Source organism: Pseudophryne corroboree, chromosome 2 (assembly GCF_028390025.1).
Source record: "Pseudophryne corroboree isolate aPseCor3 chromosome 2, aPseCor3.hap2, whole genome shotgun sequence".
NCBI classification, from domain to species: domain Eukaryota; kingdom Metazoa; phylum Chordata; class Amphibia; order Anura; family Myobatrachidae; genus Pseudophryne; species Pseudophryne corroboree.
Window position 1 is genome coordinate 232127964 of NC_086445.1, and position 144179 is coordinate 232272142.

Genomic DNA, 144179 nt, shown 5'->3' on the forward strand with positions numbered 1-144179 from the left:
ATCAGTGAATATCAATGACCCAGCACTGAGTACTGGGATCAGACAGACTTAATATGCAGCTGTCAAGTGTAGTCCATCCATTACCCAACACCTGAGCGCAGAACAGAATTCGCAGAGCAGCACCTCTGGTAAGGACAAGTACTGCAACTCACATAACAGGAGCCCTGGCTATAGTGGGGAAAGTATTGGAAAGTATTCTAAGGGACAGTATTCAAAAGTTCCTTGAAGCAAATAAGGTCATTAAAAGGAACCAACATGGATTTGTGAAGGAAAAATCATGTCAAACCAACTTACTTGGCTTTTATGAAACAGTAAGTGCGAACCTTGATCAGGGTAAGGAGGTGGATGTAATCTTTTTAGACTTTGCCAAAGCTTTCGATACTGTACCACACATGCGTCTTATCTATAAGCTACAAGAAATAGGGCTAGGGAGCACAATATGCACTTGGTTCAGTAATTGGTTAGATAATAGGGAGCAGCGCGTTGTGGTCAATGGATCATTTTCAAATTGGACTAAAGTACTAAGTGGTGTGCCACAATGGTCTGTACTTGGACCACTTTTGTTCAACATTTTCATCAATGACCTAACAGTAGGTCTAGAGAGCATGGTGTCAATTTTCGCGGATGACATCAATTTGTGTAAGGTTATAAATACCGAGGGGGATGCTGAGTCTCTTCAGAACGACTTAACTAAACTGGAAGCATGGGCAGCAAAATGGAGAATGAAATTCAACACAGACAAGTGTAAGGTACTGCACTGTGGGGGCAAGACCAAAAATACCACCTACACACTTAATGGGGTAATATTAGGGGATTCTGTACTGGAAAAAGACTTAGGGGTTCACATAGATAACAAATTAAGTAGCAGTACTCAAAGTAGGAGTGCAGCAAAGAAGGCAAATAAGATATTAGCATGCATAAAATGGGGAATTGATGCAAGGGACGAGAGTATTATATTCCCATTATATAAATCACTAGTGAGGCCACATCTTGAATACTGGGCCTAATTCTGAGTTGATCGCAGCAGCAAACTTGTTAGCAGTTGGGCAAAACCATGTACACTGCAGGGGGGACAGATATAACATGTGCAGAGAGAGTTAAATTTGGGTGGGGTGTGTTCAAACTGAAATCTAAATTGCAGTGTAAAAATAAAGCAGCCAGTATTTACCCTGCACAGAAACAAAATAACTCACCCAAATCTAACTTTCTCTGCAAATGTTATATCTGCCCCCCCTGCAGTGCACATGGGCCCTCATTCCGAGTTGTTCGCTCGCAAGGCGATTTTAGCAGAGTTACACACGCTAAGCCGCCGCCTACTGGGAGTGAATCTTAGCTTCTTAAAATTGCGAACGATGTATTCGCAATATTGCGATTACAAACTACTTAGCAGTTTCTGAGTAGCTTCAACCTTACTCGGCATCTGCGATCAGTTCAGTGCTTGTCGTTCCTGGTTTGACGTCACAAACACACCCAGCGTTCGGCCAGACACTCCTCCGTTTCTCCAGCCACTCCCGCGTTTTTTCCGGAAACGGTAACGTTTTTATCCACACGCCCATAAAACGCCGTGTTTCCGCCCAGTAACACCCATTTCCTGTCAATCACACTACGATCGCCGGAGCGAAGAAAAAGCCGTGAGTAAAAATACTATCTTCATAGCAAAATTACTTGGCGCAGTCGCAGTGCGAACATTGCGCATGCGTACTAAGCAGAAAAACGCTGCGATGCGAAGAAAAATACAGAGCGAACGACTCGGAATGAGGGCCATGGTTTTGCCCAATTGCTAACAAACTTGCTGCTGCGATCAACTCAGAATTACCCCAACTGTGTGCAATTTTGGGCACCATATTACAAAAAGGATATCCTGGAGTTAGAAAAGGTTCAGAGGCGGGCGACCAAACTAATCAAGGGCGTGGTGACGCTGGAATACGAGGAAAGGCTTGCAAGGCTAGGCATGTTTACATTGGAAAAGAGGAGACTAAGAGGGGACATGATCAACCTCTACAGAGCTTGGGAGGGACCTGTTTTCTATAAGATCAGCACAGAGGACACGTGGTCACTCGCTTAGGTTAGAGGAGAGGAGTTTCCGCACATTGAGGCGAAAAGGTCTTTTTACAGTAAGGACAATACGTGTTTGGAATTCCCTGCCTGAGAGAGTAGTAACAGCGGACTCAGTCAACACCTTTAAGAATGGGTTAGATAAATTCCTATTGGATAAAGATATTCAGGGTTATGGTGCGTAGTCACGCATTATAGTTAAAATAACTAGTCCTAACATAAAAATAACTAGTCCTATAATAGGACTGCATAGGAGACCACAAATAGGTTGAACTTGATGGACAATTGTCTTTTTTCAACCTTAGTTACTATGTTACCCGTGGTGGTAGGGAAACATACTGCCAGAAAAACATAGCAAAATAGATAGAGTTCTAAAATTAAAGTGAGTTGTACTCCTCTGGCAGCAAATGATAATGCTAAGAGGTAGGCTAGTTTCCTTGAAATGGCCACAATATTGAGCTGGAAAACAAAAAGGACAAAACAGATCTATGTCCCATGTGGAGGAGTATTTTGATGTGATAGGCCTGGATAAGACTTAGGGATGTGCAGTCAGGGAGGCAGTGCCTCCCTTGTCATTAAAGATTGAAATAATACAAATATGGTACTTATGACACATATTCTGTGTCATAAATAACTTCTTCATATTAATATACTTATTTTAGTACATGAAAGTAGTTTGGGAGGCACTGATAGCAGTGCCTCCCATTGACAATGGGAACGGTGGATAAAGCGGGGGACGGGGCCAAGCACTGGGCTGTAAAAGACCATTAAAAAAGAGGGGAAAGCGGCACCAATAGAAGTGTCTCGCTGACAGGGACTGGCTTTCAGCCCACATCAAAGCCCGCCCCTGTCAGTGAGGCAGCTGTGATTGGATAGGTGGATCCAGTGCTGGATCCGCTGTCCAATCATCCATACTCAGCGAGGGGAAGCAGCGACGGGTCCCAGCGGATGGCATGACCCGTCTGGCTTTAGTGGTGAGGTGGGAGTCTGACATCCTGACAGCAGCGGCTCTTCCCTCTCCGTCCTCTTCCTCCTCCTCCGCCCTCCCAGCCAGCAACAGCGGAAGCATCACCACCAGCGCCTGCACTCTCCCAGACCGGGGGCCCTGCACAGGGCACATCTGCCCAGGACCACCCAGGTGAGAGAGGGATGCAGCTGGGCAGGGTGGGAGTAGAGAAATTACCTAACAAAAAGGTGTGGGAACTTGATATGTTTTGCTGCACCAGCAGCTGCTTATGGACATGGGGAGAGTCACTCCCCAGTGTTAAAGCATATAGCAAAAGAATTAGCAGCACTTATACTGGTATATTTTAACTTGATTCAGTGATTGAATTGAATCTGCGTACATATAAAAGTATTATAACAATTTATTACATATATAAAAACATGTTCACCAAAAATTGCTTCAAGAAATGGCTTATTTGGGACAATTAGTCAGGTGGTGTCAATATTACATTGATATATATATATATATATATATGTATATATATATATATATATATATATATAAGAAAACAGGGGTCCCTGCACTCTCACAAACCACAGCCAGCTACTAGGGTGCCAATCAAAGTCAGAACCCCCTAAGGGGTATGACCAAAAGTACAATACAGTATTTTCCACAGCCGTGGAAAGAATAGCACTCTCTAGATTTTAATCAACCAAGTGAACGATTTAATGTAAAGGTCAATCTCACAGTTCCATAAGGCGATTTCCTCCTCCAACGTTTCGGTCCACACCAGGACCTTTGTCAAGGAGTTAACAGCTCAGTCAGATGGGCAGCATAACATCACAGATCAACAGTGCAAAATAACTGGAACCAGAGATGCTGCCTCACCGGCCCCTGTTTTATACCAGCACTAATTGGTCTTTTGGTCACGCCCCCCTCATTGTGAAAGAGCTGTGGAACGCACCCGTGGAGCGCAAATACGTCACTTCCGGTGTCCCCGGAAGTGTGTACGACAAGTATAATACGTAAGAGGCAAATAAAATCAAACTTATGCACATGTGAAACATTACTTTTATGGCCCAGAGATGGCCGCTGTGTATAGCACTAGTACCAGTGTGTTTCACTGCCCACGGCAGGAGACCCCGGTATAAGCCGGACGTGTCGCGTATCCATAGTGACCAAGTGACGCCGGAGTGTCGCAATGCGCATGCGCCGCGCCGCTAACAGCACTGTGTCAGTCAACGGGGCAAGATTCACTCTGTACAGTGGGGGGGGGGGGGGGGGAAACAGCTCAATAAGTGTACATATGCAGCGGTGCTTAAGTTATCAAACGGCCAAACAATCAGATTGTTTAAATAGATAATGGTAAATGATGGATGTTATGAAAAGATCCATCACTGTTTATCTCCAGCGTCATGAGTGATTGATACGATGTGGCATATGAACTGTTATAAGTAAGCATATAGGATTACATGGGCTGGCATATAGGGGCCGATGAGGTCACAAGGCAGGGATCAATATACAGTGTGTAGGGAAAGAGGTATTTTCAAAACTAATCTACTGGACATAGATCAACAAGTACACGCAGTATATGTTACATAGCAAAGAAAAAAACAAAACTTATTTCAAGAAGATGGACAACGGGTTATTTTCATTCATGCCCCTTGGGGCTATAGTGTCAAGTTTATATATCCATAAACTTTCCCTTTTCTTCAGTAATAGGGCACGGTCGCTCCCACGGGGCGGTGGTGGAATCCAGTCGATGAGCTTGGATCTCAAATCAGAGACTTGGTGTCTCAGTGTCATAAAGTGTCTGGCAACCGGTAGCACAGCAGTCCCAGAGGTGATAGCTTGGTGGATTGTGGTTCTATGATTCGCCATTCTGTCTCGGAACCGTCTGGTGGTCATTCCAACATAATATAGTCCGCATGGGCATGTTAGGATGTAAATTAGATGGTCCATAGAACAATGTAGTCTAAATTTAATGGTAATGGGTCTTCCTGAGTGGGGATGTGGAAATGTGGGGCCTGTTAGCATGCCCCTACACGTGGTACAGCCAGTACACCTGTAACATCCCGGGCGCCTCTCATGGAGCCCCCCTGACCTTATTCGAGTGATTGTCATATGTGGTTGTAAAGACCATCCTATCCAATGCAGGAGCATCTTGTGTACCACTGCTGGAAGATTCAAATTTCTTCCTCGCCTTAGTCAGACACTGCAGTACGTTTTTCCGCTCATACCCCCGTTCCAGGAATCTGGAAGTCATCTCTGTGAGTTGTAGTTCCATGTGATCCTTGTTGGAATTATTCCGCATAACCCTCAGGAATTGGGAAATCGGCAAATTGCCCTTGAGGGCTGGTGGGTGTTGGCTACTTGGGAGGAGTAGAGTATTTCGGTCTGTCGGCTTCCTGTAAAGACTTGTGTTTATTCGACCTCCTTCCAGGGTGATCGTGGTGTCCAAAAAGTTTATTGTCCGTGAGTCAATCACATGGGTGAATTTCACTGGGTTGTCAAGGCTGTTGAGCGAAGTGACCATCGGATTAAAGGAATCCATCGACCCTTTCCAAATCAGGAAGATGTCGTCTATGAATCTCTTGTAAAACACTATCTGAGTGCCATACCGCGGTAGAATGTGTAGTTGCTCGTACTCTGCCATGAAAGTGTTGTCATAAGCTGGCGCCAAATTCGATCCAATCGCTGTCCCTTCACGCTGCAGGTAATACTTTCCTTGATAGGAGAAGTGGTTCTGTGTCAGGACCAGGTTTGCTAATTCAAGGAGAAAATCCACTGGTGGACCCATCGTGGGTAGTTCTTGCCAGGCTCTTGCCAATGCTTGTATACCTTGCTCATGGGGGATGATGGTGTATAGCGAGCAGACGTCCATCGTTGCCAGCAAGACCTCATCTAGGTTTTGGGGGAGGGCGAGCAGTTTCTGCAGGAAATCCGATGAGTCTCTGACGTACCTATTCCCCTGTTGTACTATTGGCTGTAGAAAGGCATCTATTTAGATGGCTAGTGGTTGGAGTAATGAGTTTCTGGCAGAGATGATGGGCCTACCTGATGGGTGCATAAGGGTTTTATGGATTTTGGGGAGGGTGTACAGGATTGGGCAGACCGGAAGTTCAACTGTAAGGAACTCGTGTGTGTTCTTATCAATGTGGTGTGCCCTGAGGCCGGTATCGAGTAGACGATCAACCATAAATTTAATCTCTGGGATTGGGTTATACTGTAGACAGGTGTATGTGGCTTCATCGGTTAACTGTCGTACTATTTCAGCATTGTAGTCAACCCAATCCTGCACAACTACTGCACCCCTCTTGTCAGCAGGTCTAACCACAAGGCTAGTGTCCTGTTTCAAAGAGGTGAGCGCCCTACGTTCAGCACCAGAGAGATTATCAAAACGTTTAGTGGGTGATGGTATGCATACATCATGCTCAATAATGCGAGTGAAGGTCTTTATGCTTGGGTTAGAGGAGATTGGATCGAATGTTGAGGGTTTACGGAATTGTATGTTGTCTTTGCCTGGGTTAGATGCAAAATGCTCACATAATCTAAGTTTACGCCCAAATCGGTAAATGTCAATCATGGTATCAAACTGTCGGTGAGGTGATGTCGGAACAAATGAGAGGCCCCTCGAGAGGAGTTTGGTAGTGGCTTCATCTAGTTTGTTCATTGACAGGTTGAAGATTAAGTTTTGCTCTTCTCTCTGCACCTGTGCCATTTATCTCCCCTTCCTTGGGTACAGTCTCCGTGGCCTGCTAATGGGGGAGGTTGGGGATAATGGTATGATCTAAAAAAGGCCGGGATGGCGGACGACTATCTGATAAGTCAGTATCAGATGCTGAGGCTGAGGAGCCTGTATCGTTGAAGTATGGTTGTCTACTCCCCTGACGGCGGGTCCTGTAGGGCCTCTGGGGTCGGTTTGATCTAGTATCACCAACCAGCCACCTATATAGCATGTGGTTCTGGTAATCCAATGTAACCGTGGAGAGTTTACTACGTTTAAAGCTGGTAATTTCATTTCTATAGGTGTCTAGTTGGGTCCGTAACTTGTCAATGAGGTTATTAGTTTTGTCACTCTTAATGATGGCCAAATGTGCACTACCAAAAGCTTCTATTTGTGTTTTAATGTTCTTCAATTCGATACCAACCTCCTCAATGACCAAGAGCATAAGATCAAGGGAGCATTTATTCAGGACTCCACACCAGCGACTACAGAAGGTGGGGTTGTTCCTACCTAATGTGGGGATGTTGCTTACTCTAAATCCACGTGGTATCTGTTTTTTTCTATAATATTCTGAAAGGAACTGCCCATGTAGGGTCAGGTCAACCTCTCTCCTTTTAAGTCTAAGAAGTTGATGATAAAGATCTGTCGGTGTCTCAGCGGGTAGTGTACTGAAATCTAACTGTTCAAATAGGACTTTGTCTGCATCATCGTCTGTGAGGGAAATAACACCATGTTCGGCTTGTGCTAACAGATTGTCATCAAGGAATCCCAATAGGCTCTGTGCCATCACACTGCCTATGCCCAGACAGTAAAGTAATACAATTCATACAGATACTTACCGTACCTGGTATTCACAGTGGTCTCCCTACGGGTACTAGCCAGGCCCAGCACTGATTAGCTTCCAAGTTCGGACGGTATCGGGCTTGCCCAGTGCGGTATGACCGTAAGAATATCGGTGAATTAAGCCCGACCGTGTCCTAATTAGACAAAACAGTAACACTGCCACACAGTATTTAAATCCCTGAAAAGTGATAAATCTCAAGTCCAGTGTTTGCTAAACAATATTATATAATGCGAGGTGGGTGCAGGCAAAGAAACAATACAGTCAGACTGAAATGTTCCTAATTACAAAAACAGGGGTCCCTGCACTCTCACAAACCACAGCCAGCTACTGGAACTTTATCTCTCATTGGAACTTTATCTCTTCTTAGCACTCTCTCTCATCTGGCTGACAGCTGTGCTGGCAAGGGTTCTGCCCATATCAGCGTACATTTGGCTGTCACAACAGAAAGCAGAAGTGTTATCTTTCTTTTTTCTGCCCTATTTTAAGTGGAAGTCGAATGAATAATTCCTGATCTACTCCACTTAGAAATTGGTTACAGTTCTCCTTTCCAACACTCTCTCATCTGGAAAAGCCTGGGGCCAATTTATCCAGTGACGTATAATAGGCAGAGTACAGACAGCAGAAGTGGGTTCTCTCTTCCTTCATACATCATCTTTACCATTCAAGGTCGTACTATCCTGAGAGTAGCCCGATCCTATACCTCGGAAGCTGATAGGATAGACCTGGCTAGTACTTTGAAGGGGGACCGCTTAGGAATACCAGGCACTGTGGATATCATCAAGATGATCACCTATATTTTCATGTGATAACACTGGTGGAGCAGTTCTATTCTGCTCACTCTCACTCTATCCTATATTTCACCTTTCTTTCTATTTCTATCTTGAATAATTATTTAGACATTTTAAATACATTTGGACCATTTAGGTCGATATTTTAATGGAACAGAATAAAAGTTAAGTTTTAGATCATCCACCATTACACTACTTCACTGTATATTGACTGATTATCATTACTAATTTCAATAAGAGTGCTCCCAAAAAGGATTTCTTTTGTCTTATCCTTTCCTTTTTACACGTGAGCATGATGTACGTATACCATCACCCACTAAACGTTTTGATAATCTCCCTGGTGCTGAACGTTGGGCGCTCACCTCTTTGAAACAGGACACTAGCCTTGTGGTTAGACCTGCTGACAAGGGAGGTGCAGTAGTTGTGCAGGATTGGGTTGACTACAATGCTGAAATAGTACGACAGTTAACTGATGAAGCCACGTACACCTGTCTACAGTATAACCCAATCCTAGAGATTAAAGTTATGGTTGATCGTCTACTCGATACCGGCCTCAGGGCACACCACATTGATAAGAACACACACGAGTTCCTTACAGTTGAACATCCGGTCTGCCCAATCCTGTACACCCTCCCCAAAATCCATAAAACCCTTATGCACCCACCAGGTAGGCCCATCATCTCTGCCAGAAACTCATTACTCCAACCACTAGTCATCTTTATAGATGCCTTTCTACAGCCAATAGTACAACAGGGGAATAGCTACGTCAGAGACTCATCGGAATTCCTGCAGAAACTGCTCGCCCTCCCCCAAAACCTAGATGAGGTCTTGCTGGCAACGATGGACGTCTGCTCGCTATACACCATCATCCCCCATGAGCAAGGTATACAAGCATTGGCAAGAGCCTGGCAAGAACTACCCACGATGGGTCCACCAGTGGATTTTCTCCTTGAATTAGCAAACCTGGTCCTGACACAGAACCACTTCTCCTATCAAGGAAAGTATTACCTGCAGCGTGAAGGGACAGCGATGGGATCGAATTTGGCGCCAGCTTATGCCAACACTTTCATGGCAGAGTACGAGCAACTACACATTCTACCACGGTATGGCACTCAGATAGTGTTTTACAAGAGATTCATAGACGACATCTTCCTGATTTGGAAAGGGTCGATGGATTCCTTTAATCAGATGGTCACTTCGCTCAACAGCCTTGACAACCCAGTGAAATTCACCCATGTGATTGACTCACGGACAATAAACTTTTTGGACACCACGATCACCCTGGAAGGAGGTCGAATAAACACAAGTCTTTACAGGAAGCCGACAGACTGAAATACTCTACTCCTCCCAAGTAGCCAACACCCACCAGCCCTCAAGGGCAATTTGCCGATTTCCCAATTCCTGAGGGTTATGCGGAATAATTCCAACAAGGATCACATGGAACTACAACTCACAGAGATGACTTCCAGATTCCTGGAATGGGGGTATGAGCGGAAAAACGTACTGCAGTGTCTGACTAAGGCGAGGAAGAAATTTGAATCTTCCAGTAGTGATACACAAGATGCTCCTGCATTGGATAGGATGGTCTTTACAACCACATATGACAATCACTCAAATAAGGTCAGGGGGGCGATCCGGCGGAATTGGCCCATCCTTACTACAGACGATCATCTTAAATTGAAGAAGTGCCCTCCACCGATGATGGCCTATCGGAAGGCAGCAAACCTGAAGCAACTTCTCCTGAGACCGATGGCGGGTAATGAAGGACCGACTACCACAACATGGCTCCATGAGAGGCGCCCGGGATGTTACAGGTGTACTGGCTGTACCACGTGTAGGGGCATGCTAACAGGCCCCACATTTCCACATCCCCACTCAGGAAGACCCATTACCATTAAATTTAGACTACATTGTTCTTTGGACCATCTAAGTTACATCCTATCATGCCCATGCGGACTATATTATGTTGGAATGACCACCAGACGGTTCCGAGACAGAATGGCGAATCATAGAACCACAATCCACCAAGCTATCACCTCTGGGACTGCTGTGCTACCGGTTGCCAGACACTTTATGACACTGAGACACCAAGTCTCTGATTTGAGATCCAAGCTCATCGACTGGATTCCACCACCGCCCCGTGGGGGCGACCGTGCCCTATTACTGAAGAAAAGGGAAAGTTTATGGATATATAAACTTGACACTATAGCCCCAAGGGGCATGAATGAAAATAACCCGTTGTCCATCTTCTTGAAATAAGTTTTGTTTTTTTCTTTGCTATGTAACATATACTGCGTGTACTTGTTGATCTATGTCCAGTAGATTAGTTTTGAAAATACCTCTTTCCCTACACACTGTATATTGATCCCTGCCTTGTGACCTCATCGGCCCCTATATACCAGCCCATGTAATCCTATATGCTTACTTATAACAGTTCATATGCCACATCGTATCAATCACTCATGACGCTGGAGATAAACAGTGATGGATCTTTTCATAACATCCATCATTTACCATTATCTATTTAAACAATCTGATTGTTTGGCCGTTTGATAACTTAAGCACCGCTGCATATGTACACTTATTGAGCTGTTTTTCCCCCCCCACTGTACAGAGTGAATCTTACCCCGTTGACTGACACAGCGCATGCGCATTGTGACACTCCGGCGTCACTTGGTCACCATGGATACGCGACACTTCCGGCTTATACCGGGGGTCTCCTGCCGTGGGCAGTGAAACACACTGGTACTAGCGCTATACACAGCGGCCATCTCTGGGCCATAAAAGTAATGTTTCACATGTGCATAAGTTTGATTTTATTTGCCTCTTACGTATTATACTTGTCGTACACACTTCCGGGGACACCGGAAGTGACGTATTTGCGCTCCACGGGTGCGTTCCACAGCTCTTTCACAATGAGGGGGGCGTGACCAAAAGACCAATTAGTGCTGGTATAAAACAGGGGCCGGTGAGGCAGCATCTCTGGTTCCAGTTATTTTGCACTGTTGATCTGTGATGTTATGCTGCCCATCTGACTGAGCTGTTAACTCCTTGACAAAGGTCCTGGTGTGGACCGAAACGTTAGAGGAGGAAATCGCCTTATGGAACTGTGAGATTGACCTTTACATTAAATCGTTCACTTGGTTGATTAAAATCTAGAGAGTGCTATTCTTTCCACGGCTGTGGAAAATACTGTAATATATATATATATATATATATATATATATATATATATATATAAAATATATATATAAATGCAGAGTCCACGGCACTCCCTAATCCCAAAGGTATGTATAATGGAATACTAATGCCAGTGCCCTCCCAATGGTAAACAGCGTTGCTGTGTCCAGTAATATATGGTGCAGAGACACATCAGACCTGCTTGTCTGTCTTTATTCCTTACGCCGAGAGTGCCGCCCGTCTCTGCACCATATATATATATATATATATGTATATCACATGGACGTAGTGTAGAAGGGTAGAAGCCGGTGCCTCCCCAGCCAATGACCTCACTGCATGTCATTGATAAGACTATACCATGTAATAGGCATAAGTAAATCTTAAAAAACTGGGGCCAAGTAGAGTGTTAGCTGAATCATATGCTCTAATGGTGGATGAGGCTAGGCCTGAATCTTATTTATGTTCAAGGAAGACTAAAGCTTTATCAAGTAAATTATTGGGCTGTGATACCTCAGATATAGAACACCAATCATTAAATTCTATTAGCATTGCTCTATATCTGGTACTGGTGTGGGGTCTTAAGGATGTATTTATTAAAGCTGTGGTGGTAGAAGCTAAAGGTAAGTTTGTGAGCAGCCTAGTAATGTCGCCATCTACATAGATTGGAACAGTTTGTCCGACAGGTCTATCGTTCCTTGAGAACATTCTCTGAGGTATCCTAGAGTAAGTTTTGGTTCAGTTCTGAGGTGTGATATTATTTTGAATCAAACTTTTTTTGGCCATATTGGGTACACAATAATTTTGGGAACTTGGCTTGTTCTGATTTTGTGTAAACCTCTTAGTAGTAGATTGGGAAGAGGTTATGTGTATGGGTGATATTCTCAGTTAGCACATAGCGGAGCATAGAGAAGCAGCAGCTGCAATATTTACTCTCCGGGGATCATTGGGGATCATAGGAACTTGCTCCTCAACTCTTGGTGGTGCTGTCTTCTGGCTGCTCCAGTCAGATCCGTCATACTCACATGACCTTCTAGCACAGGGGGGTCTGGGGGCTGCTGGTGGTGAAGCTGATGCCAGGGCGCAGGTCCTTTGTTCAGTGGCCATCTCCTAGATGGTGTGTCCCAGTTTGATGGTGCTATAGTCACCAGGGTCACAGCACCAATGAAGTACTGTGGAGGTAGAAGAGGGGGACGAGAGTTGGTACTCTAGAAACACTGAGATATCAGCCTTTTAACCCCAGCCTGTTTTTAGACAATGTAAGGTTTCTCTTCAATAAGATGGATAAGATTAGGCTAAGAATTTCTGTTGTCAGTTGTTTATAATACTGCTCTGTATTAATATCTACTGAGTCCTGTAATTGTAATTCCACTTATGCATTTTTAATGTTTAAGTGACAAATACATTGAATTCAACTGTTCTGTCCACTGAATGGACATTGCATCCATCCTCCACTTACCATTTGTCCATATTCTATACACAAACAGAGGATACTGAGCTGTAGAAAGGGTAGGAAACAGGTCTGTGCATGGAACCTTGAATGTCTGTATTATTTTCTGAAATACCGCCTTCTGAACCACTTTGTCTAGTGTGAAACGCTCTCTGGAAAGTGCATCTGATATGTGTGTCTTGAGGATTATTTTATTTTCCATTGTTCAGTGCCAAATTTCCAATGCTCTTTGCATGGAGAAATGGAATATGTTCCTCCCATTAAGTTTATGTAGGATGCCACGGTCAGGACAATTGTACCTTTTATTTTGGGAATGCTATCCTATGAAGAACTGGATAAAATATGTGGCACACTGCCATGGTTGGCTTTAGTTGGAGGGTGACTGGCTTTAGTTGGTGGGTGACTGGTTTTAGATGGTGGGTGACTGTCTTTAGTTGGAGGGTGACTGGCTTTAGTTGGTGGGTGACTGGTTTTAGATGGTGGGTGACTGGCTTTAGTTGGTGGGTGACTAGCTTCAGTTGGTGGGTGACTGGCTTTAGTTGGTAGGTGACTGGCTTTAGTTGGTGGGTGACTGGCTTTAGTTGGTAGGTGACTGGCTTTAGATGGTGGGTGACTGGCTTTAGTTGGTGGGTGACTAGCTTCAGTTTATAGGTGACTGGCTTTAGTTGGTAGGTGACTAGCTAAAGTTGGTAGGTGACTGGCTTTAGTTGGTGGGTGACTGGTTTTAGTTAGTGGGTGACTAGCTTTAGTTGGTGGGTGACTAGTTTTAGCTGGTGGGTGACTAGTTTTAGCTGGTGGGTGACTGGCTTTACTTGAGGGTGACTGGCTTTTGTCGGTGGGTGACTGGCTTTAGTTGGTGGGTGACTGATTTTAGTTAGTGGGTGACTAGCTTTAGTTGGTGGGTGACTAGTTTTAGCTGGTGGGTGACTAGTTTCAGCTGGTGGGTGACTGGCTTTACTTGAGGGTGACTGGCTTTTGTCGGTGGGTGACTGGCTTTAGCTGGTGGGTGACTGGCTTTAGTTGGAGGGTGACTGGCTTTAGCTGGAGAGTGACTAGCTTTAGTTGAAGAATTTATAGGATGCTACCAATTCTGTGCCCAACAGAACTAGGGGTTGCAAAACATCTGTTCTCACATCATAAATAATTCTGAATGCAAAGTGTCATTGATGTAATTGCTATTGCAATACTAAAGTTTGTGTGTCTCGAAGGTAAGTTTAATAAAACTAATGATAAAAATAATGCAGGACCAATGTCCCATTTTACACATTGCCTAGCAAGGAATATACAGTACATATAATAATAACATCTCAAATGAAAATAGGTCTGTATATAACATATAACAACACAGAATAAGATATGGGTAAATAACAGAAAATAATAATAATAATAATAATAATAAAAGAAATAATGCCTACAAGAGGTAAACATTTGAAGAGATAACACACAGTATATCATAAAGGCAAAATGCTGGAAACAGTAAGAAAGAGAAAGGCAGAGATTGTAGGAAGGGAGATAAATAGGATGAGTTACAATGAAGAGAGGGAGAAACAGGATTGAGTGACAGGAGCATCGCAGTCATCGAGGACTCGTGTCTGTATTTAAAGGCAGAGATCGCTATTCAGACTCCTCAAGGCATCTCACAGCTCTACCAGCACAGAGGATCAGCGTGACTCTAGAACTCACAGGTACAGCACCAACTATAACGTCTGACTACAGAGTACAGTGACTGGAAGTTAGGGATCTTAAGTGTATTGCATGTGAATTCCGCTTAGTTCATTTATGTTTTGCTTGTGATACATACATTTTATGCCATTTGCTTTAGAGTGGAGGAAAATTGTTTAGTTTTACTATTTTAAGCTACTCCCCCCTGTGTAACCATCAATGTGATGATGTGCTTTATTTTCTCAAAGTATTCTGCAGTATACACCGAAGACTAGGTAAAATAAATCGCATAGTAAATCAATCATTTGCATAGTGAATCACATAGTAAATCGCATATTTGCATATTGTGATACCAAGCTGAATCTTTTGTAGTTTAATATATCCAAATTAGTGTAGAGTGCTTAATAATTAAATCAGTGCGTATTTGTGGACACAGAACATTGTATTATGCATGAAAACCCTGATGTCCTTACCTTCTCATTATAACAAATTATAAAATATCTTGTTTTCCAATGAACATTTTTATTTGAATAAGACTGTCAGCTGTGTCTGAGATGTGCACTACAGGCATAGTAGCCTTATTAGCTTCTCATACTTCAAATAATTCATCCCACTTTACTGTAGAAACTTACTGTATCAACCAGAATTCTATCTGCAAAATAAAGGATACCTTATCATTTATATAACTGTGGCTCTGTCCAAGCAAAGATTTATAAGTATTTGTTAATATCGTAGTAAATAATCCTTAATAAGCATTTGGGAAGAAGTTTATTAGATCTCAGGAAATTAATGTATCACTTTATTTCTTTCTCTTAAAAATGCATTATGATGATACTATAGTGAAGAATGAAAATAATGAATTCCTACATTTCATAATATTTTGATAAATATTAATAACATAGAGCCTCAGAATTGCAATTTTTTATGTTGTGTGTGTGTGTGTGTGTGTGTGTGTGTGTGTGTGTATACATATATTTTGAAAGCAGAACTTTTATTTCAAATTAACAGGAACATGAAGCAACCTTGGCAATATGGGAAAAAAAGAATGTGATACAGTAGATCTGGAAATTATGGTTTATAAAGACTAAACTTGTAAGGAAAAGTCCAATGTCTTGGGATGTACAGATTGCTAATGCAGACATACAGGGTAGTGTGTTCTGTAGACTACACCTTAACCTGGTTCAATTCTAGTCCTCTGCTTAAAGAGAATACAGACAGCATTTAATTAGATAGATAGATAGATAGATAGATAGATAGATAGATAGATAGATAGATAGATAGATAGATAGATAGATATATTGATAAATGATGAAAAAAGACAGTGTTAACTAAAAAGTTGTTATGTATTACATTACATAAAGAAGAATCTTGAAAAGGATGACATAGTGTACTGTAATTTTATAGTGGATAACATGATAGCATACCCTTGCATGTAATGTAGACCACAGACATGAGCAGTACATTACATGAGCTGTGAGATACAATAGATGGTACTGTAGGTGTGGGTAAAGCTAAAAGGCTTGTAGTCATTAGACTACTGCATTGCTCTCAGAACACCTAGAGGTGGGGAATAGAATTATAAAAGTGGATAGTATATGAATTCTTATCAGTAAGATTCATGTATTAGCCGTATGTGGTGTGAAACTGCACATTTTCTCTGATTAATGGTAATGGTTTGATGAAGAACATATGGGTGTATGGGCGTACTTATACCACAGAGAGTTACACTATGCAATACTAATTGCAAGTTAGTGGGCAACGAGAAATAGTGGAGTACTTTGGAAATTGTTTTAATAATTACCTGCACCAGCTAAGCTTTGTATCCTCAGCTCAAAGTACCACATACCTAATTATAGCATACCATAATGATACTTTTTTAATTTAAATACATAATACATATTTTTGAATTTTTTAATTAAAAATCATAGTAATTGCTGCTATGGGAACAACCAGATATTTATGTAATACCTTTATGGACATGAAAGTAAATGGGTCATTAAAAGTCACAAGTAGATTAAAGTTATGTTGTGCAAAGGAAAATTGCTTCCTTCACAATATTAACCTTATCTCAAACAGTGTTAAGTTTCCAAAATATCTGCACATGTAATTGTGAAGGTTAATAACATATATTTTTCATAAAGCTTAATGTCATTTATGTTTAGTTTATCCTAAGCCACCTTTCCTGACATTGGGCTGCGTCCAATCAGCTTCTCCAAATCAATCCTGCACAAAACAGATTGTACTGTAATAACAAGCCTTGAGGTTGTGGTGAGCATCTCCGATTCTGGGAATTTCACCTATGGCTGTACTAGGTGGGTGGAGGTTCAGTATTAAAAATTCTATTCGGCTGGAGTTCCTTTTAAGACATGTCTGCAAGTTTTTTGTTTTTAATTTGAACTAATCAGCCATGGTTTTACCATTAAGGGGTCTATTCAATGCATGTTGAATCCTCTCCGACGGAGAGGATCCGACAATGCAGTATTCAATTTGCGGGCAGATCTGACTGATTTTGCCCATTTTTGACAATGCCAATCCATCTTTTTTTAAAGTTGGATTGACATTGTTGAGAACAGGACTAAAACCTGCTGGATTTGGGCGCAAATCCAACAAAACACGAAAACTTATTTTCCGACAAGTCGGAAAAACAGCAGTCCCATTGAATAGGTTGAATTATGATTCGACCTAAAAAAGTTGAAAACTGCTGTCTTTCTTACTAGACGGCAATTCCGACTTCAACTGAATATACCCCTAAGCCGTAAATGCAGCATTCCGAGCATAAACACTGCCTTTTGAAGATATAATTATTGTGGTTTCACTTTTAACAATGATATCCCCATTTCTACTAATTCAGTCTATTACTCATATATTGTAACTCATGTAATTGTTTTTGAATCCATAAACAAATATAGCTGGCAACTACAATGCTTTGCTCCTTTTACTGGCAATACACCCTGCTGTCACATTTGTGCCTCTGCTGCTCTGAAAATGAGAACATACATTTATTTCTATTAGATGCAAATGTAAAACCCACAGGTTATTTTCATGTCTTTGTCACAATGTGCAGCTCATTCATATGTCCTCAGTATAATCAGTATCACTTGACCATAGTAATGCACTCTACTTGAAGAAGAGATAAATACAGTTCATTGTTACCTGTTGTGACTGATATTTCTTACTGCTGTACCTCTTCTTATCTCTATACACGTTTAAATCATTATATTGTGAATGGCAAATCAAGCGCTGTGTCACAGTTCTCATCACTTACAGATGAAATAAAACACATGGGTAATTAAATTAACTTTATTGCTTCGAAAGAAAGAACTTTAATCCCCAATTAAAGAAGATCACAACAGACAATCTGGTGGTGATTTACAGTAGCAAAGCTGGAGAGCTAAAGTGGAGAAAGATAAAGTACCAACCAATCAGCTCCTGTCATTATTCAAATACAGCCTGAACATAACAGGAGCTGATTGGTTGGTACTTTATCTTTCTCCACGCTTTGATAAATTTTCCTCTAAGTCCCAGGGATAGCACACTTATACCACTTTCACATCGCAAACCCAAGTCCGACCCAGCTTTTGAACCTGTGTATGACCCGAGTCCGACCAGCCTCGGACCCTTTCACATTGCAGTTTCAACCCGGGTTGGTGTATTTCACACTGAACCCAGGTCGCCCATGTTAAACACTGTGATGTGTTTTAAAATGTTTTTTTCTGGCTCACATTGATGAGGTTTCAAAGGAAATTAAAGGAGGGGCTGGGGACTGCTCTGAGCAGGCACATAAACAGCCAATCAGCACCTTTTTCTGAGAGCTGAGATAAATATCCTGAGTCAGAGGCTTTTACACTGCACAGCGACCCGGGTCTGACCCTGTTTAACCCTTCTTTTAACCCAGGTTGAAATGCAGGGTTGTTCTACCCGGGTTATTCACTTTGGCACTTTCCCACTGCACCTCAACCTGGGTCGACCCGGCAACAACCTGATAATATTATACCTCTTTCACACCGCCAATGCCGGATCCCACCCGGGACTTGGAAATGGGTCCTTCCTGGGTCGGATCCGGCATTGGACGCTACTGCTGCCTTCCCCGACCCGGCAATATGCCAGGCGGATTGCCATAGCGGTGGGGGGCGGTGCCTGCTGCAGGGGCGAAGGTGGCGATGGGAGATGAGATCATCTCCACGCCGCCTCTCCCTTTGTACTGAACGGGTCCTGGGACGCATCGACCCGGGAGCACATTTATGCTGCCACTTTACCCGGTATTCAACCCAGGAATAACACTGCTTTATTCCCGGGTTGAATTACTGGGTCAGACGACCCGGGATTTCGACTATGGCGCTTTCACACCACACGCCGACTTGCCGGGTTGATACCGGGTTATTTGTGCGGTGTGAAAGGGGTATTACTGAAATATTACCTCAGTGCTTTTGACAAGGTGAAAGGACAGTGAATATGCTTCAGGACAACCATAAAAATCATTTCTCTTACAGTGCAATAATACTTTTTACTTAAAGGTATTTTTTTTATCTTATCTTGCTGTCAAATTTGCTAAATATATGAAGTACTCTGAGTTAATGGATCCAGCTTTAGGTAAGGAGTTGACTCCATGCCTGGGAGTGTGCTCAGTAGATGGCACATCTGTGGTTCTATAGTAACAATAATTTGAACTGACCTCATCACAGTAAGCAGTATAACAGTTCCAACTCTTTTACTGATGATCACAAATATACAGATAAATATGACACCTTCTGTGGAATAACATGCTGCAGATGTGTCCTCATACACGTAGCAGCAATACATCGTATGATGCCAGACACCCGGCATGACTGAACCGCAACGAGCGGTGTAGTGTAGCAACTTCTTTATATTTGCTGCTTATTCACATCGCAGATATAGCAACAACAAAAAACCCTGACAGTGTAGTAGAGACGCTGGGCTGCAATTTTACCCGCACAGGAATTAGTTACAGACACGTACAATGTCGTAGATGAAGCACAATGGAACTTGGTGTGAGAAAAGGATGCGGACGCTGCATTGTAGCACTTCCTACACAGACTCAGACTCATTCGCACACAGATGTACAAGTGTTGCACATCAAATTGATCAGCACAGTCTAGAAAAGTAGTTTTTTACTTCCAGCTGTTTTATTTATTCAGATAAGAGGCACACTTTGATTGAAATAGACATTTGACGTGGTTGAGTTTTGTCTGGGAAGTGGCACGCCGATTGGGGGTGTTTGGCATGACAGACGCAACAGTATATGTGGACACATATTTATTTATGTAGCCATGCTCAGCTACGCAAATGGGCGCATGCGATTGGTGTATATTTATGAATGGGAGCGGCAAAGCTGAGCCTGGCTACATATGTATTTATGCTTATATAGGTTACGGAGTCTACAGAGAAAACAACATACAACACAACTTATAAACTGAGTATATGTTAATTTTAATACCACCCTTCTCTTCACCAGAGCATGTGTTTTACTCTACAGTATGTGGATTTTTTTTCTTCTTATTTTAGCTTTTTAGCCTATTCAATCACATTTTACATTTTCTGTTAGTAGGATTTTGCAGTATATGTATTATAGTTTTAAAGGAATTAAATAGACAAAACAAATATTCAAAGAACACATTTCTACCAGTTACTGTTACACGCTAGTATTCCAGCAACATAGCCCAAAAAATAAACAACTAGTAAACTAGTAATACTATACATGGTGACACATACTTTATTGTGGACCTTAACCAATATATATATATATATATATGTGTGTGTGTGTGTATATATATATATATATATATATATATATATAATTTATTTATTTTAAGTTTATTATTATTTTTTTCCTTTTTTATCTGGAACACTTTTCATGGCTGGGGGTCAGTTGTTTGAATTTTGCGCCTAACTGCTATCTGAATGGCAAGCCCAAAGTGGCCGGGCAGTATTATCAATAATGAATAAAGGTGCAGATTCCATGCAAATACAAAAAATAAAGTGTTTATTAAATATAAAACAATACTCACTTCCCCAGCAAAATATTTAATGGAAATATCCTTTATTACTACAATCCAATTACTAATATTATTGTAATAATGTTAATCAATAACAGCAGCAATATTACTATAATATTAGCACACAGTGATTTAGACTCATTCAGTCAATCAGACGCGGCCACCAATCATCAGTTTGTTTTTTACACTAGAAGTTGAGCACCAGCAAGTCATTTGCCTTCACACAGTAACATAAGCATCTGTTCAGTAGTCATTATGGTATGTTCTGTGTGTGTACTTGCCTACTCTCCCGGAATGGCCGGGAGGCTCCCGAAAATCGGGTGACCCTCCCGGCCCCCCGGAAGAGCAGGCAAGTCTCCCGATTCGCGGGGGTCCCCCCTGCCCGTCCGCCCACTTAGTGTGTAAAGTGGGCGGTCCGGGCAGTCGATGACGCGATTCTTGCTGAATCGCGTCAGCATAGCCATGCCCCCTGCAGTGTAATGCCGGTGATCGCAGCATTACAGAGCGGGGGCGTGGCTTAAAGGAGGTGTCATCGTGACCCCATCCTTGCTCCGCCCCCGTCCCGCCTTCAGACCACCTCCTCCTTTTCGTCACAGCCTCCCCTGCCTGCCCTGTGAGCCGACCTGGCTGCTCTCTCGGTAGATGGTAGAATCAAGTGGGCTAAGGGACCTTTTCCGTATGGGGGAGGAGTTACGACACAAGGGGGAGGAGCTATGCCAGCGGGATAGTTCCTCTAATATCCACGCCACCAACTATTACCTTTAGTAATCAGGTGGCGAGCGAAGCGGAGCGAGCCACCGAGCCCGAAGCGTGGCGAGCGAAGCGAGCCCGCGAGGGTACTTTTCGGGTACCCTGTTCGCCCGTAGCTCCGCCCCCTGGTGACATGTCTCCTCCCCTAGATACGTCAGAAGGTCCCTTCTCCCACTCCGAAGTAGAATCAACCCTGCTCTCTCCCGCAGAGAGCAGCCAGAATGTCGGTAAAGTGCCCATGCCCTTACTCTGTTTTGGCTGTGCTTAGACACCCCCCCCTACTCCCTCCCCACTTAATCCTGCCCCCTTGTTATAAGAAGATGGCATTATATAAGGTAAGTATTTAAGGTTCTGTTTAACGTTTTTCTGCTTGCTGCATAGCAGAAACAGTTAAGCAGTGTTGAAGGAGTCGGGCATTAATGGAGAAGATAATTTCCGTTAACCCTTTCCTACATAGCTGTGATACTTAAATCATGCGGAAACTATAGTTTCCACATAATTTAAATGACTTTACTTGCTAAATAGATCCCTAAATGTTAACAGATCTGACTCATGAATGTGTAATGGGTGTCAGTGCTTCATATCAGTTGTAACGATTATTATTATTATAATAATCAAGTTTGCCCTCTAAAAAGCTCTTTCTATCCCTAACAAATGAAGAGTGTACCATTTGTCACATAATGTCCTCTTTTGCTCATTTAAAGATCAGGATTTCAGAATTTGCCTTTTCTATATTGTGCTTTGCCATATTCAAATGTGTGTCTATCTATTTTGTACAGCATTTGCATTTCACAAATAGCCTTATACAGATCACGGCAATGGACATCCTGTATGACTACTGTGCCTCAGCCAGTAAAGCAATCCTTTATGTTAAACTGTATGAAATACACTTTTGTACACTTTTATTATTCTATTTGCATTTAAATTAATACGACTGTTTTGCTGTTATCCCCAATAGGTGTAAAGCCCTGTGCCACTGATAAGATGAGGAATTCTGCAGTTGGTCTCGCAATTTTCTTCCTGATGGCAGTAAGAACATGTCAAGGAAGCTGCGGGGAGCCACAGGACACTCAGGATTCTGGTGCTCAGTCCAAGGTAGGACACAAGCAGACTGAAAAAACATATCATCAGGGCTTAGATTGTTTGCAAGGTGATAACTGTGTTTAAAGAAATATGGTTATGGTTAGTATAGAGGCTCATTCAGCATGGATTGCTAAACTGAAAAATCGCAAATCAGCCGATAATCGGCAGGCTTTGCATGCGCTGCGAACACATTGCGCATGCGCAAAGGCTGCATTGATCTTGCTGTGTATTCGCAGGCTCAGTGATATGCGGTCACAAAGTGATTGAAAGGAATTATTAGTGTGTGGGCGGCAACACAGCGTTTGTGGGGAGTGGTTGGGAAAATGGAGGTGTGTCATGGCGTAATCTGCGATCGCTTGCGATTAAAAACATGGCACCAGTGCAACTGCATCCGTATTATTCTGACTGTCAATGTTACTCAGTATCTGCGTATGAATGAATGCATATGCAAAGTTGCAATCGCATCGCTGGGCTTCTTTTACCATTTCAGTGTGGCTCTTCACATGCGATTTTTAGCTCCCCCCCTCCCCTATTGTAGAAAGCGCTTGGAGCAGGGAGAGAAAGTAGTGACTGCTGCTGCAGCAGCAGCAGTCTCTCTCCCCAGCCTGACACACACGCTACTATCGGAGTCCATCAGCCACCATGATCAAAGCCGGCCCTAGGCATAGACCAACTAGGCAAATGCCTAGGGCATTTGGAATACCTATGGGGCACAAGCAGCTTCTGCTGATTAAAATGATATGCAGCATGCCTATATTATGTGTGTGACTGTGGTTCTATCTATATACGAATGCCTTACTAATGTGCGGCATTATATGTATAAGGTGACAGCAGCACATCCCCACCTCCCTGGCAGCAGCACATCCCCACCTCACTGCCAGCAGCACATCCCCGCCTCACTGACAGCAGGCCTCCCTGCCAGCAGCACATCCCTGCCTCACTGCCAGCAGCACATCCCTGCCTCCCTGCCAGCAGCACATCCCTGCCTCACTGACAGCAACACATCCCTGCCTCGCTGACAGCAGCACATCACTGCCTCACTGCCAGCGGCACATTCCTGCCTCACTAACATCACCACATCCCCTTCTCACTGACAGCAGCACATCCCTGCCTCACTGCCAGCAGCACATCCCTGCCTCACTAACATCACCACATCCCCTTCTCACTGCCAGCAGCACATCCCTGCCTCCCTGCCAGCAGCACATCCCTGCCTCACTGACAGCAACACATCCCTGCCTCGCTGACAGCAGCACATCACTGCCTCACTGCCAGCGGCACATTCCTGCCTCACTAACATCACCACATCCCCTTCTCACTGACAGCAGCACATCCCTGCCTCACTGACAGCAGCACATATCCGCCTCACTGCCAGCAGCACATCCCCGCCTCACTGCCAGCAGCACATCCCCACCTCACTGCTAGAAGCACATCCCCACCTCACTGACAGCAGCATATCCCTGCCTCCCTGCCAGCAGCACATCCCTGCCTCACTGACAGCAGCACATCCCTGCCTCACTGCCAGCTGCACATCCCCACCTCACTGACAGCAGCACATCACTGATTCATTGACAGCAGCACATCCCTGCCTCACTGACAGCAGCCCATCCCTGCCTCACTGACAGCAGCCCATCCCTGCCTCACTGACAACAGCACATCGTAGCCTCACTGACAGCAGCACATTTCTGCCTGTCTGACAGCAGCACATTTCTGCCTCGCTGACAGCAGCACATTTCTGCCTCGCTGACAGCAGCACATTTCTGCCTCACTGACAGCAGCACATCCCTGCCTCCCTGCCAGCAGCACATTGCTGCATCACTGACAGCAGCACATTACTGACTCATTGACAGCAGCACATCTCTGCCTCACTGACAGCAGCACATCCTTGCCTCACTGCCAGCAGCCCATTCCTGTCTCACTGACAGCAGCACATCATTACCTCACTAATAGCAGCACATCTATGCCTCACTGACAACAGCACATCGTAGCCTCACTGACAGCAGCACATTTCTGCCTCACTGCCAGCAGCATATATCCCTGCTTCACTGACAGCAGCACATCCCTGCCTCCCTGTCAGCAGCACATCCCTGCTTCACTGCCAGCAGCACATCCCCGCCTCACTGCTAGCAGCACATTCCCACCTCATTGACAGCAGAAAATCGCTGCATCACTGACAGCAGCACTTCACTGACTCACTGACAGCAGCATATCCCTGCCTCACTGACAGCAGCACATCCCTGCCTCACTGCCAGCAGCCCATTCCTGTCTCACTGACAACAGCTCATCCCTGCCTCACTGACAGCAGCACATCCCTGCCTCACTGCCAGAAGCATATTCCCGTCTCACTGACAACAGTACATCCCCACCTCACTGACAGCTGCACATTCCTGCCTCACTGACAGCAGCACATCCCTGCCTCACTGCCAGCAGCACATCCCCGCCTCACTGCTAGCAGCACATTCCCACCTCACTGACAGCAGAAAATCGCTGCATCACTGACAGCAGCACATCACTGACTCACTGACAGCAGCATATCCCTGCCTCACTGACAGCAGCATATCCCTGCCTCACTGCCAGCAGCCCATTCCTGTCTCACTGACAACAGCTCATCCCTGCCTCACTGACAGCAGCACATCCCTGCCTCACTGCCAGAAGCATATTCCCGTCTCACTGACAACAGCACATCCCCGCCTCACTGACAGCTGCACATCCCCGCCTCACTGACAGCTGCACATTCCTGCCTCACTGACAGCAACACATCCCTGCCTCACTGCCAGCAGCACATCCCCGCCTCACTGCTAGCAGCACATTCCCACCTCACTGACAGCAGAAAATCGCTGCATCACTGACAGCAGCACATCACTGACTCACTGACAGCAGCATATCCCTGCCTCACTGACAGCAGCATATCCCTGCCTCACTGCCAGCAGCCCATTCCTGTCTCACTGACAACAGCTCATCCCTGCCTCACTGACAGCAGCACATCCCTGCCTCACTGCCAGAAGCATATTCCCGTCTCACTGACAACAGCACATCCCCGCCTCACTGACAGCTGCACATCCCCGACTCACTGACAGCTGCACATTCCTGCCTCACTGACAGCAGCACATCCCTGCCTCACTGACAGCAGCACATCCCTGCCTCACTGACAGCAGCACATCACTGCCTCACTGATAGGAGCAAATCCCCACCTCACTGCCAGCAGCACATCACTGCCTCACTGATAGGAGCACATCACTGACTCACTGACAGCAGCACACCACTGCCTCACTGATAGGAGCACATCACTGACTCACTGAGAGCAGTGCATCCCCGCCTCACTGCCAGGGCCGGTTCTAGACCTTGTGGCACCCAGGGTGAAAGTTTATTTTGCCCCCCCCCCCAACAGGTAAAACAGGGTTAGTGCGCACAGGGCATGGCTTCATAGGGTAGGTTCGTGGTCACAGTTATGCGCCCTGTAGCTGTGCCCCCTGTAGTTTTGGCCCCAGTAGTTGTGCCCCCAGTACTATGCCCCCTGTAGATGTGAACCCAGTAGTTTGCCCCCAGTACTGTGTCCCCAGTAGCTGTAACCCCAGTAGTTTTGCCCCAGTACTGTGCCCCCTGTAGCTGTGCCCCCAGTAGTTTTGCCCCAGTACTGTGCCCCCTGTTGCTGTGCCCCCAGTATTAAAGCCCCCTGTAGCTGTGCCCCCAGTATTAATGCCCACTGTAGTTATGCCCCCTGTAGCTGTGCCCCCAGTATTAATGCCTCCTGTAGCTGTGCCATCAGTACTGTGCCCCCTGTATCTGTGCCCCCAGTACTGTGCCCCCTGTAGCTGTGCCCCCAGTATTAATGCCCCCTGTAGCACCAATTACACAAAAAATAAATAAATAAATACTCACCATCCCCGCTCTTGCTTCCCGACCACTGCTGTCCTTGGTCTCCAGCCGCCGGCGCTGCTCCTCGGATCTATGGGAGAAACGTCATGACGTCTCTCCCATAACACCGCACAGACACTAGAGGTCAATTATGACATCTAGTGACTACGGCCGCTCCCACAATGCCGTGCAGTGCGCAATGACTCTGGCGCACCGCGCGGCACCAATAGCGGGCTAGCGGCTCTTGCCACGGCGGCGGCGCCCCGGGCAAAAAGCCAGCTCTCCCATGGCAAGAGCCACTACTGATCCCTGCCTCACTGACAGCAGCACATCCCTGCCTCACTGACAGCAGCACTTCACTGGTTCACTGATAGGAGCACATCCAAAACAAGCCAATCAGGTTCTGTCATGTTGCAGGCTGTGTCAGTTAGGAGCTACAGTAGTTGGTTGATACTTTCCGTCCACTTTCTGCTTCTCCAAGGCTTAGTACATAGGCCCTCATTGTTGTTCGCTCGCTAGCTGCTTTTAGCAGCATTGCACACGCTAGGCCGCCGCCCTCTGGGAGTGTATCTTAGCATAGCAGATTAGCGAACGAAAAATGTGCAAAACTGCTACTAAATAATTCTTAGCAGTTTCTGAGTAGCTCCGGACCTACTCACAGATTGCGATCAGTTCAGTCCGTTTAGTTCCTGGTTTGACGTCACAAACACGCCCTGCGTTCGGCCAGCCACTCCCCCGTTTTTCCCTGACACGCCTGCATTTTTTTAGCAAACGCCGGGAAAACGCTGAGTTGCCGCCCAGAAACGCCCCTTTCCTGTCAATCATTTACCGAAGAGCAGTGCGACTGAAAAGCGCCACAAAAGCCACAGCAAAACTGCTAAGTTTTGTGTTAAATAACTAAGCGCATGCGCCCTGCGTGCCTTGCGCATGCGCAATTTGCAGCAAATCGCAGCATAGCGAAAATCAGCAACGAGCGAACAACTCGGAATGACCCCCATAAACCCCTTATTAAACCCCTTGTTATCCAGTTAAATATTTTTCATTAAAAATATTTAAAATAAACAGCCTATTCTGAACTATTTATTCCTCTGATTCTGTACCTGTTTCACCCTATTTCGTCACAACAGGGGCCATTATATAAGAGAGATGTACAGTACCACACTTGGGTGTGCGGTTGCTCTGATATATGCATATCTTTTTCAGTTTAGTTTCCTTTAAAAGAGAACATGCAACTACTTTTGTTGAGCACAATATGCAGTATGTGTTCAGGTGGGTTACTACTGTATTATTATACAACTGATCAACTATTCAGGCACAGTGTACAGAAAATGCATTATATTGTTCTAACTACTCATGGTCCCAAATGTGCAGTTTAATATCAGGGCTTAATTAGCATATTGATTAGTTTGCTTGGCAAGCCAAGTTCTAATTCATTAGTGCAGAATCTCCAGTGAGAGATGTGGTTTACCTTTCCTTAACCCTGGTGTGTCCAGATTGTTACCCTTCCATGAAAAAGTCAGTTGCTCACATTATGCAATAACATTGGTTACACAGGAATTTATTTTATATTACTTATCTAATTCTTATGAATTTGATTGCTTTTTTTATATGTAAAACAGGGCTGTCGTTTTATATATAAGAAGTAATCACCCTGTACAATGATTATGTTCTGTACTTTTTTCCACAGAGATAACGCACAAATAAACTGTGCCACTTCTGATGTTTATAGGAGAACAAAATACTGTATGTGTACTTTAGTTCACCAGAAACAGGCAGGCGATAGGTTAGCGGTGACACACAGGCAGTGGGTCTAGAGTGACACACAGGCAGTTTAGTAGGGCTAAGCTTGCAGCGGATGTGTGATTTAATTAGTACTTATGTACAGTGTTGACCAGACTGGCACCCAGTCATGTATATAAGCCATACCTCTCAACTGTCCCAAATACAGCAGGACAGTCCCACTAATTGGACATTGTACTGCTGTCCCACCCACAGGCCAGAGTGTCCTGCGGGCAAGCGGGGAACAACTGGGAAGGCCAGGGCTTTGTAAAGCAGCCAGGGATCACTGAATAGATGCTGTACTTAGCCGGGGGCTGCCCAGCTGCTCAGGGAGAGCTGGACATTAGAGATGTGCACCGGAAATTTTTCGGGTTTTGTGTTTTGGTTTTGGGTTCGGTTCCGCGGCCGTGTTTTGGGTTCGAACGCGTTTTGGCAAAACCTCACCGAATATTTTTTGTCGGATTCGGGTGTGTTTTGGATTCGGGTGTTTTTTTCAAAAAACCCTAAAAAACAGCTTAAATCATAGAATTTGGGGGTCATTTGATCCCAAAGTATTATTAACCTCAATAACCATAATTTCCATTCATTTTCAGTCTATTCTGAACTCCTCACACCTCACAATATTATTTTTAGTCCTAAAATTTGCACCGAGGTCGCTGGATGACTAAGCTCAGCGACCCAAGTGGCCGACACAAACACCTGGCCCATCTAGGAGTGGCACTGCAGTGTCACGCAGGATGGCCCTTCCAAAAAACACTCCCCAAACAGCACATGACGCAAAGAAAAAAAGAGGCGCAATGAGGTAGCTGTGTGACTAAGCTCAGCGACCCAAGTGGCCGACACAAACACCTGGCCCATCTAGGAGTGGCACTGCAGTGTCACGCAGGATGGCCCTTCCAAAAAACACTCCCCAAACAGCACATGACGCAAAGAAAAAAAGAGGTGCAATGAGGTAGCTGTGTGAGTAAGCTAAGCGACCCTAGTGGCCGACACAAACACCTGGCCCATCAAGGAGTGGCACTGCAGTGTCACGCAGGATGGCCCTTCCAAAAAACACTCCCCAAACAGCACATGACGCAAAGAAAAATTAAAGAAAAAAGAGGTGCAAGATGGAATTGTCCTTGGGCCCTCTCACCCACTCTTATGTTGTATAAACAGGACATGCACACTTTAACCAACCCATCATTTCAGTGACAGGGTCTGCCACACGACTGTGACTGAAATGACGGGTTGGTTTGGACCCCCACCAAAAAAGAAGCAATTAATCTCTCCTTGCACAAACTGGCTCTACAGAGGCAAGATGTCCACCTCATCATCATCCTCCGATTCATCACCGTGTACATCCCCCTCCTCACAGATTATCAATTCGTCCCCACTGGAATCCACCATCACAGCTCCCTGTGTACTTTGTGGAGGCAATTGCTGCTGGTGAATGTCTCCATGGAGGAATTGATTATAATTCATTTTAATGAACATCATCTTCTCCACATTTTCTGGAAGTAACCTCGTACGCCGATTGCTGACAAGGTGAGCGGCGGCACTAAACACTCTTTCGGAGTACACACTTGTGGGAGGGCAACTTAGGTAGAATAAAGCCAGTTTGTGCAAGGGCCTCCAAATTGCCTCTTTTTCCTGCCAGTATACGTACCTACTTGGATGCGGTCACTCATATAATCCTCCACCATTCTTTCAATGGTGAGAGAATCATATGCAGTGACAGTAGACGACATGTCCGTAATCGTTGGCAGGTCCTTCAGTCCGGACCAGATGTCAGCATCAGCAGTCGCTCCAGACTGCCCTGCATCACCGCCAGCGGGTGGGCTCGGAATTCTGAGCCTTTTCCTCGCACCCCCAGTTGCGGGAGAATGTGAAGGAGGAGATGTTGACAGGTCGCGTTCCGCTTGACTTGACAATTTTCTCACCAGCAGTTCTTTGAACCCCTGCAGACTTGTGTCTGCCGGAAAGAGAGATACAACGTAGGTTTTAAATCTAGGATCGAGCACGGTGGCCAAAATGTAGTGCTCTGATTTCAACAGATTGACCACCCGTGAATCCTTGTTAAGCGAATTAAGGGCTCCATCCACAAGTCCCACATGCCTAGCGGAATCGCTCAGTGTTAGCTCCTCCTTCAATGTCTCCAGCTTCTTCTGCAAAAGCCTGATGAGGGGAATGACCTGACTCAGGCTGGCAGTGTCTGAACTGACTTCACGTGTGGCAAGTTCAAAAGGTTGCAGAACCTTGCACAACGTTGAAATCATTCTCCACTGCGCTTGAGACAGGTGCATTCCACCTCCTATATCGTGGTCAGTTGTATAGGCTTGAATGGCCTTTTGCTGCTCCTCCAACCTCTGAAGCATATAGAGGGTTGAATTCCACCTCGTTACCACTTCTTGCTTCAGATGATGGCAGGGCAGGTTCAGGCGTTTTTGGTGTTGCTCCAGTCTTCTGTACGTGGTGCCTGTACGCCGAAAGTGTCCCGCAATTCTTCTGGCCACCGACAGCATCTCTTGCACGCCCCTGTCATTTTTTAAATAATTCTGCACCACCAAATTCAAGGTATGTGCAAAACATGGGATGTGCTGGAATTTGCCCAGATTTAATGCACACACAATATTGCTGGCGTTGTCCGATGCCACAAATCCACAGGAGAGTCCAATTGGGGTAAGCCATTCTGCGATGATCTTCCTCAGTTGCCGTAAGAGGTTTTCAGCTGTGTGCGTATTCTGGAAAGCGGTGATACAAAGCGTAGCCTGCCTAGGAAAGAGTTGGCGTTTGCGAGATGCTGCTACTGGTGCCGCCGCTGCTGTTCTTGCGGCGGGAGTCAATACATCTACCCAGTGGGCTGTCACAGTCATATAGTCCTGAGTCTGCCCTGCTCCACTTGTCCACATGTCCGTGGTTAAGTGGACATTGGGTACAACTGCATTTTTTAGGACACTGGTGAGTCTTTTTCTGAGGTCTGTGTACATTTTCGGTATCGCCTGCCTAGAGAAATGGAACTTAGATGGTATTTGGTACCGGGGACACAGTACCTCAAACAAGTCTATAGTTGGCTCTGCAGTAATGATGGATACCGGAACCACGTTTCTCACCGCCCAGGATGCCAAGGCCTCAGTTATCCGCTTTGCAGCAGGATGACTGCTGTGATATTTCATCTTCCTCGCAAAGGACTGTTGGACAGTCAATTGCTTGGTGGAAGTAGTAAAAGTGGTCTTACGACTTCCCCTCTGGGATGACCATCGACTCCCAGCAGCAACAACAGCAGCGCCAGCAGCAGTAGGCGTTACACTCAAGGATGCATCAGAGGAATCCCAGGCAGGAGAGGACTCGTCAGAATTGCCAGTGACATGGCCTGCAGGACTATTGGCATTCCTGGGGAAGGAGGAAATTGACACTGAGGGAGTTGGTGGGGTGGTTTGCGTGAGCTTGGTTACAAGAGGAAGGGATTTACTGGTCAGTGGACTGCTTCCGCTGTCGCCCAAAGTTTTTGAACTTGTCACTGACTTATGATGAATGCGCTGCAGGTGACGTATAAGGGAGGATGTTCCGAGGTGGTTAACGTCCTTACCCCTACTTATTACAGCTTGACAAAGGCAATACACGGCTTGACACCTGTTGTCCGCATTTCTGTTGAAATACTTCCACACCGAAGAGCTGATTTTTTTGGTATTTTCACCAGGCATGTCAATGGCCATATTCCTCCCACGGACAATAGGTGTCTCCCCGGGTGCCTGACTTAAACAAACCACCTCACCATCAGAATCCTCCTTGTCAATTTCCTCCCCAGCGCCAGCAACACCCATATCCTCCTCATCCTGGTGTACTTCAACACTGACATCTTCAATCTGACTATCAGGAACTGGACTGCGGGTGCTCCTTCCAGCACTTGCAGGGGGCGTGCAAATGGTGGAAGGCGTATGCTCTTCACGTCCAGTGTTGGGAAGGTCAGGCATCGAAACCGACACAATTGGACTCTCCTTGTGGATTTGTGATTTCGAAGAACGCACAGTTCTGTGCTGTGCTTTTGCCAGCTTAAGTCTTTTCATTTTTCTAGCGAGAGGCTGAGTGCTTCCATCCTCATGTGAAGCTGAACCACTAGCCATGAACATAGGCCAGGGCCTCAGCCGTTCCTTGCCACTCCGTGTGGTAAATGGCATATTGGCAAGTTTACGCTTCTCCTCCGACGATTTTATTTTAGATTTTTGAGTCCTTTTTTTACTGATATTTTGTGTTTTGGATTTTACATGCTCTGTACTATGACATTGGGCATCGGCCTTGGCAGACGACGTTGATGGAATTTCATCATCTCGGCCATGACTAGTGGCAGCAGCTTCAGCACGAGGTGGAAGTGGATCTTGATCTTTCCCTATTTTTGGAACCTCAACATTTTTGTTCTCCATATTTTAATAGGCACAACTAAAAGGCACCTCAGGTAAACAATGGAGATGGATGGATACTAGTATACTTATTGATGACGAGTGACTGACGACACAGAGGTAGCTACAGCCGTGGACTACCGTACTGCGTCTGCTAGTATAGAGATGATAATGATATAAAAAATATATATATATCACTACTGCAGGTATATATAATATAATGACGGACCTGCTGGACACTGTCAGCAGACTCCTAAACTACTAGTATGAAGAAGATAGAAAAAAAAACCCCACCACAGGTAGGTATACAATTATGGACGAGCACTGACGACACAGAGGTAGCTACAGCCGTGGACTACCGTACTGCGTCTGCTAGTATAGAGATGATAATGATATTAAAAATATATATATATCACTACTGCAGGTATATATAATATAATGACGGACCTGCTGGACACTGTCAGCAGACTCCTAAACTACTAGTATGAAGAAGATAGAAAAAAAAACCCCACCACAGGTAGGTATACAATTATGGACGAGCACTGACGACACAGAGGTAGCTACAGCCGTGGACTACCGTACTGCGTCTGCTAGTATAGAGATGATAATGATATAAAAAATATATATATATCACTACTGCAGGTATATATAATATAATGACGGACCTGCTGGACACTGTCAGCAGACTCCTAAACTACTAGTATGAAGAAGATAGAAAAAAAAAACCCACCACAGGTAGGTATACAATTATGGACGAGCACTGACGACACAGAGGTAGCTACAGCCGTGGACTACCGTACTGCGTCTGCTAGTATAGAGATGATAATGATATAAAAAATATATATATATCACTACTGCAGGTATATATAATATAATGACGGACCTGCTGGACACTGTCAGCAGACTCCTAAACTACTAGTATGAAGAAGATAGAAAAAAAAACCCCACCACAGGTAGGTATACAATTATGGACGAGCACTGACGACACAGAGGTAGCTACAGCCGTGGACTACCGTACTGCGTCTACTAGTATAGAGATGATAATGATATAAAAAATATATATATATCACTACTGCAGGTATATATAATATAATGACGGACCTGCTGGACACTGTCAGCAGACTCCTAAACTACTAGTATGAAGAAGATAGAAAAAAAAAAACCACCACAGGTAGGTATACAATTATGGACGAGCACTGACGACACAGAGGTAGCCACAGCCGTGGACTACCGTACTGCGTCTGCTAATATAGAGATGATAAAGATGATAGAGATGAACAAAAAAAATATAACACTACTGCAGGTAAATATTTATATAATATAATGAATGACGGACCTGCTGGACACTGTCAGCAGAATGCGTTTATAGAATAAAAAAAAAAACACCACAGGAGTGTTTAACTTTTTCAGGCAGACAATATACTGGTGGTCACTGGTCAGTCACATTGGCAGCAAAAGTGTGCACTGTACTCCTGCTATAACTGCACCCCTGTCTCCCCCACAATTCAGCTGTGTGAGCAGTGAGCACTCAGCACAGTCAGATATACATAGATGATATTATCATGCAGCACACTGAGGCTGAGCACAGATATGGTATGTGACTGTGTATCGTTTTTTTTTCAGGCAGAGAACGGATTATATTAAATAATAAATAAAACTGGTGGTGGTCACTAGTAACTATCAGCAAAACTCTGCACTCTGAGTACTCCTAATGCTCCCCAAAATTACTAAGTTAGTAGTAAATCAACTCAAGTGTCTCTATCTATTCTAACGGAGAGGACGCCAGCCACGTCCTCTCCCTATCAATCTCAATGCACGTGTGAAAATGGCGGCGACGCGCGGCTCCTTATATAGAATCCGAGTCTCGCGATAGAATCCGAGCCTCGCGAGAATCCGACAGCGGGATGATGACGTTCGGGCGCGCTCAGGTTAACCGAGCAAGGCGGGAAGATCCGAGTCTGCCTCAGACCCGTGTAAAAAGGCTGAAGTTCGGGGGGCTTCGGATTCCGAGGAACCGAACCCGCTCATCTCTACTGGACATGTCCCCAATATGATGAAAACGGTGTTCACAGTGCTAAGCTCCACCTACCCTCCAGAGGCTTCATCCACCCTCCAGGGGCTCCACCCCTTTTTGGCTTCAGTCACGCCTCCGGTGTGGCAGGTCCCGAATCCAAGCACTCGAAAGTTAGGTATGTATAAGGATCTGGGTGCCTCTGGCAAAGTGAAAGATGTGCATAGCACATGTGGGAGACTCACATTTTTTTGGGATGTCCTCACACCCATGCAAGAGTGGCTGGATCTCCGCCATCTCGCCTTATTCCTAGTGAAATGGGCAGGATGATGAGATGAAAATTGCGGCGCCATATGGAGGGGATGGAGCTAAATAATTAAATTAAAGTTAGCCCTGACCCCTCCCCGTGGACCCGCCTAGTGATGTGACAGCCCGCCCCGCCCCCTGAAATGGCCAGCAGTGTCTCTTCCCTTGGTTCTCCCAGAGAGAAAGCCTTAAAAGTAGGCAAGTATGGCACAGCTGCATTGCAACATTGCAACACAGTTGCATTGCATGTGCTGCACTTCCGGGCCACAACCTCGTGGACGCTCTACAATGGAGATAACAGCCAGTAGTTTGAATCACAATTCTGTATTCATTTGGGGAGAGACATCAGAGCTGGATTAAGTCTTTGAGGGGCTGTTCACTTAAGACAGGAGTCGCTGTGTGCAACTCAGGCCCATAATGTTAACATTTTTCATCAGGTGGGAAGAAAATATATTTGACAAATATTTGCTGCAGAAAATGTCATGGTGACCTGTATAGTTCCAGCACCACCTGTTAGAAGTGTGGATTGGGAAAGTATAAGATAGTGTTATTTTGATAAAAGATTTTTTTAAACAGTTCACTTTTGCTAGATTGCCAATTGCAAAACAGCGGTAGTGAGACATAACACTACATATACTGGGTTTATTTTCAGTATCTTCTCTGTCTCTAGTAACAAGAAAGAAGGTATGATTCACCTGGTTTCCTTTACTCTTTCTTCTTAAATCATGTTTAAATTGTTCTGGTGAAGCAATTTATTTTCTGTTTTTGCGGTTTAGATATAATGGGTAAAAAGTTGCCTGACAATTTTCTTAGATTAGCTTTGAACTAAAGTACTTTAAAAGCAACTTAGTAATGCACCCAGGCTGGATGCTGCCTATCTTTTGAACTCAGGTGTGGGGGGGGGGGGGGGGGAGCAATTTATGAAGCAGAAAAAAAATATCTTAACAACAGTTCCTCTTTTGTGGATCCATGTGCCTATTTACAGCATGTGCAGGCACTGAATATGCGAGAAGGGAATTTTTTATGTGTATAAGACAAGGAGGCAGCTGGACATGGGTTTAGGATGTTTTATGGTGAATACATGCTAACTGCAGTAATGGGTACATGCAACACAAAATCCTGGAGTAAGCAATACCCATGGGGGTCATTCCGAGTTGATCGCTTGCTAGCTGTTTTTAGTAGTCTTGCAAACGCTATGCCACTGCCCTCTGGGAGTGTATTTTAGCTTTGCAGAAGTGCAAACGAAAGGATCGCAGAGCGACTACAAAAAAATATTGTGCAGTTTCAGAGTAGTTCCAGACCTACACAGCGCTTGTGATCACTTCAGACTGTTCAGTTCCGGATTTGACGTCACAAACACGCCCTGCGTTCGCCCAGCCACGCCTGCGTTTTTCCTGGCACGCCTGTGTTTTTTCGAACACTCCCTGAAAACGGTCAGTTGACGCCCAGAAAAGTGCTCTTCCTGTCAATCACTCTGTGGCCAGCAGTGCGACAGAAAAACTTCGTTAGACCTTGTGTGAAACTGCATTGGCCGTTGTGAAAGTACATTGTGCATGCGCATTGCGCCGCATACGCATGCGCAGAAGTGCCGTTTTTTTGCTTCATCGCTGCAGCGAACATTTTCAGCTAGCGATCAACTCGGAATGACCCCCATGTGTAGTGTGACACTTTCTGCACATGATGCATATTAGTACAAATGTAAATTGGGACAAAAAGAGAAACAAGGCCCAGATTGAAATAAATAAATCTCAATCTTAAATGTCCCCTGTGAAATCTCCTCCAAGGTTGCCTATCAGTCACACTACAGAAATTGTGTAATTCAGTAATATGTCCCTGTATAATTATAAATAATCCTAATTACTGGCATATCAATTGGAACACAGTTAAACAAGTACAGCACATTATATACATGCATACTGTACTATAGTACATACACATTGCTCACTGTATGCATACTAATCTTCCTCTCCTGACGCTGGCCCCGAGTCCCTCTATTGGCTGCAGAATTTAGTTCAAACAGTTCATCCTCATGTATAAGCCCGTAACAAAAACACCCTATCTCACATTGCCGACATCATCACAATCGCCTTTCACTTCTTCACCCCATCCTCAGATTCCCGGCTCCAGGACTTCTCCAGACCTCACCTCTGAAATGCGATACATTTCCTTACCAGACCATCCCCCAATCTTAAAGCTTTCAAGCGATCACTCAAAAACCATTACTTTATGTTTGAAGTGACTGCCTAGCTGTCACCCCTAGACCACTTGCTCTCGCCATAGTCATAGCTGTATCGCTTGCTTATGCTGTTTCTCATTTTCTCACTTTCCTACCCCTCTAGACTCTACCGTAAGCTCATATAAGCAGAGTTTTTTCACTTACTGTAGGTCCCCTGTATGTTTACCGTTCTGCTGCACATGTTATGCCTTCTGTGTGCTCTGCATGCTGTTACTTTGTGTGTTGTATCCTGTTTTCTTACAACAATAACTTCTCACATTAGTACTTTTTATTATGCCCATACACTGTGTTGGTGTATGCATTTGTGCTGATTTGACTTCTCTGTATTCAGATTGTACTTGTATTCATCAAATAAAACAGAGTAGAAACCAGCACTATATATATATATATATATATATATAAAATAGTTTACATCATTTTTGAGGCTGAAAAAAGGAGATTTATGGTAGACTTACCATTGTTAAATCTCTTTCTGCGAAGTACATTGGGTTCCACAGGGAAACAACAGGTATAGAGTGGATCTTGATCCAAAGAGGCACAAACAGGCTAAAGCTTTAGGCTGTCCCAGAATGCATTGTGGGGCCTCCTCTATAACCCCGCCTCCAGGCACTGTGAGCTCAGTTTGTTAACCAGTCCAATGTAGGAGCAGGCAAAAGAGAAGGCAGATGTTAGTCACATAGAACCACATTCTCACGTCAGGAGAAGCGACCAGCAGCTAATGCCATACAAACCCATAGAAGCTAGGTGCGTCAGGGTGGGCGCCCTGCTAACCCAATGTACTGCGCAGAAAGAGATTTAACAATGGTAAGTCTACCATAAATATCCTTTTCTGCAGCAGGGTACATTGGTTTCTACAGGGAAACATCGGGTGATGTCCTAAAGCAGTTCCTCAAGAGAGGGTCCGTGCCTTAGAGGATATGAGAACCCAGCATCCAAAGGAAGCATCCTGGGAGGCGGAAGTATCAAAGGCATAGAACCTAATGAACGTGTTCACTGAGGACCATGTAGCCGCCTTGCACAATTTTTCAGCGGAAGCGCCATGGTGGGCAGCTCGAGAAGGTCCAACAGACCAAGTAGAATGGGCAATAATAGCAGCAGGAACTGGGAGTCCAGCCTGTGCTTAAGCTTGTGTATTCACCATTCAAATCCATCTGGCAAGGGATTGCATATTTGCAGGCCAGCCACGTTTGTGAAAACCAAATTGTACAAAAAGGGAATCTGACCTCCAGAAAGAGGCAGTCCACTCCACGTATATACTCTCCGTCCAAAGACCACTCTTTGGAGGACAAACCAGAAGAGATGAAGGTCGGAACCACAATCTCTTGGTTTAGGTGAAAAGATGACACCATCTTAGGTAAATAACCAGGGCGAGTTCTAAGAACTGCCCGGTCATGGTGAAATATCAGGAAGCGTGGATGACAGGACAAAGCGTCTATGTCTGACACCCTCCTAGCAGAGGCAATCGCTAGTAGGAACAGGACCTTGACCGTGAACCATTTAAGGTCCACTGACTCAAGAGGTTCAAATGGAGTCTCTTGCAGGGCATTCAGGACAACAGACAGATCCCATGAAGCCACAGGAGGGAATCCGTGGTCAACTTCAGTCCACGCATCTCCATGTATATCAATTTATTTTACTTATTATATCCATTATTGCTTGAATATTTATTGCTTGTTGCAGAAAAGCCAGAAGTCTGGAAGTTCCGAACTTGTATGCATCATAATTCTTAGCAGCACACTAGGTGAAGTAAGAATTCCAGACCCTGTAATATATCCGTGCAAATGCCGTTTTTTGGGCCTTTAGCATAGTTTGGATTTCCGCCTCAGAGAACCCTTTGGCCCTCAGGAATGAAGCTTCAAGAGCCACGCTGTCAAAGCCAGTCTGACCAGATCTGGGTAGAGACAAGGGACCTGAACGAGGAGGTCTGGGCGTTGAGGAAGTAGAAGAGGACGCTCTATTGGTAGACCCTGCAGGTCTGAGAACCAATGCCGTCTGGGCCAAGCTGGAGCGACTAGAAGTAGTATCCCTCCTTGTTTGACCTTCCGTAGTACCCTGGACAGGAGTGACACTGGAGGGAACACATAGGGCAGCCGAAAGTTCCATGGAATTGCCAGTGCATCCACGAATGCTGCTTGAAGATTCCTGGTTCTTTATCCAAAGACCGGAACTTTGTGATTGTGTCCAGATGCCATCAAGTCTACATCTGGTAGGCCCCATTTATCCACTAGGAGTTGAAAGACTTCCTGATGAAGACTCCACTCTCTGGCATGCACGTCCTGATGACTGAGGAAATCCGCTTCCCAGTTAAGGACTCCCGGAATGAACACTGCCGATATTGTTGGCAGATGGCGTTCCGCCCAACGAAGGATTTTTTACACTTCCATCATTGCCATGCGGCTTTGAGTGCCTCTTTGATGGTTTATGTATGCCACCATGGTGGCGTTGTCCGACCATACTTGAACAGGCCTTTAACAGAGGCAGGGCGAGAGACAAAGCATTGAACACTGTCTGCAATTCCAGAATGTTTATCGGGAGGAGTGATTCCTCCTGGTCCACCGACCCTGGAAAGAGTGTTGCTCCAATACCATGCCCCAGCCCCTTAGACTGGGATCCGTAGTCAGTAAGACCCAGTTGGGGATCCAGAAGGGATGGCCCCTGTTGAACTGCTGGTCCTGTAGCCACCAGATCAGTGAAAGATGAACCTCCGGAGTCAAGGAGATCATGTAAGACCTGATACGATGAGGTAGGCCGTCCCACTTGGAAAGGATTAAGCTCTGCAGAGAACGGGAATTAAATTGAGCGTACTCTACAATGTCAAAAGCCGACACCATCAGGCCTAGTACTTGCATCGCCGAGTGTATCGACACTCTTGGGTGAGAGAGGAAGTATCTTATCCTGTCTTGAAGCTTCAGGACATTCTCTGGAGACAGAAACAGCCATTGACTGTGTGTGTCCAGAAGTACCCCAGGTGCACCATGCTCCGAGCAGGGATCAGCGAGGACTTATTCCAGTTGATGAGCCATCTGTGTGCTTGTAGGAAGTTTACCGTCAGTTGCAGATGACTGAGGATGATATCGTGGGAGTTTGCCAGGATCAGCAAGTTGTCCACATACAGCAGGATCCTCACTCCCTTTGGCGACGCAGATGAGCCATCATCATGGCCATAACCTTGGTGAAGGTCCGAGGGGCCGTTGTCAGTCCAAACGGCAGAGCCTGGAAATGATAGTGAACGCTGCCAATAGCAAACTGGAGATATTGCTGATGCGATATGGCAATAGGTATATGCAGGTAAGCATATTGTATATCCAGGGATACCATATAATCTCTGGGTGCCATGGCCAGTACAATTGAGCGCAGTGTTTCCATGTGGAACTTGCATACTCTCACAATCTGGTTCAGTGATTTGAGGTTGAGTATAGGCAGAAAAGACCCATTGGGTTTCGGTACTAGAAACAGGGTCGAGTAGTATCCTCCGCCTCTCTGGGATAGAGGTACCGGCACCACCACTCCTGTATCCAGGAGGGAACTCACAACCATTTGTAGAGCTTGCACCTGTAACAGATCCGAAGGGATAATCATTGTGCAGAACTGGCAAGGGGAATGCCTCTTGAAAGAGACTGCATGCCCGTGAGAGACAACTTCTCGCACCCAAGCATCTGAAGTAGTCTTTAACCAGACTTGGGTGAATCGCAGAAGTCGGCCTCCCACCCTGGGATCCTCCAGAGGGTGGCTTGTCCCGTCATGCAGCAGGCTTGTTGTGTTTAGAAGCAGGCTGATGGCATGCCCAGGGTTGTTTAGCCTTGGGCTTTGTGGTTTTGGAAGCACGAGATTGTCTCAGGTATGCCTAACCTTTTGCTTTCCCTTGAGGCCGAGTGAAAAGTGGTACCTTTTGCGTTCTGTGCAGAAGGAGTAATGTTAGGGAGGAAGGCAATCTTAGCAGCCGCCAAATCAGCCACAATTTTGTTGAGGTCTTCCCCAAACAGGATGTCTTCCTTAAATGGGAGTACCTCCAAGGTCTTTTTGGAGTCCAGGTCCACCTTCTATGACCTCAACCACAGAATACGGTGAGCCAGGATGGACAAAGTCGATGTCTTGGCCGCCAACACACCTGCCTCAGGGGACGCCTCCTGAATGTAATAGGCGGCGGTCGTCATGTGAGACAGGTACTGTCTGGCAATGTCAGATATATCCTGAGGCAGCTCATCCTCCAATGCCTCAACCCATGCTTCAATTCCTTTTTGCAGCCCAAGAGGCTGCTATAGTGGGTCTATGTATAACACCTGTAAGGGAGTAAACAGACTTCAGGCATCCTTCCACACGCTTATCTGTTGGTTCCTTCAGTGAGGTGACAGTGGTGACAAGCAGAGTAGATGACACCACTAGATGGGTGACATGGGAAACCCCCGGTGGTGAATTTTCCCACTCTTTACACAACTCTGTAGGGAGAGGATAGCGAGCTACCATTCTTTTAGACAGGGAGAATTTCATTCCTGGAAAAGACTAGGGTTCTTGTATGTCCACTAAATGGTCAGAAGTAATAACGTTTTAGTTACCTTCTGACATTCAAACCTATTAAGTTTCTTAGACACCGTAGTGGAATCCTCGTCATCATCAGTGATTTGTAGGATCTGCTTAATAGCAACCACTAAGTTAGGGACATCAACCCGAGTAGTGGATTCCTCGTCAGAAGCAGATGTGTCAGTGTCTGATGAGCAGTGGCGTAACTAGAAATTTTTCTCCCCCAAGCCAAAAAATTCTTCGGCGCCCCCCCCCCCCCCCCCCATAATTGGCACCAGGAAAGGGAGAAACATGTGCGCGCCGAAGGCGCGCGGCGCCAAAAAGGGGCGTGGTTTTGTTTAAATGGGCGTGGCTTCGCATAAAGAGGCGTGGCATTGCAGGAATAGACTACCTTATACCCCAGTTTTGCAACCTGCACGCCCAGACGTTAGCCACCACAGGAAAGAAAAATAATCCTGATTCATGCCCCTTCCATTATTTGTCATTTTTCCTCCTTATAGTAATGCCCAGTATACATTATGCCACATACTGCAAAGGCCCTCAGACATTATGCCACACACAATAATGCACATGACACAATATGCACACACCGTAATGCCCCCGACACATTATGCCACACACCGTAATGTCTGTGACACATTATGACAGAAATCGCAATGCCCGTTATACATTATGCTACACACTGCAATGCCCCTGATACATTATAGCACATACCACAATGCCCATGATATAGTATACCACACACCGCAATGTCCGTGATACATTATGACACACACCGCAATGTCCGTGATACATTATGACACACACTGCAATGAACCTGAGACATTATACCACATACCACAATGCCCATGATATAGTATACCACACACCGCAATGTCCGTGATACATTATGACACACCGCAATGCCCGTTATACATTATGCCACACTGCAATGACCCTGAGACATTATACCACATACCACAATGCCCGTGATATAGTATACAGACACCGTAATGCCTGACACATTATGCCACACACCGCAATGCCCATTATACATTATGCCACACACTGCAATGACCCTGAGACATTATACCACATACCACAATGCCCGTGATCTAGTATACCATACACCGTAATGCCTGTGACACATACCGCAATGCCCGTTATACCCTATGCCACACTGCAATGCCCCTGAGACATTATACCACATACCACAATGCCCGTGATATAGTTTGCCACACACCGTAATGCCTGTGACACATTCTGACACACACCGCAATGTCCGTGATACATTATGCCACACACCGTAATGCCCATTACACATTAAGTCCTACATTAAGGCTTCTAATTACTTTTAAATTACCTGCTCGTTGCCAGGGGTTTCATGCTCTTGGTTCCATGCACGGTGCCAGGGGTTTTCATGCTCAGGGTGTCATGCTCGTTGCCAGGTGTTTCATGCACTCGGTGTCATGCTCGTTGCCAGGGGTTTCATGCACTGGGTGTCATGCTCATTGCTAGGGGGTAGTGCTTGTTGCTAGGGCTGTGCTCCCAGTGCCACATATGTCCTCAGTGCCAGATATTCCCCCACGGTGCCAGGTACACACATGCCCCCAGTGCCAAATATAGCCTCTCCCCCCAGTGCCACATATGCCCCCAGTGCCAGATATTCCCCCACAATGCCAGGTGCTCACGTGCCCCCAGTGCCAAATATAGCCCCCCATGTGCCAGGTACACATACAGTGCCATATATGCCCCCTCAGTGCCCCCCCAGTGCCATATATGCCCCCTCAGTGCCTCCCCAGTGCCATATATGCCCCCTCAGTGCCCCCCAGTGCCATATATGCCCCCTCAGTACCCCCCAGTGCCATATATGCCCCCTCAGTGCCCCCCCAGTGCCATATATGCCCCCTCAGTGCCCCACCAGTGCCATATATGCCCCCTCAGTGCCCCCCAGTGCCATATATGCCCCCTCAGTACCCCCCAGTGCCATATATGCCCCCTCAGTGCCCCCCCAGTGCCATATATGCCCCCTCAGTGCCCCACCAGTGCCATATATGCCCCCTCAGTGCCTCCCCAGTGCCATCTATGCCCCCTCAGTGCCCCCCAGTGCCATCTATGCCCCCTCAGTGCCCCCCAGTGCCATATATGCCCTCAGTGCCCCCCAGTGCCATATATGCCCCCTCAGTGCCATATATGCCCCCTCAGTGCCCCCCGCAGTGCCATATATGCCCCCTCAGTGCCATATATGACCCCTCTGTGCCCCCCCAGTGCCATATATGCCCCCTCAGTGCCCCAAGTGCCATATATGCCCCCTCAGTACCCCCCAGTGCCATATATGCCCCCTCAGTGCTCCCCCAGTGCCATATATGCCCCCTCAGTGCCCCACCAGCGCCATATATGCCCCCTCAGTGCCTCCCCAGTGCCATATATGCCCCCTCAGTGCCCCCCAGTGCCATCTATGCCCCCTCAGTGCCCCCCAGTGCCATATATGCCCTCAGTGCCCCCCAGTGCCATATATGCCCCCTCAGTGCCATATATGCCCCCTCAGTGCCCCCCGCAGTGCCATATATGCCCCCTCAGTGCCATATATGACCCCTCTGTGCCCTCGCAGTGCCATATATGCCCCCTCAGTGCCCCCAGTGCCATATATGCCCCCTCAGTGCCATATATGCCCCTCAGTGACACCCCAGTGACATATATGCCCCCTCAGGCCATATATGCCCCCTCAGTGCCCCCCCCTGTTCCATATATGCCCCCTCAGTGCCCCCCCAGTGCCATATATGCATACCTCCCGCAGTGTCCCGCGATGGGGGGGGCAGTTGGGAGGCTCCTACAGTCACTGCTCTGCATAGCAGAGCAGTAGTGAATAGACGCTGTGCGCATGCGCACAGCGTCTATTCAGCGCAGACAGTGGGAGAGAGGGCATGCCAGCAGCTCACAGAGCGCTGGGCATGCCCCCTCAGTGACGAAACGGGGGCGTGGCCCGCGATTGCGGGTCCTCCGCGAAGCCACGCCCCCTTTTCGTAGGACACGCCCCCGACACGCCGGAGACTCAGAGGGACACAGGAGAGGCGCACGCTGTGCCCTCCGTGTCCCTACTTCACAGCGGGGGGCTAGTGACAACAGATTGACATGCGGACGTTCGTCCGCATGTCAATCTGCTCTAAATCAGTGGCGGCGCCCCCGCAGCCCCTCGCCCCCAAGCCACCGCGAGGGCTGCGGGGGCAGTAGTTACGCCACTGCTGATGAGACAGTATACTCCCCATCTTCATCAGAAGAATCTTCTGAGAGATTAGTGGATTGTGAGGAGGAAGTAGCCCGCTTAGATAACCCAGTGACGCGAGAGTGACTTGGGGCAGTTTTATGTCTAATCAAGGAGTGACTGCATTGCTGCAACTGGGTAGACAAAATTATCCGCCCAAGGCGGATTTACCATAGGGACAATATGTGGCTGTAATTGCACAGGAGGTCCAATAGGGGGCATTAGGCGTGTCACAAGCGTATTGAGCATAGTTGAGAACCCCGCCCAAGGTGGCTCCTGATTGGTTACAGGAGCCGCAGACTGACTGGGAGATGTATGGCAACATTGGGCCTAATTCAGACCTGATCGTTGCAGCAAATTTGTTAGCAGATGGGCAAAACCATGTGCACTGCAGGGGGGCAGATATAACATGTGAAGAGAGAGTTAGATTTGGGTGGGGTGTGTTCAAACTGAAATCTAAATTGCAGTGTAAAAATAAAGTAGCCAGTATTTACCCTGCACAGACACAATATAACCCAATATAACCCACTCAAATCTAACTCTCTCTGCACATATTATATCTATCCCCCCCCCCCGCAGTGCACATGGTTTTGCCCATCAACTGCTACGATCAACTCTGAATTACCCCCATAGTACACAGACCGTCGTACAAAACTTCCCCCTCAGGTAAATCCTTGGTGCATAAGCTGCAGGATGCAGGAGCGTCCTCAGATTTCCCGCCCTATGTGTGAGATATTATTAGTGAATGTAACCGCAACCGCAGAGCGTATTAGTACGATACAGCCTGAGTACAATACCTGTGAATAAATTCTCTAGTATGTGACTGCATACACAATACACAAACACCAGCAAATAAGTCCGGTATTATGCGACTGAGCCCACAGTACACACTAGTAAACAAATCCGGCATTAGGTGACTGAGTACACAGTAGAGTACACTTTAATCGGTAAATACTGTGAAGCACTATATATGGACCCTGACACACCTAGTGCCTTAGGGTACAGAATACAGTGATAGATATAGCTGGGATACACTGAAAGTGAAATCCACACAGCAGATACAGGAACACAGTCACAGTGACAATACAGATAATTATTTTAGTAATACAATAAAACTACACTGGACTAGTATATGACAATGGTGGTCATTCCGAGTTGATCGCTAGTTGCATTCGTTTGCTGTGCAGTGATGAGGAAAAAAATGGCACGTCTGCGCATGTGTATGTGGCGCAATGCACACGCGCGACGTTCTATTACAACGAACGATGTAGTTTCACACAGGGTTTAGCAATGCTTTTCAGTCGCACTGGCTGACTCAGAGTGATTGACATGAAGTGGGCGTTTCTGGTTGTCAACTGACCGTTTTCAGGGAGTGTTCGGAAAAAAGCAGGCATGCCAGAAAAAATGCAGGCGTGGCTGGGCGAACGCAGGGCGTGTTTGTGACGTCAAATTAGGAACTGAATGGTCTGAAGTGATCGCAAGCACTGAGTAGGTTTTGAGCTACTCTGAAACTGCACAAAAAAACTTTGTAGCCGCTCTGCGAACCTTTCGTTCACACTTCGGCTAAGCTAAAATACACGGCGGCATAGCGTTTGCACGGCTGCTAAAAACTGCTAGCGAGTGAACAACTCGGAATGACAACCCATGCACGGTCTGAGACCGGATGTATATATCAGAATACTCGTACAATATATTCTGGCACAGGTACACCTGTTCTTAACTAACGCTGTCTTAATATCGACATGTAGCATACTTAAGTGCTTGTAAAACCACGGCACTGATGTAAAGGCGGGTTTACAAAGGAGACCTTGCCCTGCAGTCCTGGAGACAAGTCTATTTTAGAAAATGGTGCAGCATCTCAGTCAGGGAGTGAGGGAGAGTGTGAGGCAGCTCCAGGGTGGGAACACCAGCAGTAGATGGCGCCCTGGGCCGGAGGAAAGACTACAAGCACCGGTTCCCCAATGCTGGACTTCACCACCTGGTACTATGGAGTCTTATTAAAATTGATATTAGTATATCCGACCTGTTCTCTTATGCCCTGGTGGATACAGTGGGGTCACTGCTCAGTTACAGTGTCCACGCCAGTGTCGCAGTCTGTCTCCCTAGACTGCGACAGGAACGCAATTTAGTGGTGGGTCCCGCCTGGGGGACCCTCTTACCTCCTCCCCGTAGCAGCCACGCGAACCAGGAGAGCGTCTACGAACGTGTGCTTAGAGCCGGAGCAAGTACCCGGGAACAGGCCGCGGGAGTATGCAACGCCAATTGGGAGGTTATGGAGCTGCAGCACTGAAGTGTCACCATGACATACAGCGCTGACAGCCCAGTTTTGAAGACACTTTCTGTCAGAAAAAGCTTTTTCAGGGCTGCCCAGTGCAGCCTTCCTGTTAGTGACTGCTTCTACAGGCACCAACTCAAAACTGAGCTCACAGTGCCTGGAGGCGGGGTTATAGAGGAGGCCCCATAATGCATTCTGGGACAGCCTAAAGCTTTAGCCTGTTGGTGCCTCTCTGGATCAAGATCCACTCTACACCCAATGTTTCCCTGTGGAAACCAATGTACCCTGCCGCAGAAAAGACAATTTGTCCATCGAGTTCAACCTATTTGAAGTCTCGTATGCTGTATTATTTTTAGGACTAAAGTTATTTGTTGTGAATGTCGGCCATTGTGTTAAATCCTCTTTTGTTAACTATAGTGCGTGATCTACCCACCATAAACCTGTACATGTTGAGTATCCCTTATCCAAAATTCAAAATCACACATTTTTGGTTCCCCTACTGAGATAATGATACACATATATATATATTAATATAATATATCTATATATACACATAATATATAATATATATGTCATTCTCTCAGTAGGGGACCCAAAAATGTGGGATTTTGAATTTTGGATAAGGGATATTCAACCTGTATATCCTTATCCATTAGGAATTTATCTAGCCCATTATTAAAAGTATTGACCGAGTCTGTCATTACTACTCTCTCAGGCAGAGAATTCCAAACACGTATTGTCCTTACTGTGAAGAAACCGTGTGCAAAATCTCCTCTCCTCTAACCTAAGCGGGTGTCCGCGTGTACTCCCTGTCAATCTAACCGAAAACAGATCCGCAGAAAGCTCAGTATATTGTCCTCTTATATATTTGTAAATATTAATCATGTCCCCTCTTAATCTCCTCTTTTCCAAAGTAAACATGCCTAGCCTAGCAAGCCTTTCCTCATATTCCAGCATCTCCATCCCCTTAATCAGTTTGGTTGCTTGCCTCTGGACCTTTTCTAGCTCCAGAGTATCCTGTTTGTAGTATGGTGCCCAAAATTGTGCACAGTATTCAAGATGTGGCCTCACGAGGGATTTATATAATGGGAGTATAACACTCTCATCCCTTGCATCAATTCCCCGCTTTATGCATGCTAATACCTTGTTTACCTTTTTTGCTGCAATCTTACTTTGGGTACTGCTGCTAAGTATGTTATCTATGTGAACTACTAAGTCCTTTTCCAATAGAGAATCTCCTAATTTTACCCCATTTAGTGTGTAGGTGGTATTTTTATCCTTGCTACCAAAGTGCATTACTGTTACGTTCTTTGTGCCCCGAACGGAAGTTATTGAGTGGTAAGTCCCGAGCACAAGAATGTGATGCTGAAATAATGACAAGGTATAATAATAATAACCCCTAGCAACCTAACTCCGTTGTTTCACCCGCGTGGTCAGTCTACGCCTGCGAGACTATGTGTTCTTGGGCCCACGGCAGCCGCGTTTGAAGGGCGGATTAGGTCTTCCCAACTCCGATGCCCCCCGGTCTTAGTATGAAACAAGGCGTAAACGGAGACGGGATGATAACAAGGGGACCTCTAACTAAACACAAAACTGAGCTAGGGGCTACTTCTGAACTACAAACTAACCGTATGTGCGGCACGGCCGCCAAAGGAAAAGGAAACCAAGGTACACTATCCAAACCCTACAAGGCACCGTCGTATACCAGGTAGGACAGCTATGGCGGAACACCTCCGCAAAAACACCAAAAAACAAGAATGAAAGGAACTCCACAGCCAAGGCCGCAAGGCGCGGCTGAAGGCCGCTACTCACAACACCAGGAACAACCGTAAGCGAACCAGATTCTTCGGACCTCTAACGCAGGTGACAACCGACAGGAAGGCAGGGAAAAGTACAAGGATTGGCTTCCGACACCAGGAGTCAGGACCAATGGAACAAGATGACTGGACCACAGAACACCGGACAGGGAATTTTCTCCAGAGCAGGAACAGCTCACAGGAAGCTATCACCGGCGTCTGTGTAATGCACTGAGACAGAATATAACAGGGAGCCCTCCAATAGCTGCAGAGAACCTAATTAGTGATGTCGTGCAGCTGCCTTGCTGCACGACTCAGAGTAGACAGGTGTTAATTATGATTTACATGGCAACGGGGAACGCGGTCCACCTGTGGCGTCCCCGTTGTCATGGACCCGGCGGCTCAGTGCGCACGGCGTCCTGGCATTGCTAGGCACCGTGCGGGGGAACAGGGAGGCGCGGCGGCCATGACCATTGCTCAGCAACGGTCAGGCGCCGGCGAGAGCCACCGCGCCTAACAGTACCCCCCCTTGAGGAGGAGTTAAAGAACCCCTAGATCCGGGTTTCTGAGGAAATTCCTGAAAGAACAACCTCTTAAGTCTAGGGGCATGTAAATCCTTGTCCAGGACCCAAGACCTTTCCTCCGGGCCATACCCTTTCCAATGAACTAAAAAATAGAGCCAACCACGAGAAAACTTAGAATCTAAGACTTTCTCCACAAGGAACTCTTGTTGACCCTGAACATCCACCGGAGGTCTTCCCTGGAAAGCCTTCCAAGGGAATCTCTTGGAAAAAATATATGGCTGCAAAATAGAACAGTGGAAAGTGTTGCCGATTTTAAGTGATTTAGGCAACCGTAGCCGAAAAGCCACTGGATTGACTTTCTTGACAATAAGGAATGGTCCAATAAATCTGGGTCCCAATCTAGCCGAGGGTTGTTGGAGCTTGATGTTGCGGGTTGACAACCACACCTTATCCCCCACCTTAAATGTGCACGGGCGTCGGGACCTGTCAGAAAAAACTTTATCTCGGACAGCAGCCTTCTTAAGGGCAAGGTGTACCTTTCTCCAAATAACTCTGAGATGAGAAGTTAAGGTCAACGAAGAAGCTGGACAATGAGGAGTAAAGGAATTGGCTCTAGGATGAAAGCCCAGGACCGAAAAGAATGGAGACTCCTTGGTGGAAGAATGGCAAGAGTTATTATAGGCAAACTCGGCCAGAGGAAGAAAATCTGACCAATCGTTCTGAAGTTTGGCAGAATAAAGACGTAAATATTGTTTTAGTAACTGATTAACACGTTCAGTCTGTACGTTAGACTGTGGATGGTATCCAGATGTTAAAGAGAGTTTCATGTTTAATGAGGCACAAAAACGTTTCCAAAAGCGGGCAATGAATTGTGGTCCCCGGTCTGAGACTATATCCACTGGTAAACCATGAAGCCTGAAGACATGGCAGAGAAACAGAACTGCCAAAACTTGAGCGGAGGGTAATCGGGGAAGAGCAATGAAGTAGGCCATTTTGTTAAAACGGTCCACCACTACCCAAATTACCCGGAATCCGGATGAAAGAGGAAGATCCACCACGAAATCTATGGAAATGTGTGACCATGGCCTGAGTGGAATTGCAAGAGGCATGAGTTGCCCGACCGGCAGAGATCGGGATATCTTGTGCTGAGCACAAACCTGACAGGAAAGGACAAATTCCCTTACATCCTTAGAGAGATTAGGCCACCACACCGAGCGAGAGATTAACTCCAAGGTTTTAGCAATACCCGGATGACCAGAAACCTTACTATCATGAAACTCAGCAAGGACAGTGCCTCTCAAGAACTAAGGGACGAAGAGACGATCAACAGGAGTATCACTGGGAGCCTGCTGCTGAAGCTGGACTAGCTGTGTGAATAAATCCTGTGTGAGGCCGGCCCGGATGATAGATGATGAGACAATGGGGGTTGCGGAAGAGTGGTTATTGTGAGCAGGAAGAAAACAACGTGACAGGGCATCAGCTTCTTTGGTATTCTTAGAACCGGGCCTGAAGGTGATGATGAACTTGAATCGAGCAAAAAACAGCGCCCAATGTGCCTGCCGAGCATTTAGCCGCTTTGCTGATTCAATATACTGTAGATTCTTGTGGTCAGTGAACACAGTAATGGTTTGCTTCGCTCCTTCAAGCCAGTGCCTCCACTCCTCGAAAGCCCATTTAACTGCCAGCAACTCTCGATTACCAACATCATAGTTGGATTCTGCGGAGGAGAATTTCCTGGACATGAAGGCACAAGGGTGTGACTCCAGAGACTCAGGGTCTTCCTGAGAAAAGATTGCTCCCACTCCAACCTCTGAGGCGTCCACCTCGACAATAAAGGGAAGATCTGGGTTAGGGTGTCTGAGTACTGGAGCTGAGACAAAGGCCTGTTTTAGGGCCAGGAAGGCAGACTTGGCTTGAGGCGACCAATTGGAAGGATCAACTCCTTTCTTTGTCAATGCCACAATAGGAGCAACAAAATCTGAAAAGGCATGAATAAAACGCCTATAATAATTCACAAAACCTAAGAATCGCTGGATACCCTTTAAGTTAGTAGGTTGCGTCCAGTTTAGGATTGCCTGGAGTTTCTTTGGTTCCATGTAAAACCCCTTTGGAGAAATAATATACCCTAAAAAGGACACCTCCGTGATGTGGAAATCACATTTCTCCAATTTGGCGTACAAATGATTCTCCCGTAACCTCTGAAGTACTAGTCGCACATGGACCACATGCTGTTCGGGAGACTCAGAATAAACCAAAATGTTGTCTAAATAAATGACCACGAACTTCCCTAGAAAGTCACGGAGGACATCGTTAATAAGATCCTGAAACACCGCAGGAGCATTAGACAGACCGAATGGCATTACAAGATATTCGTAATGTCCAGACTCTGTACTGAAAGCCTTTTTCCACTCATCCCCAGATCTTATTCGGATGAGGTTGTAGGCCCCTCTGAGATCGATTTTGGAGAAAATAACCGCAGTACAGAGCTGATCAAACAGTACCGAAATCAACGGCAAGGGGTAGGTGTTTTTAATAGAAATCTTATTCAAGGCCCGATAATCAATACACAGTCTAAGAAATCCGTCTTTTTTCTCAACAAAAAACCCCCTGCACTTAACGGAGATTTCGAGGGCCTAATAAACCCCTTCTTCAGGCTCTCCTGTACATAATCATTCATAGCCTTAGTCTCGGGGCCAGATAATGCATATAGTCTCCCTTTTGGCAGAGTGGCACCAGGGACTAAGTCAATGGCGCAGTCATATGACCGATGAGGAGGCAGAATATCAGCATTACCCTTAGAGAAAATATCAGCAAAATCCTGATATTCCGAAGGTATAAGTTCCGGAGTGACAGCCGCGACTCGGACTGGACGAGAAATACATTCTTTAACACAAAAGGTACACCACCGGGAAATTTCCCCAGACCGCCAATCTATGGTGGGATTATGAAGGGCAAGCCAGTGGTGACCTAAAACAACAGGCACAGCCGGACAATGGGTAAGATAAAACTAAATTTTCTTGGAATGTAAGGCCCCCACTGTCAGTTGTACTGGAGGGGTGCGATGAGTAATTACCCCATTAGAGAGTGGACCACCGTCTAACCCGTGCATGGTGATAGGTCTATCTAAATAAAACTGTGGAATTCCCAAAGCCTGAGCCCAGGCAAGATCCATAAAATTCCCAGCAGATCCGCTGTCAATGAAGGCTGACACTAACAAACTGAGACTTCCAGAAGAATTTTTTTACAGGAATTAACAAGGAATCATTTGAGGAGATTAACTGCAGACCCAAGTGAACCCCCTCACAATTCACTTGGTCAGAGCATTTCCCTGCTTATTTGGGCAGTTACGCGCCACGTGTCCCTTACCACCACAATATAAGCAGAGCCCCGAATTTAGCCTTCTGGCTCATTCTTCTGGAGACAGCCGGGAGAGACCCACTTGCATAGGCTCCTCGACGTCCTCAGGGAAAGCATATACACATGGACTCGACCTGAAATTAGCCCCTCTTTCAGCCCTCCGTTCTCTGAGACGACTGTCAATCTTAATAGCAAGCTCCATGAGCTTATCTAAAGTCTCCGGAGCTGGAAACTGAAGAAGACTATCCTTAATTACTTCAGACAAACCGAGGCAAAACTGACTGCGCAGGGCAGGATCATTCCAGCCACATTCGTTCGACCAACGGCGAAATTCCGTACAATATGCCTCGGCGAGATTTTTACCCTGTTTAAGTGCACGTAAGTGGCTTTCGGCCGACGCTTCCCTATCTGGATCATCATACAACAAGCCTAACAATTTAAAGAAGGCATCTACTGTTTGCAAGGCTGCATCATCAGATTTTAACCCAAAAACCCAGGTTTGGGGATCACCTTGAAGAAAAGACATCACAATGCCTACCCGCTGAGACTCAGAGTAGACAGGTGTTAATTATGATTTAGACGGCAACGGGGAACGCGGTCCACCTGTGGCATCCCCATTGCCATGGACCCGGCGGCTCGGCGCACAGCGTCCTGGCGTTGCCAGGGACCCGGCGGCTCAGCGCGTATGGCGTCCTGGTATTGCTAGGCGCCGTGCGGGGGAACAGGGGGGTGCGGCGGCCATGACCATTGCTCAGCAACGGTCGGGCGCCGGCAGGAGCCGCCGCGCCTAACAATTACCTTACACGTGTCTGTGTTAAACCTCGTTCTCCATTTTGCTGCCCATGCTTCCAGTTTAAATAAATCGTTCTGAAGAGATTCAGCATCCCCCACCGAATTTATAACCTTACATAATTTGGTATTGTCTGCAAAAATTGCCACCATGCTCTCTAGAACTACTGCTAGATCATTTATGAAAATGTTGAACAATAGTGGTCAAAGTACAGACCCCTGAGGCACACCACTAAGTACTTCAGTCCAATTTGAAAAAGTTCCATTTACCACAACTCGCTGCTCCTTTTTATCTAACCAATTTCTAACCCAAGTGCATATTGTGCTCCCAAACCTCAGTTCTTGTAACTTATTGATAAGTCTCATTTGTGGTACTGTGTCAAAAGCTTTAGCAAAGTCTAAAAAGATTACATCCAACTCCTTACCCTGATCTAGGTTCACGCTGTTTCCTAAAAGCCTAGTAAGTTTGTTTGACATGATCTATCCTACACTAATCCATGTTGGTTCCTATTAATAACCTTATTAGCTTCAAGGAACTTCTGTATATTATCCCTTAAAATACCTTCCAGTACTTTCCCCACTATAGATGTAAGACTAACTGGTCTGTAGTTACCTGGTTCAGATTTACTTCCCTTCTTGAATATCGGCACTACATTCGCTATACGCCAATCTTTTGGAACCATGCCTGATGTGAGTCAATGAAAATCAAATATAGAGGTCTTGCTAATTTGGTGTGTAGCTCCATGAGGACCCTTGGGTGAATTCCGTCGGGACCAGGTGATTTGTTAATCTTAATTTTTTTTAATCGGTCACTACTTCCTCACTTAAATAAGCACTTCGTAGTGGGACATTATCGTTGTTAAGGTTATTTGATAATCCCGCCATCTGGTACTCTATTGTGAATACTGATGAGAAAAACTAATTTAGTTTTTCCGCTATGTCATTATCATCTTTGATTAAGATGCCCACCTTGTCCTTTAATAGGCCTATACTCTACTTCATTAATCTTTTGCTGTTGATGTTTTAAAAAAAAATTGGGGTTTGATTTACTTTCCTTTGCTACTAGCTTTTCAGTTTAAATTTTAGCCACTCTTATTTCTTTTTTGCATATTTTGTTACAATCCTTATAGTACTGGAATGACTCCGCTTTCCCATCTGATTTATATTTTTTGAATGCTCGCCTATTTTTTCCCATTAGTTCCTTAATCTTTTTGTTAAGCCACATTGGTTTGGAATTGTTACTCCTTTTTTTGCTGCCCAAGGGAATAAATTTACGAGTATAATTTTCGAGCAGCATTTTTAATACCTTCCATTTCTATGTAGTATTTTTACCTTGAAACAATATTTCCCATTTAATGTCCCTTAAAGCTTCCTTCATCATGTTAAAGTTGGCTTTGCTAAAGTTTAGAGTCCTAGTTGAGCCTATATGGGACTGTTTTTGAAAATTTATATTGAATGTGACCATATTGTGGTAGCTGTTTCCCATGGGCTCCCCTACTATAATATTTGAAACCAATTCCCCATTGTTTGTTAATACCAGGTCTAACATTGCATTGTACCTAGTTGGTTGCTCAATTAGTTGATGTAAGTAGTTATCATTTAGCATGTTTAAAAACTTATTACCCCTAGCAGTATCACACAAATAATTTGTCCAATTAATCTCCGGTTAATTAAAATCTCCCATCACTATTACGTTACCTAATCCTGTTGCTTTTTCAATTTGCTTCAGTAACAATTCCTCATCAGACATATTAATACTTGGCGGCTTGTTACATAGTACTAATACTATCTGTTTTGTTCCCTTACCGCCGCATGCAATTTCTACCCATAACGTTTCAACAGTGTTTACATTCCCCTCATGAATATCTTCCAGTGTATCAGGTTTTGTCCCTCCTGAACAGCGTATAACCCTCCAGATTGACCATCCAATCATGAGATTCATCCCAAGTTTCAGTAATGCCTATAATATCATACTGTTTTCCCTGTAAGGCTTCTAGCGTTTACATACATACACTTAAGATAAGCATTCCCCCTTGTGCTAGGGACATCATTTTCTATATGCAGTACTGATGACCCATAATCATTGTTAGTTAGTGTATTGGCAATACCCTTGGTAATACCCTCGTTAGTATCCTTGTCGGCTGCTCTTTCCCTCCCCCCTTCTCCACCCCCATTTAGCTTACTGCCTCCATCTTTACTATTCTCACTGCATGACCCATAGTTTCTAGCTAAACCCTCCCCCAGGCACCTAGTTTAAAATCTCCTCCAACCTTCTAATCATCCTTCCCCCCAGCATTGCTGCCTACTCCTCATTCAGGTGCAATCCATTGTGACAAAAAAGATGGCGCCTGACTGAGAAGTCCACCCAGTGTTCCAGTAACATAAACCGCTCTTTCCTACACCAGTCTCTAAGCCACACATTTACCTCCCAAATCTCCCTCTGCCTCCCTTGTCTAGCGCGTGGCACAGGTTTTATTTCTGAGAATATTACCTTAGATGTTCTGTGCTATAATATTTCTTAAGGACATCCCACCTACCACTAACTTTGTCATTGGTGCCAATGTGCACCAAGACCGTCGGGTCGTTCCCAGCCCCTCCCAAGAATCTCTCTACCCGGTCCATGATGTGCCGTAGCCGAGCACCCGGGAGACAACAGACTGTACGGCAATCACGGTCCCTATAGGGCAATCTGCTATCTGTCTTCCTGATATTAGAATCTCCTACCACCACAATCTGACTGGCTACTTCACTTTCTTTTGTCCCATCAGTGCCGGAGGGACTGCTACTCCATTTGCTAGAGGAAATGGTATCCTCCAGCTCTGTCATTTCTTCACTACCATCCACCGAATCTTCATCCAATCGGGCGAATTTATTGGAGTTTGGTAGTTCAGAGATGTCATGCCTACCCCTTTTTTTCTTCCTTCTAACTGTGACCCAGCTGGCTACCTGGTTGTCATGGTCTACCGATGTCCTCCCCTGCAACTTTTCCACCATTCTATCTAAGCTTTGCTCGAGATTGTGAATATCCCTCGGTCGCGTAATGGTTTGCTCTAGATCAGTTACCTGGACTTCCAGGGCAACCGTTCGCACACACCTTGCGCAGATGTAATCACACTGGGATGGTTGCTCCAGGTGCACATACATCATGCACGACATGCACTGAGTGAGATTCTCAATCATGGCCCAACCCATTTCAATTATTACGTCTAACTCCCTCTTACCTTTAGAAAAAAAATACAACTATGCTATACAATACAGTACTGTAGCCTAGCTGTGGAGAGAAACAATATTCAATAACAGAACAGAAATTTAAATTACAATCAAAAGAATGTGTAAAAGTGGAGAGAAGCAATGTTCACAACGGAACAATAATTTTTAATAAAATCAGTACAATCAATGCAATGTGAAATGGTATATAACAGTGGAATGTGTAAAAGTGATAATATATGCGTGTCCGGAGAGTGACTGGTCCTCCTGCAGCAGCACCCACTCACAGGTCACAGCTCCCGGCTCCTTTCTCTCGCTCCTGGCCTGTTCCTGGCAATACACCTGTACTTGCTCACACTGCACTTGCTGCACTTGCTCACTCACTCAATCAGCTCCTTGCACTTTGCACCCCGCTCACGGGGTTATGCACCTCACTCTCGGGTTATGCACCCCGCTCCCAGCACCACTGCCCGGCATCTTCCGCCCGCTTGTCCGGCACCTTGTGCCCGCTTGTCCGGCACCTTGTGCCCACTCTCTGGCACCTTTTGCCCGCTTCCCGTCACCTTGTTACCAGCCTCCTTGTTACCAGCCACGGCTCCAGTTTCCCTCGCGGCTCGGGCTCCTGCATGCATGTCCATGTGTGCACAATCCCGAATCACTTCCGGAATTCGTCACCCTTCTGTAATGCGTCAGAAAGGAGAAATCCCATGCAGACTGAGAACTTTCCTTTAGATAGCCACTTAAAGGTTAATTCTGCCCCGCATGCACATAAAGGTATCTTTTTAACAGGTAATTGCTTCAGCCACATGTAACCATCTGTTTGGACACTTACATTGATGTTCTGTCCTGCGTTCCCATAAAGGTATCTTTCACTACTCCCGTTTTAGGTTGCAGGTAAGTAGGTTCAGCAGGCGGATGTCCAAAAATATGGTGGTTTAATTAAAAAAATTCACAATAGAATGAAATCTCCATACACATCACAGGATATCAAAGATTGGTGCTACAGGTGCTATTGTAACAGGTACCGGCTGCAGACGGGTAGATGTACAGCGTCCAGAGCACTCCGTTTGTCGATTCCACCAGAGCTTCAGGAGACAGAAAACAGCTTTAACGCGTTTCAGGGAGTCCTCTCCCCTTTGTCAAGAAGTGCTGTTCCTCTCATATGTCCAAAGTTTTATACCGGATCTAACCCGGTCACCTGATTTATTAATTTGATGTTCATTATCCTCCACATGTGTTCATTCACCAACTGCAAAATGTCAAAACACCTAAGTATTACAATCCAAATTGATCTTTTGATATATGGAGTCCCGCAATTCATTTATACTGTTAAAAGTATAATCATATTTTAGAATATAAACCAGTAGGAAAAGGTGAGTCTCTTGTATGCGCAACTCAGTAGCAGCCAGACAGAATATTTGATAACAGAGGTATTCCTCCACTCCCCTCAAAACATAACTGCGGATACCAATGGTAAATCAAAAATCCCTGTCAGCGATATTAAAACAAAATAGATACCAGAATAAGAACAATACATCCCACAAAAATCCTCATGTCTAGGGGATAACGATGTATGGTAATCATCTCCAGTTGTACACTATTTTAATTCAACAGAAACTTTTTAAACCTTTTACATCACATTCATGTTTTTCTTTAAAATGGAGGGATACACTGTTGTTCATATCCTTTTTTAATATTTCTAACATGTTCATTCATGCGGTCTTTGAGCATTCTCTCAGTTCTTGCTACATATTGAATTCCACAATGGCATTCTAAAAGATAAACTACATTTGGCTGGATTATGTAATGAACTATTTTATCAGCGCAACTTGTTGAGTACAATTGGATGTATAATGTGTTATTTTTCTTGTCTCTGATTTACAATTTTTACACATGATACGAACTCCGCACCGGTGAAAACCTTTCGCCAATACTCTTGTTTTCCTTTTGTCTACCTGCAGTGCGGTTTTTACTAATTTAGTTTTCAAATTATCCGCTTTCCTATAAACAAACCTTGGTGTATCTGTTATATGGGTTTTGAGTAAAGGATCCCGGGTAAGTATATTCCAAATTTTTTTATGATTCTTTCCATCTGTTTATATTGTGAATTCTGTTTAGTAATAAACATAATTTCCTTATTGCTTCCAATTTTAGCAACTTTCTTTTTCTGACTTAAAATTTTTCTTTGATCCAACCTTCTATTATCCATCCTTGCCTTTCGTACAGTTACAGCATCATACCTTTTACTGTTGAAGTGAGATTCCATTATTTCAGCCTCAATGTTAAGACTCATCATTGGTGCAATTACATCTTAAACGTCTAAATTGGCTATTGGGTATGCTCCTTATCTAATTGGAGTGATAGTTGCTGTCACTATTTATATATGAATTGCTGTCTGTAGGTTTTCGATCATTTTTAGTAAGTAAATGATCTCCTTCTGGATAAATAGTAAGATCAAGGAAATGGATTTCTTTATTACTAATATCAAACATGAGTTCTATGTTTCTATTATTTGAATTCAGGTAAGTACAGAATGTGTCTAGAGAGGGTCTGTCCCCACTCCACACAAACACAATATTGTCTATATAGCAGGCCCATTACACTAGGCTGGCACACCACTGGTGACCAACCCACATGATTGGTCCTCCCAGTGGGCCATGAAAAGATTTGCATAGCTTGGTGCCAGCCTGGTGCCCATAGCGGTTCCCGATATCTGGAGATAGAACTTCCCTTCATACCAGAAAAAAATATTTTCTAGAATAAGGGATATCTTCTATTATGAAGTTACTTTCACTATCTTCTAAGTTTTCTTTGTTTAGATGGTATTTAATGGCTTCCAACCCTGATTGGTTTTGGATAATAGAGTAGAGTGACTTTTCATCAGCTGTGACAAGAAAAAAACTTTCAATCATTTTTAAATTGTGGATCCTGTATCTTTTAATTAAGATTTAGTTTTAAGTACTAGCGGTTGTATTCTGTTGTCTAAAAATGCTGATAAATTTGAGGTTATGGAGTTCACACCTGCCACAATATGGCAGCCAGGTGGATTTAGAGTATTTTTGTGAATCTTTGGAAGTACGTATATAACTGGAATAGAAGGATTCTCCATTTTAACATATTCAGCTTCCTCCCTTGAAATTGCTTTATTAGTCGAATACCATCCTAGAAAAACCTCTGATTTTTTTTAGATATGGTATTGGAAGGGTCACCCCCAAGGTTTTTGTAAGTTTTTTTGCATGATAGTTGTCAAATAATTTCTGCATGATAGTCATCTCTATTCAAGATGACTATCCCACCGCCTCCATCGGCTGGTTTGATGACAACTTGGTTGTTGTTTTTAAGGGTTCCTATAGCTTTCCTTTGTGCCATAGACATATTATTCTTTCTAAGAGGTTTAAATGTATTTTTTTTTTTAATCTTCTCTTACTAAACGTTTGAATGCCTCGACAAAGCATCCTTTTTTATGCTTGGGAAAGAATGTTGATTTTTTTCTTAAACACTTTTACAGAACCAATTTCAACCTCCTCTGGGATCTCCTGCTTTTCTGCAAAAAATCTTTTAAGAGATAGTTTTCTAACAAATTTCTGAAGGTCTTCATACACCTCAAACTCATCCATTTTATTAGAGGGAGCAAATTTTAGCTCTTTTTCTAAAACTTCATTCTCTTCTTTTATAAGTTCAGAATCACTTTTCGTTACACCTTCCGAGTTTTCTATATTATTTTGAACTTCATAATTATCCACTTTTGCATTATTTTTAAGTTTTAACCTTTTCTTTTTAGACAGGCGCTGCAGAATCTGTGGTCCTTTATAAATTAAGATGGTGGATAATGGCGCATTAGGTAGGAAATGCAAGTAGTCAGGATGCCGACGGTCCGAAGACTGACTGTGGCATCTTGATGCTTAGAATCCCGACATGGGGAAGGTAATTATACTTACCTTACCCCAATGCCCCCTAGCGCTAACCCTCCCTCCCCGCAGCCTAAACCTAACCCTACCCCCGCAGCCTAACCATAACCCTCCCAATTGGTGCCTAAACCTAACCTACCCCTTCCCACAGCCTAAACCTAACCCTCCCTCATCTGTAGTTTAACCCTCCCTCTCAGGGGGTGCCTTAACCCCCAAGTCCCCGCAGCCTAATCCTAACCCTTCCCCTGCAGACTAAAGCAAGCCTCCCCCCACCCCCCAGCACGGCTTACCGGCCAGGCTGTCTGGTCCATGCTCGGTCGGGTTCCTGCATTGGCATGGTGCACCTGGTCAGGATGCCGCTGACAGCATTTCAATCAGTGTCGGGATTCCAGTGTCTGTGTTTCAACTGCCGGGATCCTGACAAGGACATTGTTTATGCAAACTGCTTCTAGTACATTTTGGATATACAGTACACACAGTAATATGGATTCAAAACCAGCATACAAAAGAACTGCATATACAGTATTATCAGACATTACTAGGGCCCTCCCACTCTGATGTTGTAAAGGACACAAACCAAGCACTTCAGTGACAGGGACTGCCACTCTTGTGGCAGAAGTGCTTAGTTTGCTTAAGAAACCACAAAACAAACTACCAATGGGCAGCTGACAGTGCTGGCAATGATCTCTACAGAGGCAAGACATCATTGCCATAATCAGTGTGTCCATCATCTTCACACAATATTTATTCATGCCCACTGGAATCCACTATTACAGGTGCCTCTGTACTGTGATGTAATTGCTGGTAAAAGTCTTCCTCGTGGAATTTCCAGTTCATATTTATGAACATCATCTTTTCCTCATTTTGAGGAAGTAGCCTCCTATGCTGATCGCTGACAAGGTTCCTGGCTGTGCTGAAATCTCTTTCAGAGTACACACTGGAGGGTGAGCAGCTTAAGTAATGCAAAGTCAGTTTGTAAAAGGGCCTCCAACTTGCTATTTTTTCTGCCAGTACTCAAAGGGACTGTCTGACATGCAAATTTGTATGCTATTAAAATAATCCTCTACATTCTTTGGATGTTGTCCATATAAGATGGACTCATGGTAGAAAGGTCGCTAATATTGGGCAATTATTTTAGACCCGATCTGATGTCAAAGTATTGTGCTGCTGACTCTTCTTCATCAACGGTGGGTCTCTTGGGAAAGCTCCGTTTTTTCCTAGCAGCACCAGTTGCTGGAGAAACTGAAGGAGGAGATGTCATCTTCATGTCACTTGACACTTGAGATGACAACTTGCTTACCAGGTGCTCTTTGCTTCTCTTAAGATCTGTATCCATTGAAAAGAAAGATGCAAGGTATGACTTAAACCTAGATCAAGCACGGTCACCAAAATAAAGTGACTCGATTTCAAGATATTGACGACCCTTGGATCCTGGCGCAGTGAATAAAGAACTTGATCCACAAGTCCAATAAATTTAGTGGAATTGCTACATTTCATCTCCTCAAGTTCCTCAAGCTCTTTATTTCAAAGTCTGATTAGGGGAATCACCTGACTCAAGCTGGCAGTGTCTGAACTCACCTCGCAGGTGACTACTTCAAAGGGTTTCAGCATCTTGCACAACACAGAACTGATTATCCACTGCACTGGTGTAAGCTACATTCACCCTCCACTCTCCCTATGTCATGGCTTGCTGTGTAGCTTTGGATGGCTTTTTGCTGTTCCTCCATCCACTGTCTTGCTTCAGCTGATGGAAGGGCAAACTGAACTGTTATTGCACACGCTGCAAACTGCTACATGCAGCTGCTGAATGCCGAAAATGTCCCAAAAATGTTTGGGCCACAGACAGCATCTCCTGTATGCACCTGTCATTTCTTAAAAAAATCTGCACCACAAAATGTATTATGTGAGCAAAGCATGGGATGTATTGGAATTACTCCAACTGTAATACCTTTGCAATATTTATGGCATTATCAGAAATCCCAAATCCCGAGGAGAGTCCAAGCGGGGTAAGCCATTCTGCAATGACATGTCTGAGTTTTTATAAAAGGTTGTCACTGGTTTGCCTCTTAATGAAGTCAGTGATAGTCTGCCTCTGCATGAGCTGGCAATTGTTAGATGCTGCTGCTGTTCCTGTTGCTGAAGGTATTTCATCCACCAATGGGCTGTCACAGTCATGAAATCTTTAGTTTGGCCAGTTCCACTTGTCCGAATATCTATGGTTACATGGACAGTGGGTACAATGGTATTTTGGGGGTCAATAATGCTTTTTTTTACATCCATAAACAGGCCTGGAATTGCTTTTCTAGTAAAATGGAATCTAGATGGGATTTGGTAGCATGGACAGAGGACCTCAATTAACTACCTACAACCCACTGCATTAATGGTGGATATTGGATGCAAATCTAATACAATCAAAGCCGTCATGGTGTCAGTGATCTGCTGTGCAACTGGGTGACAGTTCTCATACTTACTTGCTCTTGCAAAGCACTGTTTAAATGACTATTTTTTTAGACTACTAGTCTTCTTGGTCCCCTTCTGAGATGAAGGCACACCTCTAGCAGCAGCAGGCCTAGTGTTCAAAGATTCTTCTGAGGAATCCTGGATAAGGGAGGAATCATTTAGCTTTATCAAATTGGACAAAGGACTGCTTCCAATCATTAATGAGGATTTTGTGATGAAGCTGTTGGTGATGACAGGTGCTTGGATCTAGCTGAGAGAAGGGAGCTAGCTGATGTTGTACTGCTTCATGATACTATCTTTTTAGCATAAGTTTTCATTTTTGCTACAAACTTTTAAGGCTGCAAATGACGTGACAGGGAGGACGTTCCTAGATTATTAATGTCCTACCTGTACATACTGTAGCTTTACAAATGTTACAGATGGCTATACAATTGTCAGGATTCAGATAAAAATAATTCTACACATGAGAGGTGGATTTTTGTGTCTTTTACCCAAGCATTACAATGGCCTTTTTCTTATCACAGACATGAGCTGCTTCCACTGGTGCCTGACTTACACAAACAACATCCTCATCACCAACATCCTCATCATCAATATCCTCATTAGAGCCAGTGTCAGGTCTTGGTTGCTGCTCCAGCTGTTCTATGTAATCCATATCGAAGCACTGCAGAAATATTTTACTTTGGTAGCCCTGACTGTACCCACTGACTGTGTTGGCTGAATGCACACACACACACGCACACACACACACACACACACACACACACACACACACACACGCACACACACTTCTAATAAAGTACTTTCTAATTGAAAAAAATATATATATAATTTGCACTGCACACTTATTACGGCAGTGGCACTTGACTGGACCCACTGATAATTAGACAAGGTAGCACAGCCTTCCTGTTTTGGCTGAGCGCACACACACAGTACTTTCTAATATAAAAAAAATGTTTTGGGGGTGATTCAGACAACACCATTGCAGTGCACAAATATTACGCCAGTGGCCCTTGACTGGACCCTCTGACTGTTAGAGTAGATTTTTTGTTTTACAGTGTAGGTGATAGTGACACGGACCAGTAGTGACAACCACAATGGCACAAACACATCCTGTTTTTTTTTTTTACAGACAGTGTGTCCCTTGTTGTGAACACACCAGCCTCCCTTACTCCACTCCACCCACAAAGACACAGTGCCCCTGCCTGCCCTCTACAGTCTTAAAGGGACCTGTGACTATGCACTGCTTTATTCACGGTGTGTCACACACGTACGTACGCACGCGCGCGTGCATGCGCACACACACACACACAAAAAACATGCTACCCCTTCCACACAGACAGTGCCCCTGTTTATACAGACATGAAAGGACACTGTCTGTGCACTACAGTAGCTGCTGCTAGCTAACTAACTGACTTTCACTGAGAGCCCTGCCTACACTGCCTACTCCGTCAGATCTCACTTGTGAAATGGCGCCCGAATGCGGGGAGAGACTTTTATATGCAAGCCACAACAAGCGAGAGCCAACAATGGGAAGATGAAGTTTTGCCTCGCTTTGGGATCCAAGTCAGGTGGGAAAACCCAAGCCGTACTCGGATCCCTGACGGATACCAGATGTTCGGATTGGTCCATCTCTGATTTCTACATGTTATGTCCCAGGCTTTGTCCTTGCCTCCTCTCAGTTTTATGCCAGTGCCTTTTCTGTGACCACCCTGTGTACTGACCTTAGCTTTGTTTGTGACTCTCCTTTGTACACTCCCTGCGGTTATACAAGACCTCAAGTGTAATTTTCTGGGAGGGGCTAGGTTAGTGGCTGCGTCCTTGGATGCGGTTTCACTGGCCCCAGCTACGTGAACAGCCCGGCCATCCTGAGTAGCTGAGAGTTACTCAGATGGCTGATGTTCACGCAAGTGATCCGATGCAGCGTCTAAGGAGGTAGCAGCGGATCACACAAGAATGCAGGAGCCGGAGGCATCTATTTACTCAACATGCCTCCTGCTGCTTTTGCATATGTTTGTACAGCAGACTGCTTCCATCTTTGAATCAGGCCCTTTGTGTCTAGTTTTATGCAGAACACTCCAATTTGCTGTTTATTACATACATATTACATACATATATAATCCTTACAGATCTGTAAATAATAGCAGTACTAGTACAGTAGGATTTGAAGGTCACAAAATGCCAAAAAGACAACACTTGGCCTGGAGCATACTTGCCTACTCTCCCGGAATGGTCGGGAGGCTCCCGAAAATCGGGTGACCCTCCCGGCCCCCCGGAAGAGCAGGCAAGTCTCGGTCCCCCTGCCCGTCTGCCCACTTAGTGTGTAAAGTGGGCGGTCCGGGCAGTTGATGATGCGATTCTTGCTGAATCGCGTCATCATAGCCACGCCCCCTGCAGTGTAATGCCGGGGATTGCGGCATTACAGAGCAGGGGCGTGGCTTAAAGGATGTGCCATGGTAACTCCGCCCCTGCCCCACCCCTGCTCCACCCCCGTCCCGCCTCCGGTCCACCTCCTCCCCACGTCACAGCCCTCCTCTGCTCCCCTGCTGAGCCGACCTGGCTGCTCTCTCCCGCAGAGAGCAGCCAGAATGTCGGCATGTATGGCCTGGAGCCTCTAGTACAGTTGTGGTTGGTAAAAAACATAGATGTTGCTTACTATGTAAAATGATTGCCAGCCTGCACAGCATCCTTTCCTAGCCACTATGAGATACTGGTATAATGTTGTTTATCGTTCTCAGGAATATGAGTGAATGTTTTTCTGTAATTGTGCTGAAGATGACTCAGTTTCGCCTCATACATAGCAGCTGTAACAGTGACGAATCATGGACAGTTGCCCTTTATTCTAAATAATAATTGTATTCCGAGTAGGATACTGCTTGTAACAAGTGTAAAGCGATGCACACAGAAATAGTAAGAGGCAACATAGATTCACTGTAGACAAATACAAAGTAATACTTTTAAGAGAATAAAAATATACAGTATATGCGTTAAAATTTACACTAAATTGAATTGTTATTTTCTATTGATTCATTTGGCATTACACACAAATAAATGGGTTTGAAATATAATGCTATGTAAGAGTATAGTGTTATAATAAAATATATGCTGTTATGGAGGTCTAACAACAGTGACATAGACTTAAGTGAGGAAGAAGGAATGAACTGCAAAGTATTGCAGGAAATGGGTGGGACGCAGCATCAGGCTGAGACATGAAGAGCCTACAGGAGAAATGCAGGGATGAGAAGAGCCCATTCCTGCAGCATGCCACCGGCTAAAGAGGAGAGACAAGCCAGAAAGGAGCCAGGGTTAGCCCAATAAATAGTTTATTATTGTCTTTTGTTTCTTATTAATTATATGGTCATCACTGCAGCTCCTTAGCCTGGTGCTACTTCTTCTAGAACTGCTGCTTTTGGTTCCCTCATTGCTGCATCAAGTAAGTGAATAAGTTATGATGCCAGGCAGATAGGTAGCATAAGGTTACATCATGGCAAGTGCTGGATCTGTGATGGCATTCATCTAATTTACAGCTACTAAGAGAATAAAATAATTAAATTCAATAAGTGCAGTTTTTAGACATATTTTACAAGTTAAATATTATCTAGCATTTACATTTTTTGTCTTAAAATATGTAAATATACTTAAAATAACAGCAATCCATATATAAACATACTGAACATGCACTTAGTGAATTAAATGTGGATGTAGTATAGTGAAACCAGTGCAGGGAGAGCAGCCTAGAGTCTGGTGGCAGGTGAGGTGCAGCAGTAGGACATGACTGGCAGAAGGGAGGAGAAACCATACTGCAACAGCAGCCTGGGGGTCAAAGCATATAAGGGAGGGCACCACAATATACACCAATATTCGCATGTGCCAGTGAAAGGGGGGGGGGGGGGGCGCCAGAGAGGGATACAGAGGATCCCTCTCCAACAAACGTGTGGTACAGTAGTCCATAGGCTACCATGGGCTAACACCATATTCAGATGTCGTTAGCAGCCAGGGTGTCACTGACCTGGATTGGGGGTGTTGTGAACTCGGGGGCTCCTCCGATGGTCGGGAAGAGGCACCACAGCTGGGTCGGAGCAGAGAAGGCCGGATATAGGTTTTCCTCATACAGGACTCTGACAATTGTGTTTGATGAAGAAATGCTGAAGAACTTTATTTAGGGAAGGGAGCAATACAGCAACACATGGAAGAAAGAGGACTGGTGGGCAATGTCAAAGGCTACTGAAGAATTTGTGAGCGATGTTTAGAGATACATGAATAAAGAACTTGTGAGCGATGGTGAAAGACACTAAAGAATTTGTGAGCGATGTTTAAAGTCACTGGTGAATGAAGAGCTAGTGAGCGATGTTAAAAGACACTGAAGAATTTGTGAGCGATGTTTTAGACACTGAAGATTTTGTGAGCGATGTTTAAAGACACTTATGATTGAAGAACTTGTGAGCGATGTTTAAAGACACTGATGAATGAAGAACTTGTGAGCGATGATAAAGACACTGGTGAATGAAGAACTTGTGAGCGATGTTTAAAGACACTGATGAATGAAGAACTTGTGAGCGATGATAAAGACACTGGTGAATGAAGAACTTGTGAGCGATGATAAAGACACTGATGAATGAAGAACTTGTGAGCGATGATAAAGACACTGATGAATGAAGAACTTGTGAGCGATGATAAAGACACTGATGAATGAAGAACTTGTGAGCGATGATAAAGACACTGATGAATGAAGAACTTGTGAGCGATGATAAAGACACTGGTGAATGAAGAACTTGTGAGCGATGATAAAGACACTGATGAATGAAGAACTTGTGAGCGATGATAAAGACACTGATGAATGAAGAACTTGTGAGCGATGATAAAGACACTGATGAATGAAGAACTTGTGAGCGATGATAAAGACACTGGTGAATGAAGAACTTGTGAGCGATGATAAAGACACTGGTGAATGAAGAACTTGTGAGCGATGATAAAGACACTGATGAATGAAGAACTTGTGAGCGATGTTTAAAGACACTGATGAATGAAGAACTTGTGAGCGATGTTTAAAGACACTGATGAATGAAGAACTTGTGAGCGATGATAAAGACACTGGTGAATGAAGAACTTGTGAGCGATGATATAAGGCACTGAAGATTTTGTGAGCAGTGTTCAAAGACGCTGATGATTGAAGAACTCGTGAGCGATGTTTAAAGACACTGGAGACTAGGTGAGCGAGCAGCACGATATGCTGGGAAAGTTGACTGGATGCTGGAAACTCTAGGAGGTAGCACAGCGGTCACAGGAGCACTGGAGATCACCTCTGGAAAAGCGACGATACTCAGGCGCCGGAGCTCTGCCCGGCGTCTGGTTTTGAATCTCCCGCCCTAACAGGATTGGTGGAGCGGTTCTGTGACGCCACCCACTCCCGCCCACGTGACGCCGGGTGCAATGGCGGCGCCCACACTCCAGGGAACCGCCGGGAGCAGCGCCAGCCAGACGCCGGGACCCGACGACCGCCGGAGGCGGGGGCCGCCAGACGGACCAGCAGACACGCAGGTGCCTCTGGTGTGTGACACAGGGATTGAATTGATTGAATACCCCCTCTGTTTTATTTCTATATCTTTACCGTTCTGAAAATAGTCACTTACAAAATTGTAACCTTTCCAAATCTTTATACATTATTATAAAGTATCTTTTCACATACTGTTCATATGTCATTTGCTAAATCAATTGATACCACATGCCACCTATATTTTTTAATTTTATTGTGACTCTAATGAGTATATGTGACTAAATAATATGTTATAATACACTCTCATTTCATATAAAGATCACCCTTACATATGCAGATGATGATGTATACAGAAACAGTAAAGATGTACTGCGAACAGAGAAACTGGAATCTACGACTTTCCCTGCATACAAAATGTAGAGAGCATTAACGCAGATTTATCCTCGTAGTTCCTGAGCTTGTAAGGAAAAATCCACCCTCTGGGGCATAGGAAGCGGGGTTCCCGGGAACTAATCGAATTGGACAACGCATTAAATTAGCTACAGGGTAAACCCTGCGCTTAATTGTATCTCCCGCAAAGAGGCAGTTTCTGAGCCGCTTGCAAAGTGGCAGCCTTAGTAGCCTGATTTACTACCTAATGCCATTGTGAGTAGCTGATCAGCTAATACAGGGGTTCCTGCGTGTGCAAGCAGTGCCTCCCATTGACTTTATGCCGGCTGCTGCAATCGTCATCATTAGTATTAGAATTTGCAACAGCCCCATGCTAGGTGCAGGAGATCCTTCAGAAACATGCTTCCCTTCCCCGTACACACGACTCAGAATCACATGGAGGTTTTGATACAAGCCCATCACTTCCACAAGTCAGGGTTGTTACGCACCATCAAATTGTCCCCGCACAGTTCCTTCCCCAAAATAACTTATTTCACGGAAAGACAGATCCTGCTAACTTGCAGAAGACTCGCCTGTTGCATAAGACTCGCTGCTTGCGTACGTGGACAGACATCAGCCCCAAAGCTCACATTAGGCAGCCTTAAGAATTGGAGCTTTTTGTTTTTACATTTACAGGTCATATTTTAAATTTCAGAATGTATCTTTGTTAAGTAACATTTATTGTATTCAATTGAATATAGAGGAGAGATGCATGATTTGCTCACCTACATACTCCAATATGGATTTTCTTTGTTTCTCATAACAGAAAAGTTCAGACATCTACAAACTTCCAGCATCCCTTCTGAAGAGATACTATGATGACGATTCCTATGATGGTTTTGTTGGGCTCATGGGCAGGAGAAATTCAGGTACTATTGAACTTTAATGGAAATCAATAAAACAGAGTTAAAATCAAAAGCATGTCTTACTGTCACAGCCCAGCAAGGAAAAAAAGGGACATACTGTATCACAAAAATAATCTCACAGATGCTGGATAGGAGTAGTTCTGAGTGGTCCATTTTAAAAATGTTGTCATGGTCACAAGAGCAATTATGAGGGCTACCTACCTGTCACTGGTTTTAAAGGGGGAAATTACATGTTTGTAATGTAACAATTCATTAGCTGTATACAGTTTACATTGGTAGCTAGGGGCAACCTCTCCTACTAATGTATGATGTATATGGTCTGTAATCCGTCCCAGATCTGACTGACAAGATCACCTGAATAACAAACTATTTGTACACTGATTATGACTAGGGACCTAATTCAGCGTGAGGTGTAGTTTTGCGATAAATTGGAAAACTACACCTCCTTTCTCTAGCATGTGGGGGGCCGCCCAGCACAGAGCAAGTTTGCCCTGCATGCCGGGTCCCCCCCTGCTGAAATGGGAGCGCATCACTAAAGAGCGATATACTCGCATCTTAAGGGTAGTGTTAAGTCTGTAACTTATATTTCAATAAGGGTTTACACGTAACCAGGACACAGTAAGTGTTGCATGCTTCTTTAATGAAAAACTGCAGGAAGCCAAAGACACAGATTAGATATTCATATTCCAACTAGTGATGAGCGGATTCAGTTTTACTCGGTTTTACTCGGTTCTCAAAACGCCATCTTATTGGCTCACGGATGTCACGTGTTTTGGATAGCCAATAAGATGCCGTTTTGAGAACCGAGTAAAACCGAATCCGCTCATCACTAATTCCAACTATTACAAACACAAAATAAGATCCATTGTAAGCTTCCACCGGAATACATACATAGCAATGGGAACTGTATACACCACATGTAGCCCTCTGCCTCCACAGCCTAGCTGCAAAGCCAGTCACCAGTCTGCCATGTTTTGGGTCCCAGCTGCTGCGTGTGATGTCATGCAGCCACCTCGGCCCGCCCCGCAAATGGCCTGCATACGCCTCCATTGTCTGGAGTGCTCCCCACTACAACGCCACGTCAACGCCCACAAAATGCCACATAGACGCCCCCACCCACCCTGCAAACGCCTCTGGCTGTCAATCAGGCAAGGAGTTCACATAAGTGAGATGCTGTCGCATCTCTCTGTGTGCGCACATGCAGTGCAGCTCCTGCGCGTGCGCATACTTCACAGGGGCTTTAGTATGTGAACACATAGCTGATGTATCTCCAGGCTTGGACTGGCCCACAGGGGTACAGGGGAAACCACCGGTGGCCCCACTGCCTGGGGGCCCACCTCCTGCTCTAAGGATCAGGTTCTAGACTGTGCACTTGAATTATACATTATACATATGTTACCTTATACAGGAATACGATATATTTTCTACAGTGCATTGCTGTTATTAATCTGGTACATTATCATTCATGCAGTAGCTGAATTTACTGAATATATTTATGAAGGGGCCCAGATGTTGCACTCTCTAATGGTTAGTCAAACCAATGATGTGCCGGCCACACCCCCTTTGTGGACTGGCCACACCCCTAAACATGGGCCCCTACCACTGCATCCCCCTGGTGGGCCCTACTTGCCCCAGTCCGACACGGTGCATCTCATACTGAATTAGGCCCTAAAGCCGCTGGTGGCTGGAGGTGGAGAAAAAAACAGGTACACCAGTAGCAGGAGCGCTTTCATATGCAAGAACTATGAAGGAAGTAGATTACGATATCCATCAAACGGCAGAGTATAGAATTTTCTTATGAAAGAAGACCCACTACTTAAAATGTTATAGTTTTGCAATACTGGAACAGTTCTAAAATTATTATTAACCCACATCACATGTACACTGGCTGGTTGGTAGAATGGCTGCCCAGGCAAATAAACTGCATGTGTTATTAATATAAGTTCCTTATAGTTTATTTATAAAATGTCAGAGGAGATAGCAGTGCAGGGCACTGGGGCATGGAAATGATGTACAAGTAACATTCATACATAATAGATAGCAGCATGTAGCGTGTATAAGGAGCAGTCAGGCAGGAAGCAGATGTGAGCAGCAGGTGTGATGGAAACACCGGGTGATAAACTTTCCACTGACATACTGGCCTAATAATGTAGAAATGCACAACAGCCAACACCATGATCATTTGTAACTCTAGGTTATTCTGCTGTTTTCTAGACTCTAAAGAATTCCCCTCGTTGCCCTTAAAACGTAAGTAAAGATTCATAACATTGATTATTAAATAGTAATTAGGATAACTATGTTTATGAAGTGTCAGAACAGAACTCTGGAAACGCTTGGGGTCAATCCGATTCCTCGCAAGGTGCGAGATGCCGTTGCCATGGCACATAAACGCCGGCAGGGCAGCCATGAGGGGGAGACTGCGGGGACTGGTGTCCCGGGCCTTTACAGAGAGGGGGCCCCACGCCTGGCTCCTACCGCCAATATCTGTAGAGCTGCATTAGTCTGTAAATCAACAGCAGGCTGATGCGCAGGGATTTCTTCTTAAAACTAGCCTTCCCTGTGCCTCAGCTCTCCATGAACCATTCCTGCAGGTCCACAACACTCCACCTATATGTAACGTCACACTGTATGACATCACATAGGGGTGGAGCAGTGCGCCTAAATCTTTTTTTGGGGGGAGGCGGCGGGGGCTTTCTCTATTTTACCAGTCCCGGGCCCCACAATTTCTGATGGCAGCCCTGAACGCCGGCAACGGCACATGAAGTCACACCCCTCTTGGCCCCTTTTAGTAATCGCAGAGTTTTGCTTGCAGTCCCATAGGTGAGCCGGCAGTACTGTAAGTGTGGCAAAGCACAGCACTTACTTGTAACTGCAAAAGCATTGCAGGAATAGGATTGACCCCTTAAGGCCTGATGCTGCATTGAAAGTAGGCCTGTCGGCGGAGCATATCATGATTCTTATCACATTGTGCAAACTTGATTGAATCATTTACCATTGAAGTGTACCCGGGCTACAATGTACACATTCATGTAGGCAAAGTTCAGTGAGGGCGTGCTGACGGAACTGTAGGCTATGAAGAGTTTGACATAAGCACGCCAGTTTCCCTGCATATCATATGCACATGATTTAGTTCTGGTGCAACTCCGCGCTGATTATGACTTATTCAAAAGCAAATGTCCTGATAAAGGCGTGTACATTGCATGGGCAAATATACACTCAGTGCTCGATTTCAGTCCAGCTCAGTATCAGGACCTTAGGGGTTGATTTAGAGTTAGTCACAAACTGGCACAAATTACTCAGAAAAATAGCGCATACAAAAATTGCATATTTTAACACATGTGTAGAACCATAGACCTCTCAGATGCATCCACATCTGCATGGGCAGCATATATGCCTGGAATTTAAGTCGTAAGAGGAGGACGTTCATGCATCACCTTGTTGCTCATACACTATAGAAATATGGCTCCGTGTGTGCTCAGATACACTATCGATGGCCATCTGGGTAAGGGACTGAAGCTTCCCAGGAGGAGCCATTTTGTTGGAGACTATGTAGTAGCACACACCAAATCGCCCCCCCCCCCCCAAGTTTCTCCATGTTACACAAACTTACAACTGAAGCTTCTTCATAGCAACCTTTAAAAAAACTGAGGTTAGACACATAAAAGACCATAATTATGTCAGAAAACTCTAATTTAGCCTTCTTCTCTGGAACTTTAGCAAAATCCATTTTTCTGACAACATAGGCATCAGCAACAGTCTCTTGACTCAAAATGTTTGAACTGTTGTCACTATGACGATACTTGTCTATTGTGCTTTGAACTCCTGTTTCTTACATAGTCTAATTTCGAATTGTAAAATTCCATTCACACCAATCAGTCTTTGACTTTTGGATCTCCTGAGGTACATCTCATTAAAGTGTGGTTGCACTTCCCAGGAAGCAGCAGTGATAGCAACTCCAACCACAACTATTTTCTATGCATGTCAATATCTGGCTTTTCTGCAACTGGTATTGTTACTTTAAACACAACATCCCTTGACTTGAGAAGCTTTCTTGTAATTGGATTCCACAATCTGTAGCCTTTACTTTCATGACAATGGAGGTAATTCTGAGTTGATCGCAGCAGCAAGTTTGTTAGCAATTGGGCAAAACCATGTGCACTGCAGGGGGGGGGGGGGGGGGCAGATATAACATGTGCAGAGAGAGTTAGATTTGGGTGGGTTATATTGTTTCTGTGCAGGGTAAATACTGGCTGCTTAATTTTTACACTGCAATTTAGATTTCAGTTTGAATACACCCCACCCAAATCTAACTCTCTCTGCACATGTTATATCTGCCCCCCTGCAGTGCACATGGTTTTGCCCAACTGCTAACAAATTTGCTGCTGCGATCAACTCAGAATTAGGCCCGATATACAAGCATTATGCACTTTATTGAATTCAAATCAAGCTTCAAATCCAGCTTGCATCTTCTTTTCTTTGGTATATGAATATAAGTAGTATGCTTTCCACATGGGTTTCTTTTTGATCAGGCCTATATTGGTGTTATATCCGTTAGGACAAATGTTGGAGAATGTTTCTCTAAGTTTGCGTCCTTCAGCATACACCTTACTTACTTTTTCCAGTAGTGTACAGTTTTCTCATTCAGAGCGGATTTACCATTCTGCTCAGAACTATAAGTAATGGTCAACTGATGCTCTATTCTCAAACTCAGGCCTCAGGACCCCAAACTGTTCACATTTTCCAGGTCACCTAGCAAATGACAGGTGTTTTCATTACTCACTGACACGTTTTAAAAGATTTACAGGTGGAACTACTCTAATTATGTCACTTGTGATTCTGTGAGGAGACTTGGAAAACATGAACTGTTTGGAGTCCTGAGGACCAAGTTTGAGAATCTTTGCTCTAATACATATTTTGTCAAGAGTTGTTCCACTTCTCTGTTGAAATACTCTCCTCCATTATCAGATCTCAGAACTTGGATTATATAGCCCGTCTGGTTCTTTACAAGTCTCTTGTAATCTGCAAATTTCTTTGCCACTTCAGGTTTCTCCTTTATGAAGTATACAGTATGTGTGTCATTCTCGTGAAGTCACCTATAAATGTCATAAAATATCTGTATCCTCGGACAGCCTTTACTTCTATTGATCCAGACACAACTGAATGTACTATTTCAAGTGGTGCTTTAGCTCTATTGGTTGACTTTGGAAATGATTGACAACTCTGTTTTCAAAATATATAGCATTCACGCACAGGTTTCTCTGTGTTAGACACTGACACACCTGTGACCATCCCATTCTGCAGCTTTTGAACACTGTCATATCCAAGGTGATCAAATCCTTTGTGCCAGAGTTCCAATGATTCCAGCTGAATTGTCATCATTGCATAGCAGTGCTGTATATCAAGGACATACAGTTGCTGGCAGCCTGTGCCTGTAGCAATGATTGTCCCACTTCTGTTTCTCACAATGCGCTCTACTCTGGCAAATTGGTTGCTTTGCTCTAGGACACCTGATATGCCTCTTGCAATGCAGTCCACATGTCTCTATCTGACACTTTCCCAAGAATTATGAAGTATATACAGATGTGTCCTAAGTCACATTGTGTGCCTCTTGCGTACGCATTGAGGGTGTGATTATTCGTGCCCTTGTACGACTCCAGTGCCCACGCACATTCGCAGGCATGTTAGTCGAGGCAGTCGACTCACGATTGCAGTGTCTAGCGGCAAAGATGTTCAGGGGCTCATCTATATGTTGCTTCACACTCAAGCCTATGGTACTCATGGCTCTGTCTACTTTGTAGGGGTTTGGACTTTGACCAGGATCTACTGTTACTTTCCACAGTCTCTCCAGCTCAAGTTGCATTTCCATAGAAAATTTCCATGTTGTGTGGTTCTCTGCACCTTTAAGCTTAATCAACCTCATTCTAGATGTAATTCTTGTATGTGTGCTCCTTACAGCCATTATTCTGCAGCTATGATAATGTACTTTTGTTTTCTGTGACACATTTTAGCTTTAAACATATTGTACTTGCTTCTTTCTGTGCTACAGCAACTCTCTCTATTTTTAAATGTGAAAAAGATGGCGGCCCAGTGCAGGTCTTGTGTTTGTAACAAATTCCCCAATGTGCCTGGGGAACTTTTGTATACACTCTGAATGCTTTAGTGCCTCTTCTCCCACTATGTGTAGAGGTATACCTTCTTTAGTGAAGTGTTCAGGATGTCTGTTACAACTGTGTGCTCTTGGAGCTCTCATGCAGTGTCTGGATACTGTTGTGTCAGGAGTCTATTGTGCCAGGGCCCATAACCTGTTGGGAATGTGTGTGCAGTGGGTGAGCAGAGCACTGTAAACACCAGCGGTTATTGTGTAATCAGTCCAGTATTTTAACCAATCTCTATGGCTTATTGTGGCACAAATTAATGTACTCGCTGTTACATTAGTTGGATCAGCAATAAAGTGGAGCCTGTAGCGGAGCAGGGGTTTAAGCAGCTCACCAGTGACTATATTCTCCTAGACAGAGGTCCAGGGTTCTGGAAACAGCGTTTATAGTGTAGTAAGATCATGGAACTAATACACTGTGGCAAGATGGTGCCATGCAATTGCAGATACACTATCAGTGACCATTTTCGATAGGGAATGAAGTAGTGATGAGCGGGTTCGGTTCCTCGGAAACCGAACCCCCCTGAACTTCACCCATTTTACACGGGTCCGAGGCATACTCGGATTCTCCCGTATGGCTCGGTTAACCCGAGCGCGCCCGAACGTCATCATCCTGCTGATTCTCGCGAGATTCGGATTCTATATAAGGTGCCGCGCGTTGCCGCCATTTTCACTCGTGCATTGGAAATGTTAGGGAGAGGACGTGGCTGGCGTCCTCTCCGTTTATTAATGTTGATGCAAATATTTGTGCTTATTGCTTAATTATGGGGACTGGGGAGCAGCTGTATTATATAGGAGGAGTACAGTGCAGAGTTTTGCTGATCAGTGACCACCAGTTTTATCCGTTCTCTGCCTGAAAAATGCTCCATATCTGTGCTCAGTGTGCTGCATATATCTGTGCTCACACTGCTTTATTGTGGGGACTGGGGACCAGCAGTATTATATAGGAGGAGTACAGTGCAGAGTTTTGCTGACAGTAACCACCAGTATATATAGCAGTACGGTACGGAAGGCCACTGCTCTACCTACCTCTGTGTCGTCAAGTATACTATCCATCTAGATTCTATACCTGTGGTGCATTTTAGTTTTGCAGTTTGCTGACAGTGACCACCAGTATATATAGCAGTACGGTACGGAAGGCCACTGCTCTACCTACCTCTGTGTCATCAAGTATACTATCCATCTAGATTCTATACCTGTGGTGCATTTTAGTTTTGCAGTTTGCTGACAGTGACCACCAGTATATATAGCAGTATGGTACGGAAGGCCACTGCTCTACCTACCTCTGTGTCGTCAAGTATACTATCCATCTAGATTCTATACCTGTGGTGCATTTTAGTTTTGCAGTTTGCTGACAGTGACCACCAGTATATATAGCAGTACGGTACGGAAGGCCACTGCTCTACCTACCTCTGTATCGTCAAGTATACTATCCATCTAGATTCTATACCTGTGGTGCATTTTAGTTTTGCAGTTTGCTGACAGTGACCACCAGTATATATAGCAGTACGGTACGGAAGGCCACTGCTCTACCTACCTCTGTATCGTCAAGTATACTATCCATTTAGATTCTATACCTGTGGTGCATTTTAGTTTTGCAGTTTGCTGACAGTGACCACCAGTATATATAGCAGTACGGTACGGAAGGCCACTGCTCTACCTACCTCTGTGTCGTCGAGTATACTATCCATCTAGATTCTATACCTGTGGTGCATTTTAGTTTTGCAGTTTGCAGACAGTGACCACCAGTATATATAGCAGTACGGTACGGAAGGCCACTGCTCTACCTACCTCTGTGTCATCAAGTATACTATCCATCTAGATTCTATACCTGTGGTGCATTTTAGTTTTGCCGTTTGCTGACAGTGACCACCAGTATATATATATATATAGCAGTACGGTACAGAAGGCCACTGCTCTACCTACCTCTGTGTCGTCAAGTATACTATCCATCTAAAATCTATACCTGTGGTGCATTTTAGTTTTGCAGTTTGCTGACAGTGACCACCAGTATATATAGCAGTACGGTACGGAAGGCCACTGCTTTACCTACCTCTGTGTTGTCAAGTATACTATCCATCTAGATTCTATACCTGTGGTGCATTTTAGTTTTGCAGTTTGCTGGCAGTGACCACCAGTATATATATATAGCAGTACGGTACGGAACGCCACTGCTCTACCTACCTCTGTGTCGTCAAGTATACTATCCATCCATACCTGTGGTGCATTTCAGTTGTGCGCAGTATATATAGTAGTAGGCCATTGCTATTGATACTGGCATATAATTCCACACATTAAAAAATGGAGAACAAAAACGTGGAGGGTAAAATAGGGACAGATCAAGATCCACTTCCACCTCGTGCTGAAGCTGCTGCCACTAGTCATGGCCGAGACGATGAAATGCCATCAACGTCGTCTGCCAAGGCCGATGCCCAATGTCATAGTAGAGAGCATGTAAAATCCAAAAAACAAAAGTTCAGTAAAATGACCCAAAAATCAAAATTAAAAGCGTCTGAGTAGAAGCGTAAACTTGCCAATATGCCATTTACGACACGGAGTGGCAAGGAACGGCTGAGGCCCTGGCCTATGTTCATGGCTAGTGGTTCAGCTTCACATAAGGATGGAAGCACTCATCCTCTCGCTAGAAAACTGCAGTGCCACTCCTAGATGGGCCAGGTGTTTGTTTTGGCCACTTGTGTCGCTTAGCTTAGTCACACAGCAACCTTTGTGCGCCTCTTTTTTTCTTTGCATCATGTGCTGTTTGGGGACTATTTTTTTTGAAGTGCCATCCTGTCTGACACTGCAGTGCCACTCCTGGATGGGCCAGGTGTTTGTGTCGGTCACTTGTGTCGCTTAGCTTAGTCACACAGCGACCTTGGTGCGCCTCTTTTTTTCTTTGCATCATGTGGTGTTTGGGGACTATTTTTTTGAAGTGCCATCCTGTCTGACACTGCAGTGCCACTCCTAGATGGGCCAGGTGTTTGTGTCGGCCACTTGTGTCGCTTAGCTTAGTCACACAGCGACCTTGGTGCGCCTCTTTTTTTCTTTGCATCATGTGCTGTTTGGGGACTATTTTTTTGAAGTGCCATCCTGCCTGACACTGCAGTGCCACTCCTAGATGGGCCAGGTGTTTGTGTCGGCCACTTGTGTCGCTTAGCTTAGCCATCCAGCGACCTCGGTGCAAATTTTAGGACTAAAAATAATATTGTGAGGTATGAGGTGTTCAGAATAGACCGAAAATGAGTGTAAATTATGGTTATTGAGGTTAATAATACTATGTGATCAAAATGACCCCCAAATTCTATGATTTAAGCTGTTTTTGAGGGGTTTTTGTAAAAAAACACCCGAATCCAAAACACACCCGAATCCGACAAAAAAATTTCAGGAAGGTTTTGGCAAAACGCGTCCGAATCCAAAACACGGCCGCGGAACCGAATCCAAAACCAAAACACAAAACCCGAAAAATTTCCGGTGCACATCACTAGAATGAAGTTTCCCCAGAGGAGCCATTATGTTGGAGACTATAAAGTAGCGCACTCCACTCCTAGCAATATTACTATGTAAATCATGAGTGAGTTTATATCAGTTCAGTCTTAATTCAATACGTTTTCTTGTGCGCCAAATTCCAAAAGGCTTCGCTTTTTCCCCAAATAATAACCCTTTGACACTCATTAAACTCATAACTGTTTTGCAACATTTGCTAAATTTTTACATTGGTTTATTTGCATATGTTAATGAGCTTACTGAACAAATTGTGCCTGGTGCACAAGGAAGTGCCTGATGCCTCCCTCCTAAATGCTATAAAATACAGTCATTATGCAAGACTAAATAGTCTCTGCAGACACCAGCTATGAAGACACCTAAACCAGATAGAGTACACTTACAGTAGTAGTTTCACATTGCTTATCATGAAAATAATGGCTATAACAGTTAACTAGTGTATTACATCCAAATCACTATCAAATAACCACAGCTTTCCAGATGAATCACATGACACATTGTCCCAATGGGCTACCACAATTCAGGATGTGAGTGCAGAAGTCATCTATCAATATATCCGATATAAAAATGCAGAAGGACGGCACTCACAGCATCTGGTAAATGATAACACGGATCCCAATTTGCAAAATCTGCAAATTAGGGTCCGTGTTATCATTTACCAGACGGAGTGAGTGCCGCCTTTCTGTACCTGGAGGGCACCTGGCGCAATTAGCACCACACAGCATTGGAGTGCCGGCTTCTGCACATATATATATATATATATATATAATTCTGCAGGATTGGCACTCCAGTAAGTTGCCCAGTTGCCATGGTGCATTACTTGATCATATAAATTATGCATCGTCCTGATACCCAACATTTCAAATCTTCAGTTTTGTATTTCCCTGATGATGGATTAATTAAGGATCTGAAACATTCAATAGTAGGAAAACATGAATAGTTGAGCCAGGTTGCTGTAAATTAATTTGGGCAGGCCTGCATGCTTATTGAAAATCTGTGGAAGGTTTGTAATGTGTATATTATTCTCAAAAATAATATTCTCTTATTGATGCCTCACAGGAGACATGCATGATTTCTTTGTTGGTTTAATGGGGAAGAGGAATTTACAGACAGGTATGTCATATTACCAATGCTTTCATAAATCATTTGTACATCTCTTCACAGTAAATTGAATTATTAAAAGAAAATAAGTAAAAATACAAAACAGGTTCCCATCTCTCTGCTGAATTTCAGAAAATTTTAAGCTACAGTAATAACATGGCATTTAATGTTCCCTAAATCTGGAAATGTGAGGAGCTATGCTCTTCTACTGTATGTGTAGGGCTCACCGCATAGCCATCCATTGTTAAATGCCTCCGATTTTCTTACAGTTTTGTTTTGCTGGCCAAAGAAAATATCCATGTAGAAATTAGAGATGAGCGGGTTTGGAATTACTCGGTTCTTTACGTCAGAATTATCGCCATTTCTTATTTTCTGGATTTTTCTTATTGGCTTACCAAAACACGTGACGTCCGATAGCAAATAAGGAGATTTGGGTAAATCTGAGTAAAACCGAATGCACTCATCTCTAGTAGAAATAGTAAATCTAATATCACATTAGCCTATTGGCATACTATCCACTGAACTGGTGCCTACTTCTAGGGAATCCAGCAAATGAAGACAAGGAGGAGTCTAATTCCAGGTACTCAACAAAATGCAGAATGAAGTAAGTTTAGTTGGCATGCCATACAGTCACTCTTATTTGCCCCAAATTTGTATGACCTCATGCATGTTGTGTATTCCTGTCATTGTCAGCACATATAGAATTATAGAATGGCGCAAATATAAAGTGAAATTAAAATAAATATTTATTCACAGTTCTAAGTTAAATAATATCAAAAGGAACTCTTTCACCAGCATCTAAAACTAGTACTGTTTCAAAAATGTTTTAGTGAGTTTCTTGTTTAATCTCCAGATACAGCATGGTCAACAATCAGAAAGTCAACATTATTGCAAAGTCAACATCATGTCAAAGTCGACATTTGTCATATTGACAGTGTGATAAATGTCAGATACATGCTTAAGTAACATGCCCCCTTCTCCTAGACATGGCCCTGGTAGCAGCTGCAGGCAACCCTTGTTACTTTACAGAGAATATTTGGCCATTCACATCAGTCCCTGCCCCAGTGGAGCTTACAACCTATATTCCCTACCACATGTTCACGCACACACATTCACACCAGGGTTCATTTTTTGTTGGGATCCAATTAACCTACCAATATATTTTTGGATTGTGGGAGGAAACCCACGCAAGTACGGGTAGAATATATAAACTCCACACAGTTAGAGCCATAATGCTAACCATTACACCATCCATTCTGCCGAATGTAAATTGTAAAAATTACATATATAGTCCAAAGGTTTTTTCAAAGGGTAAAAACAGGAAAAAAAGGGTCACCTGATGAGTCTACTGACATCAAAAAGAATTTCTGCTGTATGCTGTCCAATACAGAATATTAAGTTGTTCACGTATTTTCATTTTAGAGAAATAGATGAAACCTCAGATATCCCATGCGACACAGATTGCTTGCAGTCATTAGCATGTTAGAAAACCATAAAAAAAGCAACATGGTGCAATCCAGTTTTTCTTTATAAAATGTAACAATTTTATTATCAAACAAATGATAAAGTTTCTTTACAAACTGGTTATCATCCAAAACGACTACAGTAATAGATTGGAACCATACCATGTGTGACTCTCAGTGGATAAAGTATTATCCCGAGGTTCCAGATACCATCCTTCCCCTTCCAAAGCAAATCACCAGGCATGTAGGTTCTCAAACTCTTAGGATGCAGGAAAGTGATGCCAGTAGATGCCACCAATGCGTTTCCTGTACCAGACTTCCTCAGGGCAGTATCCTGCAATGCAATCGGCCCTGAGGAAGAGTCTGGTACTCAAAATGTATTGGCGGCATCTATTGGCATCACTTACCTGCAATACCTTTATTATCTATTATTTATATGGCACCACAAGGGGTCCACAGCACTTTACAAAAAATGTAAACAGAAACATAGGCATGCGCAGCACATTTTATTAGGGGGTGCACGACTGGAGTGGCATGCCTAGCACCGCTAACTGGGCGTGCCTAGCCCCATGTATTAGCAGTCAATGCCTTCAGTAATATAGAGATATATAGTCAGTAAAAGGCTGCGGCACTCACAGGTCTTGTAATCCATATGCACCTCACCTTATAAGGATAGATAGATAGATAGATAGATAGATAGATAGATAGATAGATAGATAGATAGATAGATAGATAGATAGAGTCCAACGGGAGGCACTCTGCAGACTTCTATATATAATAAAGAATAATGCATTTATTGAACATACTCAACTTGCACAGGTTACTTGTCAAACGTTTCCGGTCCACACAGGACCTTCTGTTTGGGAAATAAACTGTGCAAGTTGAGTATCATTTTATACAGAATTTTATCTCCCCACCCCCTGGCTGGCCTGAACCCCTCTCAGGAAGGGAGGGCGCGCGGTGTGACGTGCTGACATCACACTGCGCACGGATCATGACGGCGGGTGGGCTGGGATGTGCAGCCAGCCACCCTTCTTGAACGATGAGTCTGACCAGCTCGGGCAGTGATGCAGGTGATCCGATCACCGCTATCAGTGTGCTGCTGTAGTAGCACTGTTACACCAGCAGCACACAGACAGTGATGATCGGATCGCAGGCGTGACGTGCGCACGCCTATGAATAGAAACTATATGAACAAAATAAGGTTTTTAAACTTTGCTGCATCAGCGATCAGGATAATCTGATGAGCAGCAGGTGTCGGGGGTGGGGGGGAGGGGTCAAACCCAAGGTTTGATGCAGTTGTTGGTTTGGCAGTGTGAAGGAGAGGACAGTATAAGTGAGGCAAGGAAACGCACATTATAGAAGAGTGACCTGCTCGTGAAAGCTTAGACTCTAAAGGGGAGTGGGAGACAGATAACGAAGATACAGAGGGGAGAGACAGCGAGTATGGACCGTGCAGTGGTGGGTTAGATGAGAGCTCCTTTATTTATGTTTTTTCATTATTTCAAACGTCAAGTGATTTTTTTTTATATTTTTGTTAATTGTTAAGAAGCAGGAAGATTATCCTTAGAATGTTAGCTAGATCAGCAATGTACCAAATAATGCGGAATTTAGAAGCCTTACTGTATGTAGGAACAAGCAAGAACCTTTAAAAAGCAATGGAAGGAGTACATACATATACATCAGCACTGCAGTGATAACCCCTAAAAGGTATGAGCCACATTTGATTATTAAACATGTTGGGGCTGATTCTGAGTTGTTCGCTCGTTGCCGATTTTCGCTATACTGTGATTAGTGGCTTTCTGCGCATGCGCATGGTATGCAGAGCGCATGCGCTTAGTTATTTTACTAAAAACTCAGCTGTTTTGCTGTAGTGTCTGCGGCGCTTTTCAGTCGCACTGGTGTTCGGTAAATGATTGACCGGAAAGGGGTGTTTCTGGGCGGCAACTCAGCGTTTTCCCGGCGTTGGCTAAAAAACGCAGGCGTGTCAGGGAAAAACGCGAGAGTGTCTGGAGAAAAGGGGGAGTGGCTGGCCGAACGCAGGGCGTGTTTGTGACGTCAAACCAGGAACGAAACGGGCTGAGCTGATCGCAGTGTAGCAGTAAGTCTCGAGCTACTCAGAAACTGCTAAGAATTATTTATTCGCAATTCTGCTAATCTTTTGTTCGCAATTCTGCTATGCTAAGATACACTCCCAGAGGGCGGCGGCCTAGCGTGTGCAATGCTGCTAGATTCAGCTAGCGAGCGAACAACTCGGAATGACCCCCCAAGTACAGTAAATTTGCACCTAGATAAGCTATGTTGCACTGGAAGGGGAGAAAATACATTTACTTTTTTTCATGCAGGGTAAATACTGTCTGCTTTTGCATGTAGCGCACAGATGCTAGACACCTTTATTTTTACATTGACATTTAGATTTCAGTTTGGACACCGCCACCCAATCTAACTCTCTGCAGCGCAGCATGGTTTTGCCAAGGTGCACAGGGGCTGATTTAACATCAGTTGTAAATGTGCTGAAATCGCTATTTGGCGATTTCAGCACTTCTGTGCATGTGCGCACGCCTCTGTGTGCATGCGTGAGGTCTTAAATTGTGATCGCGTCCCAACGCAGTCTATGTCCCAGCGGGGGCAGTGACGGGATGTCGGCACCACATTTTTGGGGGTTTAACGCACCATTGGGGGAGTGCGGTCCGGACAACGGAGGTGTATCCTGACCATTTGCGGGGCAGTCCATGGCAGCTGTGTGACGACACACCGAAACATGGCGGCTCGGCGACTGCCTTCGCAGCTAGGCTGAGGTGGCAGTGGGCAACCCTTATCGTGTAAGCAATTCTCTGCATAGTGAAGTGTTTGCGTTTTAGTGGGGGGGGGAGGACCTGGCTTGTGGGGCAGACTTGCCGTATGCTGGGAGTCCCCCCCCCCCACCCCCCGCATGCTAGTGGAGTGAGTTGTATCTGAATTAGGCCCACAGTTACTTACTCTTAGTGATGCCAACTCAGAATTAGGCTCTGTGGTTCTCTGGTTCCTAGGCTTTGTTCATACCTGAGCTAAGTAAATCTAATAATCTCATGTAATAGCTCTGTAAACCATGTGCATTCAGTAGACATGTATTATTATTATTATTTTTTTATCTACAGGTTCAGACGTTCAATTTAAAATGTACAGTACAGATGGTCTTCTCAACATAAACATTATCCGTCCAATGCCAAACACGCTGGATTTCTTCTTTTGTACCACAGATGAAAAGCCCCACATCTGTTGCAATATATCTTCACCCTCCTTTGTGTCTGGTTGTGTCTCCATCATGCTACCATCAGTACACCATCATATATCAAACAAAGGTGTTTATCTCTAAATGCCTTCTACTATCAGATTTCCCGTATGCTGACATGTTTCTCTGTTGTCACTTTGTGTCATGAGGTGTGACTCTTTTCTGATTTCTGTAAATAGCGTTTGAATATTGACAGATCATTTTTGGTGAACAATGAGACAAATGTGTGTCAGTACTTGTGCACTTTCATTTGGTGATTTGTCAGCCGTATCAACAGAATTCAACCATGGATGAAGATCGGTGGCTTGCAGGTGGGAGATACAAACAGTACCGAAGAAAAAAGTCTTGGAGTTTGTTTTGACTCGTATTAGGAACGTCTCTTGTGCTCTACGTTTAACTTCTCTGTCACCCCTCATAATGCCGTGCCTATCACATTACCAGCCATGCTTACAGATACAATGTAGCTTAAAGATAAAACGGTCACATTCAATAATAATATTTTTACATACGATATCCTGTGTTTTGAGTCTTTTTCTGCTAGCATAATGTACCATTTGTAACATACAGTAATAGTAAAAGCATAAAAGCACAATTAAAGTGGATTAACTGTTTTGTGGCATACATTTGCTCATGAGTAAATAATCCATGGGTCTCCTTCACTATAGCATGGAATAATTATTTATATTTATTGAGGTTATATTTTATTATAATCTGCTTATGAAATTTTAATTACAACTGTGGGCTAAATGAGGAGACACTGATTTACTGTGATAAGCCAAACTCACATTCATTTGTATCCTGAAGCTCGGTACACCCTATGCAATAATCAGGCCGAGTAATAATGTCAGATATGATTGCTCAGAATGTCCAATGGTATACGTCTGCCGGTGTCAGTGGAACTAGTCTTTGACATCGACATACCTGCCATCTTGAACCAACCCCCATCACCACACAGGACGCCTATCAGAACTGCATGGATCTCCATGCAGTCCCATTCTGCATCCCCTGGAGACACAAGCGAAGAGCTTCTTGGACTCATGTGCATAAGTAAAACACTGCGCGCTCTCATCAGATATTTAACTTGCATCCGCCTCTGAATCAGGCCAGTGTGCACACAGCACCCAGGACCGATTATTGGGCCTAATTCAGACCTGATCGCAGCAGCAAAATTATTTTCTAATGGTTAAAACCATGTGCACTGCAGGTGAGGCAAATATAACATGTGCAGAGAGAGTTAGATGTGGGTGGGGTGTGTTCAAACTGAAATCTACATTGCAGTGTAAAAATAAAGCAGACAGTATTTACCCTGCACAGAAATAATATAACCCACTCAAATCTAACTCTCTCTAAACGTGTAATATATGCGTCCCGCCCCCTGCAGTGCACATGGTTTTGCCCATAAGAGAACAATTTTGCTGATGTGATCAGATCTGAATTAGGCCTATTGTTTAAAGACAGTTCCGACCTGCTGCAAACCATTCATCCAAAATGGTGAGCGGAGATCGCACAGATTTTGTATGATCGACTCAACATTTCTGCCCTACAGTTCATTTAAATCTCTAGGACATATAGAGGGGGGATCCAATAGGAGGGAATCCAACTGGGGGATCTTTAGGACATAAAGGGTGGAATACAATTAGCCGCGGGGTTTGCTGCTCATGGAAACGCTCCAGATTTAACACCAGCACGGTAAACACAGGAGTAATGTATGCTAAACTATACATTCCGCTTAAAATGTGGACTATGGGAGGTTATTCCGAGTTGATCGCTTGCTAGCTATTTTTTTATGTACTACGATCAGGTTGTCGCCGCCTATAGGGGAGTGTATTTTTGCTTTTCAAGTGTGCGATCGCCTGTGCAGCCGAGAACTACAAAAAAGTTTTGTGCGGTTTCTGAGTAGCTCAGAACTTACTCAGCCGCTGCGATCACTTCAGCCTATTCTTGTCTGGAATTGACGTCTGACACCCGCTCTGCAAACACTTGGACACGCCTGCGTTTTTCCAACCACTCCCAGAAAATGGTCAGTTGACACCCACAAATGCGCTCTTCCTGTCAATCTCCTTGCGATCAGCTGTGCGAATGGATTCTTCGGTAAATCCATTGCTCAGTAACAATCCGCTTTGTACCCAAATGACGCGCATGCGCATTGCAGTGCATACGTATGTGCAGTAGTGACCTGATCGCAGTGCAGCGAAAATACTAGCGTGCGATCAGGTCGGAATGACCCCCCTATATATGTTCCCCAGTGCGTTAAACCCCCAGAAGGTGCCCTTTCTCACTGTTTTTTCCTTGCAGCTCCTGAGGCTGCAAGTAAAAGTTATCCCTCAGTGCTTAAAACACAGGGTACAGTAAACCCCAATAATTCAAGGAAGTAAATACACAGAGTTTGTGTCACATATGTACCTCTCTCCTGTCCTGATTTCAGTGAAGCAGGCCTGATTTGAGGGGTATGTCCCACCATCCTAGTTCTGATCAGTCGAGCGGTTGGGCAGAATGGCCCTCATTCCGAGTTGATCGCTCGCTAGCTGCTTTTAGCAGCAGTGCAAACGCTAAGCCGCTGCCCTCTGGGAGTGTATTTTAGCTTAGCAGAAGTGCGACCGAAAGGTTTGCAGAACTGCTCGAAAAAATTTTCATGCCGTTTCTGAGCAACTCAAAACCTACTCCTTCCTTGCGATCACTGCAGACAGTTTAGTTCCTGCTTTGATGTCACAAACACGCCCTGCGTTCGGCCAGCCACTCCCCCGTTTCCCCAGGCACTCTTGCATTTTTACCTAACACGCCTGCGTTTTTTTGCACACTCCGGGAAAACGCACAGTTACCACCCAGAAACACCCACTTCCTGTCAATTACTCAACGATCAGCAGAGCGACTGAAAAGCGTCACTCGACCTTATGTAAAACAGCATAGTTTTGTGTGAAAGTACTTTGCGCGTGCGTACTGCGGCCCATACGCATACGCAGAAATGACGATTTTTAGCCTGATCTCTACGCTGCGAACAACGGCAGCTAGCGATCAACTCGGAATGACCCCCAATATCCCATTTGCTAGTGCAGGAGGCAGTGAAAGTGTGATTGTAGGGGCTAAGGAGCAGAATGCACTTCCCGGGTAGCATGACAACCTCCCCTCTGTGATGTGTCCACACACACTCCCTGTACCAATGCTCACACTTACAAAGTTGAGAAGTATGTAAACGCTGATGTACTCTATGGGTGAAATTCAATTGTTTGAAAAGTCGGTTGGGTGTCTGTTTTTTCCTGTCTATTAGATAGGAAAAAACAGACACCCAACTGACTTTTCAAACAATTGAATACCGCCCTATGAATGAAGCCATTGCAATGTAGGTGAAAGGTTTCCGAGGGCAGGTAATCAGAAATGCTGAAAGTGATGGTGTGTCACTAGTCTTAGGGGTACATTTACTAAGCAGTGATAAGAGCGGTGAAGTGAGTCAGTGGAGATAATTCCCCATCAACCAATCAGCACTGAAGTAACATCTATAATTTGCATACTATAAAATGATACAGAGCTGCTGATTGGTTGATGGGGAAATATCTCCACTGGCTCACTTCTCTGCTCTTATCACTGCTTCGTAAATGTACCCCTTAATCATATATATTCTTTGTAAAGATGCCAAGCGGCTGCTACAAGTACATACAGCACTTGGCTGGTTATGGCCATTGATTAAAATAGGTTGTCTTTTCAGCTGTGATCTTTGTGTATCAGTGTTTTACATGTATCAAAAACTAAAATGATTCCAGGTAATGTAGCAATTGACAAAAATGCTTATGTAATTTAATTTTAGTTTTACAATCTCATCAATTAATAATCACTTTGTATTTGTTACTACCAAACACAAATCAAATCTATCCATGAATTTTTCCATGTCGACCTAGTACATGTCGACCTAATGACCATGTCGACCTACTGACCATGTCAACCTAATGCATGTCAACCAATAGTGGTCGACCTAATGACTGTCAACCTAAGTCTTGTTGAGATGGTCATTAGGACGACATGTACTAGTTCGACACGGAAAAAGGTCGACATGAGTTTTTCCCAATTGTTTTTCCATTTTTTGAACTTTTTCATATTTTACGATCCACGTGGACTACGATTGGGAATAGTAACCTGTGCCGAGCGCAGCGGTAGTGTAGCGAGGCATCTTGCCCGAAGCATGAAGAGCCATTTGAGGGTACACGGTGCACTAATTGGGGTTCCCCATCACTTTACGAAGAAAACGACACCAAAAAAAGTATGAAAACTCATGTCGACCTTTTTCCATGGCGACCTAGTGACCATGTCGACCTAATGTGTGTTGAGCAAAAGTGGTCGACCTAATGACTGTCGACCTAAGTCTTGTCGACATAGTCACTAGATCGACATGGTCATTAGGACAACATTTATTAGGTCGACATGGAAAAGAGTCTGTATGCAGATAGAGAAACTCAGCTCCCTTAAGCTTGATATAAGGGATTCAAGAGCGGGGAGTTGCTTTGCATGCCATGTCAAAAACAGGGAAGTGGGCGTGACGCACAAGCAGTAAGGCCTATCAGAGATCAGTCGGACTCTGTGTGTGTGTGTGTGTGTGTGTGTGTGTGTGTGTGTGGTAGGTGGGGGGTTGCACAGAGTATTAGCTGTAAAAGCAGTAAGCCACTACCCAGCAATGTTGTTGTTTTCAGGTTACACAGCGCATTTAGCAATTTTTCAAACAATTTGAAAGACAAAAGATATCTTTGGAATTGACACCTTTTTTACATATTTTAATATTGGGGAGGCATTTCTGGGTGTGTGGGCAGGGCTGTAGAAGGGGGAACCAATGAAGTTTTTTTCACCCACTGCCCCACCAATTTCCACTGTGCCACCAACTTCATAAAAAATTAATTATAATTGCTTCAATAATATGGCTCTCCCATTGACACCACGTCACTGCGCCGGGTGCCTCTACAAATAATAATCACATAAAGTCCAAAGATGCGGCACTCCTAGCGGCTTGAATAAAGGACAACAGCAGGGCATGCATGTAGACAACGTTTCAATGCCTTTATTGCTGCAAAAAAGACCTGAATGCAATGCCGCAAAAAGGCATTGAAACGTTGCCTACATGCATGCCCTGCTGTTGCCCTTTATTCAAGCCACTAGCAGTGCCGCACCTTTGGACTTTATATAAAAAAATAAATATATATGTATATATATATATATATATATATATATATATATATATATCATCACATATCCATCCCACAACTCCAGGGTTATGGTAAGGACAGAACCAGCACACTGTCGATTTTGAAGCAGTGGTGGCCTGCAACAGGGCCGGATTGAAGGAGGGGCGACAGGGGCGGCCATCCCGAGGCCCCCACACACTATCATGGCATATCAGACTATAGTCTGTTAGGGTGAGTGCCGATTCATCTGTTCTATAAATATACAGGGCCGGCTCTACCATTAGGCAGATTTAGGCAGCTGCCTAAGGCGCTGGGATCTGGGCGAGTGCCACTGAGTCTGCCTATCACAAAATTAAGGATGTCTCTGAAAGAAACATCCTTATTGTACTTAATGCAAGTGGTGGATGTGGAACTTATAAGTCAAACTTTCATCTGAAGGGCTGAGAAGTGGTTATTGATGGGGGAAGTAGGCTGAAGTTTTGCCTAGGGTGCCGAGAAACCTTGCCCCAACCCTATATATATATATCCTTTCTTATGGGCGGCACTCAGAGACTTGTATCAAACGAATTAAGTGAAAAAAAGACCCCACCGGGCCGTTTTATTGGTGACGTTTCGGGGTTTAATCCCTTTCCTCAGAAAACGTCACCAATAAAACGGCCCGGTGGGGTCTTTTTTTCACTTAATTCGTTTGATACAAGTCTCTGAGTGCCGCCCATAAGAAAGGAGATATCTACAGATGCTGATCTGAGGGGAGGGCACCGGAGCAAGATATACGTAAGACCGGAGTGCCAGGGACCCTGTATGCATTGCTATATATATATATATATATATATATATATATATATCACTGCTCAAAATAATAAAGGGAACACTTAAACAACACAATGTAACTCCAAGTCAATCACACTTCTGTAAAATCAAACTGTCCACATAGGAAGCAACACTGATTGACAATCAATTTCACATGCTGTTGTGCAAATGGAATAGACAACAGGTGGAAATTATAGGCAATTAGCAAGACACCCCCAATAAAGGGGTTGTTCTGCAGGTGGTGACCACAGACCACTTCTCAGCTCCTATGCTTTCTGGCTGATGTTTTGGTCACTTTTCAAAGCTAGCGGTGCTTTTACTCTAGTGGTAGCATGAGACGGAGTCTGCAACCCACACAAGTGGCTCAGGTAGTGCAGCTCATCCAGGATGGCACATCAATGCGGGCTTTGGCAAGAAGGTTTGCTGTGTCTGTCAGCGTAGTGTCCAGAGCACGGAGGCGCTACCAGGAGACAGGCCAGTACATCAGGAGACGTAGAGGAGGCCGTAGGAGGGCAACAACCCAGCAGCAGGACCGCTACCTCCGCCTTTGTGCAAGGAGGAACAGGAGGAGCACTGCCAGAGCCCTGCAAAATGACCTCCAGCAAGCCACAAATGTGCATGTGTCTACTCAAACGATCAGAAACAGACTCCATGAGGGTGGTATGAGGGCCCGACGTCCACAGGTGGGGGTTGTGCTTACAGCCCTACACCATGCACAACGTTTGGCATTTGCCAGAGAACACCAAGATTGGCTAGTTCGCCACTGGCACCGTGTGCTCTTCACAGATGAAAGCAGGTTCTCACTGAGCACATGTGACAGACGTGACAAAGTCTGGAGACGCCAAGGAGAATGTTCTGCTGCCTGCAACATCCTCCAGCATGACCGGTTTGGCAGTGGGTCAGTAATGGTGTGGGGTGGCATTTCTTTGGGGGGCCACACAGCCCTCCATGTGCTCGCCAGAGGTAGCCTGACTGCCATTAGGTACTGAGATATGATCCTCAGACCTCTTGTGAGACCATATGCTGGTGCAGTTGGCCCTGGGTTCCTCCTAATGCAAGATAATGCTAGACCTCATGTGGCTGGAGTGTGTCAGCAGTTCCTGCAAGCCGAAGCCATTGATGCTATGGACTGGCCCGCCTGTTTCCCAGACATGAATCCAATTGAGCATATCTGGGACATCCTGTCTCGCTCCATCCACCAATGCCACGTTGCACCACAGACTGTCCAGGAGTTGGCGGATGCTTTAGTCCAGGTCTGGGAGGAGATTCCTCAGGAGACCATCCGCCACCTCATCAGGAGCATGCCCAGGCATTGTAGGGAGGTCATACAGGCACGTGGAGGCCACACACACTACTGAGCCTCATTTTGACTTGTTTTAAGGACATTACATTAAAGTTGGATCAGCCTGTAGTGTGTTTTTCCATTTTAATTTTGAGTGTGACTCCAAATCCAGACCTCCATGGGTTAATAAATTTGATTTCCATTGATAATTTTTGTGTGATTTTGTTGTCAGCACATTCAACTATGTAAAGAACAAAGGATTTAATAAGAATATTTCATTCATTCAGATCTAGGATGTGTTATTTTAGTGTTCCCTTTATTTTTTTGAGCAGTGTATATATATATATATATATATATATATAATCTAAATATTATATATATATATATATATATATAATACATTTTTATTACGTTGATGGCACAGTGGAAATACTGTATAATTGGTGGGGCAGCAGGTGAAAAAAACTTCATTGGTGGGGCAGTGGACGGAGACGCTGAGCGGTCATCACGTCAGTGGCTCAGCTATAATGAAGCCGCTGGCGGGGAGGGAGCCACTGCAGGGGAGTTCAGCAATGTCACATTGTGTACATCACTCATCGCGGCTCTGTACACACATGCCGTGATGAGCGATGTCACAAGTGACATTGCTCACATTGAGCATGCAGCACGGCCAACCGCCGACCTCCAATTAACAAGCGTGTTGATTGGTAGGGCCATACACACTAGACAATGTGAACGATATATTGTTCACAATCGTCATTATCGTTGATATCTGCAGCAAATATCTTCTAGTGTGTATGGCCCTTAAGAAGCCAGATTCTCACTATTGGCTATGTTATATGTCTAGCTTGTGTTTCACACCGTAAAAACTGAGACCTATTCAGTGAAGCTAACAGGCTTCACTTCCCCATTCAAACCACAACATTAAATAAGCAGAACCCACGTTTAATCGGCCTCTGCATTTACAAGCAGTCCTGAAACTAATTATTCATATTTCATAAATATTCATATTTAATATTTATATTTATTCATTCATATTAAATAAAGAGCTTGTTTCACCCCAAACGCCCCCGACAATAAAAATTACTATACAGAGTTCATAAATACCCCTCCTTCTCCATAAACTCTGCCGGACATTCAGTTATTAGTGCTCAAATATTCCAGCATTATATAGACCCATCACCCTAATACAAAGCAATATGCATTACCATAACCTTTCCTATCACTGGCGTATTTATAATGGATGCAGTGGGGGCCAGGGGGGCCCACATCGCACACCCTGCACCCATTATTTGTAATACTTACCCTCCGGAGTCCCACGGCGAAGCAGCAGCACTGCAGGAATCACTGGGAAAATGGCGTGGTGCCATTTTCCTGGTGTTTTTGGCCGCTCAGAGTCACAGCGCTGCTGCCTGCTAAGGAGGGGGCCCTGACAGAGCCTGCACACGGGCCTCCTCTTCTCTAGATATGCCCCTGCTTCCTATGTAATTAAATAGACCACACCTCAACTGCGCTCATAACCTCTCCAAATAATACATTAGTTACTTGTCTGTTATCTGTGCCAGACTGGGCAATGAAGGGACTACAGGGGGAATGCAGTGATAGAGAGTGTGTGGGCTGGGCCCCTAGATAAATATACAGTATATAGTAAATACTGCTAGTACATGCATGATAATGTACCAGATTGATGATAACGGATGGCGGTCATTAGGTCGACATGATGCCATGTCGACCTAGCACATGTCAACCTAATGACCATGTCGCCTAGTGATCGTGTCGACCTATTGCATGTCGATCAAGCGTGGTCGACCCAATGTATGTCGACCTAACTCATGTCGACCTAATGAATCACATCAATGCACTGTAGAGAATACACCATAGCTCTGTGCAGTATAAGGCAGGGGCGGATTGGCCATAGGGGTCACCAGGATGATTCCTGATAGGCCGACGTGTCTGTGGGGCCTGTTTTGTGTGTTGTCATATGGCCCCACATGACAGGCAGCCCACCGCACTCAGGGCATGATTCAGACCTGATCGCTGCTCTGCGTTTTTGCACAGCGGGCAATTATCGAACTACTGCGTGTGCATATGCACCACAATGTGCACGTGCGATGCCAAACAGCAACAAGATGGTGCGAAAATTTCGATCGCACGGGCCTTCGCAAGGTGCTTGATAGGAAGAAGACGTTTGTGGGTGGTAACTGCCCATTTTCTGGGAGTGTCTGGAAAAACGTAGACGCCCAAGCATTTTCCGGGAGTGTGTGTGATGTCAGCTCCGGACCCGATCAGCCTGATTTCTTTGCACTGGAGGAGTAAGTATTGAGCTACGCACAGACTGTACACACTGCACATAATGAGCCTGATTTCTTTGCACTGGAGGAGTAAGTGTTGAGCTACGCACAGACTGCACAGAATGGGAAAAACATTCCCTCAACAGACCCCACCCTCTCATCAGACCACTCCCCCATTAGGGCTGCTTCCATATATTTCCTGGGCTGGTTTTCTATCCCAATCGGCCCCTGGTACAAAGGTAATGTATGTACAACATACCTCCCAGCATGACCCTATCCAGGAGGGACAGAATGCTCTGCTCCTGGACTTCCCTGTTACTGTATGATTACCATCACCTGTGCTGAAACACCTTTCTTATCCATTAACTTGTTCAACACAGGGGAGGGCAATCATAAATTAAGAGAAAAGTCTAGATGCAGAGCAGTCTGTCCCTCCTGGAGAGGGTCATGTTGGGAGGTATGGTATAATGCACAGGTTCTCAAACTCGGTCCTCAGGACCCCACACAGTGCATGTTTTGCAGGTCTCCTCACAGAATGACAAGTGAAATAATTAACTCCACCTGTGGACCTTTAAAAATGTGTCAGTGAGTAATTAATTCACCTGTGCACCTGCTGGGTTACCTGCAAAACATGCACTGTGTGGAGTCCTGAGGACCGAGTTTGAGAACCTATGGTATAATGCAGGGGTTCTCAAACTCGGTCCTCAGGACCCCACACAGTGCATGTTTTGCAGGTAACCCAGTAGGTGCACAGGTGTATTAATTACTCACTGACACTTTCTAAAAGGTCCACAGGTGGTGCTAATTATTTCACTTGTGATTTTGTGAGGAGACCTGCAAAACATGCACTGTGTGGGGTCCTGAGGACCGAGTTTGAGAACCTGTGGTATAATGTATAAGTGAGTGCACAGTCTGGAACCTGGGGCAAATGTATTAACCTGGAGAAGGTATAAACCAGTGATAAGTGCAAGGTGTTAAATGCACCAGCCAATCAGCTCCAATATGCAAAATGACAGTTAGGAGCTGACTGGCTGGTGTGTTTATCACCTTGCACTTATCACTGGTCTATCAGTTCCTTATGCCTTCTCCAGGTTAATACATCTGCCCCCCTGATCCCTAGAGCCTCTATGGGCCAGCCCAACCCTGTCTGTCATCTTCTCTCCACTGACAGCATTGCAAATGACCTGATTATATTGTAGAGCTGTCCAGGGTAGTCTTAAGGGTGATATACAAGAGAAAAGACTAACTGCACTATAAATAGATTATATCATAAAGATTACACAACCCCTATTGCCATATTGGAAGATTCTTGTACAGTATATATATACCAGAATATCTAGGCTCGGGGGTGCTACCACTAACCATACAAATTAATTCAAGAAAAACAAGACAAAGATTTGTATCATGTTGTGCACAAGAAGATACAATAAAATGTAACTTTTAATTTCACATATTTAAAATGATGGTATTTAAAAACTGAAATAATAAAATATTCTTAAGAAAGAGGAGTAATTTTAAGTTTCTTTCTGTGTGCATGGATGCAGCTGTGAAAATCAGTAACAGAGAATCGTGTATAAAATATACCAGACCCCAGAAGTGCACATTAAGCTACAAAAGCTCAGTGAGAGGGAGCTTATAATGCAGCTACAACACATTTATAACAGAGTGTGCAGCAGCTGATCTTGGGGGTCATTCTGACCCATTCGCACGCAGCGGTTTGTCGCTGCTGAGCGAACGGGTCTGGAATGTGCATGCGCAGCGGCCATACTGCACACGCGCATCATTGCCTGGCGACAGGGGTCGCCGGGTTACGTCGCGGACAACGAAGAAAGCGGTCGCAGAGACGACCGCAAGAAGATTGACAGAAAGAAGGCGTTCCTGGGCGTCCCCGGACCGTTGCCTGACGTTTTCGGGGAGTGGTGAAGAAAATGCAGGCGTGTCCAGGAGAACGGAGGGTGGATGTTTGATGTCAAAGCCGGCCCCAGCATCGCTGAGATCGTCGCACAGGGTAAGTATGTCCAGGGCTAGTCTTGTTCTGCTTGAAATTTTTTAGCTTAGCACGGCTGCACAAGCAATCGCAGCCCTGCTAAGCTAAAATACACTCCTCCATAGGCGTTGACTAGTTGATCGCAGCAGCAGCAAAAAGTTGCTGGCTGCGATCAACTCGGAATGACCACCCTTGTGTGAATGCTCACCTGACCTTAGAGGGACAGCAGCACAGCAGCATAGTGCAGGATAGTAAAAGATTTGAGCACACTGCACCCACACTGGTGTGTACTGTTTAACAAGACCTGAGAGGGTATATACTGCAAAACACAAAGTGAGAGGATAGTATAATTAGCAACATATGCTATAACACTAACAGGTTTAGATTGCAGACTCCAGTGAAGTGGATTATTATTATATAAATCATTGAATGATTCATAGGAGTTCGAGAACTCTTTATACCTACACAAATGGAAAGAAAGTGACTCCCATAACACATACTTGCCTATTGTCCCAGAAGCTGCGAGAGGCTCACGTTTTTTGGGGTAGCCCCCCGTACCCCCGAAAGAGTAGGCAGGTCTCCTGCATCCTGCTCGCATCTTAGTGATGTGGGCAGGATGGAGAGATAATCTCCTGAGTTTGCGGGTCCGTGGAGTGGGAAGGGGTTAAAATGACGCGAATCGCAGCATTTTCCTGATGTGGGGTGGGGCTTGATTATGTCACAGCCCGGCCCCGCCCCCTGAAGTCTCCTGCAGAGTCTCCTCTTCGGGCTTCTCCCGGAGAGGAGACATTAAAAGTAGGTAAGTATGCCATAACACTGTGACATACATTGCCCCACAATAATGGGGAATAGTGTACAGTATATAAGATACCAGTCCCCTGAAGTGCACATTAAACTACAAAAGCTCAGTGAGAGGGAGCTTATAGTGCAGCTACAATGAATATATAATAGAGTGTGTGCTGCAGCTGATATATTTAATATTAAAATCTCATGATTACAAATAAGAAAAAAGATATATGTGATTGACCATTGCCCTGATATGGGTATTCACTGAAATGGAGCATTTATATCATGAATAATGGGAATTACTGATATGTAATATTCTATCCTTTAAGGCTTTTTGCCATATATTAAGGTGACTCCCTTGGATATTCATCGACATTGTTTTTATCATTATTCCTTTTATATTACATATCTTAAAAAGACTTGCTGGAAATTTAGCAACATTGTTGTAATTATTACATATATATGAGTCTGTACACTACCTGTTGACCTTTTCGCTCAAATCAGGACTTTACAACAGATTAAAATGAAGTACTGTATAGTAAATTTCACAGCGGCATCCCTGCACACAAAAATTATTTTTAATTCACTCTTCTCTCTTTACTCTCACAAAAATATTTTATTATTTCACAATTTTTAAATACCATAAATTTTAAATAAGTGGAATGAAAAGTGACATTTTATTGTATCTTCTTTGTGCATCACATGATACAAATCTTTGTCTTGTTTTTCTAGTCATAAGGGTGGAGCAATGAGCAGCCTTGCAGGTACAGGGCAGTACTTTCAGACATGTTAGCTTGGTGGGCAAGTCTCAAACTGAAGTAAATTATTTTGTACAGGTATATCTAAAATGAAAACATTTGCACCTCAAAGTTTATTCATTATACTTACTACTTCTCTTTAAGTTCTGTATACCAGTTAGCAATAGCATACAGTACCTTATAACTTTTTTTCTAAAATTAGTTCATCCAGAGAAAATTATGTCTGGCTCAAAGGCTAAAATCAGAATTCTCAATCATGATGCACACAAGCCATGAAAACTATATATTATACAACATAAGAAAGACAATAAACTAGTTTACCTCACATTCTTCAGGAGCAAACAAAATTGTGACAGTTGCATTCTTCACTCTGCTGAACTAATGGATTGAACTGCATAGCAATTTCTACAAATTAGCATTGACTTAAAGCACACTGAGCGAGACAATTATCTCCACACTTCCAAACTCCTACACTGTATATTAAACTGACTTCTGCACGCACTCTCAGTGCACGGAATTGATCTACTTAGCATAAATGAAGCTCATTCAAACCTTAGAAACAATATTATCATACTTCCATTTAGGACCATTTTATATTTACCCAAGTTATTGTTTACTACAGTACAACTGATTGTTTTATTACGGTCAAGCATATTCATCTAGAATAGTATAGGTCTTGTCATTCACAGGGGTGTAGAAAGGGTGGCTCCAGTTAGAGGGTGCACTGCCGCCAGCCACCCCACCTTCCCGCGGTCCACTGTACTATTAGCCGAAGAGTAGGACGAGGAGATGCAGAGGGGGCTCACACTGACTCAGGCTCAGAGACTAGGTGGGGAACAGGGCAGGCCAGAGGCGACAGCAGGAGACACTGGCAGCTGGCACATGCCGGAGCTCTCCCCGTCCTCTTCATATGTCTCACTGTCTGCTTGTAGCTGTGCAGCAGAGTTACTTCTGTCCTGCATCAGCATTCTCTGCCCCAGCTGCTGTAGCACCTCTCTCTTTGCTGGAAGCTGCAACACATGTCTCTACTTCAGATGCTGCAGCAGCTCTCTTTGCCCTAATTGCTGCAGCACCTCTTTTTGCCCTGGCTTCTGCAGAACGTCTCTCTGCCCCTCAGGCTGCTGTGGCATAGCTCTCTCTGCCCCTCAGGCAATTCTGGGTCATTATTTTCATTGAAGCATAGGTTGATTATCAGGTCTGGGATGGCAGTTCTAGGGTATTATTTTCATTGAGGCATTGGGGGATTATAAAATAGGGGGGGGGGGGGGCAATTTTGGTGCATTATTTTCATTGAGAGTTTAGGGGGGTTTCAGGTCTGTGAGGGTTCACATATTGGGCATTATTTTAATTGATTTATTGAGAGATTATTAGATCTGGGGGATCAGTTTTGGGACATTATTTTCATTCAGAGATTGGGGGGGAATATCAGGTCTGTGGTGGGTCACATTTGGGGCTTTTTAATTTCATTGAGGAATTGGGGGTTGTGAGGTCAGGTCAGTCAGGGCAAATGTTGTTTTTTATTTATTTATTTAAATTAAATAAGTAAATAGTTAAATACAGCTACTTCCATGGTTTCTCTGCCATGGTTTAATGTGTATAAGGGTTCAACCATAGTGTAATGTGTATAAGGGGCTCTACAGTGTGGCATAACATGTATAAGGGGCTCTACTGTCTGGCATAATTTGTATAAGTGGTACTACTGTGTGTGTAATGTGAATAACAGCACTATTGTGTAGTGTAATGTGAATTGGTACTATTCTGTGGCTACACATCTTCCCAATGAAGCCATTATTTATTTATTACCAGTTATTTATATAGTACACACATTTTCTGTAGTGCTTTACAGAGAATATTTCACCATTTATATCAGTCCCTGCCCCATGGGAGCTTACAATCTATGGGGGTGATTCAGACCTGATCGCTTGGCTGCTAACTTTGCTGTCCTTCGTTCAGATAGTTGTCACCCCAGGGGGAGTGTAAATTCACTGGGAAAGTGTTCGATTGCATGTGTATGCCGAGCTGCAAAAATCCACTGTGTGCAGTCTCTGCGCAGCCCAGGACTTACTTCTTCAGTGCGAAAGACACAGGCTGATTGGGACCAGAGCTGACCTCAGACACCCTCCATGAAAACACTTGGGCTTGCCTGTTTTTTCCTAATACTCCCAGTAAACGGTCAGTTGACACCCACAAATGGCCTCTTCCTGTCAATCGCCTTGCAAACGCCCTTGCAAATTAAATTTTCACACCATCCTGTTGCTGACCGGCGATACCTGTTGTTGTCTGACGTGCGTGCACATTGTGGTGCATACACATGCACAGTTATTACCTGATCGCCCGCTGTGCGAAAATGCACAGCAGCGATCAGGCCCTATATTCTTTACCACACACACATGCAACATGGTTAATTTTTGTTCGGAGCCAACTAACCTAGTATATTTTTGTATTGTGTGAGGAAACCGGAGTACCTGGGGAAACCCACGCAAGCACAGGGAAAATATACAAACTCCACAGAGTTAGAGCCATGGTTGGAATCGAACCATGGCCTCAGTGCTGTGAGGCAGTAATGCTAACCATTATATGTCTGTATTGCCATGCCCCTATATAGTTGTTGCAAGCATTCAGCATGCACTGACTTTGGCATGCACTCAAAGGAAAAAATTTTCCTGAGCTCCACCAGGTCTAGAACTGGCCCTAACACCAATTTTTCATTTAGAAATATTGGGGATCATTCCGAGTTGTTCGTAGCTGTGGTAAATTTAGCACAGCTACGGTCATCTTCCCAGACATGCGGGGGGACGCCCGGCACAGGGCTATCCCGCCCTGCATGTCAGTCTGCCCCCCCCAACCCCACACACAAGTACAAAAGCATTGCACAGCGGCAATGCTTTTGTACTTGAAGAGTAATTCCCGGCCAGTGCAGGTCCTGCGTCAGGGCAGGAGTTACTCGTCGCTGCCCCGGGTCGCAGCGGCTGCATGTGATGTCACGCAGCCACTGTGGCCTGCCCCCTGCACGGTACAACCACGCCTGCGTTGGCCTGACCACACCCCCAAAATACCACTGTGCCGCCCCCTCCCGCCCATCGAACGCCTCTGCCTGTCAATCAGGCAGAGGCGATCTCTAGGTAACGACGGCATTCGGCCGTCTGGCATACGTCCGCGCACTGTGGCACCAGCACATGCGCAGTTCCGGCCCGATCGCTGCGCTGCGAACAACTGCAGCGTGTGATCTGTTCGGAATGACCCCCCATTGTTTCTTTTCAAATGTAACATGCCACCACATGTTGGCTATGCCCCCAATTCAGTACAGGGGGGCGCCATAACATACCCTTGCTCTGGGCACCATAGCACCTAGCTACCCCTCTGATCATTCATGATCTAAATTTACATTAGGGGCATTCAGTAATTTAGTAGGACAATTATTGTACATTTATTGCATGTACTTGTTATGACGTACAGGAATATGATAAAGGTTAATAGTTCTAATTACTGTTGCACCATTTAATGAATATCCTACAATATGGCATTACTAGATCACACACGGGAGCCACAGTTCACCCTCATTGGACTCCTGGTCATGGAAGCGGCAGACATCTTCCTTGTCCACACTTTCCAGCTCTTTTTCCTGGTTGTAGTGCATAGCTCCTGCCCACAACATCACACTGTATGCTGCCAGTGGCACTTGCTGTCTGGCAACTCAGCCCGCTAAGTGTGGCAAGGGCCACTCACCGTGCAGCATCAGCACCATATCGACTGACCCGGATCCTGGTTACTTCCATCCTAGAAAATCCTCCTTTGCACCTTGGTGACTGCGGGAGGCATATGAAAACTGCTGGGAGTCTGTACTCTGCTGCTGCTGCTCGCCACCACAAGTACAGTAGGTGGCATGTTGTGGGGCCAAGTAGGACGGGTCAGGGTATTTACAGCAGTGTGGGGGCCCCCAATATGAGTCTCTGGGAGCCCTGAGCAGGAGAGAGACAGAGACTGCAGGATGTGACTGCAGGGCAGAGAGAAGGTGAGGTAGCAGCCCAAACAGACAGTGTTCAGACTCCAGAGAGAGAGAGAGAGAGAGAGATTTACTACAGGGAGACAGTGGCGGATCTAGACTTAACTTTTAGGGGGGGGCGGTTTAAGAATGATGACTCCTCCCCCTAATCATAGCCCCTCCCAGAGCCGTCCCTAACCAATATGATGCCCTAGGCAAGAATTTGGCTGGTGCCCCCTAGCACCGCAGCTAGTTCTGCAAGAGATGCCTGGCATGAGTCAGCTAGCAGCTCTACTAACTTCGGGCGCATTTTGTTTATGAAAATGCATCTTATTTGCATTACTATATGGCTAGAATGCACAAGCAGCTTCTACTGATTAAAATGATATGCGGCATGCCCAGTGCTTAAAGTGGTCCTAGAGAGGTGGTGGAACTCACCCCCCTTCCCACGGTGGCAATTCAACAAAGGTATTGCGCGCGCCGTAGGAGCGCGTCGCAAAAAGGGGCGTGGTCTCAAAAAAGGGGCGTGTTACACAATAGTAATAACGCCCACAGTAGTAGCACCCCATAATACACATAATGCCTACAGCAGTAGCACCTCTTATACAATGCCCACAGTGGTAGCGCCCCTTATATAGAGCCCATAGTAGTGGTGCCCCTTATGCAATGCTCGCAATAGCAGTGCCCCTTATGACCCCAGGATTGATGCCCCTTATGAAGTGCCCCCTTTACAATGCCCTCATTAGTAGTGCCCCCAGTAGTAATGCCCTTAATGGTAATGCCCCCAGTCGTTTAGCCCCTGTAGTTATGCCCCCTTGTAGTTTAGCCCCCAGTAGTAATGCCTCCAAGTAGTAATGCCCCCAGTAGTTTAACCCCTGTAGTTACGCCCCCAGTAGTAATGCCACTGTAGTTATGCCCCAAGTAGTAATGCCCTCCTGTAGTTTGCCCCCTGTAGTTTGCACCCAGTAGTAATGTCTCCCAGTAGTAATGCCCCCAGTAGTAATGCCCCCAGTAGATGCCCCTCTGTAGTTTGCCCCCCAGTAGTAATGCCCCCCCAGTAGTAATACCCTCCTGTAGTAATGTCCCCCAGTAGTAATGCCCCCCAGTAGTAATGTCCCCCAGTAAATGCCCCCCAGTAGATGCCCCTCAGTAGTAATGCCCTCCTGTAGTTTGCCCCCTTGTAGTAATGTCCCCCAGTAGTACTGCCCCTCAGTAGTCTGTCCCCCAGTAGTAATGCCCTTCTGTAGTAATGTCCCCCAGTAGTAATGCCCCCAGTAAATGCCCCCCAGTAGATGCCCCTCAGTAGCTTGCCCCCCAGTAGTAATGCCCTCCTGTAGTTTGCCCCCTTGTAGTAATGTCCCCCAGTAGTACTGCCCCTCAGTAGTCTGTCCCCCAGTAGTAATGCCCTTCTGTAGTTTGCCCCCTGTAGTTTGCTCCCAGTAGTAATGTCCCCCAGTAAATGCCCCCCAGTAGTAATGACCCCAGTAGATGCCCCTCAGTAGTTTGCCCCCCCAGTAATAATGCCCCCGTAGTAATGACCTCTCAGTAGTTTGCCCCCCAGCTGCTACACAAATAAAAAAAATAAAAAAACACAGCACACACCATACTTACCAAGCCCCGCTCCGTGTCCGGCCGCTGCAGTCCTCTCGTCGCCCGCTCCTCTGCACTATGAGAGAGATGTCATGACGTCTCTCCCATAGCGCGCACTGACTGAGCCGGAAGGCGGAGCTCAGTACTGAGCTCCTGCCTCCGGCTGCCGCTGTGCGGGATGACGGGCGCCACGGGCGCCCGTCATCTCCCTGCAGCGACGGGGGACACATCGCCGGGTTAGGTGAGCCAGAGGAGGCGGAACTGCGTTCCGTCTCCAAGTGGAACTGACGGAACGCAGTTCCGCCCCGTTCCGGCTCACTTTAACCCCTGGGCATGCCTATATTCTGTGTGCGACTGCAGCTGTATCTGCATATACGAAATGCTACATTACAGTTATTTCCAGGAATACACGCAACGTAGCATTTCGTATGCAGATACAGCCACAGTCACACACAAAATATAGGCATGCCGCATATCATTTTAATCAGCAGAAGCTGCTGCTGCCCCTAAACATACCAAATGCCCAAGGCATTTGCCTAGTTTGCCTATGCCTAAGGCCGGCTCTGGCCCCTCCCACTTAGTAATGCCCTTCCCGTTCGCTTCTAAAGTTTCCTATTGTTGCCATTACTAATAAAATGTTGCCAGTTAGTGGAGAGAACCCTGCGCACTGGTGATACAGACTGGCGAATCGCCATTCCTTCCATCAGGAGTGGTAGAGGATAAGACAGTAGGGCAATTTAAACATGCATGGGATAGACATAAGGATATTCTTACAAAGAAATAAGGATCAGATAAGGTTAGAGATAAAAATAATGTAAAAAAAAAAAAAAAGGGGCAGACTAGATGGGCCAAGTGGGTCTTATCTGCCGACAAAATCTGTTTCTACAGCACACTGAATGAGCCGAAATTCACATTATAGCACACTGAATGAGCCGACATTCACATTATAGCACACTGTATGAGCTGAAATTCACATCATAGCACACTGAATGAGCCGAAATTCACATTGTAGCACACTGTATGAGCCGAAATTCACAATATAGCACAAAGAATGAGCTAAAATTCACATTATAGCACACAGTATGATTCGAAATTCACATTATAGCACACTGAATGAGCCGAAATTCACATTGTAGCACACTGAATGAGCCGAAATTTACATTGTAGCACACTGAATGAGCCGAAATTCACATCATAGCACACTGAATGAGCCGAAATTTACATTGTAGCACACTGAATGAGCCGAAATTCACATTATAGCACACTGAATGAGCCGAAATTCACATTGTAGCACACTGAATGAGCCGAAATTCACATGATAGCACGCAGAATGAGGGAAAAATCACATTATAGCACACTGTATGAGGCAAAAATGACATGATAGCACGCAGAATGAGGCAAAATTCACATGATAGCACGCAGAATGAGCCGAAATTGACATTATAGCACGCAGAATGAGGCAAAAATGACATAATAGCACGCAGAATGAGGCAAAATTCACATGATAGCACGCAGAATGAGACGAAATTGACATTATAGCACGCAGAATGAGGCAAAATTCACATGATAGCACGCAGAATGAGCCAAAATTGACATTATAGCACGCAGAATGAGGCAAAATTCACATGATAGCACGCAGAATGAGGGAAAAATCACATTATAGCACACTGTATGAGGCAAAAATGACGTTATAGCACGCAGAATGAGCCGAAATTGACATTATAGCACGCAGAATGAGGCAAAATTCACATGATAGCACGCAGAATGAGGGAAAATTCACATTATAGCACGCAGAATGAGGCAAAATTCACATGATAGCACGCAGAATGAGGGAAAAATCACATTATAGCACACTGTATGAGGCAAAAATGACATGATAGCACGCAGAATGAGGCAAAATTCACATGATAGCACGCAGAATGAGCCGAAATTGACATTATAGCACGCAGAATGAGGCACAATTCACATGATAGCATGCAGAATGAGCCGAAATTGACATTATAGCACACTGAATGAGCTAAAATTCACATTATAGCACACAGTATGATCCGAAATTCACATTATAGCACACTGAATGAGCCGAAATTCACATTGTAGCACACTGAATGAGCCGAAATTTACATTGTAGCACACTGAATGAGCCGAAATTCACATCATAGCACACTGAATGAGCCGAAATTTACATTGTAGCACACTGAATGAGCTGAAATTCACATTATAGCACACTGAATGAGCCGAAATTCACATTGTAGCACACTGAATGAGCCGAAATTTACATTGTAGCACACTGAATGAGCCGAAATTCACATCATAGCACACTGAATGAGCCGAAATTTACATTGTAGCACACTGAATGAGCCGAAATTCACATTATAGCACATTGAATGAGCCGAAATTCACATTGTAGCACACTGAATAAGCCGAAATTCATATGATAGCACGCAGAATGAGGGAAAAATCACATTATAGCACACTGTATGAGGCAAAAATGACATGATAGCACGCAGAATGAGGCAAAATTCACATGATAGCACGCAGAATGAGCCGAAATTGACATTATAGCACGCAGAATGAGGCAAAATTCACATGATAGCACGCAGAATGAGCCGAAATTGACATTATAGCACGCAGAATGAGGCAAAATTCACATGATAGCACGCAGAATGAGGGAAAAATCACATTATAGCACACTGTATGAGGCAAAAATGACGTTATAGCACGCAGAATGAGCCGAAATTGACATTATAGCACGCAGAATGAGGCAAAAATGACATAATAGCACGCAGAATGAGGCAAAATTCACATGATAGCACGCAGAATGAGACGAAATTGACATTATAGCACGCAGAATGAGGCAAAATTCACATGATAGCACGCAGAATGAGCCAAAATTGACATTATAGCACGCAGAATGAGGCAAAATTCACATGATAGCACGCAGAATGAGGGAAAAATCACATTATAGCACACTGTATGAGGCAAAAATGACGTTATAGCACGCAGAATGAGCCGAAATTGACATTGAAGCACGCAGAATGAGGCAAAATTCACATGATAGCACGCAGAATGAGGGAAAATTCACATTATAGCACGCAGAATGAGGCAAAATTCACATGATAGCACGCAGAATGAGGGAAAAATCACATTATAGCACACTGTATGAGGCAAAAATGACATGATAGCACGCAGAATGAGGCAAAATTCACATGATAGCACGCAGAATGAGCCGAAATTGACATTATAGCACGCAGAATGAGGCAAAAATGACATAATAGCACGCAGAATGAGGCAAAATTCACATGATAGCACGCAGAATGAGCCGAAATTGACATTATAGCACGCAGAATGAGGCAAAATTCACATGATAGCACGCAGAATGAGCCGAAATTGACATTATAGCACGCAGAATGAGGCAAAATTCACATGATAGCACGCAGAATGAGGGAAAAATCACATTATAGCACACTGTATGAGGCAAAAATGACATGATAGCACGCAGAATGAGGCAAAATTCACATGATAGCACGCAGAATGAGCCGAAATTGACATTATAGCACGCAGAATGAGGCAAAATTCACATGATAGCACGCAGAATGAGGGAAAAATCACATTATAGCACACTGTATGAGGCAAAAATGACATGATAGCACGCAGAATGAGGCAAAATTCACATGATAGCACGCAGAATGAGCCGAAATTGACATTATAGCACGCAGAATGAGGCAAAATTCACATGATAGCACGCAGAATGAGGCAAAATTCACATGATAGCACGCAGAATGAGCCGAAATTGACATTATAGCATGCAGAATGAGGCAAAATTCACATGATAGCACGTAGAATGAGCCAAAATTGACATTATAGCACGCAGAATGAGGCAAAATTCACATGATAGCACGCAGAATGAGGCAAAATTCACATGATAGCACGCAGAATGAGCCGAAATTGACATTATAGCACGCAGAATGAGGCAAAATTCACATGATAGCACGCAGAATGAGGCAAAATTCACATGATAGCACGCAGAATGAGCCGAAATTGACATTATAGCACGCAGAATGAGGCAAAATTCACATGATAGCACGCAGAATGAGCCGAAATTTACATTATAGCACGCAGAATGTGGCAAAATTCACATGATAGCACGCAGAATGAGGGAAAAATCACATTATAGCACACTGTATGAGGCAAAAATGACATAGCACACAGAATGAGGCAAAATTCAGCCAAATAATGCAGGGAGAAGAGGGGGGGGGGGGAGAGAAATGGGAGACACACTCACACACACTCACACCCACACACTCACACTCACACACTCACACTCACACACACTCCCACCTCATAGATGGATGCCGGGTCCCGCCGCGGTATTGGGAACGGGGTGCAGAGCGGTGCAGAGCGGCGGAGGACGAAGACAGAGAGAGAGCGTCCTGACGCGCGTACAGGAAGGAGGGGGCGTGGTCAGAACAGAGGTCGCTGTACGCGCGTCAGGACGCTCCTCTCCCTCCTCGTACCCCGCCGTGCTGCACCGCTCTCCACCCCGTTCCCAATACCGCGCCGGGACCCGGCCTCCATCCCGGTGCCGGTATATGTAGGGGGGGCGTTCGCCCTAATCGCCCCCCGCTAAATCCGCCACTGCAGGGAGAAAGCTGCTGTTGCAGACGTGCACCCTGAAATCTGGCGCCAGGGCACGTGCCCCAACCCTAGTTGTGGCCTTGTTAAAACATGGACAAATCGGACATTTGACACCTATTTAACAGCATCAAAGACTTGACCACTAATAACTTTTGCACTGTCCTACAATCTTATCTGCCACTTTGTGGGAGTTAAAGATTATTTCACTGATTTTTAATTTCCTGTGAAACACAAATAAAGATTTAAGGTTTTTTGTACATTTTTTTAATTGCAAAACAAATATCACACGCTATAAGGCAAAATTATATTCAAGGTTCCAAAATGTAGATATACATTAATTACAGCAAACTATAAAGGAGTATTTACACACACTCTTCACTCAGGTGTGTGATTATATGGTATAGTATAACATTTGATTGCCATTTATTGTATATAATTTTGAAGTATAAAGTATGACATAATAGACTGCACTTGGCCCCACCAATTAGGAGGTGGGATTTTGCTCAGTATAAAAGGACACTTATGATGAACTAACACCATCACTTTGAAAAAGACATTTATTGTCAAAACTCACTTATACCTCCAGAACCATCCCTTACATTCCCTACATTTGAGGTCTATGCTATATGCCTCTACCAACCTACTAATCTTCAAGTTGCTGTCATCTACCTTCCACCTGGCACTTCCTCCATATTCTTCGACAACTTTGTTTCCTGGCTACCTCACTTCTTCTCTTCTGACATTCCCTCCATTATCTTAGGTGATTTCAACATCCCTATTGATAACCCCACAAAATCATCTGCCTCTAAACGCCTTAACCTCACCTCTACAATGGTCTCTCCCAGTGGACCACCACACCCTCCCATGTGAACGGGAGCTCACTGGATCTGGTTTTCAATCACCGCTGCAATATTTCTGATTTCTCCAATTCCCCTTTTCCCCTCTCTGACCACCACCTGCTCTCTTTCAATTTATCTATCTCCGCTTCCCCATCTCTCCCTCCTAAGGCTACTATCACTAAGCGTAACATTAGGGCTATTGACACCTCATTCCTATCCTCCCTGTTCGACTCACTTCTCTCTTCTATTCTCCCTCTCTCATGACCTGAACAAGCCACATCCCTATACAATGCATCTCTTACTTCTGCTCTTGACTCTGTCGCTCTACCAACCACTATTCACCCTCGCTAATCAACACCTCAACCCTGGCACACCAAATGCACCACATGCTGCTGAGTGACAGTGGAGGAAATCATGCTCTAAGGCAGACTGCCTCCATTTTAACTTTATGCTCTCATCGTTCAGTGCTGCCCTTTCCCTCGCTAAACAATCATACTGCAAAATTCTCATTTCTACCGAGTCTTCCAACCCCTGGCACCTCTTTGCCACTGTGAACTCCCTCCTCTGCCCACTACCACCTCCTCTACCATCCTCATTGTCTGCTCTTGACTTTGCCACTTATTTTACATCCAAGATTGACTCCATACATCAGGACATCACATCCCACCAGACCAGCAACCAGCCACCACCCATCCCTTACCACCCCTCCCCTTCCCTCTCACCAACTCTGACATCTTTCTCTCATGTATCTGGTGAGGAAGTCATGGCCCTCATCAGTTCTTCTCATGACGCTATCTCCCCCCTACTTACACTAACTGTTGGTGTCCCCCAAGGTTCTGTCCTTTGTCCTCTGCTTTTCTCTCTCTATACGTCCTCTTTAGATGAACTCATTAGTTCTTTTAACTTCCAATATCACCTCTATGCTGATAACACTCAAATTTACCTTTCCTTCCCTGATCTTTCCCCAGCTCTCCTCACTCATATGTCCAACTGTCTCTCTGCTATCTCTTTCTGGATGTCCCAGCACTTTCTTAAACTCAACATGTACAAGACTGAGCTGATCATCTTCCCACCCTCCCGCACAACCTCACCTCACCTCCCACAATCTCATTATCCATTGATGGCACGACTATCTCCTCTAGCCCCTAAGTACGCTGTCTTGGCGTAATCCTTGACTCCTCCCTCTCCTTCAAACCACACATTCAGCACCTCTCACAAACTTGTCATTTTCATCTCAAAAACATTTCCAGGATCAGACCCTTTCTCACCGAGGATGCCACCAAGATCATTATCCACTCACTGATTATTTCCAGACTGGATTAATGTAATCTCCTCTTAACTGGCCTCCCTGAAAATTATCTCTCTCCACTCCAATCTATCCTCAATGCTGCAGCCTAGCTCATCTTCCTCACCAAAGGCACTACATCCACCTCCCCTCTCCTGGCTTCCCTTCCCTTTCAGAATCAAATTCAAACTTCTCACACTCACTTGCAAAGCACTCACCCACTCCTCTCCCACTTACATCTCTGACCTTATTTCCCTTTACTCTCCCACCCATCCTCTTCGATCTGCTAATGCACGCCGACTCTCCTGTCTTCTTATTACTTCCTCCTACTCCTATCTCCAAGATTTTCACGTGCTGCTCCCTTACTCTGGAATTCTCTACCTCTCCTCTTCAGACTCTCCACCTCTCTACAGAACTTCAAATTCCCTGAGAACCGAACCCCCCCGAACTTCACGCTCCGAGCCCAGTTCAGAGCCTTGCTCGGGACTTCCCGCCAGACTCTGAAAACCAGAATGAGGCAAAATGTCATCATCCTGCTGTTGGATTCTCATGGGATTTGGATCTCATATAAACAGCCGCCTATCGCCGCCATTTTCACTCTGGACTTGGAGAGTGAGGGAGAAAAATCTCTGTCTCTCTCTGTGGGTGGTGGCATCAGGTGGGGTTAGTGTGTGCTCTGAAGGGGTGCTGCATCAGTCATTGTGGTTTACCTGTGCTGTGTTAGGGGTGCTGTCCTGGCTGTAACTGGTGTGCTTTCATGTGCTGCAGCTGTACATGGGTGTTGCTGACCTGGCTGTCACTGTGTTGTACAGAGTGCAGGGGCACTGTCCTTCTGTATGCTTTCAAATATTGGGGTGCTGCTAGCCCTGTATGTTGTAAAAATTCAGAGATGCAGCTGTTAAAAAATAAAAGCACACTGCTCCTGTATGCTGTAAAATATTGGGGTGCTGCTGGCCCTGTATGTCATAAAAATGCAAGGGTGCAGTTGTTAAAAATTAGAAGCACACTGCTGTATGCTGTAAAATATAGGGGTGTTGCTGTTCAAATAACATTACACTGACCCTGTATGCTATAAAAATTCAGGGGAGCAGTTGTTAAAATTTAAAAGCACACTGCTCCTGTATGCTTTAAAATATAGGGGTTCTGCTAGCCCTGTATGTTGTAAAAATCCAGAGGTGCAGTTGTTAAAAATTAAAAGCACACTGCTCCTGTATACTGTAAAATACTGGGGTGATGCTGGCCCTGTATGTTGTAAAAATGCAAGGGTGCAGTTGTTAAAAATTAGAAGCACACTGCTGTATGCTGTAAAATATAGGGGTGTTGCTGTTCAAATAACATTACACTGGCCCTGTATGCTATAAAAATTCAGGGGTGCAGTTGCTAGAATTTAAAAGCACACTGCTCCTGTATGTTTTAAAATATAGGGGTGCTGCTGGCCCTGTATGTTGTAAAAATTCAAAGGTGCAGTTGTTAAAAATTAAAAACACACTGCTGTATGCTGTAAAATATAGGGGTGTTGCTATTCAAATAACATTACACTGGCTCTGTATGCTCTCAGTAGTGAGGCCAAAAAAGATACCATTATACATATATTTATCATCATGCTGACGTAAGCATAAATGTTTGCATTTACCAGACTGCACAGAATTTCCATTTTTTTCTGTTGATTTTGTTATATATGTGGTCTGATAACTACTGAATGATGTTTTGCTACTCTATTTTATGCACTTTGGGAGACCGTTTGTATATTTGGAACTAAAGCAGCAGTGCTTTATGAACAGGTCCCTATGGCCTTTAAATATACATACTGTGTGGTGTATTTAACGATACAGTTTCACACCTTTGAATCATAATTAATATCCATCCTGTCACAGGATCACAGCGAGCAGCAGACAAGGATAATCAATAAACAGATTGCAGTCACTGCAGGTGGCAGACAAGGAAAATGGTCATAAAAGGAATATACAGCCAAATACAGTGTACATTACCTAAGCAATCTAATGCTATACCAGGTAATGAGAATGTATTGCTGACTGCCTTGTAATGTGACCTGGAATCAGTCCCAATATGTCAACCACCCTGCTGCAATTTATTTAAAAACCTTGCTTTATAAATGTGACAGTACTTTAGGAGACAATTTAGTGGCTGCCCCTCTCCTTTAGTGGTAATCAACCCAACACTGATATTGATCATTTATTTAGAATGAGAAGCACAAAATGAAGAAAAATATATTTAATTATATACTGTAATGTATGCCACCATTAATTTTAAACATATATAACTGATGATGCAGTCATTGCCTATAGCAGCCCCAATTTCCCATACATATGTAAATGCTCAATGGTATGCAGTTATGCAATATTATACTGTAGGTTTTTTAAGTTGTTGCATACAAAGGATATGAGACTGGTTCCCTGAATGCCAAATGACAAATGGTACAGTAGGTGAATATAAAAGGCAGAATAGTCCAATGTAATCCAAAATAGTGTTGAATATGGTTTGAACAAAATAGTAAAGGGTCACAAATCAAGATCAGGGCAGATGGCACACAAGGATGATTAAAAACAGGATGAGATCAGTGCAATATAAGAAGAGTCAACATCAAGCAGGATCAAAGGGCCTGGCTCAGGGGGGAGAGCTATGCAGTCATGATGACTGCAACTTTTGTTACAGCTATCACTGCAAATTTCTGATAAAGGTGCAGCTGATGGGCTGTCTGCCGAGACATACCTGCTGTGGCTAATCCGCCGTCATGCACAAAAAGTCACACCATCACTCAGACATCAGCCACACCATCAGACTTCTGAGCAACCCTAATGTCCAAAGGAATTTGTCCACCGGTGTCAGTGAAACTGTGTCGTTTACAGCTTTACTTTTATGCCTAAAGTTTTGCAACTAGATTTCAATCTAGGCAACATGCTTAATATTACCATATTTATGGTTGTACTTTGGAAATCTTAAAATATTTAAATAACATGCAAACAAGCTACATTTTACTAAGGCCAATAAGATGCTCTTTGCCACCAGCACTTTGTGGGGCGAGTACTAGGCCTATGCCCTGGAGGGTGTGCAGCCCCCATCCTCCCACTGGGGTGCAGCTGCCTTCCGCCACCCCTCCAGCTGCCTTTGCTGAGCCACCACCTCCAGCATGGGTCTAGGGTGCTGCCCACAATGTGCTGGCTCTAGCTCCTGGGTCAGCGGTTCACACAGGCACCCCACCCCCCTTGTTGTGAGGCTCCCCATTTTCTAGAAGCACCCACTGTTGTCCCCGTGGCTCCTGATGCTGCCATGGCTCCCTCCCTCCCTGCAAAGGCAGGTCCAACAGTGGTTAGAGTCAATCAGGAGTCCAGGTAAATCATTTGGCATTAGTAGAGCAGGTAGGTGGTGTCAGCGTAATGCATTTCACTGTGTAAGGGTAACTCTGCTTCATCAGAAGCATAGTACTAGTGTATCCTAGAAACTTCTTATATATCCCCTTAGTTGGAGGATATGAGTGGCGTCTGTGTGTTGTCAAAATACAATATACTTATCCGTCCATCAAATTCATAAAGTGGCAATCTTACTATACCCCTAAAGTGTTATGATAGTTAAAACACTATTTCATACCATTAAGCAACAGTAAAATAAGATCTTAGTTGGAACACTCATTGTAAGGCTTAATGCCTTGACTGTAGGTGCAAACATATAAGTGCTTACATAAAAGTGCTATTTAGATTTTAATCAGAATATTGGCATTACAGCGTTACTAGTTATGTCATCAGCTACTGTCAATTGTGAATTTACTGCTCATCTCTCCTTTTCATCAACAAATAATCAACACTGCTGAATATTACTGCAAGTTCATTTTTATTTGAAATGAGTTATGCATAGGTAACCAACACTGCTGAATATCACTGCAAGTTAATTTTGATTTCAAATAACATGCATATATAATCAATACTGCTGAATATCACTGCAAGATCATGTTGATTTGAAATAGCTTAGGCATAGGTGATCAATACTGCTCAATTTCACTACAAGTTAATTTTGATTTTAAATAATGTATGCATAGGTAATCAACAACTGAACATTTTCATAGCTATAAGGTTTATGCAGCTGAGCAACGTGCTTTATGAGATTTTATTTTAGACAACTTGTAATACTATGTCCAAACTGTAGACTAAGTTATAGCATGCATTATTTTAATTTTAATTTTATTTTGCTAAGCTCCAGTTAGCTGCTATGTTGGTATGCTGTGCTTGATTGTTTAAGTTAAGTTATTGCTAGGCCTTTTATTGGGAATGTATTGGGTGTGGACTGTAATCATTGCATTCGCATGGCTGGACATTTAACTTTTTAAAGATCATGGTAAGGCTGTAGGTGCTTACATAAAAGTGCTATTTAGATTTTAATCATAATATTGGCATTAAACCAAAGGTACATAGAAGAGAAACATACAACAAACCAACACTACTACAGATGGATTGCATTAAATCCACAAATTGATGTAATCCATTTCTCGAGCTGCAAAATCTACTCTGAATCTGCATCTCATACATATCATCTTTGTTTTTAAACTATGAGAACCATCTCCGTTCTGCCAGCTACAAATTCATAACAATATTTCTCTCTTATGCAAACTAATGTATATTTTTGAAAGTTTTTATATAATGGCTTGCTTGTAATTAGTATTACCTGTTTAGGGGTGTTGTTCAGTAAATCACAGTTTATTGTTGCATGCTGCCTGGTGTTTACTCAAACACAGTGCTAATTATCTGCTTTGATCTTTTGGCCATTTGTGGTCAGGTGTAGCCTGTCTTAATCAGACTTAATATATCTTTAGATTTAGTTAGGGACAGCCGTGGCTGAGGGGTGCAGTCGTGTTGTAAAGGACAAAGTGTGATTTCTGAACAGTTAAAAAACACAAAAAACAGTTGACCAAACATTGGACAACATCACCAAACAGGGGATTTCAACTTTAAACTTGACATTTCATTATGTACTGTCTAAACATGGCTTGGAATAACAGATGTACAAACAAAATTCTTAAAGCTATGTGTGCCAATGCTAGGAGCATAGGAGACAAAATTTCAGAGCTAATTATGATACTGGCAAGTGATTATTTGGATAATGTGGCTATTATGGAGTCTTGGAGTAAAGAGAATCATGACTGGGACATAGCTATATCAGGATACAATTTATTTAGAAAGGAAAGAATGGGAAGAATCGGAGGTGGGGTAGCAATGTATGTAAAAAGAGCATAAATGCTACTTTAATACAAAATTTTGCAGAAAAAACTGAGGCACTCTGGGTGACCATAGAAACAGGGGAGAAGGACGCTATTCGCACTAGGGTGATCTACAGACCACCAGATCAGGGGCAGGAACAGGACAAGAACCTATTGCAGGACAAGTTCAACTAGAGATGTAGCCGCACTCATCTAGTGCAGTTCCATCGCAGGCATGCACTCCTGGCGGGACTAGGCGACCCGGCGCCTAGCCCCACTACGGGAGTGCACAGAGACGCTAAAGTGAATGGGGTGCATGCGCGTCTTGGATACTCATGCACCCCAGACACGGCACAGATGGAGCCACAATTCGCATGGCTCCACCTGTATAAGTGTGAGATTTCTAAATTCCTTATAGGGAGTATGTCTTAAGCTATTGGTGCGGGAGCCCACTTGCAAAGCTGCAAATTAGAATTAATACTTACAAATGGTGACAGGATATCAGACACATATGTGGGTGAGAAACTAGCGTCCAGTGACTTTCAAGGAGTATTGTTTAGTATACGGAGAGGAACCAACTCATGCCATACAATAACAAAAGTGTTGAATTTTATAAAGTTTAACTGCAAAAATGGAGAGATGTATTAGAGATTCATTGGCAGATTGGAGTAACTTGGAAGGAGTGGAGGAGAGGTGAGTAAAATTAAGACGTGCAATGTGAAAGCAAAAAAGATGGCCTTTAAAATAATAAGCAGACTCAAAAATATAATGACAAAGAGGTGTATCTTGCCAGATGGAAGGAGGCTAAGAACATGATCAGACATGCAAAGGCAGAAGCTTAGAAGAAAATGGCCTAGTCAGTAGATAAAGTGGGTAAAACTTGCTTTAAGTATATAAGTGAAAGGAGAAAATGGAGGACTAATAATATGTCAGAGTGAGAGAGTTTGGTTGAGGGAGACAAGGCAATCGCCGATCATCTAAATAATTATTTTTGCCCAGTATTCACTACAGAAGAAGGGAAGGGGTCACATTTAAGTTGCAAGGACATTCATAAAAATAATGTAGATGAAAGTACATTTTCGGAGGAGAAGGTCCTAACAGAACCCTCAAACTGAAAGTGGATAAATCAATGGGGCCAGATGGAATACATCCAAGGATACTAAAAGAGATTAAAGATGTGCTGGTAGTACCATTAACGGAATTATTCAACCAGGCACTAGCTACAGGAGTAATTACAGAGGACTGGAAAAGAGCAAATGTAGTACTAGTGCACAAAAGTAGAAGCAAGGAAGAAGCAAGTAACTACAGCCCAGTAAGCCAAATATCAGTACAGGTTGAGTATCCCATATCCAAATATTCCGAAATACGGAATATTCCGAAATACGGACTTTTTTGAGTGAGAGTGAGATAGTGAAACCTTTGTTTTTTGATGGCTCAATGTACACAAACTTTGTTTAATACACAAAGCTATTAAAAATATTGTATTAAATGACCTTCAGGCTGTGTGTATAAGGTGTATATGAAACATAAATGAATTGTGTGAATGTAGATACACTTTGTTCAATGCACAAAGTTACAAAAAATATTGCCTAAAATGACCTTCAGGCTGTGTGTATAAGGTGTATATGAAACATAAATACATTCTGTGCTTACACTTGGGTCCCATCACCATGATATCTCATTATGGTATGCAATTATTCCAAAATACGGAAAAATCCCATATCCAAAATACCTCTGGTCCCAAGCATTTTGGATAAGGGATACTCAACCTGTAATAGGGAAAATAATGGCAACACTATTAAAAGAAAGAGTTGTGGAATATATTATTAAATCCAACAATTTACAGGATCTCAAACAGCATGTATATACTAGGGGAAGATCATGCCCAACAAACCTTATTGATTTTTTTTGATTCTGTGACTAACATAATAGATCAAGGGGGAGCCATAGATGTAGCATATCTAGACTTCAGTAAGGCATTTGACACGGTTCTACATTGTTGAGTGCTAAACTCAAAAGCGCGGGAATCGATTATAAAACAGTTAAATGGATAAGAACCTGGTGCAGGATAGGACAGTTGTAGTAAATGCAGTGCACCTGTTCACATCCCAGCATGCGCTGCCATAGTTCTAGCATTACCTAAAAGTAATACTGTATCAGGGCATGCTGGGATTTGTACTTTTTCAACAGCTGGAGAGCCCCAGATTGGCTAGGCCTGGTTTATACAGATAGGACTGAAAAAAATAAACAAAAAACATTTGCTTTTTACTGTAACTGAAAGTTGGGAGGTATGGGGACACCAGTATGCATAATATATCTTATCTTATAATAAAAACGCATATATCTATGTGAGAGAGCATTTCCACAACATCCACCCCTCACACTTCTTCCCCTAGGGATAAAGGCTGCAGCAGCAGGAATGATCCTCCCTCTTTTATACCACTGTCAGACATATGACCCAGGAATTTCCCTGCTCAGACCCGGGTTTTTCACCTCTGAAAAATCCTGGGATTTTGCTCAAGAACCCCTTTCACACTACACCTGAGATCTGGGAAATGCCTGGGTCGTCCCCTTTAAGACAGAAGCCTGATCTGCCCTGGCATTCTACAAGCCAGGGCTGCCAGGCTGATGTCATACACACACATCACACTCATACACAAATTAGTTTAGTCGGGTTTAGCCACTTTATGCTGCTAAAACTGACACTAATGGGCGCGATCAGCATGATAACGGACATCAGTTGTATATCGCCCTCTGCAGTCTCGCATCACTTTAGATGGGAGAACGGGGGTGATAACATTTGAATTTCTGCGATTGTGTTTTTGTTTCATATACTGTACTAACAAAATACCATAATAACCATTGCTTGGGAAGAGGAGGAGGAAAGAGACAAAAACTAGAATCATTCTTTACCCCTCAGATAAATATTAAGAGGTTTATACACTTTTTTGGTGATTGAGACATAAGCGCCACCTCTTTCACCACATTTTTTCCTTTGACCAATATTTGCTGGATCTGGGGATAGATCTATAAGTGAAACGAGAGTCTGCTTTTGTCTTCCAGTGAAGCGCCCCCCTTTTTTCCACCACACACCACTTCTTTGTATCCCAGGGGGATTTGTCATTTGCGCTTGGCTGGTTTATATGTGGGGCTGCGACTGAAAGAGGGTTCACAATGGTTGTTGCATGCTAATGCATCCCATGTGCCTAAGTTTCAGTTGTCTGCTACAGTATGTTTAAACGCTGTCAGGGCCAGTTGGGTTTGGATGTTGTGCAATATGGTATGCACTCCTTTATGATTGGGATGGCTACTTGTACAACGACTAGCGGGCTACCTCCATCTGCCGTGCAAGCAATTGGTCAGTGGAAGTTATTTGCTTATAAATCTTATGTTAGATGTGATAGGCTTTACTTGTATTTTTCCAGCGCAAAACTGTTGTTTACCCAACCGTTTTTGAATGGCTAGCATTCAAGAAGTGGGGATGTGAAGGGATTTTTAAAAAATGTTTTTTCCTCTGAGCATGCCTTCATTACAAATGTCTTATAGTTCTCTTGGACCACGGAAGGTTTTTGAGTTTTTCTCTTCACTTGGATTGCACTAACTTAGCCTTTTCATTTTTTTTATTATTGATAGATTACTGATGTTTGGAGTTTTGTTTTTTCTTTTAAAGCATTGTCCGTGTCTTCTGAGCAAATGTGGCAGGTAGACCATATGTTTATTTATTGGGTTGAGAGGTATGGTGTGGCAAGCAATGCATCCTTGTTGTTAGGTTGTTGCTAGATTTGGGATTCTTAACTCGCAGTTGCATTTAGATAGTTCTCAATTTTTCCACCTTGATGGGTTGCATTTGTCTGAGTTAGGGAGTTGGTGTGTTCTTAGGGGATGTTTTCTCTTTATTGGATTTAGTGTAGTTGGTTGTTTGGGAGCAGGCTGTGGTTCTTGGAACCTGGCAGTGGTGGGAAGGCGCTACAAACTGGCAGCCACTTAAGTTGTAAGAAACTGTTGTGGGGCACATACAGTACCCTTTGAAGGATGGTTAGTATGGCTTACCTCTGTGGAAGGACTTTGGACATCTGACTCTGTGGACACACTCATACTATGCTTTAATAAGGAGTTGTATGTCTTCACAGCTCAGTCTACACTTGCCACAGAGGGGGCGTAGCTGTCACCTCTGAATTTAATTTAAAATCATATCTGGCTGGAGCTGAATGTTTGTAGTGTCCTTCTTTGCCTCCCAAATTAATTAAAACTCAAGGTCATTTCTTTAATAAAAAAAAGCTATGACCTTAAACCACAGGAGTCTGTGTCCATGTAGTTATTTTTAGTGATAAGATAGTTATGCAAGTTGTATATATTGGTTGATTAAATGAAGTACATTTATGGGCACCCTAGATTAGACAAGAACTGTTTAAGCTTAAGGCTATATCAGAGTCCTTAGTTTTTTGCAATGGGTTAAAAATTTGTCAACTGTTACCAGGTACTGTAGATAAGGATTGGGGTTTTTTTTGTGGTTGGTCAGGACTGGCCTATGAGGGAACCTAGGGGAGTGGCTATATATGTGTGGTATATAGGGCCGGTGGCGATCCTAGCAGCCATCTTGCTGGATGGTGTTTGGACTTCTCTCCCTCAACATTTTTCTATTCTTCATTTCGGTTTCTCTGTTTTACCAACTCTTTGTTTCATAAGTGCTGTTGAGCAGGAAGGTGCTACAAACCAGCGCCCATGTAAGGGGTAAAAAGCATTTGTGGGACACATAGCTTTTGAAGGATGACTAGTATGGCCTACCTCTGTGGGAAGACTTTGAGCATCTGTCTCTGTGGACATGTTCATACTATGCTTTAGTAAGGAGTTATGAGTCTTTGCTGCTTAGCTTACATTTGCCATGGTGGAGAGGAAGCATCATACCTGGCAGGAACTGAGTGTTTGTAGCATCCTGCTTTACCCCCAAATTAATTAAAATTCAGGGTCATTCCTTTAATAAAAAAGTTATGAGCCTGAGGCTCTGATGTGACCAAGCACTTGGGAAACGTATGTCATTGGGTAATCACTTCTGGGTTCACGGGATGCACACGCGACCCGGCGCTGAGCTTTAAAAGCGGCTCCCTGCACGGCATTTAATAAATCCCAACAGCACGACTTTACACAGATCATCTGCTTATAAGTATTTCAGAGTGTCTCTCTCATCCGGGACCATGGCCCACCTTCCCTGCAATGTGAAACCACAACAGGGAGGATGAGTGCAGTAAGGGACAGCAGAAACAGCTTACGCTACATCTATCTTTCTGTCTCGGCATGAGCCATTTCCCCACTCTCATTGTCCTCATTCACTGCCACTGGGCACATGGGGACAACAGCAGAAGGGGATTCCAGCTCATTTACACCAGGACACCTTTTTCTCCAGTTGGAATATATTATTCTTTGTACCAATGTATGCACAGAAATATCTCAGAGGTGATTAACCGAGACCAAGATATTTGGGTATTATCGCTGCTGTATATAGAATTTTTGGTATCTCTATGTATTGATAGATTTCTTGTTACAGTTTGCAAACGTTGATTTACTTACAAGACTAAAAGCTATACTTTAAACACACTTAATACATATTAATCTTGAGCCGCTGCGGCCGCTGTAATTAACCTTTCACCCTTATATTGTTCACAAATGTACGTCGAAAGGGCGTAGTGACTACACAGTTTGCGTACACAGGCCTATACGCTGTTAGCACAATGCAGCAGCCCGAGTGCCTGTAAATACACTTTAAACCTTAGCAAGGAAATGGGACACGACACCAATTGTAATTCAAAACTATGTTGGGGTCTAACCCACCAACGGTTCTTTACCTCCAAGTCTCCCGTAGCCACAGGCACCACAATAGGTTGGTTCATATGAAACGATGACACCACCTTAGGCAAAAATTGAGGACGAGTCCTCAACTTTGCTCTATCCTCATGGAAAATGAGATAGGGGCTCTTATGAGATAAGGCCGCCAATTCGGACACCCGCCTTGCAGATGCCAAGGCCTACAACATGACCACTTTCCAAGTGAGAAACTTTAATTCAACTGTTTGAAGAGGTTCAAACCAGTGAGATTTTAGGAACCTTAACACCACGTTAAGGTCCCATGGTGCCACTGGGGGCACAAAAGGAGGTTGGATGTGTAGCACTCCCTTTACAAAAGTTTGGACTTCTGGGAGAGAAGCCAATTCCTTCTGGAAGAATATAGGTAGGGCCGAAATCTGTACCTTAGTGGAGCCTAGCTTTAGGCCCATAACCACTCCTGTCTGTAGAAAGTGGAGAAAACGGCCCAAGTGGAAACCTTCCGTAGGAGCATTCTTGGCTTCACACAAAGATACATACTTCCTCCAGATACGGTGATAATGTTTCGCCGTCACTTCCTTCCTAGCCTTTATCAGAGTAGGGATGACTTCTTCTGGAATACCCTTCCCCGCTAGGATTCGGTGTTCAACCGCCATGCTATCAAACGTAACTGCGGTAAGTCTTGGAACACGCAGGGTCCCTGCTGCAACAGGTCCTCCCTGAGAGGAAGAGGCCACGGATCTTCTGTGAGCATTTCCTGAAGATCTGAATACCAGGCCCTTCGAGGCCAATCTGGGACAATGAGTATTGTCTGTACTCTTTTTTGTCTTATGATTCTCAATATTTTTGAGATGAGAGGAAGAGGAGGGAACACATAGACCGACTGAAACACCCATTGTGTCACCAGGGCGTCCACCGCTACTGCCTGAGGGTCCCTTGACCTGGCACAATACCTCCGAAGCTTCTTGTTGAGGCGTGATGCCATCATGTCTATTTGAGGAAGTCTCCAAAGACTTGTTATCTCTGCAAAGACTTCTTGATGAAGTCCCCACTCTCCTGGATGGAGATTGTGTCTGCTGAGGAAGTCTGCTTCCCAGTTGTCCACTCCCGGAATGAATACCGCTGACAGATTGCTTACGTGATTTTCTGCCCAGCGCAGAATCCTAGTGGCTTCCGACATTGCCACTCTGCTTCTTGTCCCGCCTCGGCGGTTTACGTGAGCTATGGCTGTGACGTTGTCTGATTGAATCAGAACCGGTAGGTCGCAAAGAAGATTCTCCGCTTGTCGTAGGCCGTTGTATATGGCCCTTAATTCCAGTATGTTGATGTGTAGACAAGCCTCGTGGCTTGACCACAGTCCCTGAAAATTCCTTCCTTGTGTGACTGCTCCCCATCCTCGGAGGCTCGCGTCCGTGGTTATCAGAACCCAGTCTTGAATGCAGAATCTGCGACACTCTGCAGCCACCACAGGAGAGACACCCTGGCCCTGGGGGACAGGTTTATCTTCTGATGTATTTGTAGATGGGACCCCGACCACTTGTCCAGAAGGTCCCACTGAAATGTCCTCGCATGAAACCTGCCGAAGGGGATGGCCTCGTAGGCTGCCACCATTTTTCCCAGAACTCGAGTGCATTGATGAACTGACACTCTTTTTGGTTTTAGCAGGTCCCTGACCATGTTCTGGAGGACCTGGGCTTTTTCCATTGGGAGAAAAGCCCTCTTCTGTTCCGTGTCCAGAATCATGCCTAGGAATGAGAGTCGAGTCGTTGGAATCAATTGCGACTTTGGCAGATTTAGAATCCAACCCTGCTGTTGTAGCACTTTCAGCGAGAGTGACACGCTTTTCAGCAATTGATCTCTCGATCTCGCTTTTATCAGGAGATCGTCCAAGTACGGGATAATTGTGACTCCCTGCCTGCGCAGGAGAACCATCATCTCCGCCATCATCTTGGTGAAAATCCTCGGGGCCTTGGAAAGCCCAAACGGCAACGTCTGAAACTGGTAATGACAGTCCTGTACAGCGAATCTCAGGTACTCCTGATGAGGAGGATATATGGGGACATGAAGGTATGCATCCTTTATGTCCAGTGACACCATAAAATCACCCCCTTTCAGACTGTAGATCACTGCCCGGAGCGATTCCATCTTGAATTTGAACCTTTTCAAGTACAGGTTTAGGGATTTCAGATTTAAAATGGGTCTGACCGAGCCATCCGGCTTCGGGACCACGAACAGGGTTGAATAGTACCCTTTTCCCTGTTGGACTAGGGGAACCGTGACAATCACTTGCTGTTGACACAGCTATTGAATTGCAGCTAACACTACTTCCCTCTCTGGGGGAGAAGCTGGCAAGGCCGATTTGAAAAATCGGCGAGGGGACACCTCTTCGAATTCTAGTTTGTAGCCTTGGGATACAATTTCCATTGCCCAAGGATCCACGTCTGACAGAAGCCAGACCTGGCTGAAGAGTCGAAGACGTGCCCCTACCGGTGCAGACTCCCTCAGTGGAGCCCCAGCATCATGCGGTGGATTTAGTAGAAGCCGGGGAGGACTTCTGTTCCTGGGAGCTAGTCGAAGCAGGCGTTCTATTCCCTCTACCCTTACCTCTGGCGAGGAAGGATGGCCCGACCTCTTCTGGACTTATGCGACCGAAAGGACTGCATCTGAAATTGTGGAGTTTTCTTTTGCTATGTGGGAACAAAAGGCAAAAAAGTAGATTAACCCACGGTAGCTGTGGAAACCAGGTCCGTGAGACCTTCCCCAAATAAAACTTCTCCTTTGTAAGGTAAAACCTCCATATGCTTCTTTGAGTCGGCATAATCCGTCCATTGGCGGGTCCACAGGGCTCGCCTAGCAGAAATCGCCATGGCGTTGGCTCTCGAACCTAGCAGCCCAACGTCTTTCTGAGGGTCTCTCATATATAAGACTGCGTCTTTAATGTGACCTAAGGTCAATAAAACGGTATCCCTATCTAGGGTATCAATGTCAGCTGACAAGGTATCTGTCCAAGCTGCAACCGCGCTACATACCCATGCCGATGCTATTGCCGGTCTGAGTAAAGCCCCCGTATGTGTATAAATAGATTTTAAGGTAGTTTCCTGTCTGCGATCAGCAGGATCCTTGAGGGCTGCCGTGTCAGGAGACGGTAGCGCCACCTTCTTGGACAAGCGCGTTAAAGCCTTGTCCACCCTGGGCGAGGATTCCCACCGTACCCTGTCCTGTGCGGGGAAAGGATACGCCATAAGAATCCTCTTGGGAATCTGCAGGTTTTTGTCTGGAGCTTCCCAAGCTTTTTCAAATAACTCGTTCAGCTCATGAGATGGGGGAAAGGTTACCTCAGGTTTCTTTTCCATATACATGCGCACCCTCGTGTCAGGGACAGAGGGGTCATCTGTGATATGCAAAACATCGTTTATTGCAATAATCATATAATGAATACTTTTGGCCACCCTTGGGTGTAACCTTGCATCATCGTAGTCGACACTGGAGTCAGAATCTGTGTCGGTATCAGTGTCTGCTATTTGTGATAGAGAACATTTTTGAGACCCTGAAGGGCCCTGTGACACAGTCAAAGCCATGGATTGACTCCCTGTTTTTTCCCTGGACTCTGCTTTGTCCAACCTCTTATGCAATAAGGTCACATTTGCATTTAAAACATTCCACATGTCCAACCAATCAGGTGTCGGCGTTGCCGACGGAGACACCACAATCATCTGCTCCACCTCCTCCTTAGATGAGCCTTCCGCTTCAGACATGCCGACACACTCGTACCGACACCCCCACACTCACAGGGATATTTATCTGGAGACAGTCCCCCAATATGGCCCTTAGGAGAGACAGAGAGAGAGTATGCCAGCACACACCCTGCGCCAACTGACACTGGAAAACAAATTCCCAGAATATATAGCGCTTTTTTGTATAATTATGTATAATACACTCACTGCGCCTTACAAGTGCCCCTCCCCTCTTTTTTGCCCTGTGTCACCGTATTCAGCAGGGGAGAGTCCGGGGAGCCAGCTTCTCTGCAGTGCTCTGTGGAGAAAATGGTGCTGGTTAGTGCTGTGGGGCCAAGCTCCGTCCCCTCCAGCGGCGGGCTTCGGTCCCGCTCAATTTTATAATACTGGCGGGGGATTTATATAACTACTGCCTCCGCAGCCTATAATACTCATATGCCAGCCTTAGAGGTTTATATTGCAGCCCAGGGCGACCCCCCTGCGCCCTGCACCCATCAGTGCCTGCTAGTGTGTGTTGTGTGGGAGCAATGGCGTGCAGCATTACCGCTGCGGTCTTACCTCAGGGAAGATCTGAAGTCTTCTGCTGCCTTGAAGTCTTCTTTTCTTCTTATACTCACCCGGCTTCTATCTTCAGGCTCTGCGATGAGGACGGCAGTGCGGCTCTAGGACGAACAGCGAGGGGAGACCTGCGTTCCGACTCCCTCTGGAGCTAATGGTGTCAAGTAGCCTAAGAAGCAGAGCCTATCACTTAAGTAGGTCTGCTTCTCTCTCCTCAGTCCCACGATGCAGGGAGCCTGTTGCCAGCAGTGCTCCCTGAAAATAAAAAACCTAACAAAATTATTTTTTCAGAGAAACTCAGGAGAGCTCCCTGTAATGCACCCAGTCTCCTCTGGGCTGTCAAAGTCGAAAAATATTACAGAACACGCAGCACGTATAAAATACACACACATGCCCACAGCGCGTGCACTTGTTCCGTCGTGCGTGCACATATCCGCAATTTGCGTATGGTCGCTCCCGCGGTCCTGCGCATGGTATGGGTATTTACGGCGGAGTTTGTGAACGCATGGAGGGCTATCAAAACATTACATATTTAATCCAAATAGTGCACATTGTACACATAGTCCCCCTGCGCCACATCAGCAAGTATCAACAGTTTAAATGATTCCAGAACAAAGGGATTCTCCTTTGCATGATAGGAGGGGACAGACTAAGGTTATAAGGTGGTGTCTGGTATCCAGCTGTAGGGTATTTTAAGGGTAACATTCCGGTGTTGGTTTTCGGAAGATCGCATGTTCCTGTGGATAGTTATGTGCAGAAGCAGAATATAGATATAAACTGTATTTACTGTATATTATGTATGCGGCGGGAATCCAGAGGAGACCACCCACAAGAACAGTTGAGAAAGACATTGCCCACCTTTTCAAATCAACCTATGACCTCTCCTGTACTGTAAAGATGCATCCCTGTGTCCAATGGACAAAGGGATTACAGTATCCATTGTATTGCTTTTGGAAGACTTGTATAAATAAAGCCTGCTGCAGCCCGGCCAGACACAAGACTCTTAACGTTATCTACCTGATAGCGGAGGACCGGACCGGGAGGCGCATGCGAATATTCTCACGTATGTACATTGACTGTAGCCATTTACTCTGTTGTATTGTAGTGCATAATTTGTATTGTTAACCCCCTTTCAGAAATATTACTCTGTGGTGTCAGAACCCAGTGATTAACTACAAATCGGTGTTGTGTCCTCTTTTCCCTGCTAGGGTTTAAAGTGTATTACATTGCCTAAATGTATAAGATTTAAAAGTGTATTAATTGAGTGTGTACGCGCTGCGTGTACTTTGTACCCCCAGCGCGGCGTTTGTACGCAGAGTTCGTACATGGTACGGGACTCATTACGCAAATAGCGTAAGAGGTACGTAGAGTGCATATTAAGTTTAGCGGCCGCAGTGGCTCCATGGTAAAAGTGTGTTTAAAGGTATAGCTTTATGGTTTAAGATAATATCGACATTATCAATTGGGGGCTCGTCCGGGATTTTCCACATACCCGCAGCCTAGCAGGTTAAAGCAGACTTTATCTATCAGCAAAGGGCGGACAGGTATCCTACGTAAACCTTTTTCTGGCCGCAGGATACACTGGAAACCCTATTTTATTGCTGATTAGATGACGTTTGCTCTGCATGGTTTGTAGGGATGCTGGTGGTACCTGTAAAGTAAATACACAAAGATATTTAAAAAGTCTGTGAATTTCTGTTTGGCGCCAAATGCGCACACAATACAAGCGTACACCTGTACTCTGTATACCTGCTCACATTGTTGCCATAAGTACTGATTACTAGATTCATTTAGACCTGTGCGGAGAAATTTGTTGCTATTTAGTTAAAACATAGAATAAATATTAAGGAAGTAAACGTAAAACACAAACACAGTCTGGCCTAGTTAAAAAGGTTTATACAGAAAGAAACTGTGTTGTGTTAAGTGAGCGATTATAGGTAATATCGCTTACATTTATAGAAGTGTGGGATTTGTACTATTGCGGACGTATGGTTTCTGTACACGTGTCTCGGACAAAGGACGGAACTGCGTACGCAACGTAAAGACATACACACGGTCGCGTGTTTACGCAATGTGCGTAAGGGTACGACCGCTAAGTACAAATTACACAATAGCATTGTTTAGTTTAGGGGCGGGACAGCAGCCACGCTACATTAGCACAAATTGCTCGGTTTCCAAGATTTAGTTTAAATAAAACCTTTTTTACTGTATTGCCTCTGGTACTAAAGCTGTTTATCTGAATGAAAGATAATTTTCTGTACAGAAAAAAACCAGTGTATTTGAGTGACCGAACATGAGTGAGCAAACGTAATAAAGGTTTAATGGACCCAGGGAATTCGGGATCCCGTCGAGTGGTACATCAAGTGAGTGGAGACTTGGTGGCGTGAGGCAGCTGACTCACGTTAATATAGATTGAAGTACAAAGGAGCAAGGTAGCAGAGTACCGCGGCCCAGGAGGTCAGCAAGGTTTAGAGTACCGCGGCCCAGGGGGTTAGCGAAGGTTTACCCATTTAGTTTTTTTTTATACGCTCCGGCTGAGGTTTCGCAGCCTGAAAATCGATTCTAGTGGTCGTACGGCGGATAAGTAACAAGTACCTATACGCTGTGCGATTGGACCGCGCGTTCGTGGGTGCAATATTTAGCGCAACGTGATATCCTTTTTACGAGCTTTATGTAAAATCGCGGTATCATTAGCGCTGTATATAGCATAAGCAAGCGTGATTTGTGTATAATAAAGGTTTAGGGAGTTTTCGCTGGTCTCTCTCAGGAAATCTCCAACAACTTATATTTACTGGAAAGGGTAAATTATTCCCAGAAACTTCCAGTAAATAGAGGTTACTGTACATAGGGCCCTAAGTTGGGTACATTGCCTTCGCTATCGACAGTGTATGGTAGTACTGGCCAACGTGGGCGGTGAGTGGGTGAAGAGCACTTGGAGAACTTTCACCGTTGCCTTATATTGAGTATTTTGTTTTTTTTTGTGGGATTAGCCGAAAGGACAATACCTGCAAAATATGGGGGCCAGTTGCTCAAGTAAGGGACGTTCAACCAGGGTTCAGGTTGGCATACCGCGGCCCAGGGGGTCAGCGAGGTTCATAATGTGTGAGAAGTATGGACCACACACAGAAGTTTTGTGCAATGAATGGGAACGTATGACTGCGGGAGAAGGGGAACCATTCCCTAAGGTAGGCAGTTTTGAACCAGAGGTATTGCAGAATTTAAGGAGTAGGATATGTCTAATAAAATCCAGAAAACAAAGGATTAGACATACAGATTGTTTAACCTTATGGCAGCAAGAGGGCGATATGCAAGGGAAATTAACATATGCAGCAGGTTCCAAACCTAGTGGGAATGAGAACACAAACACACCATTGTCGACACAGGTCGAAGGGGAACAGAAGGCTACAGTCAATGATACATCCGTAAATGATAGTAATATGAAAGAGCAATGTATTAACCCTAACTTTTGCAAAATGTATCCTGTTTTGAAGTCTCTCCAAGGTTTTAGGTCACAGGGAGATGAAGGATTCAGCCAAATCGCAGCTCTCCTCCAAGCAGTCATTTTGCAGGAAACTCAGGTGGGACCTGTCCAACCAGGTAGAGCAGTAACAGTATTTCCCAATAAAAGAACTGGTGAGGTCACAGCTACCGGTAAGTATGAGACAGTTCATTGCACAGAAACAACACCACCACACAGTAAACAGATTAGGAACGGAACGGTAGGATTACACCCTGTCTTGGAAATAGTAACTCCCAATGGGGGAACCGATAGTCAGGAAGTAGTCCTCACCAGGAATAATGCAATGTATTGCCCGTGGCCCAGAGATGAGCTGCGATTTATCATTTCAGAATTCCCCGACCCTCGGAAGCATTTAGCCAGATAATATTGACACCCCAAAAAAAAATCATCACTGATTGTAGGCTAGAGTCGGATAGTCCTATGACTGACAGAAACAATCAGGAAAATATAGAACGAATTAATAGGCAACTAGAGTTGTGTTTCCCCACTGAGTGGAGAAGAATTTTCTCCATAAAACAGAGGGAAAATGAAATGACATCTGAATATTTCCATCGGGCCCTGCAAATAATGGATAGATACATGGGGGTATCAGATACAGGGAACGATACGAATTACAGGAAGGTAGCTGTGTCAGTGCTAATGGACGGACTCAATAAGACAGTAAGGGACAGGGTACAAACATCTTTGCCTAATTGGAGAGGGGTCACGGTAGCTTGCCTTAGAGAGTGCGCAATTGAACACCATAGGAATATTGCTAGGCGTAGGAAACTGCAAGAGGAGAGGCTGAGGATTGAAAGTATGCAGGCTCTTACACCAAAGTCTCATCAGCCCAAGCCCCAAAACCCTAGTAGTAACAAAAGACCGAGAATATGTTACATTTGTAAAAATAAAGGACATTTTGCTAGAGATTGTAAGAGTAGTACAGCACATAGCCAATATAGACCCCTAGACAGAATAAACAAGCCACGTTATTAAACACATAGACGGGATCAAGGGACATATAGTAAGGAATCACGATACAGTATAGAAAAACACAGATTCGGTTAATGGGAAGAACAGAATAAATGCAACTTTACCCTTTTGCCAAAACTTACTGGGATTAGGAGGAGGCCTCTAAACTTCTGCTTCTCTCTCTAGCAGAAGTGACCTCTAAGTAACTTAACAGGAGTTTTGTTAGAGATGGTATACATATAGAGTGCTCCCACCCAGGAAGCACAAAATATGTTAGATACCCACGAAGACTAATAGTGCATTTCACTGTTTTAGATGCATGTCCATCACAGGTAGAGGAAATTATCTCAAGGATACCGGGTTCCCTATGAACTTAGAATGGACAAGACACTGGATTGATGGCTGGGATAGTCCCAGTAGAGATATAACACACATACATTTTTTTTTAAGGGAAACAGACTGATTAGGGAATCATTCCCCGTAGTGCCCAATCCAGATGTCAAACTTTGTAAAAATCTTCTTTGCCTTTACAAACTTATTTGTTACTAAACTCTGTGATTTGTCTTCAAAGTTTCCTCTTCATTTCTTACGTTCACTGACAGGATTATACTTCAAACACCACATGCCTACTCGGTCTTTCAGAGCTCTGCCTAAATCCAGTATATCTCACTAGCATAGGGACACCAGTATCAGTGTGCCTGGTCATGCACAAAGGGTGGAGAATGGGAATACTGGTGAAGGTAGACTGTGCATAGATACCGATATACATGATGGTGTGACAGCCTGATGGTGAACGCAAATCTGACAAATTTTCTTTTTATTATTTCCCCTCTCTTTTCACTTTCCAAAGATGGTTTACTTCAAACAACTGATAATACACAACAGTTAAACACATTGAAATGCAAGATTTATGTTCCCTACAGAAAGGTCGCTGACCCGGAGAGAACATCGTATCACTGGAGTGTCTGTTCCGGGAAGGTTGAGAGGCAGGACTGTTGAGACGGCACCTGAGTGCGGAGAACAACAAGACCAGAGGCGGTTGTCGCACCAGTTTTCTTTTTTATTATTTTCTCCATCTCCCACTACCCTCCTTCTCTCCTTCCCTTTCTCCCCCTTCTTGTTTCCCTTCTATTCCTTTAACAAGATGGATTTACCCCAAGAGACTGCGTTCCGGGTTTTCCTGTTAATCCTGTTGTTGACCAGGACAGTCTGTTTTGGTGAGAGTCCCAGAGAGGTCAAGAAAGGATCTGGAATGGGTTCTGATGGCGAGGATGGATTTGTAGAATTCCAAGAGCAACACATCACTCAAGCAAAGGCGAGTATCAGAAAGCGATCTGGTAGTCAGGGAGCTCGGAGGCACTGTGAAGGGTTATTGGCTGAGGAAAATTGCATATGTAGAAGTTGTGAGAACATAGTCGAGGATGGGTGCATCCAGAGATGTCAGTCCAGCCTTAATATCAACATGGACCGTCATCCATTGAGTGATTACCACTCACTAGTGGGTAAGGTCTTAAACCAGACAGAATGCTGGGTGTGCTCACAAGTACCTCAAGGTCAGAGCAAGTCAGGATTAGTACCGTACCCTTTAGCAATAGATGAGGTACTCGAATTACGGGCTGGGAGACCGGTGTACAAGAAATTCAAAATTTCTAGGCCCCCTAGCTTGAAGCTCCACCAGTATCATGTAGATATATCCTTAGTGTGTTTCAACATCTCCAATTACTGAAAACCGGGAAATTGGGAAGTGACCTGGAATAACCAGACAATGGCCTTTTCACACAGAGTTGATAGGATACCCATAGACTCTGAACTTGTACGCCAAATAGCCAAAAGTGGAAGATATTTTCGGTATAGGTATACTCGAGGAAGCAAGACCATGTGGGTTGGAGAAGTATCACCAGGGTACTGTGCTCATATCATCCAGCCTGATACTTGTACTGAACAGATGGGAGAACTAGGGATTGGGTTTTTCACTTGGAAAGTTTGTAATATGGTAATGTCATATTCTGTCCCATATGTTCTCCCCGATGATGCCTATTTCATATGTGGGAGGAAGGCGTGTAAGTGGCTTGCCCCGAACTCAGAGGGATTGTGTTATGTTGGAAGAGTGTTGCTGTCATGACTGAGGTTTTTGTGAACCCGGTGTTAGTGAAGTCTGTGCGGGTGACTGGAGAATTATATGAATACTACCACTGACCTGGTTTGGGAGTGTTGTGGACTCGGGGCTTCTTCCGGTGTCTGGGAAGAGGAACCGCAGCAGAGATGGCCGAATCTAGGTTCTCCCCATGCAGGACTAGGTCGGCAGACAGGGGACACGTGTGAACGCTGAAGGTTTCCTGAAAGACAGAACTGGAAAGGCGCTGATGAATCAGTGAAGAATACCAGGTACAACTGCGCTAAAGTGCACTGGATGCTTGGAGACACTGAGGTGCTAGGAGGCACGGAAGTGCGTAGAGACACTGGGGTGCGTAGAGACACTGGGGTGCGTATAGACACTGGGGTGCGTAGAGACACTGGGGTGCGTAGAGACACTGGGATGCCGGAAGCACGGAGATGCTGAAGCACAGAGACGCTGGAGGCACGAGGTGCTGAGGCACGGGGGTGCTGAGGCACGAGGTGCTGGAAGCATGGAGGCGCTGAGGCACGGAGGTACTGGAGGCACGAGGTGCTGAGACACGGAGATGCTGGAAGCACGGAGGTGCTGAGGCACGGAGATGCTGAGGCACGGAGGCAGCGGAGGCACGAGGATCCGAGACACGGAGATGCTGGAAGCACGGAGATGCTGGAGGCACGAGGTGCTGAGGCACAGAGGTGCTGAGGCACGGAGGTGCTGGGAGGCACGGAGGTGCTGAGGCACGGAGGTGCTGAGGCACGGAGATACTGAGGCACGGAGATACTGAGGCACGGAGGTGCTGAGGCACGGAGATACTGAGGCACGGAGATACTGAGGCACGGAGGTGCTGGGAGGCACGGAGGTACTGAGGCACGGAGGTGCTGAGGCACGGAGATGCTGAGGCACGGAGATACTGAGGCACGGAGGTGCTGGGAGGCACTGAGGTACTGAGGCACGGAGATGCAGAGGCACGGAGGTGCAGAGGCACGGAGGCCACAGGGATACGGGAGCTCTGGAGATCACAACTTTAGGGAGCTCAGCATTAAGGCTCACACATAGCTGTGTGTGACACGAGGAACTGGCCCAGTTTCTAACTCAGCCTCCCGATTTATACTTCCTGGTTCTTGGTGATTGGTGAGCAGGATTAGGTGATGCAGAGAGTCTTAAGCTGGCAGAGGATTGGACAACTCTGGGTCAGGTGAACAGTCACTGTCATGTGACTACTCCAGACTAGGCTGTGATGTAGAATGAGGCCTAGCAGGCCGAGAGAACACTGAAGCCTGAACTTCATATTACTGAATTCAGCCTCACACAGGAGATCACCACAGGTGGAGCTAATTAACTATTACCTTTCAGGCAGAGAACTCAGGAAAACTCATAGTGCTGACAAGCAGTTTAACTCAGTGAATAAAAAGACACAGGATCCGGGACAGATGGCAGGGGTAAGTCACCAAATATGAAACCTACAGTCAGGATTGTGACAGTATCCCCCTCTTCAAGGGTGGACTCCGGACACCCATCTTGAATCTTAGAGGAACTTGAGAAATTCATACAGAAGAATTTAGGACCTTCGTTGATGCCTCTTCTTCTTACGGAAACATTTGGTTTTGACCAGGGAGAGCGGAATCTCCTGTAAAGAAAAAACTTCCTTAGAAAACATGGGACCTCCCCTGAAAGGAGTAGCATCATGAACTGGATCAAATTCAGAGTCTGAGTCCAAGTCTAATGGAAGATATGAATCTCCCTTAGATACACAGTTTGCAGATGAAAAGGAGGTGCACTGGAGTTTTAAATTCTCTGGGCTAGGAGAGACTCCTACATGAGCAATTTTAATGGTCGGATTCTTACCGAAGGAGATTCTGAGATTATCCCTGGGAGGACAGCACAAACTTCCTTCTGCATTCCCTTTAGAGCGTGATTCTTTTACCAAGTCAGATTCCAATGGTTTAGGACTAAATTCTTTAACTACAGCGTTACTAAAAGTCTGTAAGTCATGGAACACAGGATCATTACTCTCAAAGAGCATGTTGGCCCACTCCAAAGCTCTTCCTCTGAATGCCAGGAACAGATATCGAGTAACGTTGGAAGGAGTTACTGCACCTGAAGGATCAGACTCCATCAGAGAGAGAAATTGTTCAACCAGAGCGGCATATTGCAATAAATCTCCATCAAAGTAAATAGGTGGTAAACCATCAGACGAAAACTTAGAGGCTGGAACTGGAGAAATCTTTGGCTGGACGAGTAGTACTGGATTGGATCCGAGGATACTTGAATTGGCTGGAGCCAAAGGAGACTGACCAGGCTGGTCCTGGAGTATCGCTGGACCGGATGGAACCGGGACGGACTGACCAGGCTGGGCCTGGAGTATTGCTGGATCGGCTGGAACCGGGACGGACTGACCAGGCAGAGCCTGGAGTATTGCTGGACCGGCTGGAACCGGGACGGACTGACCAGGCTGGACCTGGAGTATTGCTGGACCGGCTGGAACCGGGACGGACTGACCAGGCTGGACCTGGAGTATTGCTGGACCGGCTGGAACCGGGACGGACTGACCAGGCAGAGCCTGGAGTATTGCTGGACCGGCTGGAACCGGGACGGACTGACCAGGCTGGACCTGGAGTATTGCTGGACCGGCTGGAACCGGGACGGACTGACCAGGCTGGGCCTGGAGTATTGCTGGACCGGCTGGAACCGGGACGGACTGACCAGGCAGAGCCTGGAGTATTGCTGGACCGGCTGGAACCGGGACGGACTGATTAGGCTGGGCCTGGAGTATTGCTGGACCGGCTGGAACCGGGACGGACTGACCAGGCTGGGCCTGGAGTATTGCTGGACCGGCTGGAACCGGGACGGACTGACCAGGCTGGGCCTGGAGTATTGCTGGACAAGCAGGAGCCCCCTCTACACGGGGCTGGGCTGAGGCAGGAGCCCCCACTTCACGGGGCTGGGCTGAGGCTAGAGCCCCCACTTCACGGGGCTGGGCTGAGGCAAGAGCCCCCACTTCACGGGGCTGGGCTGAGGCAAGAGCCCCCACTTCACGGGGCTGGGCTGAGGCAAGAGCCCCCACTTCACGGGGCTGGGCTGAGGCACTCTGTAGACTCTCTGGCTGGGCAGCGCTCTGTAGTCTCTCTGACTGGGCAGCACTCTGTAGACTCTCTGGAGCTGGACCCTCTGAACCCCTCTCTGGGGCTAAAGACACTGACGCCCCTCCTTGGGCTGAAGACACGGAAGCCCCTCCTTGGGCTGAAGACACGGATGCCCCTCCTTGGGCTGAAGACACGGAAGCCCCTCCTTGGGCTAAAGACACGGATGCCCCTCCTTGGGCTAAAGACACGGACTCCTCTGTGACTCTAAATGGCTTGAATATTCTTCTCTGGACACCCAACTTGGGATAAGGTCTTTTAATCACCGGACCCCAGTCATAAATTTGAGTCTCTTTCAGAGTAGCCATCTTGATACCCCTGTCAGCAGTAGCAGGATCGGCTACTGTGGATGACTTGTAGACATGAGCACTGTGATACTGAGATTTGTCACCATTCCCTGGCTTACGAAGAATGCAGTCTTTAACAAAATGACTGGAATTTCCACAGTAAAGACAGAGGTGTAGCTCCCTACGCCGCTGACGTTCAGCTTCAGAGAGTTTGGGCCGTGGATAGCTCTGATGAACAACTTTTCCTTGCACAGAGGAAGAGACTCTATTAACTGGATGGGACAAAACAGGATCAACAACGTTGGTAGTATTCCTGAAGAGATCAGGCATCACAGAAAGAATACTAGACAAAAGTTCTTGTAACTGTAATAACATCTGGTAGAAAAACTGCAGTTGGTCAGGAGTCTTAGTGCAGAAGGTCAGAGAATCTCTGGAGAAAGAATTCCGCTGCAGACGCTGTGCTAATTGATGCTGAGTCGACTCCAGACCTTCCAAGCATCCTGCAATATTGCTTAGGAGGTTCTGCGTCAGACAAACACTTTCGGCCGGGTCCATGTGGCCAGTTCCTACTGTCATGACTGAGGTTTTTGTGAACCCGGTGTTAGTGAAGTCTGTGCGGGTGACTGGAGAATTATATGAATACTACCACTGACCTGGTTTGGGAGTGTTGTGGACTCGGGGCTTCTTCCGGTGACTGGGAAGAGGAATCGCAGCAGAGATGGCCGAATCTAGGTTCTCCCCATGCAGGACTAGGTCGGCAGACAGGGGACACGTGTGAACGCTGAAGGTCTCCTGAAAGACAGAACTGGAAAGGCGCTGATGAATCAGTGAAGAATACCAGGTACAACTGCGCTAAAGTGCACTGGATGCTTGGAGACACGAGGTGCTAGGAGGCACGGAAGTGCGTAGAGACACTGGGGTGCGTAGAGACACTGGGGTGCGTAGAGACACTGAGATGCCGGAAGCACGGAGATGCTGAAGCACGGAGACGCTGGAGGCACGAGGTGCTGAGGCACGAGGTGCTGGAAGCACGGAGGCGCTGAGGCACGGAGGTACTGGAGGCACGAGGTGCTGAGACACGGAGATGCTGGAAGCACAGAGGTGCTGAGGCACGGAGATGCTGAGGCACGGAGGCACCAGAGGCACGAGGATCAGAGACACGGAGATGCTGGAAGCACGGAGATGCTGTAGGCACGAGGTGCTGAGGCACGGAGGTGCTGGGAGGCACGGAGGTACTGAGGCACGGAGGTGCTGAGGCACGGAGGTGCTGAGGCACGGAGATACTGAGGCATGGAGATACTGAGGCACGGAGGTGCTGAGGCACTGAGGTACTGAGGCACGGAGATGCTGAGGCACGGAGATACTGAGGCACGGAGGTGCTGGGAGGCACAGAGGTACTGAGGAACGGAGGTGCTGAGGCACGGAGATACCGAGGCACGGAGATACTGAGGCACGGAGATACTGAGGCACGGAGGTGCTGAGGCACTGAGGTACTGAGGCACGGAGATGCTGAGGCACGGAGGTGCAGAGGCACGGAGGCCACAGGGATATGGGAGCTCTGGAGATCACAACTTTAGGGAGCTCAGCATTAAGGCTCACACATAGCTATGTGTGACACGAGGAACTGGCCCAGTTTCTAACTCAGCCTCCCGATTTATACTTCCTGGTTCTTGGTGATTGGTGAGCAGGATTAGGTGATGCAGAGAGTCTTAGGCTGGCAGAGGATTGGACAACTCTGGGTCAGGTGAACAGTCACTGTCATGTGACTACTCCAGACTAGGCTGTGATGTAGAATGAGGCCTAGCAGGCCGAGAGAACACTGAAGCCTGAACTTCATATTACTGAATTCAGCCTCACACAGGAGATCACCACAGGTGGAGCTAATTAACTATTACCTTTCAGGCAGAGAACTCAGGAAAACTCATAGTGCTGACAAGCAGTTTAACTCAGTGAATAAAAAGACACAGGATCCGGGACAGATGGCAGGGGTAAGTCACCAAATATGAAACCTACAGTCAGGATTGTGACAGTTGCCAGAGGTCATGACCATAACCCATGATAAGATGAAAGATGTTCACCGCAGTGCTCAGGCTCCTTATACTCATACTCACTATGAACACATCGTCAAGAGACACCTCATAGAGAGGACAGAGCATGTAGCCTCTGATTTGATCCACGAATCCACCGGGATTCAATTCCTTCTCGTATTAGACATCACCCGTACTGCCAGAGGAATTATAAATTATAGGTATATCCATGCGCTAGCGAACTTGATAGATAATATCACTGAGATGTATGACGACACCTTCAGGTATACGGGTAGGGAGTGACAAGCTTACAAGAAGGAAGTGATCCAGCACAGGATGGTCCTCAATTATATCACAGCCGTGACGGGTGGGTACTGTGTCACTTTGGCAACTCAATATGGTGTGAAGTGCTGCACGTATATTACAAACAGCACTGACGACCCCACAGAGATTATCGATCAAAAGATGGATGATATATTGCAGTTGAAGTGGGAGTTCCGGAGGAGACACAACCTTACCCTGACCGCTGTGGGTAATGAGCTGACTGGCTGGGTCTCATGGTTGAACCCACGAAATTGGTTCTCAGGATTAGGAGAGTGGGCTCAAATGTTATTATGAGTGTAGGAAAGTTTCTCCTTTGTATCCTGGGAGTCGTCATAATTATTGGTTTGATATTTAGTTGTGTTCGAATTCTGATGCGGCGCAAGCACGGCACAAAATTAATGAGTTTAAGGAGCGGGGGCATTGTTACAGCGGCAGATTTAATTTACGACCCATCCATAGAGACAGTGTTATGATAAGATATGATTGCAAATGAATTCCATGGCCTGTTTCTTTAACCCGTTTTTCCTTGGTCTCCCCCTCTGCCCAGATACACCCATCCGGAAAAGACATCGACCATACCCAAGAATGATTATGAAAATGTTATGTGAATGTATTTTAGATATGTGTCTTATCTTCATCTCTACAACCTCCAGTTAGTAACACACATAGTCGACAGGTGATATCCACATATACTAGAACTCACATATGTTCCCCCTCCATGTATCATCAACTAAATGTGCACCCCATTTCTTGGAACAAGAAGCCTAAAAGAGCTCGGTAGTGTTTGTTGGCCCACTTACAGACCCTTAATATGGGATAAGAAGGATTTAATGTATACTTCGCAATACCTCGAAGCTTATCTAGAACATATACGGCACGATGATACATGCCCCTCAGACATGGATTCATACATACATGCTTTTTACTATCCCACTAGGTCATCCATTTCCCGCATACAACTCTCCTCCTACCATCCAATCGTTTGTAGATATTGTATTGATATTTTTCTGTTTAGTGATTAGATAAGTGGCAGTTATTGTTGACTGCCAAAGGGTGGACTGTCAAAGTCAAAAAATATTACAGAACACGCAGCACGTATAAAATACACACACATGCCCGCAGTGCGTGCACATATCCGCAATCTGCGTATGGTCGCTCCCGCAGTCCTGCGCGTGGTATGGGTATTTACGGCGGAGTTTGTGAACGCATGGAGGGCTATCAAAACATTACATATTTAATCCAAATAGTGCACATTGTACACATAGTCCCCCTGCACCACATCAGCAAGTATCAACAGTTTAAATGATTCCAGAACAAAGGGATTCACCTTTGCATGATAGGAGGGGACAGACTAAGGTTATAAGGTGGTGTCTGGTATCCAGCTGTAGGGTATTTTAAGGGTAACATTCCGGTGTTGGTTTGCGGAAGATCGCATGTTCCTGTGGATAGTTATGTGCAGAAGCAGAATATAGATATAAACTGTATTTACTGTATATTATGTATGCGGCGGGAATCCAGAGGAGACCACCCACAAGAACAGTTGAGAAAGACATCGCCCACCTTTTCAAATCAACCTATGACCTCTCCTGTACTGTAAAAATGCATCCCTGTGTCCAATGGACAAAGGGATTACAGTATCCATTGTATTGCTTTTGGAAGACTTGTATAAATAAAGCCTGCTGCAGCCCGGCCAGACACAAGACTCTTAACGTTATCTACCTGATAGCGGAGGACCGGGAAGCGCATGCGAATATTCTCACGTATGTACATTGACTGTAGCCATTTACTCTGTTGTATTGTAGTGCATAATTTGTATTGTTAACCCCCTTTCAGAAATATTACTCTGTGGTGTCGGAACCCAGTGATTAACTACAAATTGGTGTTGTGTCCTCTTTTCCCTGCTAGGGTTTAAAGTGTATTACATTGCCTAACTGTATAAGATTTAAAAGTGTATTAATTGAGTGTGTACGCGCTGCGTGTACTTTGTACCCCCAGCGCGGCGTTTGAATGCAGAGTCCGTACATGGTACGGGACTCATTACGCAAATAGCGTAAGAGGTACGTAGGGTGCATATTAAGTTTAGCGGCCGCAGCGGCTCCATGGTAAAAGTGTGTTTAAAGGTATAGCTTGATGGTTTAAGATAATATCAACATTATCAGGGCACAGGATCTAACTGGGGTCTGGAGGAGGGGCATAGATGGAGGAGCCAGTGCACACCCATTCCAAAGTTATTTGTAGTGCCCATGTCTCCTGTGGAGCCCGTCTATACCCCATGGTCCTTATGGAGTCCCCAGCATCCTCTAGGACGTAAGAGAAATGGCTACAGTCAATGGTACATACGTTTTAGTTTCGCCTGTGCTTCCCAGTCTGGTCCTCAGTCATCAAGGTAGATGACCTTCAGAGTCTGTGTGTGACCGGGCATGCAGCTGGCTCTTTTATACAATAGTCCAAAACCTAACACAATGGATACTGTAATCTCTTTGTCCATTGGACACAGGGATGGTCATTTACAGTACAGGAGAGGTCATAGGTCAGTTTGAATAGGTGGGCGATGTCTGTTTCAGGTGCACTTGCAGGTGGTCTCCTCTGGGTTCCCGCCGCATACCACATGTACAGTAAATACAGTTACTATTTATATTCTGCTCCTGCACATAACTATTCGAAGGCACATGCGATCTTTTGCAAACCAATACCGGAATATTGCCCTTAATATACCCTACAGCTGGATACCAAATACCACCTTATAACCTTGTTCTGTCCCCTCCTATCCTGTAAAGGTGAATCCTTTTGTTCTGATACCATTTAAACTGTTGTAACTTGCTGGTGTGGTGCAGGGAGACTATGTGTACATTGTGCACTATTTGGATTTAATATGTAATGTGTTTTTATGGCTTTTCCATGCGATCACAAACTCTACCGTAACACGCAGAACAGCGGGAGCGACCATATGCAAATTGCTAATATGCGCACGCACGGCAGAACAAGTATGTGCACGGAGGCCATCTGTGTGTAGTTTGTATGTGATGTGTGTACTGCAATATTTTTTGACTTCGACAGTCCACCCTTTGGCAGTCACCAATAACTGCCACTATCTAATCAATAAACAGAAAAATATCTATACATTATATACAGGAGCTTGGATGATTGGGGAAGAGTTGTACGTGGGAAATGTATGACCTAGTGGCATAGTAAAAAGCATGTATGTATGAATCCGTGTCTGAGGGGCATGTATCATCGTGCCATATATGTTCTAAATAAGCTTTGAGGTATTGCGAAGTATACATTAAATCCTTCTCATCCCGTATTAAGGGTCTGTAAATGGGCCAACAAACACTACCAAGCTCTTTTCAGCTTTTTGCTCCAACAAATGGGATGCACATTTAGTTGATGATACATGGAGGGGGAACATACGTGAGTGTTAGTATATGTGGATATCACCTGTCGACTATGTGTGCCATTAACTGGAGGTTGCAGAGATGAAGATAAGACACATATATAAAAATACATTCACATAAACATTTTGGGTAGGGCTGACGTCTTTTCGGGTTGCATGTATCTGGGCAGAGGGGGAGACAAAGAAAAACGGGTGAAAGAAACAGGCGATGAAATTCATTTGCAATCCTTATCATAACGCTGTCTCTATGGATGGATAATAAATTAAATCTGCTGCTATAACAGTGCCTTCACTCCTTAAACTCATCAAATTTGTGCTGCGCTTGCGCCGCGTTAGAAATCGAACACACCTAAATATCAAACCAATAATTATGATGACTCCCAGGATACAAAGGAGAAACTTCCCCACACTCATAATGACATTTTGAGCCCACTCTCCTAAACCTGAGAACCATTTGCGTGGGTTCAACCATGAAACCCAGCCGGTCAGTTCATTACCCACAGTCGCTAAGGTAAGGTTGTGCTTCCTCCTGAACTCCCACTTCAACTGTAAGATCTCGTCCATCTTCTGATCGATGATCTCCGTGGGGTCGTCAGTGCTGTTCATAATATATGTACAGCACTTTACACCATATTGAGTTGCCAGAGTAAAACAGTACCCACCTGTCACGGCTGTGACGTAATTAAGGACCATCCTGTGCTGGATCAGTTCCTTCTTGTAGGCTTGCAACTCCCTTCCCATATACCTGAAGGTGTCATTATACATCTCAGTGATATTATCTATCAAGTTCGCTAGCGCATGGATATACCTATAATTTATAGTTCCTCTGGCAGTACGGGTGATGTCTAATGCGAGAAGGAACTGAATCCCGGTGGATTCGTGGATCAAATCAGAGGCTGCGTGCTCTGCCCTATCTATGAGGTGTCTCTTGATGATGTGTTCATAGTGAGTATGAGTATAAGGAGTCTGAGCACTGAGGTGAACGTCTTTCATTTTATCGTGGGTTATGGTCATGACCTCCGGAAGTACTCTCCCAATATAATACAATCCCTCAGAGCTCGTGGCAAGCCACTAGTACGCTTTCCTCCCACATATGAAATAGGCATCATCTTGGAGAACATAGGGGACAAAATGTGACATCACCATATTGCAAACTTTCTAAGTAAAGAAACCAATCCCTAGTTCTCCCATTTGCTCAGTACAAGTATCGGGCTGGATGATATGGGCACAATACCCTGACGATACTTTTCCAACCCACATGGTCTTGCTTCCACGGGTATACCTATACCGAAAACCTCCCACTGTTGGCTATTTGGCATACAAATTCAGAGTCTATGGGTATCTTATCAGCTCTGTGTGAAAAGGTAATTGTCTGGTTATTCCATGTCACTTCCCAATTTCCCGGTTTTCGGTAATTGGAAATATTAAAACACAATAAGGACCTGTCTACATGATACTGATGGAGCTTCAAGCTAGGGGGCCTGGAGATATTGAATTTCTTGTCCACCGGTCTCCCACCCCGTAATTTGAGTACCTCATCTATTGCTAAAGGGTATGGTAGTAATCCTGACTTACTCTGACCTTGAGGTACCTGTGAGCACACCCAGCATTCTGTCTGGTTTAAGACCTTACCCAGTAGTGAGTGGTAATCACTCAACGGATGGTGGTCCATGTCGATATTAAGGTTGGACTGACATCTCTGGATGCACCAATCCTCTACTATTTTCTCACAATTCCTACAAATACAATATTCATCAGACAATAACCCTTCACAGTGCCTCCGAGCTCCATGACTACCAGAGCGCTTATTGATACCAGCCTTTACTCGAGTGATGTGCTGCTCCTGAGATCCTACAAATTCATACTCGCCATCAGAACCCATTCCAGATCCCTGCTCGACCTCTCTGGGACCCTCACCAAAACAAATTGTACTGATCAAAAACAGAATTACTAGCAGAACCCGAAACGCAGTCTCTTGTGATAGATCTATTTCGTTAGGGGAAAGAAGGAAAATTAGGAGTAAAAAGGAAAGGAAAATGCAGGGGGGTGTAAAAAGAAAATGGTGCGACAACCGTCCTAGATTTTGTTGCTCTCCGTGCTCAGGTGCCTTTCAACAGTCCTGCCTCTCAACTTTCCTGGAACAAACACTCTAGTGATACGATGTTCTCTTCACCTTGCTCTTTGTCACGAGTCCTCTCCGGGTTAGCGACCTTCTTGCAGTGGGACGAGTGGACCCAGGTCTCTCTTTTGGCGACCTTTAATGCTGTCATGCTGGTTAACAAGACTTG

General features: G+C 44.9%; 1 protein-coding gene across 1 annotated transcript; it reads left to right on the forward strand.

The window, feature by feature from the left end:
- Positions 1–14566: 14566 nt before the first annotated feature.
- Positions 14567–85921, forward strand: TAC3 (tachykinin precursor 3). Its single transcript, XM_063957092.1, has 7 exons — positions 14567–14672; positions 22372–22508; positions 69821–69923; positions 72135–72167; positions 80635–80688; positions 81217–81280; positions 85277–85921. Exons 2-7 carry the CDS (start codon positions 22398–22400, stop codon positions 85293–85295), a joined length of 384 nt encoding a protein of 127 aa, XP_063813162.1. The 5' UTR covers positions 14567–14672; positions 22372–22397; the 3' UTR covers positions 85296–85921.
- The last annotated feature ends 58258 nt before the right edge of the window (positions 85922–144179 follow it).

Coding starts and splice junctions, on each gene's coding strand:
- TAC3 (XM_063957092.1), top strand. CDS start 22,398: ATGAGGAATTCTGCAGTTGGTCTCGCAATTTTCTTCCTGATGGCAGTA. Junction 22,509..69,820: donor ATTCTGGTGCTCAGTCCAAG/GTAGGACACAAG, acceptor TTCTCATAACAG/AAAAGTTCAGACATCTACAA. Junction 80,689..81,216: donor GAAGAGGAATTTACAGACAG/GTATGTCATATT, acceptor GCCTACTTCTAG/GGAATCCAGCAAATGAAGAC.